At 40.7% G+C, this 121,896-nt stretch overlaps 2 protein-coding genes across 2 annotated transcripts; both read left to right on the top strand.

The window, feature by feature from the left end:
* Positions 1 to 15,156: 15,156 nt before the first annotated feature.
* On the top strand, positions 15,157 to 101,491 carry tmem9b (TMEM9 domain family, member B). The gene is made up of 5 exons (XM_060838504.1): positions 15,157 to 15,316; positions 42,888 to 42,979; positions 55,351 to 55,459; positions 68,505 to 68,636; positions 99,297 to 101,491. The coding sequence occupies exons 1-5, from the start codon at positions 15,230 to 15,232 to the stop codon at positions 99,450 to 99,452; spliced, it is 576 nt and encodes a 191-aa protein (XP_060694487.1). The 5' UTR covers positions 15,157 to 15,229; the 3' UTR covers positions 99,453 to 101,491.
* Positions 101,492 to 112,498: 11,007 nt separating this feature from the next.
* On the top strand, positions 112,499 to 115,605 carry LOC132824433 (achaete-scute homolog 3-like). The gene is made up of 2 exons (XM_060838916.1): positions 112,499 to 112,583; positions 113,283 to 115,605. The coding sequence occupies exon 2, from the start codon at positions 113,301 to 113,303 to the stop codon at positions 113,940 to 113,942; it is 642 nt and encodes a 213-aa protein (XP_060694899.1). The 5' UTR covers positions 112,499 to 112,583; positions 113,283 to 113,300; the 3' UTR covers positions 113,943 to 115,605.
* The last annotated feature ends 6,291 nt before the right edge of the window (positions 115,606 to 121,896 follow it).

The raw sequence follows: 121,896 nt of genomic DNA on the forward strand, positions 1-121,896 counted from the left end.
TGTCATTACTCATAGTTTTTAATATGGTACATACTGTATATTTTCATTTTGGCTTTAATATTGTGCATAGATACTGTCCCATATATGGAAAGTTAAGTATCTATTTTGGTCTTAAATTGGGCTTGAATGCTCCTTTTGTCGTTTTCTTACACCAGAGCGAACCTATCCTTTTTCTACCTACTACCAATAGATAAGTAAAAAACTAATAGATCAAAAAAAGAAAGAAAGCAAAAAACAAAACCAAAAAAAAAGAAAAGCAAAAAAAAACAGAATACAGAACAGTTATGCTCGGTGCAAAGCTCCTAAACAAAGGAATGGGAGCACTGTATATATACAAGTATTAACTCAGGAAACCCTCTCCAGGGCTCAACAAGCCTAACCATCCCATTTAAACAAACGTCCTAGTTAAGATAACTGACAAATCCATACCCAATAACTCAAGTAGGGCTGCCATGTCTTATAAAAATGGTCTGTTGTGTGGTGCACGTTTGTAAAAAAAGTCCATGGGAATGTGCTCCATAATTAATTTCTGCCATCCCAGCACCCAGTTCTCAGACACGCAGTTCATCAGAATATTCTTGCATGCATAGTATGCAAGAATATTAAATAGTTTTTTCCCATGCCCATCTAAAGATGGTAAATTCGGTAGACCTAAGAGGAGATATCAGGTCTACTTTGACTTCAGTCCTCAGTACCCTCCCTATCTCTCCCGCCACACCGCTCCAATAAACACAGAGCCTGTGGCATATCCAGAAGCAATGGGTAAGAGTACCGACACTTATTTTACATTTGGGACACATTGAAGAGGCCCCTTTTTTAAACTTCACCAAACGGTCCGGTGCCAGATGAACCCTGTGCAGAACTTTTAATGGCGTAGCGCATGTCCTATTACAAATTGGGATCTTTCGAGCACTCTCCCATATGTTCTTCCATGTTTCAGAAGAGATCTCCACTCCTAGCTCTTGCTCCCAGACCTCACATAACTAGTTAATATCCTGCCAGGTCCTGTCACTCAGCAGGTGATAGAGGGTACTAACCAAAAAGGTGCTTGTGGAATGTAGCAACAAACTCTCTGTATCGGGCTTATAGGGCTTAGTGATAAGCATAGTCTTCTTCTGGATGAAATCCCAAACCTAAGAAAAATGGTAAGATCTCTGATAGGTAACCTGTACTTGCAGCTCAGTTGCTCAAAAGACATCATAACCTCTCCCTCAAAAAGTCTCCCAAATTAGAAACTCCTCCTGCTGCCCATAGTTTGAACCCTGGTCAGAGCTCTGGCAGGTCAACTAAAGGCATAAGTGGCAAAGTTTTGGATAAGCAACTCTCACTCTGACGCATTGCCCTCCACGCCTTTACTGTACTAATGACAATGGGGTTCCAGCAGTAGTCTATAATTCTCCTCATCTTATCCATGAACTACAGTTTAATAAGAGGGCCTGGGTGGCCTTGATATCCAGCCACATTGGGTAGGTAACAATCCAAACTCAATCGCAGACAAAGGACAGAAGGAAACTCAATTGATACTCCTGATGTCTGAGAAATCAATTCCTCCCCCTCCTTGAGGCAACTGTGATTTAGTAAGTTTGATGTGGGTCCACCCACGATGCCAGACAAAGGAACCAAACCATCCCATAAGCTTCCGCAGCATTTACCTGGGAAACATTATAGGGAGCATACGCATGGGATGAAGTAAATGAGGAAGAACATTCATCTTATTAGAGAAGCTATGGCTCCTTATAAAGACTGTCTGGCCCTCTTTAACAATATGGGGCAATACCTTTTCCAATCTCAGCGCCAGGATCTCAGACAGAATCTTGAAATTTGAATTTAATAGAGAAATGGACCTGTATGAGGCACAATCCTCAGGAACCTTCCTCTTCTTAAGAATTAAGGAAATAATAGCTTCTCTCAAAGATGGTGGTAAGCATTCATGCATAAAGGAGTGATTATACATCTCCAATATTGGCCCTGACAGAATCCTATAAACTCCTTATAAAACTCACCCGGGAGACCATCAGGGCCAGGCGCTTTCCCACTCTGAAGTTGCCTGGCTGCCTCCTGTATTTCCTGAATTGTCAAGGGGGCATTAAGGAGAGAAGCCTGTTCCAAGGTTACCCCGGGAGGTCCAGGTTCTTAAAAAAGGCCTCCATTTTAGCCCTCCTCACCTCGCAACCACCAGACCAATACAATTGAGAATAAAAACTCCGAAAAGCCTCATTAATCTTTTTTAACATCGTATGTAAGGACTCCTTATATGAGTAGAACTGCACTGGGACCGAGCGGGGGCACTGCACTGGCCCTGACCTGTGCACTGTAACCCGATAAGCCCCTCCAATCTGCAGCCTGTTAGACTCGATGTCTCTGATTGCAGTAATGGATTGGTGAGCATGCTTTTTCCTAGTCAGGTACGCTATCCCCATATTTGAAAAGCCTTTGTCTAGCAAAAACAAATTTTTTTCTTTGTGTTTTGTGTCACTATTGAATTCAAGGCAGCCCGAAGGGCCATGATCTGCTGGAGCTTAGTCAACGAAGAACGTGCAAAATATGCTGCCTCGCGGATTTCAACCATGTCTCAAGTAGACGCTGCTTTTCTTCCTTCTGTCGTTTCCGGCTAGCCGAATAGGAAATAGCTAATCCCCGAGCAAAGGCCTTAACGGTCTCCCATAGCAGAGACGGGCTACTAGCCGTGACTGAGTTGATAATCAAGAATTCCTGAAACTCCTTCAGGAGAAAAAGGTCCAAACACCAACGCCGCAAACCTAGCTCTTCACCCTTGGCCTTAACATCCAAATATACCGTCGCATGATCAGAGATAGCTAGATTCCCAAATTTACAACCCATAATGGAATCCAGAAGGGCTGAGGGAGCCAGAAAGAGATCAATCCTCGTGTGACATTTATGTGGGTTTGAAAAAAGGTGAAGTCCCTGCTGGTAGGGTAAAGACATCTCCAAATATCCATCAACCCCAACTCCTGCATAAATCAGCCACCTGCTTGGCTTGCAAGCAAATAGTTGGGGGCCCACTAAGCATCCTGTCCACTGTCAGATCCAAAAGACAATTAAAATCCCCCCCTATATAAATGTGCCGTGCTCCAAAGGCACTCAACTTAGAATCAAACATTTGAGGGGATGTGCTGGAGGACAGTAGACATTTAAAATGCCACATTCCTCCCCATGTATCAGGGCTTTAAATATCACAAACTGTCCCTGCTCATCTTTCACCTGCTCTAATAATGTGAACAGAAGATTTTTCTGGATAAGTACTGCCACTCCCCTACTTTTAGTGGCAAAGAATGAAAAGAATACACGGTCATAACCCCGCTGTTGTAACTTCAGGTGTTCCTCATCATCAAGATGGGTTTCCTGCAACAAAGCGATATCAATCCTTTCCCTCATTAGGCAAGAAAACACTTTTTTCCATCTAACAGGCAAATGACTTACCTTGATGTTCCAGGTGCACCATTTGGTAAGACACTTAGCCATATCCCCTTTCAGAGACCCTTCAACCCCTGGGAGGGGGTCCCTGCTTACAAAACGCCCAGCGCTAGTAAAGACTCATAGAGCCAAATAATTATGTATACAAAAACTACTCTATCATAACTACAAAAAACTATTACTACCAAAAAACTACAAAGAAAACCAACTATAAATCCTTTAATGGAAGACTCTTCCCTCTGCCCATAGTGGGCACACACACTACCCATCTCCTACTTCACAGTTCCTTCAAACCCAGACTGTGCCCCAGCCTTAGGCCAGAGAAAAAAAATAAGGGGATGATCCTTAAATCAACAGAAAAAAGATAAAGTCAGGATGAGCACTCCACCCATCCCTGGCTTCATGTCACCCCTACTTGTGATGAAAAAAGAAACAGAACAAACAAAAAAAGGGGAGACAACAAAGAACATTCACAAAATTTCCCATTATAAAATCCAGTTAGTAAAAAAAAAGGAACAACTTATTCCAAGTTCTTTTTCCCCAATTCCAAAAAAGAAATTATTAGGGAGAAAGAAAGGAATGAAAAAAGGAAGGGAAAACATGGGGAAAGAAGGAAAACAGAACGAACATTAACCGTATTCTTCAGGCCAGTCCGTCTATTTTAAAGTGTCTACAAACGTTTTAGTTTTATCCGCTGAGACAAATGTATAAACTGAGTCGTCGTGGCTGAAACGGAGCACTGTGGGGTTCCTCATGGAGTACTGGATGCCCAGGTTCCTCAGCCTCTTTTTAACTTAATCGAAAGACTTCCTCTTTCGAATTAAAGCTGCCGAGAAAGCCTAGAAAAACATGATTTTTGAACCCTTACAGCAGTGCCTGCGGATCATTTCCCAGTAATCTAGAGGCTTCTACTACTTTTTGCTTGTCCTTATATGAGTGGAAGTGCACTGGGACCAAGCAGGGGCGCTGCACTGGCCCTGACCTGTGCACTGTAACCCGATAAGCCCCTCCAATCTGCAGCCTGCTAGACCAGATGTTAAGGCCCAAAAACTTCAGCAGCCAGCTTTCAAAGAAGCTGACTGGCTGCTCACTTTCCTCACCATCAGGGAGCCCAACAATTTGGAGATTTATCCTCCGACCTCGATTTTCGATGTCGTTGATATGGTTTTGCAAGGCCCGCACCTCTCACTCCAGCACCTGGATCCCACTGGAGGAGGACTCCATCACAGCTTCCGAAGCCTTAATTCGACCCTCCACCTCCTCCAGCCGCTCCCTGAGGCCCTGGATCTGCAGTATGGACGTGATAGGTTGGACCTGGGCACGAATCTCCCATGGATCTCCTCAATCGCAGCCCCAGCTTTCAAGATAAGTCTCTCCGTCGCCGCAGCCAATTCCTGTAAGTCTGTCAGGTCCCCGGGGTAGTGGGGGTTTGGGTGGTCCAGGAGAGGCTGCTGTTGCTGCTGTCTCTGGTATGCCTGGTGCTGCAGGGGAGTGCTCACTTCTTTTCTCTTTGGCATCCTTCCCACTCCCAAATATTAACGAATATGTATTCTGTAAGGTTTTAAACTAATAATTCCACTCCATAAGTTGGCTGGGAATGGCAAAAAAACACCAGTATGCCTTGGCTGTTAGGCAAAGCTGTCCACAGCAGTTCTACAGAATCGCCGCCATCTTGCCGAGTCCCCGGATTACTAATATTTAACTGAATAAACTGACATAGGAGTCTTCTGTGGCTATACTCATTTCAAACAAGTATGCTGTTTTGGAAAAATGTAGGGGTGATGGACACTCAGGGAATGTAGCACGGACAGCCAAGTTTCTGGTATCAAGACAGGCTCTAAGGTAATGAGTGGTGCATTGTGTTACAAGCGATTGATTGTGTGAGGGGACTCTCTAGTCAGAGGCACAGACAGACATTTCTGTGGCCAGCAACAAAAAAAAATCAGAATGTTATGTTGCCTCCTGGTCCCGGGATCAAGGATGTCTCAGGGACGGTGCACAATGTTCTCAAAGAGGAGAAGGACAAGCAGGAGGTCATTGTACATTTTGGAACCAACGACATAAAAAGGGAAAAAGATGAGATTCTGAACGGAGAATATAAAAAGTTAGACAGGAATTTAAAAAGGAGGTCCTTGAAAGTAGTAATATCTGGATTACTCCCAGTGCAGCGAGCTAGTGAGTGTAGGAATAGGAGGATAGAGCAGATGAACATATGGCTGAGGAGAAGGACTCACATTTTTGGATCATTGGAATCTCTTTTGGGGTAGAAGCGACCTGTACAAGAAGGATGGATTGCACCTGAACTGGAACGGAACTAATATACTGGCAGGGAGATTTGCTAGAGTTGCTGGGGAGGATTTAAACCAGTAAAGTTGGAGGGTGGATCCAGGGAGATAGTGAGGAAAGAGATCAATCGGAGACTGGTACAGTTGAGAAAAGAAGTGAGTCAAACAGTCAGGGCAGACAGAGGCAAAGCAGAGAATAAGGTAGGACTAATGAATTAAACTGCATTTATTTCAATGCAAGAGGCCTAGCAAGGAAGGCAGATGGACTCTGGGCATGGTTAGGAAATGGGATATCATAGCAATTACAGAAACTTGGTTCAGGGATGGACAGGACTGGCAGCTTAATGTTCCAGGATGCAAATGCTACAGAAAGGATAGAAAGGGAGGCAAGCGAGAAGGGGGAGTGGTTTTTTAATTAAGGATAGCATTACAGCTGTACTTAGGGAGGGTATTCTGGGAAATACATCCAGGGAAGTTATTTTGTAGAACTGAGAAATAAGAAAGGGATGATCACCTTGATTGTTTTATGGACCCCCTAATAGTCAGCGGGAAATTGAGAAACAAATCTGAAAGGAGATTTCAGTTATCTGTAAGAATAATAGGGTGGTTATGGTAAGGGATTTTAACTTTCCAAACATAAACTAGGACTGCCATAGTGTTAAGAGTTTAGATGGAGAGGAATTTGATAAGTGTGTACAATAAAATTTTTTGATTCAGTATGTGGATGTACCTAGTGGAGAGGGTACAAAACTTGACCCACTCTTTGGAAATAAGGCAGGGCAGGTGATTGAGGTCAGTGGGGGAGCACTTTGGGGCCAGTGACCATAATTCTATTGGTTTTAAAATAGTGATGGAAAAAGATAGACCAGGTCTAAAAGTTGAAGTTCTAAATTGGAACAAGGCTAGTTTTGGCAGTATTAGGCAAGATCTTTCAAAAGCTGATTGGGGGTAAATGTTCGCAGGTCAATGGATGGCTGGAAAATGACAAGCCTTCAGAAATGAGATCATGAGAGTCCAGAGAGAGTATACGCCTGTTAGGGTGAAAAGCTGGTAGGTATAGGGAATGCTGGATGACTAGAGAAATTGAAGGTTTGGTTCAGAAAAAGAAGGAAGCATTGGTCAGATATAGACAGCAGTGATCGTGTGAATCCTTAGAAGAGTATAAACACAAGTGGAGTATATTTGAGGGAAACCAGGAGGGCAAAAAGGGGACATGAGATCGCTTTGGCAAATTGCGTTAAGGAGAATCCAAAAGTGTTTTACAAACACATTAAGGCCAAAGAGTAACGAGGGAGAAAATAGGGCCCGTCAAAGATCAGCAAGATAGCCTTTGTGTGGAGCCGCAGGAGATGGGGGCGATACTAAGAGTATTTTGCATCAGTATTTATTGTAGAGAGGACATGCAAGATATAGAATGTAAGGAAATAGATGGTGCCATCTTGAAAAATGTCCATATTATGGAAGAGGAAGTGCTGGATGTCTTGAAACGCATCAAGGTGGATAAATCCCTAGGACCTGTACCCTAGAACTCTGTTGGAAGCTAGGAAAGTGATTGCTGGGCCCCTTGCTGAAATATTTATATTGTTGATAGTCACAGGTGAGGTGCCGGATGATTGGAGGTTGGCTAATGTGGTACCACTATTTAAGAAAGGTGGTAAGGAGAAGCCAGGGAACTACCAATCAGTGACCCTGACGTCGGTGGTGGTTGATGGAGGGAATCCTGACGGATGGGATTGACACATATTTGGAAAGGCAAGGACTGATAACGGATAGTCAACATGGCTTTGTGCGTGGTAAGTCATACGCACTTGAAAGTAGAGTCGCAGGTAGAGAGGATAATGAAGAAGGCATTTGGTATGCTTTCCTTTATTGGTCAGAATATTGAGAATATGAGTTGGTAGGTCATACAGGACATTGGTTAGGCCAATGTTGGAATATTGTGTGCATTTCTGGTCTCCTTCCTGTCAGAAGGATGTTGTGAAACTTGAAAGGGTTCAGAAAAGATTTACAAGGATGTTGCCAGAGTTGCAGGATTTGAAATATAGGGAGAGATGAAATAGGCTGGGGCTGTTTCCCCTAGAGCATCAGAGGCTGAGGGGTGACCTTATAGAGGTTTATAAAGTTTATGAGTGGCATGGATAGGATAAATAGACCAACTCTTTTCCCTGGGGTGGGGCAGTCCAGAAATAGAGGGCATAGGTTTAGGGGGAGAGGGGAAAGATATAAGAGACCTAAGGGGCAGCTTTTTCACACAGAGGGTGGTGTGTGTGTGGAAATTGCAACATTTAAACGGCATCTGGATGGATATATGAATAGGAAGGGTTTGGAGGGATACGGGCTGGGTGCTAGTAAGCGGGATTAGATTAGGTTGGGATAGCTGGTTCGACATAGATGAGTTGGACTGAAGGATCTGTTTCCATGCTGTACATCTCTATGACTCTAACACTTGGGACTTGCATTTGAAGAAGATCTTGAAATGAGTCAGGATATTGTGTTGTAAAATGGCTGCAGAAGTCACCTGACCTGCAAGAGTGCCCAGTTTTGAAATATTTCTGAAATGAATTACATAAAACATTTTGGGCAGTTCTCCTGCAGAATTTCACACTTGTCATTAGGCAACTGACATCTTGTCTGCACAAACTGCCAGACATACATGGAAACCTACCAAATCTATCATAATGCAAAAAAGTTTGCTGAAGACTCCATTGTCAGTTTCACTGATAATTTTGACAATGGGTTGTTAACATAGACGGTCCCCATTGTAAGCCGATAGTCAGCTATCACAAACTGGCCCTTGTAAAAGCTATGATCATAAACATGTCTGTTTGCTGCAAAGGGCAGTGGCATCAAAAAAGCCCGAAATATGCAATTGTAACAATAGCTCTCCACATTCAGACATCATCTTTTTTGCGAGTTGGATCAGAGAGAAAGAAAACTTAAGTACAAAAGGAACTTCAAGTACTGTATCATCCATTCTGTAAAAGGATTTTTGTAGTTGAAAAAAAGACCATCTCCAGAAGAACAATCACTCGGCCATTACATTAGTCCATCAGAACTCCAAAATTGCCAATTGAACCTCGATGCATAATTCTCTGCATTTATGAACCTTTTTTTCCCATCTCCACCTTCCTCACAATATATTTTTATGCTAGTGAGTGTTGAGAATGAGTTTTACCTTTTCTATAGGTTTATACTTTAGATGACTGAATTTACAGTCCTTGAGAGTAGCAATATCTGGATTACTCCCAGTGCTACGAGCTAATGAGAGCAGGAATAGAAGAATAAAGCAGATGAAAGCATGGCTGAAGAGCTGGTGTATGGGAGAAGGATTCACATTTTTGGATCACTGGAATCTCTTTTGGGGTACAAGTGACCTGTACAAGAAGGACAGATTGCACCTAAATTGGAAGGGGACTAATATACTACAGGGAAATTTGCTGGAGCTGCTCAGGAGGATTTAAACTAGTAAGGTGGGGGCGGGGGTGGTAGCGGTGGGACCCAAGGAGATAGTGAGGAAAGACATCAATCTCAACAGTTGATGGTACAGTTGAGAACAGAAGTGAGTCAAGCAGTCAGGGCAGGCAGGGACAAGGTAGGACTAATAAATTAAGCTGCATTTATTTTAATGCAAGGGACCGAACAGGAAAGGCAGATGAACTCAGGGCATGGTTAGGAACATGGGACTGGGATATCTTAGCAATTACAGAAACATGGCTCAGGGATGGGCAGGACAGGCAGCTTAATGTTCCAGGATACAAATGCTACAGGAAGAATAGAAAGGGAGGCAAGAGAGGAGGGGCAGTGATGTTTTTGCTAAGGGATAGCATTACAGCTATGCTGAGGGAGGATATTCCCGGAAATACATCCAGGGAAGTTATTTGGGTGGAACTGAGAAAGGAATGATCACCTTATTGGGATTGTATTATAGACCTCCTAATAGTCAGAGGGAAATTGAGAAACAAATTTGTAAGGAGATCTCAGCTATCTGTGGGAATAACAGGGTGATTATGGTAGGGGATTTTAATTTTCCAAACATAGACTGGGACTGCCATAGTGTTAAGGGTTTAGATGGAGAGGAATTTGTTAAGTGTGTACAAGAAAAGTTTCTGATTCAGTATGTGGATGTACCTACTAGTAAAGGTGCAAAACTTGACCTACTCTTGGGACGTAACGCAGGGCAGGTGACTGAGGTGTCAGTGGGGGAGCACTTTGGGACCAGAGACCATAATTCTATTAGATTTAAAATAGTGATGGAAAAGATAAATCAGACCTAAAAGTTGAAGTTCTAAATTGGAGGAAGGCTAATTCTGACGGTATTAGGCAAGACTTTTCGAAAGCTGATTGGGAACAGATGTTCGCAGGTGAAGGTACGGCTGGAAAATGGGAAGCCTTCAGAAATGAGATAACGAGAATCCAGAGAAAGTATATTCCTGTTAAGGTGAAAGGAAAGGCTGGTAGGTATAGGGAATGCTGGATGACTAAAGAAATTGATGGGTTGGTTAAGAAAAAGAAGGACGCATATGTAAGGTATAGACAGGATAGATTGAGTGAATCCTTAGAAGAGTATAAAGGCAGTTGGAGTATAATTAAGAGGGAAATCAGAAGGGAAAAAAGGGGACATGAGATAGCTTTGGCAAGTAGAATTAAGGAGAATCCAAAGAGATTTTACAAATACGTTAAGGACAAAAGGGTAACTGGGGAGAAAATAGGGCCCCTCAAAGATCAGCAAGGCAGCCTTTGTGTGGAGCCGCAGAAAATGGGGGAGATACTAAACGAGTATCTTGCATCAGTATTAACTGTAGAAAAGGATATGGAAGATATAGACTGTCGGGAAATAGATGATGACACCTTGCAAAACGTCCAGATTACAGAGGAGGAAGTGCTGGATATCTTGAAATGCATAAAGGTGGATAAATCCCCAGGAGCTGATCAGGTCTAACAGAGAACTCTGTGGGAAGCTAGAGAAGTAATTGCTGGGCCGCTTGCTGAGATATTTGTATCATCGATAGTCACAGGCGAGGTTCTGGAAGACTGGAGGTCGGCTAATGTGGTGCCACTGTTTAAGAAGGGTGGTAAGGACAAGCCAGGGAACTATAGACAGTGAGCCTGACGTTGGTGGTGGGCAGGTTGTTGGAGGAAATCCTGAGGGACAGGATGTACTTGTATTTGGAAAGGCAAGGACTGATTAGGGATAGTCAACATGGCTTTGTGCGTGGGAAATCATGCCTCACAAACTTGATTGAGATTTTTTGAAGAAGTAACAAAGAGGATTGATGAAGACAGAGCCATAGATGTGATCTATAAGGACTTCAGTAAGGTGTTCGACAAAGGCTCCCCATGGGAGATTAATTAGCAAGGTCAGATCTCATAGAATACAGGGAGAACTAGCTAGTTGGATACAGAACTGGCTCAAAGGTAGAAGACAGAGGGTGGTGGTGGAGGGTTGTTTTTCATACTGGAGGCCTGTGACCAGTGGAGTGCCACAAGGATCGGTGCTGGGTCCTCTACTTTTTGTCATTTACACAAATGATTTGGATGCGAGCATAACAGGTAGTCAGTAAGTTTGCAGATGACACCAAAATTGGAGGTGTAGTGGACAGCGAAGAGGGTTACTTCAGATTACAACAGGATCTTGATCAGATGGGCCAATGGGCTGAGAAGTGGCAGATGGAGTTTAATTCAGATAAATGCGAGGTGCTGCATTTTGGGAAAGCAAATCTTAGCAGGACTTATACACTTAATGGTAAGGTCCTCGGGAGTGTTGCTGAACAAAGAGACCTTGGAGTGCAGGTTTATAGCTCCTAGAAAGTGGCATCGCAGGTAGATAGGATAGTGAAGGCAGCGTTTAGTATGCTTTCCTTCAAGTACTTGAGTATAGGAGTTGGGAGGTTTTGTTGCAGCTGCACAGGACATTGGTTAGGCCATTGTTGGAATATTGCATGCAATTCTGGTCTCCTTCCTATGGGAAAGATGTTGTGAAACTTGAAAGGGTTCAGAAAAGATTTACAAGCACGTTGCTATAGAGAGAGATTAAATAGGCTGGGGCTGTTTTCCATGGAGCATCAGAGGCTGAGGGGTGACCTTATAGAGGTTTACAAAATCATGAGGGGCAGGGATAGGATAAATAGACAAAGTCTTTTCCCTGGGGTCAGGGAGTCCAGAACTGGATGGCATAGGTTTAGAGTTAGAAGGGAAAGATATAAAAGAGACCTAGGGGGCAACTTTTTCACTCAGAGGGCGATATGTGTGTGGAATGAGCTGCCAGAGGAAGTGGTGGAGGCTAGTACAATTGCAACATTTAAAAGGTATCTGGATGGATATATGAACAGGAAGGGTTTGGAGGGATATGGGCCAGATGCTGGCAGGTGGGAGTAGATTAGGTTGGGATATCTGTTCGGCATGGACGAGTTGAACCAAAGGGTCTGTTTCCGTGCTGTGCATCTCTGTGACTTATGATTTCCAAGTTCGTTGATGACACAAACTGGGCAGAATTGAGAGTTATGAGTATGCAAAGAGACTTCAAGATGATTTAGGCAAGTTGAATGAATGAATAAACATGTGGCATATTTTTACATCATCGGTAAATGTGAAGTTATACACTTTAGTGTGAAAATCAAAAAGGCACTATATTATTTAAACTGTGAAATATTGGGAAAAGTGGATGCACCAAGGGTTCTGGGTGCCATATCCTTTGTATCCAGTCATTGGAAGAAGATAGGCAGGTTCAACAAACAATTAGAGAGGCAAATTGCATATTGGCCTTCATTGCAAGAGGACTTATATGACAAACTATTGTTATCTTCCTGGATTTGTACAGTACTTTGGTGAGACTATACCTGGAGTATTTTGTACAGCTTTGGTCTCTCTACCGAAGAAAAGATACACTTACCATAGAAGGGAGTGCAGCAAACATTAACTAGGCTGAAACCAAGAATGGAGAAAGTGAGGACCACAGATGCTGGAGAGTCAGAGTTGAAAAGTGTGGTGCTGGAAAAGCACAGCAGGTCAGGCAGCACCTGAGAAGCAAGAGATTCAACAGGGAGGTGGAGCTATTTGGTAAGTGCATCAGAGATGTTCCCTGAACCATTCCACGAGTTGGCATTCTGTCTCCCCGATGTAAAGGAGACCACATCAGCAGCAACAGATACAACGATGGGTGGATATGCAAGAAAATCTCCAATGGATTTGAAGTGATCCTTTAGGGCCTTGGAGAGAGGTGAGGGGAGAGGTGTGGGTGCAGGTTATATATATCTTGTGGCAGTAAGGGAAGGCCCACTGTCCTGTGGCCAACCACTTTAATTCACCCTCCCACTCCCATTTCCCCCACAGATTTGCAAGTCCTCCACTGTCATATCAAAGCCACCCAACCACACAGCATTAATATCAACTTCACCAGTTTCCAATACCCTACTCCTCCACCTCATCCTAGATCCAACCATCCAACTTGGCACTGCCCTCTTGACCTATCCTACCATCAATAATCCTTCCCACCTATCCACTCCACCCTCCACACTGACATATCACAATTACCTCCAACCTACTCACCCCCCCCCCCCCATTTATCTCTCAGTCCCCTTCCCACTCCACATTTCTGATGAAGGCTTTATTATCTGAAACATTGCCTCTTCTGTTCCTTGACTTGCGGTGTTTTTCCAGCACCATGTTTTTCGACTCTGAAACCAAGAATGACAGAATTGTCGTGTGAAGAGAAACGTGGGCGGCACGGTGGTTAGCAGTGGTGTCTCACAGCACCAGAGACCAGAGTTCAATTCCTGCTTCAGGTGACTCGCTGTGTGGAGCTTGCACATTCTCACCGTGTCTGCGTGGGCTTCCTCCCACAATCCAAAAATGTGCAGGTTAGGTGAATTGGCTATGCTAAATTGCCAATAGTGTTAGGTGAAGGGGTAAATGTAGGGGAATGGGTCTGGGTGGGTCACACTTTGGCAGGTTGGTGTGGACTTGTTGGGCCAAAGGGCCTATTTCCACACTGTAAGTAATCTGTAAGTTCGACTGGCCTGCATTAGATAGAGTTTAGAAGATCTGACTGAAAAGTACAAAATCGTACAGGGCTGTACAGACTAGATGCAGGGAGAATATTTTCTCTGATTGGGAGTGTGAACCAGGGATCACAGTCTTGGGGTAGGCTAATTAGGATTGAAATGAAGAAAATTTTCTTTGCTCACAAGATAGTAAACCTGGAATTTTCTACCGCAGAAGGCTGTGGAGACCAAGTCAATTAATATATTCAAGAAAGTTTTTTTTAAAAAGGCATCAAGGGAGAAAGTGAGAGTATTGACTGAGATAGAGACTGAATGGCAGAGTTGAATGAAAAGCTGAATGTTCCTAGTTTTGATGTGGACACATGGGTTTGTTGGACCAAGAATCTTGTGGATGGAACCAATTCCAAGATGAATCAGAACTAACAAAAATTGTACCTTTTTAATAATTTTTTTTATCATTGTTTCAACTTCTGGGACAGATGCTACAAGTTAGCTTGACATTAAACAAAACAATATATTTAACAAAATAACCTCTTGCAATGTTTGTCCTTCCTAACTTGTGTTGGATCATGCACAGGTTACACCAGTTTGCTTATTATTTCACAGCCAATATGTAATATTACTGCAGATTTACATTTGTTTCTCTGTATCTCCCTTTAATAACGGTACATAATAATTTTGGAAATTGTCTGTTTTGAGTACACATTTGAATTGACAATAATTACCAAGTTGAGTTCCATCTAATGGGAGGTCTGCAACATTTGATACATTCATTTCAAAGGCCGTGCCCTATTTTACTTAAATATTTTGAAATCCATATATCTCTTTTGGTTTTCAAAGTGTTGGCTTGCCTTTGCACTGCAGCATTGTGCTCCCCTTAGAACACAAACTGGCACACGTTTTTTGGACTTGTCATGGCAAACCTCTGTAGATGTGTTACGGTTCATTAAGTAGGAAAGCTATAATCAATCTTGGCCTTTCAACTGAACTTGAGTTATGTTAAAATAAAAGTAAACAGATTCCGTACATTTAAATGAATGTGTAAATCGGTCTCATTGCTAACTTTCATTCTTCGCTGTTTGGAAAAATCACAACATTGACTAAATTGTACAAGGTTTAATAATGAGACACCGATAATAGGACCGTGTCTACCCATTTATTATTTAGATACTGATAGATTACATAAACGAAAATAGTCTCCGATTGTTGAGAGCTTATGCCGCTTTGGCTAAGCTAACAATCCCAACACTCCGCAAATAAACAGGTTCAAACTAAAACTGCGGACACGTTTTCTTTCCTTTGTCTCACCTTTTATAATAAAGAATAACTAAAAGAAAAAGTACACAGCACAGCTTCTCGAAGACTAAGTGCTGCTCCGTCTTGATCGCTCAGACACACAGCAGGGCTAGGCCTCAGCCTTGATCGCGTGCTCTGCACCAGTTACCAGGGAAACACCGTCTCCATGAGAGGGAGCCCTGACAACGGGGGAAGGGAGTGCTCGGCGGTGAGATGGCGGCTGCCTGTGGCTGTGGTGTTCTTCTGTCTCTCTGGCTGCTGTTGTGCCTGCTTGTGCTGGCGAGGAGCGAGGAGGACAAGGTACGGAGGGATGAGTGAGGGAGCTGACCGCTGATAGGACCAAGCAGGGGGAGCACAATCCACCGCTGCTCAACGGAGGGTCGGCGGCCTCAGGCCCATGTTATCACGGGTTCATACATAGTATGAACAGGTGACGAAACCCACACGTTTTGGTCACTAACGTGCCAGCCTGTGTGGTGTACAACATTGTTCTGTTATAGTCTTTAAATTGGTAGTGTCAATTTTCTTTTGCTTTGCTTTCTAAATGCGACCCAACCTAAATACGGTTTCCTTTACTTAGACCCAGACTTTGTCGGCTGGGTCACTCTTCTGATCAAGAATGTCAATGTTGACAACTGTCCAAACTGAATAAAGTTTTAAAATGTATTTCTACTCTTAATCTTTTTTTAAATGTAAAGAGGCTTGATTTAAAGGTAGTTGAAAATGTGTTGCTGGTTAAAGCACAGCAGGTCAGGCAGCATCCAAGGAATAGGAAATTCGACATTTCGGGCATAAGCCCTTCATCAGGAATGAGGAGAGGGTGCAAGGCAGGCTAAGATAAAAGGTAGGGAGGAGGGACTTGGGGGAGGGGCGATGGAGATGTGATAGGTGGAAGGAGGTCAAGGTGAGGGTGATAGGCCAGAGTGGGGTGGGGGCGGAGAGGTTAGGAAGAAGATTGCAGGTTGGGAGGGCGGTGCTGAGTTGAGGGAACCGACTGAGACAAGGTGGGGGGAGGGGAAATGAGGAAACTGGAGAAATCCGAGTTCATCCCTTGTGGTTGGAGGGTTCCCAGGCGGAAGATGAGGCGTTCTTCCTCCAACCGTCGTGTTGTTATGTTTTGCCGGTGGAGGAGTCCAAGGACCTTCATGTCCTCAGTGGAGTGGGAGGGAGAGTTAAAGTGTTGAGCCACGGGGTGGTTGGGTTGGTTGGTCCGGGCGTCCCTGAGGTGTTCTCTGAAGCGTTCCGCAAGTAAGCGGCCCGTCTCCCCAATGTAGAGGAGGCCACATCGGGTGCAGCGGATGCAATAGATGATGTGTGTGGAGGTACAGGTGAACTTGTGGCAGATATGGAAGGATCCCTTGGGGCCTTGGAGGGAAGTGAGGGAGGAGGTGTGGGCGCAAGTTTTACATTTCCTGCGGTTGCAGGGGAAGGTGCCGGGAGTGGAGTTTGGGTTGGTGGGGGGTGTGGACCTGACGAGGGAGTCACGAAGGGAGTGGTCTTTGCGGAACGCTGATAGGGGAGGGGAGGGAAATATATCCCTGGTGGTGGGGTCCGTTTGGAAGTGGCGGAAATGACGGCGGATGATACGCTGTATACGGAGGTTGGTGGGGTGGTAGGTGAGAACCAGTGGGGTTCTGTCTTGGTGGTGGTTGGAGGGGCGGGGCTCAAGGGCGGAGGAGCGGGAAGTGGAGGAGATGCGATGAAGGCATCGTCGATCACGTTTGGGGGGAATCTGCGGTCCTTGAAGAAGGAGGCCATCTGGGCTGTGCGGTGTTGGAACTGGTCCTCTTTCATCGTCGATCACGTTTGGGGGGAATCTGCATTCCTTGATTTAAAGGTATAAATTCTAGATGGATATCATTCTTGAAGAATCAAATCAAATAAAATAATTTTGTGAATTTTTTATTCATTCACGGGAGGAGGGCATCCTTAATTGTTAAGAGTCAACCACATTGCAGTGGGTCTGGACTCTCAGACCAGGTAAGGGTGGCAGTTTCCTTTGCTAAAGAATGTGAGTGAACCAGATGGGCTTTTCCATGACAATCAGCAATAGACTCATGGTCGTCGTTAGATTCTTAATTTCAGAAATTTAATGAATTCAGTTTCCATCATCTGTCATGGCAGGATTTGAACCCAACTTCCCAGAATATTAGGCCATTGCCTCCCCCAGTTTGACTGGAAAATAATACCCAGTGGCACAGTTGTGGTTTTCAGCATTGCATAAATTGGTGGATTTTAAGATGTGAAGTTCAAATTCAGTAACAGGAAATTACAAATGTTGGTCTGTGACTTGTTTATGAATTTTATAGCTCAAATGATAAATTTTGCAAGTTTATTTGATGGAGTGTTGAAAACTGTATAGTTTACAGTTGGATTTTAATATCACAGTGTGTACCTCTACTTTTCTGGTAAATTATCATAAGACCTTCACCTTATAAAAATCCTTTTTGATTAAGGTAGCAAATGTAAAGGAAATTGATTTTGTTTCTCTTTAATTTTGGATGGGAACCTAACAAAATAGGTCAACTGAAAAGTCGCTAATTTCACTGGGTTGATTGGGATTAAGCCTGAATTAATTGACTGGGAATTAAAAAGGGGGAATATTGATGAAATATACTTTTGCAATATTCTGTCTAATATTTAAATGAGAAGTATACAAGCTTGGAATTCTATGGATAAATTGAGGTGAAAGGAATTTGTAAAGATTGTGAGATGATAAATAGAAAATGAGTACAGAAAAACTGCAAGTGTGAAGGCAAAAAAGCACCAGAGAAGAGAGAGTTTGGAAGAAGTCTGCCATATCGGGCATGAAGAGTTTTCCCAAGTACTTAATGAAAACATGATCAGAAAAAAAAATCACTTGAGATCAAAACATATTTTAATATGCAGTTGTAGTGTCCCTACCCATGAGCCAGGTTCAAGTCCTACCCGCTACAGAGGTGGAATCCCAGAAGTCCAATATGCTCAACATCTCTGATTAGAAAAATCGACAATCCTGTTTTCTGGATTCAGACAAGTATTCTGAACTTCTGACTCCTTAAACATGAAGTTACATCTGGCATGAAACAACATGAAAATAAATGTTTTGTATTAAAATACAAAAATGGAAGAATTATTCCTGTTTATGCAAGTTAAAATAAAAAAAGTCGACACTTTTTAGAGCTTGTTCTCTTGAGCAATCCTCATATTTCTAAAAAGAAATCCACAATAAACTGAAAAATATTTAACATTCAGATTTGTGATTTTTTAATGATGAATAAGTAATCAAGGTCTAGGAATTAAAACATCCTTTTAAAATGGAGTTAAATATCCGAATGGGAGACATTCCATCTACTCTTGGACTTTAAGCAATTGAATAAAAAAAATCATATTTTCATGTTTACACAACAACCCTTGTTTTGAAAACTATTATACTAAAAAAACTCTTTAAAATTTGTTTAAAAAAGTGAAGAAGGTATTTTGGTGAAAGTCATATTGATTTTTACATGAGATTTTACAAAAATATAAACAAAAATATAAATGAATTGTTCATTTCAATATCAAGTTCCTAATGAGCTATATGGAACAATGTTGTGTACTTCAAGATCCTTGAAGATTTGTTTAGAAATAGATTTGAAATTAATCTGTCCTGAAATTCTTATTTGTACATTACTTTTCTAAACCTTTATTGCCATTTCCTGCACTGCCTCGAAAATAGATTAGATTAGATTACTTCGGCCCAACAAGCCCACATCAACACTCCGAAGAGCAACCCATGCAGACCCATTTACCCCTTCACCTAACACTATGGGCAATTTAGCATCTCTTGATTAAACTTAAAATATAAGCCATAACTATTAATTTAACCTGGGGCAGTGTTTGTCGAGGAATACGACGGTGTTATTTTCTGGGTCTGTAGATTGTGAAGGAGCAAAAAATGGCCTTTGCAGTGATATGTACTTCTTGTCAGATGTGGGAGTTTAAAGAGAGTTTAAGGGTTACTGCGGATTGTATCTGCTATAAATGCTGTTGAACGTGAATCTTATCAGATCGAGTGGATCGGTTGGAGAGACAGATAGAAGCGATGAGGAATTTGCAATAGCAACAGTATGTGATGGATGAAATTATAGGAAGGGGGGAAAGTCTCAGATACAGTCACATAAATGGGTTAACTCCAGAAAGGGTAAGAAAGGTAGGCAGCTAGTGCAGGAGTCTTTTGTGGATATACCCATTTCAAACAGGTATGCTGTTTTGGAAAATATAGGGGGTGATGGATTCTCAGGGGAACGTAGCACAAACGGCCAAGTTTCGGGTATTGAGACTGGCTCTAATGCAATGAGGGGTACGTCGGCTTCCAAGAGATCAATTGTGTTAGGGGATTCTGTAGTCAGAGATACAGACAGACGTTTCTGTGGCCAGCAGCAAAAAAGCAGAATGGTGTGTTGGTTCCCTGGTGCCAGGATCAAGGATGTCTCAGAGAGGGTGCAGAATATTCTCACGGGGGAGAGGGGCCAGCAGGAGGTCATTGTCCACATTGGAACCACGACATTGGAAGGGAAAAGGTTGAGATTCTGAAGGGAGATTAGAGAGTTAGAGAGAAATTTAAAAAGGAGGTCCTCATGGGTAGTAATATCTGGATTATTCCCAGTGCTACAAGCTAGTGAGGGCAGGAATAGGAGGATAGAGCAGATGAATGCATGGCTGAGGAGCCGGTGTATGGGAGAAGGATTCACATTTTTGGATCATTGGGGTAGAAGTGACCTGTACAAGAAAGACGGATTGCACCTAAATTGGAAGGGGACTAATATACTGGCAGGGAAATTTGCTAGAACTGCTTGGGAGGATTTAAACTAGTAAGATGGGGGCGAGGTGGGATCCAGGGAGATAGTGAGGAAAGACAGGTACAGCTGAGACAGGTACAGCTGAGAACAGAAGTGAGTCAAACAGTCAGGGCAGGCAGGGACAAAGTAGGACTAATAAATTAAACTGCATTTATTTCAATGCAAGGGGCCAAACAGGGAAGGCAGATGATCTCAGGGCATGGTTAGGAACATGGGACTGGGATATTATAACAATTACGGAAACATGGCTCAGGGATGGGCAAGACTGGCAGCTTAATGTTCCAGGATACAAATGCTACAGGAGGGATAGAAAGGGAGGCAAGAGAGGAGGGGGAGTGGCATTTTTGATAAGGGATAGCATTACAGCTGTGCTGAGGAAGGATATTCCCAGAAATACATCCAGGGAAGTTATTTGGGTGGAACTGAGAAATAAGAAAGGAATGATCACCTTTTGGGATTGTATTATAGACCCTCCAGTAGTCAGAGGGAAATTGAGAAACAAACTTGTAAGGAGATCTCAGCTATCTGTAAGAATAATAGGGTAGCTATGGTAGGGGATTTTAACTTTCCAAACATCGACTGGGACTGCCATAGTGTTCAAGGCTTAGCTGGAGAGGAATTTCTTAAGAGTGTACAAGACAATTTTCTGATTCATTATGTAGATGTACCTACTAGAGAAGGTGCAAAATTTGACCTACTCTTGGGAAATAAGGCAGGGCAGGTGACTGAGGTGTCAGTGGGGGAGCACTTTGGGGCCAGCGACCATAATTCTATTCGTTTTAAAATAGTGATTAAAAAGGATAGACCAGATCTAAAAGTTGAAGTTTTAAAATTGGAGAAAGGCCAATTTTGACAGGTATTAGGCAAGAACTTTCGAAAGCTGATTGGAGGCAGATGTTCACAGGTAAAGGGACGGCTGGAAAATGGGAAGCCTTCAGAAATGAGATAACAAGAATCCAGAGAACCCGGTCAGGGTGAAAGGGAAGGCTGGTAGGCATGGGGAATGTTGGATGACTAAAGAAATTGAGGGTTTGGTTAAGAAAAAGAGGGAAGCATATGTCGGATATAGACAGGGTAGATCGAGTGAATCCTTAGAAGAGTATAAAGAAAGTAGGAGTATACTTAAGAGGGAAATCAGGGCAAAATGGGGACACGAGATAACTTTGGCAACTAGAATTAAGGAGAATCCAAAGGGTTTTTAAGGTAACTAGGGAGAGAATAGGATTTCTCAAAGATCAACAAGGCAGCCTTTGTGTGGAGCCACAGAAAATGGGGGAGATTAGATTAGATTACTTACAGTGTGGAAACAGGCCCTTCGGCCCAACAAGTCCACACCGACCCGCCGAAGCGCAACCCACCCATACCCCTACATTTACCCCTTACCTAACACTACGGGCAATTTTAGCATGGCCAAATTCACCTGACCCGCACATCTTTGGACTGTGGGAGGAAACCGGAGCACCCTGAGGAAACCCATGCAGACACGGGGAGAACGTGCAAATTCCACACAGTCAGTCGCCTGAGTCGGGAATTGAACCCGGGTCTCAGGCGCTGTGAGACAGCAGTGCTAACCACTGTGCTACCATGCCGCCCATGAATACTAAATGAATATTTTGCATCAGTATTTACTGTGGAAAAGGATATGGAAGATATAGACTGTAGGGAAATAGATGGTGACATCTTGCAAAATGTCCAGATTACAGAGGAGGAAGCACTGGATGTCTTGAAACAGGTAAAGGTGAATAAATCCCCAGGACATAATCACGTGCACCCGAGAACTCTGTGGGAAGCTAGAGAAGTGATTGCTGGGCTTCTTGCTGAAATATTTGTACCATCGATAGTCACAGGTGAGGTTCCGGAAGACTGAAGGTTGGCAAATGTGGTACCACTGTTTAAGAAGGGTGGTAAGGACAAGCCCGGGAACTATAGACCAGTGAGCCTGACCTCAGTGGTGGGCAAGTTGTTGGAGGGAATCCTGAGGGACAGGATGTACATGTATTTGGAAAGGCAAGGACTGATTAGGGTTAATCAACATGGCTTTGTGCATGGGAAATCATGTCTCACAAACTTGAGATTTTTGAAGAAGTAACAAAGAAGATTGATAAGGGCAGAGCGGTAGATGTGATCTATATGGACTTCAGGAAGGCGTTTGACAAGGTTCCCCATGGGAGACTAATTAGCAAGGTTAGATCTCATGGAATACAGGGAGAACAAGCCATTTGGATACAGAACTGGCTCAAAGGTAGAAGACAGAGGGTTGTTTTTCAGACGGGAGGCCTGTGACCAGTGGAGTGCCACAAGGATCGGTGCTGGGTCCTCTACGTTTTGTCATTTACATAAATGATTTGGATGCGGCATAACAGATACAGTTAGTAAGTTTGCAGATGACACCAAAATTGGAGGTGTAGTGGACAGCGAAGAGGGTTACCTCAGATTACAACAGTATCTGGACCAGATGGGCCAATGGGCGAGAAATGGCAGATGGAGTTTAATTCAGATAAATGCGAGGTGCTGCATTTTGGGAAAGCAAATCTTAGCAGGATTCATACACTTAATGGTAAGGTCCTAGGGAGTGTTGCTGAACAAAGAGGTCTTGGAGTGCAGGTTCAAAGCTCCTTGAAGGTGGAGTCATAGGTTGGCAGGATAGTGAAGAAGGCGTTTGGTATGCTTTCCTTTATTGGTCTGAGTATTGAGTACAGGAGTTGGGAAGTCATGTTGCGGCTGTACAGGACATTGGTTAGGCCACTGTTGGAATATTGCGTGCAATTCTGGTCTCCTTCCGATTGGAAAGATGTTGTGAAACTTGAAAGGGTTCAGAAAAGATTTACAAGGATGCTGCCAGGGTTGGAGGATCTGAGTTATAAGGACAGGCTGAACAGACTGGGGCTGTTTTCCCTGGAACATCGGAGGCTGAGGGGTGACCTTATAGAGGTTTACAAAATTATGAGGGGCCTGGATTGGATAAATAGACAAAGTCTTTTCCCTGGGGTCGGGGAGTCCAGAACTAGAAGGCATAGGTTTAGGGTGAGAGGGGAAAGATATAAAAGAGACCTAAGGGGCAGCTTTTTCACGCAGAGGGTGGTACGTGTATGGAATGAGGTGCCAGAGGATGTGGTGGAGGCTGGTACAATTGCAACATTTAAGAGGCATTTGGATGGGTATATGAATAGGAAGGGTTTGGAGGGATATGGGCCGGGTGCTGGCAGGTGGGACTAGATTGGGTTGGGATAACTGGTCAGCATGGACGGGTTGGACCAAAGAGTCTTTTTCCATGCTGTATATCTCTATGACTCTAAGTGGGGAATATTCCATCACACTGTTTACTTGTGCCTTGGAGTTGGTTGGCAGACATTGGGGAAACAGTTATTTGCTGCAGTTTTCATTGTCCCTGATGTGCTGTTGTAGCTACAAATTTATATGGGTAGTGAAGTTCAGTTTCTAGTCAATGGTAATCTCTGGGTCATTGATAATGGGGATTCAGCAATGTTAATGACATTGAATATTAAGAGGTGATGATTAAATTCCCTCTTCTTGGAGATGTTTGTTGCCTAGTATTTGTGGCATGAATGTTACTTGCCATTTGTCAGCCCAAATTTGCATGTTGTCCAGATCTTGCTGCATTAGGACATGAACTGCTTCAGTATTTGAGCAGATGGGAATGTGCTGAATATTGTGCAATCATCAGCAAACATCCATACTTCTGACCTTATGGTCATTGAAACAGGTGAAAATGGTTGGACCTAGGACACTGAACAACACCTGCAGAGAGGTCTGGAGCCTAGATGACTGACCTTTAACCAGCATAACTATCATAGTTTCTACCTGGTTTGACCAGTATGCCTTCTTGCTCATTTTAACTCTGGTTTTGTTCAGGCTTCTGGATGCCACACCCAAGCAGCCATTCAGCCTTGATGTCAAGGGCAGTTACTGATAAGTGGTAACCCCTCAAGGTGTCATGTTGACTCAGTGAGATGGCGGCAAATCAGTAGAACTGCTGTGGACAGCTCTGCCTAACAACCAAGGCATACTTTTTTTTTGCCATCCCTGGCCAACTTATGTGATGGAATTACTAGTTTAAAACCTTACAGATCGCATATTTGTTAATATTTGGGAGTGGGAAGGTTGCCAAAGAGAAAAGGAGTAAGCAAATAGCAGGGAGGACACTCCCCTGCAGCACCAGGCATACCAGACACAGCAGCAACAGCAGCCTGACCTGGAGCTCCTCCCCCCAACCTGACAGACTTACAAAAATTGGCTGCAGCGGGGATGGAGAGACTTATCTTGAAAGCTCTGGCTGCAATTGAAGAGATCTGTGGGGAGATTCGTGCCTGGGTCCAACTTAGGCTGGAGGAGGTGGAGGGTTGAACTAAGGCCACAGAAGCTACTCTTCCAGTTGGATCCAGGTGCTGGACCAAGAGATGCAGGCCTTGCAAGACCATATCAACAACCTCGAAAGTCGAGGTTGGAGGATAAATCTCCAAATTGTCGGGCTCCCTGAAGGTGAGGAAAGTGAGCAGCGAGTCAGCTTCTTTGAAAACTGGCTGCTGAAGTTTTTGGGCCTTCACATCAACTCCAGCAGGCTACAGATTGAAAAGGCTTATTGGGTTCCAGTGCACAGGTCAGGGCCAGTGCAGTGCCCACGCCTGGTCCTAGTGCACTTTCACGCATATAAGGACAGGAAAAAGTCATAGAAGTTCCCACATCCCTGGGAAAAGATCCGCAAGCACTGCTGTACTAGGGTTCAAAAATCATGTTTTTCCAGGATTTATCTGCAGCTGTAATTCGAAAGAGGAAGTCCTTCGCAGAAGTTAAAAAGCAGCTAAGGAACCTGGGCATCCAATACTCCATGAGGTACCCTGCATTACTTCGTTTCAGTCATGATGACTCATTTTATACATGTAACTCAGCAGATAAAGCTAAAAACTTTGTGGACTCTTTAAAATAGACGATTCTCTTTTCTACCTTTCCCGGTGTTTTCTCTTCCTTTTTTTAATTCCTTTCTTTCTCCCGAATAATTTCTTTTTTGGAATTGGTGAAAAAGAACTTGGAATAAGTTGTTCATTTTTAAGAACAGGATTTTATAATGGGAAATTTTGTGGATGTTCTTTGTCTCCTCCTTTGTTTTGTTTGTTCTGTTTCACCTTTAATCACAACTATATGAAATTTAGTAAGGCGTTCAACAAAGTTCGCCATGGGAGATTGATTAGCAAGGTTAGATCTCATGGAATACAGGGAGAACTAGCAATTTGGATACAGAACTGGCTCAAAAGTAGTAGAGGATGGTGGTGGAAGGTTGTTTTTCAGACTGGAGGCCTATGACCAGTGGAGTGCCACAAGGATCGGTGCCACAAGGATGTGAGCATGAGTGGTACAGTTAGTAAGTTTGCAGATGACACCAAAATTGGAGGTGTAGTGGACAGCGAAGAGGGTTACCTCAGTTAACAACAGGATCTTGACCAAATGGACCAATGGGCTGAGAAGTGGCAGATGGAGTTTAATTCAGATAAATGCGAGGTGCTGCATTTTGGGAAAGCAAATCTTAGCAGGATTTATACATTTAATGATATGGTCCTAGGGAGTGTTGCTGAACAAAGAGGTCTTGGAGTGCAGGTTCATAGCTCCTTGAAAGTGGAGTCGCAGGTAGGCAGGATAGTGAAGAAGGTGTTTGGTATGCTTTCCTTTATTGGTCAGAGTATTGAGTACAGGAGTTGGGAAGTCATGTTGCAGCTGTACAGGACATTGGTTAAGCGCCACTGTTGGAATATTGCATGCAATTCTGGTCTCCTTCCTATGGGAAAGGTGTTGTGAGACTTGAAAGGGTTCAGAAAAGATTTACAAAGATGTTGCCAGGTTTGGAGGATCTGAGCTATAGTGAGAGGCTGAACAGGCTGGGGCTGTTTTCCCTGGAGCATCGGAGGCTGAGGGGTGACCTTATAGAGGTTTACAAAATTATGAGGGGCATGGATAGGATAAATAGACAAAGTCTTTTCCCTGGGGTAGGGGAGTCCAGAACTAGAAGGCATAGGTTTAGGGTGAGAGGGGAAAGATATGAAAGAGACCTAAGGGGCAACTTTTTCACACAGAGGCTAGGTATGTGTATGGAATGAGCTGCCAGAGAATGTGGTGGAGGCTGGTACAATTGCAACATTTAAGAGGCATTTGGATGGGTATATGAATAGGAAGGGTTTGGAGGGATATGGGCCGGGTGCTGGCATGTGAGACTAGATTGGGTTGGGATATCTGGTCGGCATGGACGGGTTGGACCAAAGAGTCTGTTTCCATGCTGTACATCTCTATGACTCTAAGTAGGGGTGACATGAAGCCAGGGATTGGTAGAGTGCTCATCCTGACTTTGTCTTTTTTCTGTTGATTTAAGGATCATCCCCTTTTTTTTCTGGCCTAAGGCTGGGGCACAGACCAGGTTTGAAGGAGCTATGAGGTAGGAGATGGTTTGGGTGAGTGCCCCCTATGGGCAGGGGGAAGAGTCTTCCATTCAAGGTTTTATAGTTGGTTTTCTTTGTAGTTTTTTGGTAATAATAGTTGTTTGTAGTTATGACAGAGTAGTTTTTGTATACATAATTATTTGACACTGAGTCTTTATTTACTAGCGCTGGGCGCTTTGTAAGCAGGGATTCCCCTCCCAGAGGTTGAAGGGTCTCTGAAAGGGGATATGGTTAAGTGTCTTACCAAATGGTGCACCTGAAATATCAAGGGAAGTCATTTGCCTGTTAAAAGGAAAAAAGTGCTTTCTGGTCTTAAGAGGGAAAGGGTTGATATCACTTTGTTGCAGGAAACCCATCTTGATGATGAGGAACACCTGAAGTTACAACAGCGGGGTTATGACCGAATATTCTTTTCATCCTTTGCCACTAAAAATAGGTGAGTGGCAGTACTTATCCAGAAAAATCTTCTGTTCACATTATTACAGCTGGTGAAAGATAAGCAGGGACGGTTTGCGATACTTAAAGTCCTGATACAGGGGGAGGAATATGGCATTTTAAATGTCTACTGTCCTCTAGCACATCCCCTCATATTTTTGATTCTAAGTTGAGTGCTTTTGGAACACGGTACATTATTATAGAGTGGGATTTTAATTGTCTTTTGGATCTGACAATGGACAGGATGCTTAATAGGCCCCCAACTATTTATTTGTAGGCCAAGCAGGTGGCTGATTTATGCAAGGAATTGGTGTTGGTGGATATTTGGAGATTTCTTCACCCTGCCGGCAGGGACGTCACCTTTTTTCAAACCCACATAAATGTCACACAAGGATTGATCTCTTTCTGAGGCGGTACATTTTGCGTGGCCTTCAGTGACTAAGCTACATTGGATCACTGCCCTCCGGGCTGCCTTGAATTCGATAGTGACACAAAATGCAAAGAAAGAACTTGCTTTTGCTAGACAAAGGCTGTTCGAATATGGGGATAGGCTGTGGAATTATTTAGCGTACCTGAGTAGGAAAAAGCATGCTTCCTAATCCATTACTGTAAAGAGACAGTGCCGGGGTCCTTACTTACGATGCTGAAAAGATTAATGAGGTTTTCGGAGCTTTTACTCTGAATTGTATCGGTCTGAAGGTGGTGAGGACAGGAACGCTAAAATGAGCCTGAACCTCCTGGAGTAACCTTGGAACAGGCCTCTCTTCTTAATGCCTCCTTGACAGTTCAGGAACTACAGGAGGCAAAGCGCCTGATGGTCTCCTGGGTGAGTTTTATAAGGAGTTTATAGGGATTCTGTCAGGGCCAATGTTGGAGATGTACAATCACTCCTATATGCATGAATGTCTACCACCACCTTTGAGAGAAACTAATATTTCCTTAATTCTTAGGAAGGGGAAGGTTCCTGAGGATTGTGCCTCATTCAGGCCCATTTCTCTATTAAATTCAGATTTCAGGATTCTGTCTAAGATCCCGGCGCTGAGATTGGAAAGTGTGTTGCGCCATATTATTAAAGAGGACCAGAGAGTCTTTATAAGCGGTCGCAGAAGTTTGCTGAATATGGTCCAAGTTTGTCAGCAACGACGGATTCAGCGGTTGATGATTTCCTTTGATGCAGAGAAAGGATTTGACCAGGTGAAATGGCCGTATCTTTTTTATGTCTTGGAACAGTTTGGGTTGGGTGGAGTCTTTGCTAGGTGAATAGAGGTTTTATATCGCCACCCTCTGTCCATGGTCACCACCAACAGGGTGAAGTCTGGGAATTTTAGGATTGATGGGGGTAGTCGGCAAGGCTGTCCCTTCGTACCGTTGTTATTTACATTGGTGATAGAGCTGCTGGCAGAGACCGTTTGTCAGAACATCCACATAACCGCTCCGGAAGTGGATCGAGGGCACACAAGATTACACTGTATGCAAATGATATCCTCCTATTTTTATTGAACCCGATGACCTTCGTACCCCATTTGATACAATGTATCATTTCATTTGGGGTTATTTCAGGATATAAGATTAACTTTACAAAATCAGAAGCTGTGCCTTTGGGGAACCTTAATGATATGCATGAAGTTAAAGGTGACCCTAAGTTCCCATTTAAGTGGTCACGGACAGGGTTCCATTACCTAGGCATTTTTATTACCCTCAAGTTTGATCTGTTATTTCGGACTAACTTTGCTCACTTGCTCGACAATACTAGGTGAGATCACCAGAGATGGGAGGCTCTTCCAATTTCATGGCTGGGCCGAATATCTCTCATTAAGATGAATGTTCTTCCTCGTTTGCTCTATCCCATGCGTGTGCTCCCTGTAATGTTTCCCAGGTCACCGCTGCGAAAGCTTATGGGGTGGTTTGGTTCCTTTGTCTGGCATCGTGGGCCGCCCCTCATCAAACTTAGTAAATTGCAGTTGCCTCATGGAGGGGGAGGAATTGATTTCCCAGACATCAGGAGGTATCAGTTGAGTTCCCTGCTGTCCTTTGTCTGCCATTGGGTAGGTAGCGATCCGAACCCAATATGGCTAGATATTAAGGTCTCCCAAGCAAAGTACCCTCTTATTAACCTGTTGTTCATGGATAAAATGAGGACAGTTATGGACCAATGCCGGAACCCCATTGTAATTAGTATAGTCAAGGCATGGAGGGCAATGCGTCACAGTGAGAGTTGTTTATCTAAGACTTTGTCACTTACACCTGTAATTGGCATGTCAGGGTTCCGACCAGGGATGATGGACTCAGGATTCAAACTATGGGTAACAAAAGGAGTTTCTAGTTTGGGAGACTTGTTTGAGGGGGGGTTATGATGTCTTTTGTGTAACTGAGCCACAAATACAGGTTGCTCAGCAGAGATCTTTTCCATTTTTTTCAGTTTAGGGATTTCATCCAGAAGAAGACTACGCTTCTCACTAAGCCCTATAAGCCCGATACAGAGAGGTTGTTGCTACGTTCCACAAGCACCCTCTCGGTTAGTATCCTTATCACCTGCTGGGTGGCAGGGCCTGGCAGGATATTAACCGGTTATGTGAGGTCTGGGAGCAAGAGCTGGGAGTGGAGATCTCTTCTGAAACATGGGAGAATATGGGAAAATATTTGAAAGACCTCAATCTGTAATAGGACATGCGCTACACAGTTAAACGTTCTGCACAGGGTTCATCTGGCACCAGCCCATCTGGCAAAGTTTAAAAAATGGGCATCTTCAATGTGCCCCAAATGTAAAATAAGTGTAGGTACTCTTACCATTTTGCTTCTGGACATGCCACAGGCTTTGTGTTTATTGGAGTGCTGGAGAGATAGGGAGGGTATTGAGGACTGAAGTCAAAGTAGAGCCGATATCTCTCCTCTTAGGTCTACCGAATTTACCATCTTTAGACAGGCATGGGAAGAAACTATTTAATATTATATACTGTGCATGGAGGAATATTCTGATAAATTGGGTGTCTGAGAACCCGCCGGGCTTGCTGGGATGGCAGAAATTAATTATGGAGCATATTCCCTTGGACAAACGTGGTGCACCATACAACAGACCATTTTGATAAAACATGGCAGCCCTACTGGAGTTATTTGGATATAGATTTGTCATTTATCTTAACTAGGGTGTTTGTTTAACCAGGATGGTTAGATTTGTCAAGCCCTGAGCCCTGAAGGCGGTCTCCTGAGTTAATACTGGTATATATACAATGCTCCCATTCCTTTGTTTGAGAGCTTTGCGCTGTGCATAGCTGTTCTGTATTTTGGTTATTTACTTTTTCTTGCTTTTTTTTGTATTATAGGGTATGTTAGTAGTTGGTAGACTGTAGTTGTATTGTAATTTGTGTTTTTTTTTGTTTTTATTATACTGATATTTGGTATTGATTGTATTTTTTCAATAATTTTATATGTTTGTAAAGTTATAAAAATTTGCAAATAAATATATTTACAAAAAAAAATGTCATGTTGAGGTTGACCTAGACATTGGTAAGACCTCATTTGAAGTACTGTGTACAGTTCTGGTCACCCAGCTGTCGGAAAGATCTTATTAAATTGGAGAGGGTTCAGAAAAGATTAACTCGGATGTTGCAGGGACAGAAGGGTTTAAGTTGTATGGATAGGCTGGATAGGGCAGAAAGTTTTATAAAATCATGAGGAGCATGGATAAGATGAAAAGCAAAGGTCTTTTCTCTTGAGTGGGTGAGTTCAAAATTAGGGGGCATATTTTTAAGGTGAGAGGAGAAAGAATTAAAGGGGATCTGAGGGGCAACTTTTTCATACAGAGGTTGGTCTATGTGTGGAATGAACTGCCAAAGGAAGATGCAGGTATAGTTACAACATTTAAGAGACTTTTGGACAACTACATGAATAGGAAAGATTTGGAGGGATATGGGCCAAACACAGGCGAGTGGGTTGAGTTTAATTTGGATAACTTGGTTAGTGTGGGTGAGTTGGACTGAATGGTCTGTTTCTGAGCTGTATGACCTGAGCTCTATGTTTACAGTAGAGAGTCAGTGATGTTAATACCATTGAATGTCAAGAGGTGATGGTTAGATCTCTTGCTCAAGGTAGTCAGTTGTGTGGCAAGAACGTTTATTACCATTTATTAGCCCAACTGAATACTTTGCTGCAGATTGTGATGAACTGCTTTACTATCTGCAGAGTCATGAAGAAGATGAACAAACAGTAATATTACTTACTGGTTGGCAATTGCTTAATTAGTGAGGGACAGAATTTATTTGTGTTACATTTTGCTTTAAATTTGTAAATTCCTAATTGCAATTGATTGCTTCATTTAAAGATTTGACTAATTAATTATTGATTATTCTACACTTGTTTAGAAAGTGCTGCATTTTGGGAAAGCAAATCTTAGCAGGACTTGTACACTTAATGGTAAGGTCCTAGGGAGTGTTGCTGGACAAAGAGACCTTGGAGTGTAGGTTCATAGCTCCTTGAAAGTGGAGTCGCAGGTAGAAAGGATAGTGAGGAAGGTGTTTGGTTTGCTTTTATTTATTGTCCGAGTACTGAGTACAGGAGTTGGGAGGTCATGTTGCGGTTGTACAGAACATTGGTTTGGGCGCTTTCGGAATATTACATGCCATTACAGTCTCCTTCCTATAGGAAGGATGTTGTAAAACTTGAAAGGGTTCAGAAAAGATTGACAAAGATGTTGCCAGGGTTGGAGGATTTGAGCTATGGGGAGAGGCTGAATTGGCTAGGACTGTTTTCCCTGGAGTGTCAGAGGCTGAGGGGTGACCATATAGAGGTTTATAAAATCATGAGGGGCACAGATAGGCTGAATAGACAAGGTATTTTCCTTGGGGTGGGGGAGTCCAGAACTAGAGAGCATAGGTTGAGGGTGAGAGGGAAAAGATATAAAATAGACCTAAGGGGCAACATTTTCACACAGAGGGTGGTGCATGTGTGGAATGGGCTGCCAGAGGAAGTGGCGGAGGCTAGTAGAATTGCAACATTTAAAAGGCATCAGGATGGGTATATGAATAGGAAGGGTTTGGAGGGATATGGGCCAGGCGCTGGCAGGTGGGACTAGATTGAGTTGGGATAGGTAGTCGCGTTGGACCAAAGTGTCTGTTTCCATGCTGTACATCTCTATGACTCCATGGGCACCAAGCAACTTTATTTACTTCATGCTTTGCTGCATAATGTAACAGTTATAGAGCTGATAATTATGAAAAAAGCTGAACATTTTGGAAAACCTTGTCATCTAAATTTTTTTTCTCGTCTCATTGGCCCTTCAGAATCTGAGGACTTTAACAGTTTGCTGGGAATTTTGTACTCAAGTTGTAAGAATATAATCCAAGAGACTTCATTGCATAGTGCCCTTTTCTTGAATCAAACAGTATTGCGTATGGCGTGCTTACACTTTAAACTGAATCCCAGATTGATTATGGCACCCTGTGTTTATCTAATCTGTACAACTGAAATGGGTATTTGACTCATTGACTTTCCTGTCTTTTGAAATTGTAATTCACCTTTTGCTTCTCTCATTTCTGTTTCAAACTACTTCGTCTGTAGTGGAATTCTAGTCAACTTGAGCTGTGTTCCACCGAGTTAGACACCTTGTCTTCCAATTTTAGATATGTGTTTTTACTTGAAGTATACCTGCTTTCTTAGCCCTAGCTTTTAATTCTAACTCCAAATTTTTCAACTAATAGCATGAATTTGGATAATGTTTGTAAATCATTTGGTTAAATCTTCCTTCTCCAGAAACAAAATCATAGCAACCAACAGCCATTTTGATTTTCAATATGTATAATACAATTCACCATGAAAATCTTAAATTAGCCTTAATGTCAGGAAGTTGCAGTATTCATTATTTTTAGTGGATTTTAAAATCTGTAAAAATCCCCAAATTAGGTTACGATCCTAGACTAGACCTCGAAATTAGAGTCATAGAGATGTTCAGCATAGAAACAGACTCCTCGGTCCAACCCGTCCATGCCGACCAGATATCCCAACCCAATCTAGTCGCACCTGCCAGCACCTAGCCCATATCCTTCCAAACCCTTCCTCTTCATATACCCGTCCAAATGCCTCTTAAATGTTGTGATTGTACCAGCCTCCACCATTTCCTCTGGCAGCTCATTCCATTCACGTACCACCCTCTGTGTGAAAAAGTTGCCCCTTAGGTCTCTTTTATATCTTTCCCCTCTCACCCTAAACTGATTGCCTCTAGTTCTGGACTCCCCTACCCCAGGGAAAAGACTTTGTCTATTTATCCTATCCATGCTTCTCACAATTTTATAAACCTCTATAAGGTAAATTGTTACAATTCAAGACATGCCCCCAAATATTTTCTAAATTGTGTTCTGAGGAAGGGTCCCTGGACCCGAGACGTTATCTTTGAATTCTCTTCACGGATGCTGAACTGCTGAGTTTTCCAGCAACTTTGTTTTTGCCACAAATTATGTTGTGATCCCAGACATGATTGCAAACATTGATTGTGGACAAATACCCAAATTATATTGGAACAATCTAGTTGGAGACCACTAACCTTTTATTTTTTAAAGGTAGACACCAAGGTGAGGTACTACAAACTTTAAGAGAAAAAAAATTACATCATTCCATAATTCTGAACAACCAGCAATACACTTACTATTCCAGTTGGAACAATAATATAACCTACAGTACCTCTGAAATTCACTTAAGTTTACTTATTTAGCTCAGAATAAACATAGGATAGATATGGGTAATGTATTGAAATTAAACACCCAGCAACATGCATAAAATAGAAAACGTGGTCAATAAAGAATGAATGAATTTCTCTGTAACTCTCCCAGATGTCAATGAAACAGACGTCATTATATTTTGTTAAATGTCACAAGTGATTAGAATGCCTCACTTCTGCTGTTCTGGCCTTGAAACCCCCTCAAGCCAGTCAGTCAAGGACAACCTCAACAACTCCTTTCCTGGTTCTGTACTCCCTCAGAGTCCAAAAACTACACCTTATACCTATTCAGAGGCACAACTCCAACATTTTGCTGACTGTTTGCTTAACCAAGTTAGATACATCCCAGGGTTTTCTGAGCTCTAATCTTGCTCGGATGTATAAAGAAAATACTACTTTGGTTTCTCAATTCCCAGTCTTGATTACTATCAGTGGAACCTTGCTTCTTCTGTGCCACCTCAATTTCCGGTCTGTTCTTTTGCCCTGACTATAGCACCTAACTGTCGAATAACTCATAGAATATGGCCTGAGTTCTAACAGCACTGAAATATCCAACTGCCCTGGGATTTAATTCTGTCTCTTACATGGAGCTCACATGGTTCAGTTGCTTCATAAGCAAATCAGCTGAAAATTAACAATTCTAATATCAGGTCCACCCTCTGCCTGCTTAACATATTACCAACCTTTTTCCACTGTTTTGTCTTTTTACACCTATTCAGTTACCCCTGAAATGACTTGAGTGACCTGTTGGAAACTTTGCAATAATCCCCTCCTCTATTGCCGGACTGAATTGAATGTTGCTACCTGACAATATTTGGAACTGCCTGTTCTAAAATGTTATCAGTCAACGATGGCTAACTTACTCAGTTCAAAGAAAATAATATAACTAGAGGATTTCATCGCATCCCTAGGTGAACATTCAATTCCACATCCTTTCTACACGACAAAAAGTCCCTGTTTCCATATCTGTAATGTCATCCATTTCAATTTGCCTCCAGCTAAGAATGTCATTCAGATCTTTGACAACTTCAAATTTAAGTTTTCCCATAGTCTCCTGTCAGCCTTTCTTTCACCCTCATTAAATTGCAGACATATAGGTTAAGATAAAGTAATTCTCACCTTTCGAGTTCTGCTGACTGACCAAAACTATAATTCTGAGACACAATGCTTTCACATCTCACCCATGTATTTTAATCACTTCATAGCTTTACTCCTTTCAGCCTTTGTGATATCCTCCAAACCAACTTTAACAACAAAAAAACTTGGGCCTTCAAAAGGAGTGAATGTTTGTGTACAAAATAGACAAACTTCCATGAGGAGGAAAGAAATTATCTCTAAATCTAGAACATGATAGATGACTTAAGGTGTAGAGATTAAAGAGATACAGAAGAATAGGCATATGACCAATATCTTAAATCCAGCATTGAATCAGGCTTCCATTTTTAAAAATGTGGAGGATTGAAGTTTAAAAAAAGGAAAATGAGAGGAGTTGGGACAGTACATGAGAATAGATAAGTAAAACAAATAAAATTTACTGCGCAGGAACAGGCTCTTCGGCCCTCTAAGCCTGAGCCGATCCAAATCCACTGTTTTAAACCTGTAGCCTAATTCCTAAGCAACTGTATCCCTATGCTCCCCACCTATTCTTGCATCTGTCCAGACACATCTTAAATGAATCTACCATGCCTGCCTCTACTACCTCTGCTGGCAATGCGTTCCAGGCACCTACCACCCTCCGTGTAAAGTACTTGCTGCATATATTCCCCCTTAAACTTTTCACCTGTCACCTTGAACACGTGCCCTCTCGTTATTGAATTCCTCACCCTGGAAAAAGCTTATCTCTATCTACCCTGTCTATACCCCTCATGATTTTGTAGATCTCAATCAGGTTCCCCCCTCAATCTCCTTTTTTCTAATGAAAACAATCCTAACCTATTCAACCTCTCTTCATAGCTCGCACCTTCCTTACCAGGCAACATCATCGTAAACCTTCTCTGCTCCCTCTCCAAAGCATCCACATCCTTTTGGTAATGTGGTGACCAGAACTGTACACAGTATTCTAAATGCAGCCAAACCAAAGTCCTGTACACTTTTTAACGTAACCTGCCAGCTCTTATACTCAGTATCCTGTCCGATGAAGGCAAGCATACCATATGACTTCTTGACCACTCTATCCACCTCTGCAACAATCTTCAGGGTACAATGGACCTGAACTCCCAGATCTCTCTACTCATCAACTTTTCCCAAGGCTCTTCCATTTACAGTATAATTTGCTCTAGTATTAGACTTCCCAAAATGCATCACCTCACATTTGCCTGGATTGAACTCCATCTGCCACTTCTTCGCCCAACTCTCCAGTCTATCTATATTCTCCTGTATTCTTTGACAGTCCCCTTTCTGCTACTCCACCAATCTTAGTGTCATCAGCAAACTTACTGATCAGATCAACAATGCCCTCTTCCAGATCATTTGTGTATATCACAAAGAGCAATGGCCTCAGCACTGATTCCTGTGGAACAGAACTGGTCACCTTTCTTCATTTAGAGAAACTCCCTTCAACTACTACTCTGTCTTCTGTTGCTCAACCAGTTCTTTATCCACCTTGCTAGAACACCCTGCACACCATGTGACTTCACCTTCTCCATTAATTTACCATGGGGAACCTTATCAAATGCCTTACAAAAGTCCATGTATATGACATCTACAGTCCTTCCTTCATCTATCAACTTGGTCACTTCCTCAAAGAACTCTACTAAGTTGGTAAGGCACAATCTACCTCACACAAAACCATGTTGCCTCTCACTGATAAGCCCATTCTTTTCCAAATATAAATAAATGTTATCCCTCAGTACCTTCTCCATCAACTTTTCCACCACTGACGTCAGAATCACTGGTCTGTAGTTATCTGGAATATCCCTACTACCCTTTTTGTACAGGTGGACAACATAAGCAACCCTCCAGTCCTCTGGCAACTCACCTGTGTGTAAGGATACTACAAAGATATCTGTCAGGGCCCCAGCTATTTCCTCTTTCACCTTCGTCAGCAACCTGGGTTAGATCCCATCTGGTCCTGGGGTATTTGTCCACTTTAATATGCTTTAGCCTACCCAACACATCTTCCCTCCTAATGTCAACATGATCCAGAGTAAACAAACTTCTATCTCTAATCTCAGCATTCATCACCTCCCATTCTTCAGTGAACACTGATGCAAAGTAATCAATGAGAATCTCATCCATTTTCACAGGTTCGGCACATAACCTTCCTTCCTTATCCTTAATGGACCAACACTTTTTCTGGTTACCCTCTTGCTCATTATAAGAATAAAGCTTTGGGATTCTCCTCAATTCTGCTCACTAAAGTTATTTCATGACCCCTTTTAGCCCGCTTGATTCCTCATTTAAGATTGGTCCTACTCTCCCGATATTCATCCAAGGACCGTTCTGTTCTTAGCTGCCTGGACCTTATGGATGTTTTCCTTTGCCTGTAGGCTAGTCACACGGTTTCTTCTGTCATCCATGGTTCGCGAATCTTGCCTTTCCTATCCCTTGTTTTTAAAGGGACATGCCTATCCCGCACTATCTTTAACCTATCTTTGAAAGCCTCCTACATATCAAATGTGGACTTTCCTTCAAATAGCTGTGTCCAATCCACATTTCCCAGCTCCTGAATAATTTAACTTTAATTGTCCTTGGCCCAGTTTAGTACTCATCCTTTTAAGACCACTCTCATCTTTGTCTATGAGTATTCTAAAACTTACAGAATTGTGGTCATTATTCCCAAAGAAATCCCCCACTGCAACTTCTACCACCTGGCCTGGCTCATTCCCCAACACCAGGTCCAATATGGTCCCTTCCTTTGTCGGACTATTGATATACTGCTCTACGAAACTTTCCTGGACGCTCCGTACAAATTTTGCCCATCCAGACGTCTGACACTAAGTGTATCCCAGTCAATGTTGGGAAAATTAAAATCTCCCATCACCACCACGATGGTGCCTCTATTTTTCCATAATCTGTTTACCTATTTGTATTCTACATCATGCTCACTGTTGGGATGGCTGTAATACAGCCCCACCAATGTAACTGCACCCTTCTTATTTCTCAGCTGTACCCATAGAGCCTCACTGCTCAAACCCTTCAGAGTCTCCTCCCTTAGCACAGCTGTGATATCATCCCTGACCAGCAGTGCAACTCCTTCTCCCCCTCTCCCCCTCCCCTCCCCACCCCACCCCCGGCTAGCACGTGGCACTGGTAGTAATCCTGAAATCACTACCTTTGAACTCCTCCTCTTTAATTTCTCTCCTAGCTCCCTGAATTCTACTTTCAGGACCTCATCTCATTTTTTACTTATATCATTGGTGCCAAAGTGCACGACGACAATTGGCTGTTCACCCTCCCCTTTCAGAATGCTTGGTGACATCTCTGACCCAAGCACCTGGGAAACAACATACCATCCGGGAGTCTCGTTTTCAGCCACATAACTGCCTATCTACTCCCCTTATAATAGAATCCCATTTGACTATGGCCCTACGGGTCTTTTTCCTGCCCTTCTGAACAGCAGTGCCCGCCACGGTGCCATGATTTTGGCAACTGCTGCCATCTCCCCCAACAGTATCCAAAACGGTATACCTGTTTTGGAGGGAGTTGACCGCAGGGGACACCTGCACTGCCTTCCTACTCTTTCTCTGCCTTTTGGTCACCTATTCACTGTCTCCCTCAGCAATTCTAACCTGCGGTGTAACCAATTCACTAAACGTGTTATCCATGATCTCTTCAGCATTGTGGATGCTCCACTGTGAGTCTATCTGAAAAGGTGAAACCTGAAAAGGAAACGGAGTAGTCTCAAAATGTAAATAATAAAAACTACAATTGATTTAGGACTAAAATGGTGATTTTTTTTAGTGTTTCTAAAGAGGACCTTTCTGAGGAATGAAATTAAATCTTTGTACTAAAGATGCTGCTGCCAGTATTACAATAAATAAGGCCATTATGGAGAAGTAGGATAGGATAAAAATACAGAAAGGGAACTTAAAAGGTCAGCAACAATCCACATAAAATTCATACAGCTGGGGAATGTGAGGGAAGTGAGAGTGAACATTATACAGTTTGTATCCATCATCATCCAATCTATCTTGATAATGGAAATGGCTCCAGTGATACGGAAAATTTAAAATGGAGTTTTAATTTCTATTTGATACTTGAGGAATAGAAACTGTAAGGTTACCTCATTTGAAACCAATGGGAGAAATTACATGTCTTGTTGCAACAGAAAGTATCCAGCCAAGTTGTTTGGATGTACTGAAAAGGTAACCAGACAGAGGCCTCCACAATCAAGAGAAACTAACTAAAGTTTTACTTCCTGAGAATAGCTGCAGCTGAGAAATATTCTGTATATGATTGGCTTGTAGGGGTTCCTACAGAAGTAAGTAACAGACCACTGTCTAAGGTCTTTCTGCTGAAGGTAAAATGGAGGTCTATTCAGTTATCGGACCCTCCTAGCACCTCAAATGTATGTGCATATAGTATTGTATGTGCAAGAGAGGAGGTTTTTTTTGTTTATTTTTGGCTAGAGTCAAGTTACATGTTTTCTTTGTTTCCTTGATTTGCTATTGTACAGAACCAAATTGCATTTTTGACTATATCCACTTTATTCATTATAAATATCTTTGTATATTTTGAAGTACAAAAAGTAATATTTAAGATTAATGTGTCAAGAGAATTCTTGGGAATTAAGAAATAAACCTGACTACATTAAAATATGGTTTATATCCAAGTATGTAAGGTTGGTGCTTATTTCTTCTATATACAATGAAGTTTAATTTGTTTAACACATGAAATCTAGTGGCACAGGTGTCTTGGTTTAAAAAAAACGTTTGGCTTGTTTTTAAAAATATTAGTGATTTCTAACAGGATCATAGCATTTTCAAAACGCAATTGAAGAAACACTTGAAAAAGAAAAAAGATGACAGGACCTTGAGGAAAGGGCGAGGATTGAAACTATTGCTATCACTTGCGTCATCATGGTTTTGTGAAAGGAAAATCGTATTTGATTAGTTTATTAGGGTTCGCTAAGAAAGTAACAAGTAAGGTGGGTGAAGGGGAACCGGTAGATGTGATGCTTTTGGTTTCCAAATGGCATCCAATAAGATACCACAACAAAAAGTTATTAAACAAAATAAGAGCTCATTATTATGATATCACATTAGCTTGGATGAAGCTTTCATTCATTAACAGAAAACTGTAGGGATAAAATGGGTAATTTTGGGTTGGCAAGCAGTAACTAATGGAATGGCTCCGGGATCAACTATTTCTGACCTATTTTAATTATTTGGACGAAAGCACCTATGGTTGCTATATTTGCTAATGAACAAAGCTAAGTTGAAAAGTAAATTGTTCAAAGGACAAAAATAATCTACAATGAGATCTATGTAAATTAAATAAATAGGCAAAATATTGTTGGATGGAATATAATGTGGGAGAATGTAAACTTGTCCATTTTGATAACAAGAATAGAAGAGCAGTATATTTAATTGAAGGGATATTGCAGAGCTGTGTGTTAGAGGGATCTGTGTGTCCTGGTATATGAATTATAAAAAGCTAATATGCAGGTAGAAGTGATTAGGAAGGAAAATTTGAGTTCATTCCAAAGGGAATCGATTGTAAGAGCAGGAACTGTTGCTGTAGGTATACTGATAAGACTGCATTTGGAGTACTGTGAGCAATTTTGGTTGTCTTATTTGAAAAAGGATATAACTTTATTAGAAACAGTTTAGACAAGGTTCAGTCAATAAATTCCTGAGATGAAGCAATATAAAGCACAAGCAGCAGCCTGGGCCTGTACTCAGAGTTCAAAAGAATAAGTAATCCTATTGAAACTTATACAGTCTTGAGGAGACTTGAAAGGGTATATATTAGGAGAATGATTAAACTTTTTGGGATGGTTTACAACAATGGCAAACAGTTCTAAAAATGTGTCTTCCATTTAAGACTTTTTTTTCCTTCCTCCTTATTCTGTGGAATCCTATTCCCCAGATAATGGGACTAAATATCATTTTTCTTTATTGACATCTCCCTTTAGGCTTTTCTCAAGGGCTATGTTTTATTCTAACTAAAATTAAATTTTTAAGCAAGGCTGACACATAACAATATTTCTGTATTGGTGTAGAATTATGGGGTATTTGGACTCTCACAAGCATCATTAGAACAATTAACAATATCTTCAATTATCTAGTGTCCAAACTTGCAGGGAGAACATGAATTTGTTAGACACCACAGTATTTAAATTTGTAAAAGATAACAGGCATGAGATTTAAAAAAATCTTTTTTTCCCCAAAATAGCACTTCTGTACATGAAAAGCCATCACACTAAACACATCTTCTACAGATTAGTCAGGTTAATGCAAATGCATTTCCATCATACATACAAAGGTGGAACATTTTAACTAGGCAGTTATAACTCTCTTGACTGCACCTGAGAGTTCACTGTTGGATTTTAAATTTAACAATTCACTGTGTTTAGTATAATAAGATCCATGACAGCTTTTCCATGTATAGTAACTCTTGAACTTACGTTGCCCTAAATTTAGGGTGACACGGTGGCTCAGTGGTTAGCACTGCTGCCTCACAGCACCAGGAACCTGGGCTCGATTCCTGCCTTGGACGACTGTCTATGAGTCTCCTCCGGGTGCTCTGGTTTCCTCCCACAATCCAAAGATGTGCAGGTTAGGTGAATTGGCCAAGCTAAATTGTCCATAGTGTGAGGTACATTAGTCAGGGATAAATGTAGGGGAATGGGTCTGGGTAGATTACTCTTCAGAGGGTTGGTGTGGACTTGTTGGGCCAAGGAGCCTGTTTTTATACTGTAAAGAATCAAATCTAAAAAATAATGAGACATTCATTTGCAAGGAATTCATTATCTCAGTAACTTGAAATGTTGAGCTGTGGAGGTCTGTGACCAGTGGTTTTCCTTAAGGATCAGAGTTGGGACCTCTGTTTGTAATATATATAAGTGATTTGTATGAAAATGTGAGTCTGATTAATAGGTTTGCAGGCTAAATAAAAATTGATAGTGTGCGTATGGTGAGGAAGGATATCATAGGATGCAGCAGGATATAAAGCAGCTGGAGAGCAGGTGAAGAAGCGGTAGATAGATGAGGGCTAGGCTTGGTTTAATCCAGACAAGTGATAGGTGATATATTTGGGAGATCAAATTGCAAGATGAAAGTATACTATAAGTAGGTGGATCCTCAGGAGCATTTAAGAGATCTTAAGAGTCCAAGTCCATAGCTCCCTGAAAGTGACAGTACAAGTAGATAAGGTGGTAAAGAAATCATACGGCATGTTTGGCTTTGGCGAGGCCATTCTTGGATTATTGTGCACAGTTCTGATCACTGCAGAAGAACGTGAATACTCTGAAGAGGGTGCAAAAGCAGTTTACCAGGATGTTGCCTGGATTGGAGTGTATTATCTATAAGCAAAGATTAGACAAACTTGGATTAGTTCTGGGGTAGGCTGAGGGGTCTACCTGATAGAAATAAGTAAAATTATGAGGGGCATGGATAGGGTGAGTAGTCAATTTCTTCCTCAGGGTGGAAATGTCAAATAACAGGACTCCGGAGAGTTGGTGTGGACCGGTTGGGCCGAAGGACCTGTTTCTACACTGTAGGGAATTTAATCAAATGTCTGGCAGCCTTCTTCTCCGTCCATAAACCCTCCTGAAACCAGTGTTTGCTCCCACTACTCATGACCTCCTCTAGGTGACAGTTCTCACCAGATTAAACTAAAGACCCACAACCTGGTCAATGCCCAGTTCACACTGTAAACTTATGCTATAAATTCTGTGTCTTACAATCTTATTCTCCACAATCACCTGATGAGGGAGCAGTGCTCTGAAAGCTAGTGCTTTCAAATAAACCTGTTGGACTATAATCTGGTGTTGTGTGATTTTTAACGTTGTGCACTATTTTTTGAGCATTGCCAGAAAGCTGAGTCATTGAATAATTAAAGTTAAATAGATTTTTGATCGACAAGGGTTAAGTGGGATAGGCAGGAAAGCAGACTTGAGGTCTCAATTGAACTAGTCACGATCTTATCAACTGCTGGAACAAGGTCAAGAGTACACATAGTCAACCACTGCTCTTAATGTGCGTGTTCTTGAATGTCAAATAATAGACACAACTTGATGAGCCAAATGGCTTTCTGTGTTATACCAATCCACATTCTGATTGTTGCCAATTATTTACTGATAAATGGATCAGACTTAAAGTTTCTAAATGCTGAAGCTCAGTTCTAATGCTGCGTAGTATGTTAGTTGAAAACTACTTTAGTGATGTACATACTTTATAATTTATATTCACAAATAAATATGCTCCTAAGTTTTCCCTACACATTCAAAAATAGGCAACACATCCAAATACACGTAAGTTGTACGGCTGATGTAGTTTAATTATTCCTCTGTTCTGTTTCAGAATTTTGCAGATATCAGGTGTAAATGTATTTGTCCGCCATACAAAGACAATGCTGGCCACATTTATAGTAAAAATATATCGCAGAAAGATTGGTAAGTAGACTTGTCTCAATATTGAATACCTGCTACTCCTCATTAGTCTTTTCATGAATTTTCCTTCAAAAGTTTGTGTGACTGCCTCCGTCAATAAAAGGAGAAGGTCTAAGAGTAACTCAGGTCGATGAATTTTGAACGTTCTTGTGTGGAGTATTTAGCCAAACTCACTAGTTCCGACTGCAAGACTTTCCTTTGACGTGTCCATTTAATCACTGAACCAGAAATTTGTTTTTAATAACAGTACCGAAAGTAATATGTTAAAATATAAAACAAATAAAAGATAGAATTCATGAAACCGACTCAAAGAAAGGTTATTATGATGACTTCATACTTTGCTGGAAGCTCCTCATGGATGTCAGTTTGAAAATCTGTGCCCTGTCAATGTTGTTTTGAATAGCGTAAAGGGTGTCGCTTTACAGTTGTTTAATCCAACATTAATATTCCTGTCGTTCTTGAGGGGAAATATCTAGAATGTTTTGGCCTTATGAATGAAAGGCTGCTCAATTGGATGTTGTTGAAATATTTTAGTCAGACTAACAATTATCTTGTAAATAAGTTAGTTTAGCATAGATTCTCCTTATTTAAAGAGGAGACAAGTGAATTTACCATTACAGTCTGAGTCTAATGTGGAGTATGGTAATGTAGCGGTACTGAAACTGGACTAGAATAGACGTCTGGACTCTGTAATGTAGAAATGGGAGTTGAAACTCCATGAGTTTGAAAATTTGAATTTACTTTTTCTTCCTAAAAGTGAAGATGATGCTGTCAGATAGTTGTAAAAACACGCTGGTTCATCAAGGAAACTCAAACCTTATTTCCTTGAGGTGAAAAGATCTAGAAATTTCTATTAAAGCTGTCCAATTTATCACACCAGTCACACATCAATGTGAATGACTCCTAATTGCAACCTAAAGTTCCGAGTAAGAATTGGTACTATTGCTAAGAATCAGTATTTTGGGAGTACCTTCAGCACTTCACTGCAGCGGTTTGTGGAGAAAATGGGGGAGATACGAAATGAGTATTTTGCATCAGTATTTACTGTGGAAAAGGATATGGAAGATATAGACTGTAGGGAAATAGATGGTGTCATCTTGCAAAATGTCCATATTACAGAGAAGGAACTGCTGGATGTCTTGAAACAGGTAAAGGCGGATAAATCCCCAGGACCTGATCAGGTGTACCCTATGACTCTGTGGGAAGCTAGAGAAGTGATTGCTGGGCCTCTTGCTGAGATATTTGTATCATCGATAGTCACAGGTGAGCTGCCGGAAGACTGGAGATTGGCAAACGTGATGCTACTGTTTAAGAAGGCGATAAAGACAAGCCAGGGAACTATGGACCTATGAGCCTGATATCAGTGGTGGGCAGGTTGTTGGAGGGAATCCTGAGGGACAGGATGTGCATGTATTTGGAAAGGCAAGGACTGATTAGGGATAGTCAACATGGCTTTGTGCGTGGGAAATCATGTCTCACCAATTGATTGAGTTTTTTGAGGAAGTAATAAAGAGGATTGATGAGAGCAGAGTGTTAGATGTGATCTATATGGACTTCAGTAAGGTGTTCAACAAGGTTCCCCATGGGAAATTGGCAAGGTTAGATCTCACGGATTACAGGGAGAACTAGTCATTTGGATACAGAACTGGCTCAAAGGTAGAAGACAGGGGATCGTGATGGAGGGTTGTTTTTCATACTGGAGGCCTGTGACCAGTGGAGTGCCACAAGGATCGGTGCTGGGCCCTCTACTTTTTGTCATTTACATAAATGATTTGGATGCAAACATAAGAGGCACAGTTAGTAAGTTTGCAGATGACACCAAAATTGGAGGTGTAGTGGACAGCGAAGAGGGTTACCTCAGTTTACAACAGGATCTTGTCCAGATGAGCCAATGGCTTGAGAAATGGCAGATGGAGTTTAAATCCGATAAATGCGAGGTGCTGCATTTTGGGAAAGCAAATCTTAGCAGGACTCATACACTTAATGATAAGGTCCTAGAGAGTGTTGCTGAACAAAGAGACCTTGGAGTGCAGGTTCATAGCTCCTTGAAAGTGGAGTCGCCTTCTTCACTACCTTATCTACCTGCGTTTGGTATGCTTTCCTTTATTGGTCAGAGTATTGAGTACAGGAGTTGGGAGGTCATGTTGCGGCAGTACAGAACATTGATTAGGCCACTGTTGGAATATTGCATGCAATTCTGGTCTCCTTCTGATTGGAAAGATGTTGTGATACTTGAAATGGTTCAGGAAAAACTTACAGGGATGTTGCCAGGGTTAATATGGAGAGGCTGAACAGGTGGGGCTGTTTTCCCTTGAGCGTCGGAGGCTGAGGGGTGACCTTATAGAGGTTTATAAAATTATGAGGGGCATGGATAGGGTAAATACGCAAAGTCTTTTCCCTGGGGTTAGGGAGTCCAGAACTCGAGGGCATAGGTTTAGAAAAGAGACCTACGGGGCAACCTTTTCACACACAGGGTTGTACGTGTATGGAAATAAACTGCCAGAGGACATGGTGGAGGATGGTACAATTGCAGCATTCAAGAGGCATTTGGATGGGTATATGAATAGGAAGGGTTTGGAGGATATGGGTCGGATGCTGGCGCTGGCAGGTGGGACTAGGTTGGGTTGGGATGTCTGGTCGGCGTGGATGGGTTGGACCGAAGGATCTGTTTCCATGCTGTATACACCTCTGTGACTATGACTCTATGATAATTGTCAATTTTGGTAACACGTCCATATTCTCAAGAAGACTTTTTTTAAAAAATCAATCCAAAGGTTTTTAATCCAGTGCAATTAAAAACATTGGCTAGATCTTTGCTTTTAGCATCTGGCACTTCAGATGGGTAACAAAAGCCAACAGTGTCTCAACTGTGTGCCTCAGAAACAATTGCACCAATGTACCATTTCCTTTTTTCTACCACCATTAAATCATTAATTTTCTAAACCTACTTACAGTTAATGAAATAAAAACAAATTATTACAAATACACAGATCTGAAGCATTTGTGAAATGAGAGTTAATGTTTCAGTCATGACTTTTCGTCAGAATTGAATAAGTAAGAGATGGGAAAAAGAAATCTATCACAACAAATTAAATAGAGATAATATAAATCTTGTTTGAAGGGCAAAATTTCTTTAAGATGGGCATTCCTGGAAGAGAAATGGTGGTGAATTAAACACTAATCTAAAAGCAAAATACAGCATGAATGTGAATCTGGCATATCCTTTTAAAGATTTCTTGATAATTTTTCTACAGAAAGGACTTGGAAAAGATTATTTTAAATGTTGCGTTTTAAGGCATGGTGCAGGGCCTCTCAAATCGAGACTTACAGCACTGGCAATGGCTGCAGTGACTAACAGCTGTGAAAGAGTTTTAAATCCTTGGATTTTTTATTAAATGGTGCCTGCCTTACTAACCAATCTTTGAGGTATGATTCTTGCTCCAAAAAACCCATTCAAAGGATATGTTTATTTTTTAAATCTCAAAATTAAAATCTTTGAAACACCTTCCTGTCCCAGAGTTCTTACTGTGGGTCATGGCAATTCTCAAGCTTTGAACGGACATCATGTTGGGAATTTGTTTTAAGAAGCACAAGCTTAATGTTTGCAGATGTTTCAGAAAATGGCCCTGAGAAGGTGAGTAACCCTGATGCTGCTGACGTAGTGTTGATGCTATTGGAGTGTCAATGATCTCATTTTTGCCTGTGAATAGACAAAGATAATAAATATGCAGACACAAGCAGATTTTTGAAACAGGAAAACTGAAAGCACTGAGCCTGCTTAAAATGTTATGCAATAGGTAAATTCAGAAATGTTGGAAATTAATTTGTTGAATTCAAATCAAATGGCCCACTGGTTGGGAAGTTCAGCATGTTCATTATATTATTGCATGAAGACGAGTTGGGGTGTTTGAACTTACTGAATCTGATAATAACAGCTATTACAAATATATTCATTCCCTATGAAATAAAGCTAATTTTTTACTATTAAACATTCTCATCTATGTCCATTTTTTGAGATTAAGATAATAGATATGTGGAAGTAGTTATTTATTTTGGGTTACAGGGAGGTACTATTGTTACCCAAGGTTATGTTACTGGAGGAACATTAAGGCCAAGACGTAAGCAGATGATGTGAACGCCTGATATCAGTAATTCTGATTAGGTATTTGTGGCAGGCAAAAACTTGTAATGGGATGATTAAATGGAAATAATTAATGTCATTTTGTTCTTTCAAGTCTGTTCCATTTCTTTGCATTTTAAGAACACTAAATGTAGTGTCCTGGCTCCTTTTTGATCAAATTTCTGCAAGAAAATATTTTGTTTGCCCACCTGGTACACTTGCTTAATAATCTTTGAAGTGAAAATCTACTGTAGCTTTAGTTTTCCACAACACATTTGTAAATGTGACCATTAGATGGTGCTATTGTATAGAGCTTGCCAATCAAAAAATGCTAATTTAAAGTAGTTATGAATTCTGTAAAAATATGTGTATCTATCTAAATGAATATACAAATACTTTTGCACCCTTTTCCCTGCAATCCCATAACTCCCTTGCTGCCAGCTTCTTCCATGAATAAAGTGAATGATGGGAGCTGGTGGTCCAGAGGTGTAATGCACATCAGGTCTTAATTTGGGCCCACTTCATATTTGAGGTAATGGATTATCACTGTTAGGATTGATGAGTGTTAGTATTCTTAGTATGTGGTTTCAACATTGTGTAAGAGATTACATGTTTTAAAAATCTCTATTTATCTGGCCTATGGACTGAAAGAGAAACAAATGGACATTGTTTCATGTGCACCAGTAAGCTGCAAATAACTCCTTATATTCTCTTCTTTATAAAAACAATGTCACAGTAGGACAATGTTAAGACAATTTGTTCCCCCACTTGGGTATCTTCAGGTTAAATTTTGCCTAGAGGCAGAATTTTGGCTTTCAATTTGTGCTTAATTGTTTTGGGTTCATGAGAGTTCTGTGTATTAAAAAGGCCTTTGATTGGTCAGGTTGCAGTTTATTACAGACTTAGAGAAGTGAACTCAAGATGGAAAGGAAATTTCAAGAATACAGCTGGATCAATCTTTCTCAACAGTTGCTCTCTCCAATTTTCTGCTGAAAGAGCAAGACAGAAAAGAATAAAAAGTGAGAAAAGCTGAAATACTTCCAAAACCAAAAACAACTAGAAATACCCCAGATCAACTCAACTACGAGTGAACTGATGACCATCCATATGCAAGTATCATGGGGCATCACCAAAGAAAGGAACTAATGATTATAGTATCAACCCATCTAGTTTGAGATTTTGGGTTGGTCATACAAAGTGATGTTTCTGACTTTACCCCCCAGTCATAATTTGTTTCTATTGGGTGAGTGTGTGTGCGTGTGTGTTTTAAAAGGGGCATACATTGACAATAGTAAAAGGATAGGATTTCTAAAGTAACAAGAGTTTTTGTTTGTCTGAGAACCTGGTCTGGTCTGCTTTTATCCTGGATAGTAGTAAGAGGCAAATTGGATTCTTCAGTTGTTTCAAGAACTTTTAATGTTTGGTGGGATTTGATTAACAACACACTACCCTCGTGAGTTGTGAAAATTGTATCTGTTCATGAGGTACATAATCTCTTTCAAGTAAAGTTCTTTAATGGGCTCCAGTTTAGTAGAGTGCTGGGTGAAAATTTATATCTTGTTAGATTATGGATGGAGTATTATGTAAATTCTGGGCACCACACTAAGAAAGGATTTACAGATGCAGTATCTCGAATCTAGCTTTCCAAAAACTGGACTTTAAGCTGTCACAAAATTAATTTAATTATTGCTCAATGAGTAAAATAATTTATTTTATAGTTTGGCAAGATTATGTTGCCAAATTGTGCACATTAGTTAATCAGCTTGGCATGCCTGCCTTTTCCCGTGTTTGGAGCAACCCTTGAACTGGCCTGAACCACCAATCTAAAAATTGGCATATCTGAAATATGGCACACATTCAGCTCTGATTCCAGGTTTTGAGATGTTATACCTGTGTTGGCTTTGCAAAAGGTGTAGCATAGATTCACCAGAAATGTAACTTTGATTCTATGAGTTAGATGATGCAGAAAGATTACATAAACTGTCTTCGCTGGACAATTGAGGGTTAAAGGGTGATTTGATTCTTTAGGTTTTGATTCAGAATTGCTAAGTTAGATAAAGAGAAACCTTTATCTGCAGATGGGGGAAAATACAGGACCTGGAGACAAACATTAAAATCATAACCAAGACATCCAGAAGTTGGAAAATACTGTACCTCTTCAAACAAAGAGTAATAAAAGTTTGGAACATCTCCCATTAAAAGCAGTAGATGCTAACTCAATTTTAAATTTGCAATTATTTACTTAAGGCTATGAGGGTTAAGTAACAAAAGAACAGATCAGCTATAAGCACATTGAACAATATAATACATTTGAGGGGCTAAAAAACCTACTCCTATTCTGCTTCATGCACCAGTTATTCCTGTGCTTTCCCAATTAACTACAGACTTGTGATAAGTTAAGCATTCTGCTGTGGTCCTGTGTTTATTAGAAACTATCTTGTAGTGACTGAAATTTGTTTTGTATGCCAAGGAAAACATTGTTGATTGGAGCTGATGACAGGAAACTTTTGTCAAGTGTTGTGGCTTTATTTCCCTTTGTTTGCAGTATTTCTACTGGGAAAGTCCAATGTTAATATTCATAGCCTGGAATTCCTTAGACAAGGTGGTTGATTGCCTATGACTCCAATACTACTGGCTAGCCTGTTTCTTCTAAAAATCTTAAAGTTCGAGGATGTTTTGATGACAGACAACTTCACAAGCCTAACACAAATCTTATGGGCTGGGTGGGTAGTGGGAAGAGGAGGAAAATGTGTAGAAGCTGTCACTGTTGAGACAAGCATCCATTGCAGAAAAAAAGGACATTTGGCTAAGTGCAGACTCTTTAAGCACATCTTTTGTAGGATAGGTATAATTTACAATTTTAGTTCAGCAGGGTTTCTCATGAGACAGATTTGTGGCAGATTATACAGTAAACATTTCAGACCCATGTCGTAGTACCTGGAAGTTGATTGTTTTTGTGGTTCTGCTCGCCGAGCTGGAAGTTTTTGCTGCAAACGTTTCGTTCCCTGGCTAGGGAACATCATCAGTGCTATTGGAGCCTCATGTGAAGCTGATTGTTTAGCTGATGACTTCAGATGAAGTTTTCCAGAACATTGCCAAACTTTAGTTGCATAACACATTTGTGGTCTGGTTGTGTGTTTTTAAAAACATACAAATATCCCTAAGTCACAAGAGTTTCCCTAGCAGGACTCCCCAGCATTTACATCAGGTCCGTTAAAATCTCATAGCATCAATTTTTTAAAAATTAACACAATTTGGAGGAAAAATGGAGGTGGCAAGGACACAGAAAACAGTCTGAATGCAGAATTTCAACACGCATCATAAGGGTAGTTCCACAGCACACTCCAACAATTGAAAACTCCGACTGTTCTTTCAGTAGTCTACAGTTGTAAAACAACCATTTTTCCTAATTCAGCTCAGAATCAAAATAAAGTAAGTTAACATGTAAATGTGTTCAAGATGACAGCTCACCACCTCAAAAGCAATGACAGCTGAGTGGTAAATGCTGGCATAGCCCACATCCCATTAGCAGATCAAAACTGCTGTGTTTCTTATATGACAAATTATTCAAATGGCTTTTTCACATAATCATGCTGATTGTCTGATTACATCTGACAAATATCCTGCTACAACTTTAATAATTCGTAATTTCCTAATAACAAATGTTTCAAGCCCAATTTCTTGGTTCTAATACACAATTCTATTTGCATCAGAAGAACCACCACTCACTAACTTTTCTGAATTTCAGTTTCAAAGTCACACAGTAAACTGTTCAATACAGAAATTGTCAAAAGTTTCCATCTATTCCAGCTTCTTTTACAAAGTTAATTTTGAAAGAACTATGTATTCACAACACAAACAAAAACTGCTGCAGATGTTAGCTTTAAGATATTCTTCCACAAAGCAAAGTCAGTTAGGCAGGAATTCCTTGTGATGTTCCTAGCCTTGTTCAACAGTACAGAAGCTTCGAGCCTTCACACCTTTTGAGGGTTCACTGGACAGTCCTGGAGTACTTGCGTTATTTAATAATCATTCATTGGAGTCTTATGGTAAGAGTCTGCTTTGGCTGCAGTTGAAGTGAAGTAATTTGGCTTTTGGGAGGTATTTTGTACAGTTCCTGCTGTCTATTTTAAAGAGATTATTTTCTTTACAAAAGTATCTTATTACATATATGAAACTATCCCAAATACACTATGAACTTAGTCCCCAGGCCCATTTTGGTAACTTGATTCAGTTTATGAAGATTAAAAGATATTAATTATTGTATTGTCTTTCTAACAAGCCTCCAGTATTTTGTAATTTATCCTGTCCTAAAGTATACCTATTATTGGAACATAAAACACTCCCATAAGCCTTTTTTCTTTCACTAGTACTTATATTTAGCCAAATTGATTCTATATTTTAATCCTCCAAATGAAGATTTCTCATTACTGTAGTGGATCTCATTTTACCAAGTCACCCAATCACATTTTATTTTCTTCCCATCCTTAAACTCATTTCTCCCCATTCAATCTTTAGGTCACATTCAATTCTAATATTACTTATCTCATGCTAATTTGAACATGGCACAGCTGGAGAGCAAGGCAACCTTTATAGTTCTGCTTTTAGACCCTAGATACTTATAATCCCTCATCAGAACCTCTCAGATGCATAGGGAGGAGCATCTATTCCTATACTATACTTATCACTAGTACAAGTATATTTTTTTTCACTCCCTACCCTTCAATGACTATCTGCATCATAGTGGCAAGGTCAGTTTGCTAATCTTCTCTCCCATCCCTGCTTCTGTCTACACAACATATAAGTTGTTGTACAACAGTAGATACTAAATTTCTATCTCTAGGTTTCTGTACTTGCTTCACTCATAGTTGCACAAACTTCGATCACAGTCTTAAATCTCAAATGTGGCTACCTCTTGTTCTCAGGTTAACTTTGTCTCTCCCTGATGCACGACAGTATCAGTAGATTGGACTTCAGCTCATCAAGTTCATTAATCTTCAGAGGCAGTTGCTGTGGATTACCACGGTATTCATCAACTTCAGCTGCAAAACATTACCATCCCTACCAAATACATTGTTTCATTTAACTAATTAGATGTCAAGTTTAGAATTATCACTCAACTGTTAGTGATATTAACTAGTTATGCTATTAATTTAATTTTGACTATCGCCAATCACTGAACTGCTGGGCTAATTAATGGCTTTGAACAGTCACCAGCGAGGTTGAGAATGAACAATGATATAAAAAGTAGCATCACCCTCCCCCTTTGCACCAAATACCCCAAGTTATCTATTGCTACCATGCTGTGGCTTGTCCTATCTAGTCACAGAATCTGTTTGCCTGTCCAGAAGGTGGGTGATTCACTATCCAGTTACAACTGCTCAGTCAGCTCTCTTCTACAATAGTTAAACTTATTCAAGCAACTGCATTCATTTAATTGACAGAGAACAGACAATCGTTGTTTAAATTAGACAATTTTAAAGCTTCAAGTGGAAGTTTGGCTGTTAACCTGCAGCTCAAGAAAAGCTTGCGAAATCCCACTTGCACCACATTCCCTTGTTAATACTTTTTCTTCATGACACAGAAGCCTCATTGTCACTAATTGTGTTCCCACTTCCAGATCCTAACCATTTGCTATGTGTTTTTTTTTAATTCTCTCATGTTGCTTCTAGTTCTTTAGCCAATCAGTACAGTGTCCTCTGGTTATTGATCCTTCTGCTATTGCCAGCCTCCTTGTGATTTTGAGCATCTTTATTACATTTCTTCTCAAGCTGCTGATGTCTCAAGAGAACATCTCTAGCTTCTCCAATTTTTCCACACAAATTGAAGTCTCTCATCCCTGAAGCCATTCTCATAAATTTATTTTTGCACCTGATCAATGTCATCATACCCTTTCAAAAGCATGATGACCAAAATTAAATTTAGTCCAACAGATTTATTTTAAAGCAGTAGCTTTCGAGGCACTGCCTCTTCATCAGATGGTTGTGGAGCAGGCCTGATGAAGGGTTTATACCCGAAACGTCAATTCTCCTGCTCCTCAGATGCTACCTGACTTGCTGTGCTTTTCCAGAACCCCACACTCAACTCTGTTGGACGATAACCTGTTGTTGTGTGATTTTTAGCTTTATTTACAAAGTTCAGAATATCTTAACTGCTTTCTCAATATGGCTTGCCTTCTTCAATGATTTGTGCAGATGTACCCTAGCATTCTCTGTTCCTGTGATCTCTTTCAAAATGTGCCTTTTATCTTTTCCTTATTTTAGCTACCATCTGACTCACTTGAGTTGTGAACAAATCTCGCAGTGCCAACTCCAGCTCCTACTATATTCGCTATAACTGGTGGCATTTAACCAGTTGACATCACCTAAGCATCCAGGAGTTTGTGCAGACCCTGCCCACTTGCAAAATTACAAGGTCACATGACTAGATTTTTTTTGTGCCGTCTACCTAAAATTGATGACAAATTATAGGGTAAGACCAGTATTGATACGACCCTGTCCTACATTCTTCTAATTTTTGCTGGACCACTGAGATCCATGTGTGGCAGCGACTTCTAGAATGGGAATCTTTACACCAATTGAGAAACCCTGTTTGCAAGCCCTAGACATCATACGCAGACAGCATTGCGTTGCAAATTTAGTCATCACAAATCTTGTCTTCTAACCTGGTAATGTGAAGTCTCATTATTCATTATGATTTCCACTATTTACTTCATTGAGGCACTGGAAGAGCAAATTAATTTATTGAGATTGGTTACAGCAAGAAGATATTCAACTGCTAATGGAGAAAAATGTTCCAAATGGTAGCCTCTGCAGAGCAGAAAATTTCAGTGCAGTTCAGGTGATTAGGATTACTTAGCCAATGCTAATGTTTTGTGACATAACTGCTTTAGGGTTCTTGGACACAATGATGCTAATTTATGTCTCTCAACCGAAAGTTCCTTGTTGTCGTCACCAAGACTATAACAGTTGATGGAGGAGATTGGAAATAGCAGATTTCATTGGGGAACCAAAAAAATAAATTGTTTAAGCTTTAAATCTTTAAGATACTGCTGTAGCTCTGTCCAGAATCTTCTCAACTCTGAGCTTCTGCTGTTAGTGGTAGTGTGAGCCATTTTATCTTTGCACATTATAGCTGATTCTGGGCATTCAATCACATGGCCTTAAATATGCTTTCAATATATTCTGCAATTGTTGCCTCTCCTATTCTCAGATGAACACCTGGTCCCCATTTTGTAACTTGTATCCTGTTGGTGCTGCTTCCAGGTCAAGGATCACCAGATTACATGATCAATATTTCTTCTTAACCAAAAATTACAGTTTATCTCTTTACTAACTAGAGTTGGCCAAGGCTAAATTCTTAGCTAAAATCTGTCTGTGGTCTGGTTCCTTCCTAGCAGTATAATCTCGGGTAAAAAGTGAGGTCTGCAGATGCTGGAGATCAGAGCTGAAAATGTGTTGCTGGTTAAAGCACAGCAGGTCAGGCAGCATCCAAGGAACAGGAAATTCGACGTTTCGGGCCAGAGCCCTTCATCAGGAAGGGCTCTGGCCCGAAACGTCTTTCCTGATGAAGGGCTCTGGCCCGAAACGTCGAATTTCCTGTTCCTTGGATGCTGCCTGACCTGCTGTGCTTTAACCAGCAACACATTTTCAGCCCAGTATCAGTATAATCTCCCCTAGTCCTACAAATCTGTGAGATCACTGTGCCTCTCCTGAAATTTCTGGTGTTTTACATTTCCTGTATATCAGTTGCTCCACCATCGGCTGTTGTTTTTTCAGATGTGTTGGTCCTAAGCCTAGGATTCACACTCTATACCCCTCTATACTCTGTCCACTTCTGTACTTCTCTCTTATCATTTTAAGATCCATAAATCTAAGTCAACTGTCCCAGTATTTCAATTTTTGACTGATAAAACTCATTTAAAACTATTTGACTTATTTTGCTGTGTCGAAGGTATTATAAATGCAAGTCATTATTTCCAGTTATATCACAGAACAAAGATAGAAACTATTCTTTGCAAAATATGAATCTGCTAATTTTGTTTTTATGTTTCAACAATTAGAAGTTAACTAAAATATTTGGAGTTATACTGTTATTGTTATCTTTTCTTTAATTTAGAGATAAATATAATTATCTTTCCCTCCACTGGCATAATTGAAAAAATCTGAACAAACATCACATAATATTCATCTAGAATCAAATGTCAGTGAGAGCTTATAGCACTTTGATAGTATTTGTTATTTGTCTTTTCCAGTGATTGCCTACATGTTGTTGTTCCCATGCCAGTTGCTGGACAAGATGTTGAAGCTTATTGCTTGAGATGTGAATGTAAATATGAAGAACGAAGCACAGTTACAATTCAGGTATTTTGTAAAACAATTTGGTAAGCTCAGTTGGCTCCATGAATGACTTGTAATGCAGTGTGATACCATCAGCGTGGGATAAACTCCTGCACCAGCTGAGGTTACCATGAAGCTTCTGCCTTCTCAACATCACCTGAAGCATGGTAGCCCTAGGTTAAACCTCACTACCAGTCATCTCTCTGTAATGAGAGAGTAGCCCTATGGAACTATGTCTGTTTTACCTTTTTTAAAATTAAAGCATAAATATTTTCTTCCCTATGTCAGCGTATCTGATTTGATATGTTCATCTCAAAGAAAAAAGTATATGGAATTGTGGTATAAAGGAGTATCTACTTTATTTTTGGTGTAATTTGAATATTATTCTATTGTTTAATATTTACTAAGATTGATTTATTACCAAAAAAACCATTTGATATAACATTCTTTCCTATATTTCTGTTGAAATTGTCCAAATCATATGATGCCTTTGGAAGTTTGATTGTAAATTCTTCTTTTCATTCTTTTCCTTTCAGTTACAAAGTAGTGGTGAAAATACATGGCTTTTGTTTTACTACTTCGAAAATCATTTTTGTGATTGTGTTTCTACTTTATATTGATGGAAAGATAAAAACACTGAAGTTTAGCTGTATAATGCCCATTGTTTTCAAAGTTAAAAATTACACAACACCAGGTTATAGACCTTATAGTCCAAAAGATTTATTTGAGGCACTAGCTTTCAAAGCGCAGTACCTCCTAATAAACTGGTTGGACTATAACCTGGTATGTGATTTTTAACTTTGCCCACCCCAGTCCAACACCAGTTCCTCCAGATCTTTTTTTTTCAGTGCAACCACTGTTAGTTTGCCTCCAAAGTAGCATCCATGACATGTGAAAACATCCAATATTAGTTACTTCAGAGACTGTTTTGGTGAGGGCATCAGCATTTGTATAGAGAGTGTCCACCAAAGGTAAGTAGAGCAGACAGTTCATATCGAGATTAGAGTGTTGCTGAAAATACACAGCAGGCCAGGCAGCATACGTGGAGCAGGAAAATTGACGTTTCAGGCAGGAGCCCTTCATCCTGATGCCCTTCATCATCAAGATGAAGGACTTCTGCCCGAAACATCGATTTTCCTGCTCCTCGGATGATGCCTGACCTGCAGTGCATTTCCAGCACCACTCTAATCTTGACTCTAATCTGCAGTCCTCATTTTCACCAGACAGATCACATCACCAGTCGGTGCGTAGTGCTCATCTGATGCTGCCTTTGCCGTTTTGGAGTTCATTGTATGCTCCTTGTATGCTACTTAACCACACCAGCATTAGGGTACAGTCCTCTCCACTTGATCACAGAATCCCTACAATGTGGAAGACAGTCATTTGACCCATCGAGTCCAAGGCGACTCTCTAAAGAGCATCCCACCCAGATCCAACCCCCAACCCTATATTTCCCAAAGCCTGTATTTCCCATCCACCCATCCTGTACATTCCTGGACACTGGGCAACTTACCATGGCAAATCCACCTAATCTGCATATCTTTGGACTGAGAGAGGAACCCGGAGCACCCAGAAGAAGTCCACGCAGACACAGGGAGAATGTGCAAACTCCACACAGTCACCCAAGGGTGGAATCATACATAAACCCTGGCGCTGTGAGGCAGCAGTGCTAACCACTGAGCCATCATGGTGCCGTGTATATATATTAACCAGCTGCGGAGGTGACATAAAACAGAATGAAGAAACCAATATGGTTCCTTTCTGGCTAATTTGACGATCCTGCTCCTTTTAACAAGGTTATGCTATTCTTGGCTTTTTTTTTCAGAGAGGTCGTAAAAGCAGTGATTCCAAAAGGTCTGGCTTGGATGGGTTTTAGGGCCGATTTGACTATAGCAAACATATACTTCCTCAGGCAAAAGGCTGCAAGTTTTTAGAAGAAACACTTGTACAATGAAATGGGAGTGGCTAGTTCTCTCAGTTCAGCTTTTCTCTGGTTTGGTTTTAGCAGTCTGGCTGTTCGCTGAAAGCAGTCAGTCAGTTGTCAAGCTGCTGGACCAAGAGACAGGTCCTTGCTGATCTTCTGTCTCTGACATCTCTCCCTTAAGAACCTGTGTTTGATTTTTCTCTTTTTTTTGCCAAGGCATTTATGGGGATTGTTGCAGGAATTTGGGACAGCATCATTAAGTTGGTATAGTCTGTTCGGGTTTTGGATAGGTTAACTGATTCTATATTCTGTTCTCTTTTACTTAGGTTTCATTCACTAATCTTGCAAGTAAATTCTGGCTTGTTTAAAACTAAGTGGTTGGTTCAGCTGCATCACTCCTGGACTACCACAGTACACCTGCCTAAAACAATGAGCAAAGTTACGGTCCGGGCTGCTTTCTTGAAATGTTTTGAAGGGGTCTGGCCTGGTCCATAACACTAGAACTGGTCACTGATTAGTTCATCCCATTGAGGCACCAAGAAGCACAATACCATTTTTCCATTCACCAACAGTTCCCACACCTTTGTTGCTGATCATTGAAACGTCTTATTCGTCACTGTTTCAAAAATACAAAACACTACCAAAAAAAAAATTCCAACCTAAATTTAAAAGTCAAAACAGTGCTCTGTTGCCTACAGGTATCAGCATTTTGTACTTGTGCAAGCACCAAGTCTTATCCTGGATGTATCTTGCCTGTCTTAGAGACTTTGTGCAATATTTCAGTGACTAACACATTGCTGCCAACTTTCTCTGTGGGAAGCTATAGATGACCTTTGTAGAATTACCTCAAGCAGCACTTCTCTAAGAAGACATGCCAATGCATCAGTTTACTGTGGGTAACAGTAGTCTGGGCTTGCTGGCTGTAAGGCAACACCAGAGGTGGGAGAACAAATACTGTGATCCTGAAAGAGGACAGATGGATTGTTAAAAATTATGTCACTGGGGATCCAAGATGGTGGTGATCTGAGAAGATTGCACTGCAGAGCTTTGCATTGCAGCTCAAGCAGGACAATCCTTTAACTCGCCCATACCAGGCCATCGTGATATCTTGGGACTCCAGAAAGATCATGGAGTCCCAAGAGATTTCTTAAAAATTAACTTACCTGTGTTTCCAGCCATCCAGAGATGCTGAAAAAGAGAGAAGGAGCATCCAAGGCTGGGTCTGCAGTTCAGCCTGCAGTAGCCTCAGAACCGACTACGTTCCAGGCCCTGGTGAACAAGCTCTCGAAATCTCGCGAGATGCTAGGGAAACAGATTGAAGAGAAGCTGGCTCCAATCTCTCTCATGCTGCAGAAGCATGAGCAGCAGCTGGAAGACCTGGAGAAGAGGACGGATGAGGTGAAGCACAGGGTCACAGTGGTGGAATCTGATACCAGTTCATCCAAGGATAGGATCCAAGTCCTGGAGACGCAGGTCTGTAATTTGCGTGACCAAGTGGATGATCTTGAGAACAGGGTCAGAAGAAAAAACATTTGGATCAGAGCGGCCTGCGGAATTTGTTGAGGACTGGCTGCCAAATTCCTTGACTTGGAGGCTGGCATGAGAGGATTGAAGATAGAGAGGGCTCACTGGGTCGCAACGTGGAGATCGGGTCTGGGTCAACGTCCTCGTCCTCTTCTGGTGCGGTTCCATCATTACTGGGATAAGGAGAGAGTCATGGAGGTTTTCGGAGTCCAGGGCATGGATCCAAAAGCCCTAATTTATGAGGGTTCTAAGATCATGTTTTTTCAGGACTTCTTAGCAGCGGTGATCCAGAAATGAAAATCTTACAACGGTGTCAAGAGAAGACTGAGGGAGCTTGGGATTCAGCACTCCCTGAGATATCTGGCAGTGCTTCGGAACACCTTAGATGGATCCATACATCTCTTTGACACATCAGAGAAGGCAAGAGACTTTGTGGACAAATTAACCTAATTTGAACAATTTCAGTATTTATAAATAGTGTTGTTTGGGTATGGGTATCATTCTGTAAAAGAAACAGGAAGTCCAGCTGGAGCTTTATCTTTCTTTTTTTCCACTCTATTGACAATAATTTGGTTTAAACTATGACTGGCGATGGTTGAGATGTACATTTTCAATTTCTAAGTTAGGTTATACCAAAGGATGGATGGGGTATTTATTCCCTTTTTGTATAAGAAAATGTTTTAAATTCATACTGGTATTCTATGGGGTGTTTATTCTTTTCTGCTTGTGTTTATGGTGCAGCTTTAGCTGGGAAAAGTGAAAGTAGTTGGGACGATTAGATGCCTACTTATGGGCAGTTTAGGATGGGTAGTTGTCCCCTCTGGGCAGGGGTGAGTTCCCCTATTCAGCGCTGTTGGCGCTTTATATGTTGGTTTGGTTTTTCGTTTGTGTTGTTCTTTATTCTCAATAGTTTTGTAGGTTTGTTAAATATAGTGGTTTTAGTTTATGTAGTTTTTATATTTGGTGGGTCATGTGACACTAAGGCTCAGCAGTTTGTGGTTCAGGTTCCTCCTCTCTGGAATTTAAATGTTATTGCAGAAGATTATGGCTAATGATTTAATTAAATGGTGTGCCTGGAATATCCAGGGAAGTCACTCACCAATTAAGAGGAAGAAGGTACTCTTGAGCCTTAGCAAGGAGAGGATGGATATTACTTTGTTACAGGATACACATTTGGATGACAAGGAACATATGAAATTACAGCAGAATGGCTTTGACCAAGTTTATGTTTCATCATTTACTAACAGAAGTAGGGGAGTCGCGATATTGGTTAGGAAAAATCTCCCATTTAAATTGTTGGAGTGTGTTAATGACACACATGGGAGGTTTGTAATTCTTAAGCCTTGATAAATGGGGAAGAATATAGTGTTTTAAATGTTTATTGCCCTCCAACTCATCCCCCTAAATTTTGGTAGATGCTTTTTCTAAACTGCTAAGTCTCAATCCCGACACATCATTATTGGGGTAGATTTTAACTGTCTCTTGGATCCTACAGTAGACAGGTTGCCCAAAGGTCCCTCGATACCCTCTGTACAAACTAAACAGTAAGTGGGTCTGTGTTGGCAGTTAGGGTTGGTAGACGTCTGGAGGTGTCTCCACCCTACAGGTAGGGATTTTACATTTTTCTCCAATCCGCATAGATGTCACACGAGGATTGATTTTTTTTTCTGACTCCTGCGGTAACCCTGGATCTGGTAGCATCTTGTACAATTGATAATATACCATCTCTGATCATGCTCCAGTGTACCTTATGGTTAAGATTAAGGACGTTACAGTGGGTTTGAGGTACTAGCAAATGGATCCATTTATCCTCCAGGATGATAAGTTTGTGGAGTATTTCTCTAGGGAATTTCGGGCGTTCTTAGACATCAACATAGGCTCGATTGATGACACATCCATTCTCTGGGAAACTGCCAAATCCTATGCTAAGGGGGTAGTTATTTCACATTCCGCCAGTAGGAAGCGGCAGAAGGATGAGCAGCAACGTCTTCTTGAAGCACGGTTGAAGGCAGCCGAGAAGCCCTACTTTGACAGACATTCGTTGGTCAAACTAGAGAGGATTACAGCGCTGCAGTCTGCATTTGATTCTGTACTCACGCAGACAGCAAAGAAGGAGCTGGCTTTTGCAAAGCAAAGGTTATATGAGCATGGTGATAAGCCAGGCAAATACTTAGGGTAAATTGCCAGAAAGAGGAGTGCCCCAGAAGCCATTACGGCAATTAGGGAAGGGTCTGGGAACCTAACATGTGATTCTAAAAAAGATTAATGTGGCATTCCAGAGATTTTACTCTAAGCTATACCAACCTGAGGATTGTGAGGATGGGCAGTCCAAAATGGAATCCTTTTTTAGAAATCTGAAGCTCCTGGGTGTGACTCCTGAACAAGAGTCCTTTCTCAATGCCCCATTATGAGCAAGATGTTCAGGAAACTGAGGCAGATTCAGAGTGAAAAGATGCCCGGTCCTGATGGACTTACCAGTAAATTCTAGAAGGAATTTATAAGTATACTGTCAGGCCCGATGCTCAATATTTAATGATTCATACAGTCATGATTGTCTCCCACCATCTCTGAGAGAGGCCAATATTTCACTTATCCTTAAAAAAGGGAAGGACCTAGAAGACTGTGCTTTGTACAGGCCCACCTCGCTCTTAAATGTGAATTTTAAAATCCTCTCAGACTCTCGCGTTAAGACTGGAGACTGTGTTACCTTCTATTATTAAAGAGGATCAGATGGGCTTTATAAAGGGTCGCAGATCCTCCAATCATGTTAGCAGACTGCTTAATGTAATTCAGGCATGCCAACAGCAGTCAATACGGGGATTGGTGATTTCTTTAGATGCAGAGAAGGCATTTGTCCGAGTTGAGTGGCCGTACCTTTCTATACTCTAGAGCAGTTTGGTTTGGGCAAAGTCTTCATAAGAGCGCTAAAGGTTCTCTATGGTGGCCCTCTCGCAGCGGTCATCACCAACGGGGTATGATCAAGCAATTTTAATATTCTAAGGGGCAGCGGGCAGGGCTGTCCCCTTTCACCTTTGCTTTTTGGTGATTGAACCATTGGCAGAGACCATTCGTGGGGATCCCAATATATCAGCTGCAGAAGTAGGGTCAAAAATACATAAGATTTCATTGCATGCAGATGGTGTCCTAATTTGTTTTGACAAATACAGCAGTTTCAGTGCCTCGCCTGATACAATGCATTCGCCCATTTGGCACTTTTTCGTGGAACAAGATTAAATTTGCGGAATCAGAGGCTATGCCTATGGGTGGTCTTATGAAGGAGTTAGGTGGTCACGGGGAGGAGGGGGGGCGCGGTTTTATGTATTTGGGCATATTCATTACTCCAGTTCTGGATTGGCTGTTCAAAGCCAATTTTATCCAATTATTTGGAAAAATTAAACAAGATCTTCAAAGATGGGAGGCACTTCCAGTCTCATGGTTGGGTCGGATAGCTCTTATTAAGATGAATATTCTCCCTTGTTTGCTATACCCTATACGGATGCTCCCCCGATGTTCAATAAGCAAACACTCAGGAGGCTGACTGGCTGGTTCAGCTCCTTTACTTGGCATTGTAAGCAGCCCCTCATTAAATTAGCCAAACTGCAGTTGCCTCACAGACTGGGGGAGAGTGGACCTTCCAGACATTAAAAATTACCAATTAAGCTTTTGTCTTACATGAGTGATTGGGTTTGTGGAGATCCTCTCTCAATATGGCTAGATATTGAAGCCTCCCAGGCAAGGTGCCCCTTATCAGTTTGCTGTTTTTGGACAAGATGAGGACAGTTTGGGAATATTGCCATAACCCAATAGTTGTCAATGCTGTTAATTCGGTAGAGGGAAGGCAATATTGGCAAAACATCTTTGTTTACACCTTTTGTGGGTATGCCGGTGTTTCAACCAGGTATGGTAGATTCAGGATTTAAACATTGGGCAGCTAGGGGTGTGTCTTGCATGGGTGATTTATTCGAGGGAGACGTAATGGATGTCCTTCGATCAGTTAGTACGGAAATACAAGTTATCTAATAGAGACCTCTTTCGTTTTTTTCAAGTTAGGGATTTTATTCAAAAAAAGACCACATCTTTGATTCCTGCAAATCCGATGTAGAGAGGGGTGTGCTAAGTGATAAGAGTACACTGTCAGTACTTGATATCATCAACTCAGGGTGGGGGGGGTGGGAGGAAGGAAGGAAGGGTGCCACCTCAGATGAGTTTGATCGACTCTGCAAGATGTGGGAAAGAGAGTTGGGTGCTGAAGTCTCCTCAGAGGCATGGGAGAATATTTGGGAGAATGCAAGGAAGATATCATTTTGCAATAGGACCCATGCTTTACAGATGAAGATTCTCCACAGGGTCCAATTGGCTCCAGATTGTTTGTCAAAATTTAAACCAGGGGTATCTTCAGCATGTCCCAAGTGTAAGGTCTGCACGGGCACTCTTACCCATTGTCTCTGGTCTTGTGATAGGCTTCAAACATATTGGAGTGCTGTGGCAGGTGCAATGGAGAGGAATTTGGGTGTAAGGGTGGAGAAGGACCCTATCTCTCTCCTTTTGGGCCTGCCCTCTGTATTTCCTGCAGATGTGCATAAGAAAAAACTTTTCAATATTCTCATGTTCTGTGCAAGAAAGAATATCTTGCTAGGTTGGGTATCCGAAAAACCCCCGGGCCTGTCGGGTTGGCGGAAGATTGTTATGGAGCATATTCCCCTGGATTTTCTCACAGATATGATACACCACAAAGCTGAGAATTTTTACAAGACATGGCAGCCCTTTTTGGAATACCTTGACATAGATTTATCTGCCCATAGATTGGGCTCGTAAAACACAATCATTACGGCTACAAAGGGCTTTTATGTAGCCGTAATGATTGTGTTTTACGAGCCTAATACGAGAGAGGAGGAACTGAACGTATGAGCTTTTTGATTGACTGGGCTGAGTCAGTACTATTTATTAGTTTGTTGGTTATTTATTTAGCCAGTTTGTTTTTTTAAGCTATATTTTTCTATATATGTTTATATATTTGTACATAAGGGTGGGTTGGGGAATTTTTTTTATTATTATTTGGGTTTTTGTACTGTTTTGAATTGTACTTGTAATATTAAAAAATCTATTTTTTCAATAAAAATATATATAAAAAAATGGTGTCACTGCCAGTCCCTCAAAAACACTTCATTGTGGATGATGGATTTGTACATATTCTTGTGAAGTTGTCCACCACTCCCATGCTGAAGTGGATGAACTCCAAGTTCTGTGCAAAGCCCTGTGTCAAGTTCATGGCAGACCTCACATATTCTTTTACATTAACAGGATTTCTGGCAGGCCTACCAAAGCACCAAATACTTCAATGTGCATAGCCTCTGACTCCTATGCAACAGAACTTAAGTGTGACTTTGTCATCTGTAGAAATACCCTTATCCTGGCAATGATTGTGGGGTAACTCATACCCACTATCACCAACTTGGATTGTCACCATTCCTCTAGGAATGAGAAATCTGAGCAGGTGAAGACCAAAACTAGCCACAGCTGTAGTCAAGCTATTTCACTAAGCTGCAATACTGTAATCTACCTGACAGTGTAGAAAATTGCTCAGGATGTCCTGTGTACAAAAAGCAGGAAAATCCAACCTGACCGATTACCATCCTATCAGTTTATTCTCCTTCATAAGCAAAATGATGCAAGTTGTTTTAATGTTAATTACCCAAACATAAACTGGGATACTTGTAGTGTACAGGGCAGCAGAGGACAAGTCTTCCTGGATTGCATGCAGGAGAGCCTTCTCAAATAGTATGCTTCTGGTCCAACAAGAAAGGGTGCATTGTTGGATCCATTTCTTAGAAATGAAGTGAAACATGTGTCGGTTAGGTATCATTTAAGGGACAGTGATCGTTGTATCACAGCTTTCAGGATAATGATGGAGAATGACATGCAATAATTCAGAGTGAGGAAAATCAACTGGTAGAAAGTATACTGCAATGGGGCATGAACAGCTGGGCAGATTGAATGAAGCAAGAGCTTGGCAGGAAAAACAGTAGCTGAACAATGAAGAAATGGTTTGGCTATGCTCAAATGGGAAGGGTAGAAGAAACAAATCTTGACCTCCCTGAATGAAAAAGGAGATAGAAATTAAGATAAAGAAGGAAAAATGGTGCTTATGGTGAGTATCGGATATAAATGGTGAGAATCAAGAGAATATTTAAGGTTCAGAGAGATGGTGAAAAATCAAATTGAAACAGAAAGAGGACTTATGAGAAAAGATTGGCAGCCAACATAAAGAGGTGTCCCAAAGTATTCTACGATCATATAAATAGTAAAAGGGTCAGTGAAAGGAGAAATAGGCCAATTAGGGACCAAAAATGTGCATTTACACCTGAAGACAGGGGGCATGGTTGAGGTATTAAATGTACGCTGTGCATCTGTTTTTACCAAGGAGAGAGATACTGCTCAGGCCATGGTCACTAGCAGAGTTCAAAAACTGGTAGGTCAAAAATGGTAGATAGACTATTGATACTTAAAGTCAACAAAGCACTAGGAGCAGATGAGATACATCCAAGCATTTTGAAGGACATGAGAGCCGAAGTTCAGAACCTTTCAGTCTCATCTAGATTTGGGGAAAGTGCCAAAAGACTGAAAAATTACAAGCTTTATGGCTTTGTTCAAAAAGATTTGCAAGGATAAGCCTAGTACTTACACACCAGTCAGTTTAGCTTAACCAGTGGTGGGGAAGCTTCTAGAGACAATTATTCAGAATAGAATTAGTCATCATATGGAAAAAGGTGGATTGATCAGCAAACAATCAGCATGAATTTCTATAGGGGAAATCACATTTAACTGGAGATTCCTGGAGATTTTTAAAGTGGTAACAGAATGGCTTGATTAAGGTAACGCTGTTGATGTGGCATACATGGACTTTTAGAAGGCCTGTGGTATTGTGCCACATATAGAGTTGAGGAAAGTTTTATAGGTCATGGAATAAAAGGGTCAGTAGCAACATGGATACAAAATTGGCTGAGCCATAGGATAGAGAGTATAATGGTCAATGGATATGTTTCAGGCTGGGGGTAGATTTTTAGTGGAGTTTCCCAGGGATCCTTTGGTTTTCCTGATATATATTGATGATCTAGAGGTTAGTGTGCAGGGTCAGTTTCAAAGTTTCAGATTATTCAAACTTGGAAGAATTGTAAACTGAGAGAAACAGTATAGAATGCCAAAAGAACACAGACAAGTTGGTGAAGTGGGCAAATATGTGGCAGATGAGTTTCAATGCAGAGAGGTATGAGATGATGCATTTTGGTAGGAAGATCATTGTCTTTCAAATCGGAAGTACAGTTGTATCCTCAACTTCATTTATAATGACATTGGGTACAATGAGGTGATCTTGAACTTGTACAAGACCCCATGTGTTAGGCCTCAGCTGGAGTATTGTGTGAGGTTTTAGGTGCCACATTATAGGAAGGATGCGAACACGTTAAAAGCAGTACGGAAATGGTTTACATGAATGGTTCAGAGGTGAGGAACTTCCTTTTTGAGGATAGTTTAAAGAAGTTGGGACTGTTCTCCTTTGAGAGAAAATGTCAAAGAGGAGATCTGATGGAGGTTTTCAAAATCATGAGTGGGCTGGATAAAGTAGCTAGCAAGAAATTATTTTCACTTTGGAAAGGAACAAGAACAAGAAGACAGATTCAAAATGATCTGCAAATGGATGATATGAGAAAAAGCTTTTTCATTCAGCATGGAGTAAAGTATATGGAATGCACTACTTGTGTGGTGGAAGGTGATTCAAATGAAGCTTTCAAGAGAGCACTGGATGATTATTTGAATAAAAATAATGTTTCAGGGAATGAGGGATAAAGTAGGAGATTGGCATTAGATAATGGTACTCATTTAACGAGCTTTTGCAGGCACAATGGTCTGAAACTCCCTCTGTGCCATAACACTTTTATGATTCTGATTTTGTGAAGTGGTCATCAACATTGCATTCAAATATACTTTTAAAGGAATACCATGCTTATTGATGCTCAATTTGGGTTGCTCCTGCTGACCTCATTACTGTCTTGATCCAATCATGGAAAAAAGAGCTGAACTTCTGAAGTAAGGGGAGGTGAGAGTGATTGCCCTTGACATCAAGGAAGCTTTCAACTGAGTGTTAGATCAAGATGTCACAATTCAGCATGGTAGTGAGTTGAAAATAAAGCCCCAATGTTCCTAGAGTCCTCACAGATGTTAAATCTTTTAGAAGAAATATGCAAATTCCATTTGATTTTCACACCCAATTTTCTAGAAAACACAGCCTAGGTCTCTGTACTCCACTCGAATCACGATTTATTACAGGTTATTAAATTCTAGCTACAGATATACAATCAAACTAAATTAAATAATATGGATTGTGGATCAGCAAATACAAATAAAAAAAAAGATATGCCGAACAAAGATCACAGAACTGTTTTTGTATGAGAGAGAGTTTATAAGGGGTTTTGAGTTTTAATTGGTATGGGAGTTAAGGATATTTATAAAATGGAGGGTCGTCATGCTCATCACCCTACACCATGCCATTTCATCAGCCTTCCCATCCAGAGACAACCTTCTGCTCCAGAATCCAACGTACCACTAAATTGGCCAATTCAGGCCCCTTTCCATTGGGAACTTTGCTCATGGAGAGACTACTGGGTGAAACTAGGCTGCCGAGCTGCAAGTATTGTTTGGACTCTCTAATTAGACACTGTGACTTATGAATGTCTTTTCCATCCCAATCACAGTGGCAATTGTTGCCTTGTGGCAACTTTCATATCTCCCCTTTCACCACCCTTTCCAATTACCCAGGACATACCCCACCCTTGGCAACATCTGTTCAACTCGCCTTGGCAGCCTCCCAAACCCCATTTACCTTATTCTGAGGGCAGCATCCAATGGTGTTGTCTTGGCTGCATGCAATCTCAGTTGTGACCACTCACATTTCCTTCTGTAGCAGTTCTGGTACTTGTGTCGATCACAGTGCCCTATCCCTTTAAGTGGTACAGTATGGATTTAAGCAATTTAGTAGTGCTACCATGACACAGAGCTGACTCACAACTGAGGAATGCAAATGCTGCCTGTAGTGACTTTTTAAAAAATGCTTGGTATATATAAATCCATTTTTAGGCCCTGACCAAGTGCTCTACTTTTCAGCCATCTGATTGTTCCTATCTAATTGGGAGAAATTTGCTATACAAGAGGAACCTCGACTATCCAGCATTCAATTAACCGAATTTCAGATTATCCGAACTCCTGATACTTGCTTACAATGTTATCCGGCATTCAATTAACTGAATGAAATAGTCCCACCTCTGTATAGGAAATCAGTGCATGTGCTGCTAAATTAAGATAGTTTCTTACTGTGCCAACCATTGTGACAATTTTACTTGTTGAACCAAGGTAGCCATGTCCTCGTTAACAAGATTCTCTTTAACCCCTCCGCCCATCACCCCCTCAATGAAAACAGGAGAGCCAGGAAAATGAGTTCAGAAAAGTGGCATCAATGACAGCTCCTGTATTTGTTAATGAGATTAATTTTCCAGCAATCAGAAATTGGTATTTTCATGTCAGTGGCTAAAAAATTTATTGTTCACTTTATTTCATATTTCTGGTTTGCAGGTAACTATCATCATTTATCTGTCAATTCTGGGCTTACTGTTGCTTTATATGGTTTATCTAACATTGGTGGAACCCTTGCTGAAGAAACGTTTATTACGTTCACAGTTACTACAGAATGAAGATGATTTTGGGGTAAGTTCTGATCCGTGTATAGTAAATCTAAAATATTCACCTGAATTTTCTGGTATGAGAAGTAATGAATGACTCACCCAAAGTGCTGATGCAGCTTAGATCCCTGAGGAAGTTAGAACAAACATGTATGCGTGGTACTTGTGAGAGAAGATTAAACCTCCATTTTCTGGTTTTGCCTTGCCAGACTTTTGCACCATTCCTTTGACAATAAGATTAGATGGTTAGAACCATGTGCAGTTGTTCTGTTTGCCCTAAATATGTGCTGGTTTTTGAATCAGATGAACTGTCAAATCACAAGAGTGATTACAATAATGTCCACGCCTGTGTCAATTGATTCTGAATGCACCCATTACAGTGTTCACCCTTATCCTAAAATTGTTCAGCATGCCTCTGTTAATGCTTCCTTCTTTCAATTCTGCCTTCAATGGAATTAACTTCCCTGCTTGGCCTCCTCACTATGTTCATTATCACATCCTTCCTGGATTCAGAACTGGGAAGTGCAATGTCTCTAGCATAAAATAGTTGAGTGGGCAGATTAAATCGCAGTCAGTAATGGTCAGACCCTTTCTGCCAGGAGAAAGTGAGGACTGCAGATGCTGGAGGTCAGAGTCGAGAGTGTGGTGTTGGAAATGCACAGCAGGTCGAGCAGCATCCAAGAAGCAGGAGAATCAAAGTTTCATGCAAGAGTTGTAGATCAGGAGTGAGGCTTGTGAGTCAAGGAGGCGGAGAGATAAATGGGAAGGGGGTTGGGATCTGAGGCAAAGTAGCTGAGAGTGTGATGGGTAGGTGGAGGTGGGGGTGTGATAGGTCAGAGAGTAGGGTGGAGCGGATAGGTGGGAAGGAATATGGACACACCCTTTCTGCCATTGACTGAAAGATCTGGCCATTCTCGTTGCAACTGTATAAATGCCTTGTAGGTGAAAGTAAAACCTAAGATACCATTTGTTATCTGAAAAGTTACTGGAGTTTATGTTTTGCACATGAAATAAATACTTTGAAACATGTTATTGCATGATGTAATGGTCAATCAACTACAGAAAAGGGTCTTGATCATATCTTGTATTCAGTACATCTGAAATATGTAGGCAACTTAATTTTATTGTTATTTAACTAAATACTGTGGCATAAGAAAACAGAATGAAGCAACAGCAGGATACTTTGTTTTTTGTTCCGGTCTTTATGGCTCCGATGAGAACAAGGCTTTTTAAAGGTACGGGGTCTTGTGCAGTTTTTCATTATCTTTGGATCATTTGCTGTTTAATTTCTAACCACTCTTAACTGTTAAAACAGCACACAACAGCTTAATTATTCCAACAGAGGTATATTTCTTCAATTCTGGTTTTGGGAGGTATTCTGAGACGCTTAGACTTGTAAAGTAGGGGAAATGGGAAATCATGTCACACTATTAATGCTTGCATCCTGATAATTAAATAACAACAATGGTGCCAGTAAATGTATTATGATGGGTAGGATGCATAATGTAAAAGAACACTATTCCTTTCAAGGCAAAAACTATTATTTACAATGCTTTCTGTGCAAGTCCTTAGAAGATGGAACTAGTGAATTTCATTTAAGGTTAACATATTTGTCTGCATAACTCTTCAAATTGGAAAATGAAATTTGTCTAAACTTTCCAAACATAGACTGGGACAGCCATAGTGTTAAGGGTTTAGATGGAGAGGAATTTGTTAAGTGTGTACAAAAAAATTTTCTGATTCAGTATGTGGATGTACCTACTAGAGAAGGTGCAAAACTTGACCTACTCTTGGGAAATAAGACAGGACAGGTGACTGAGGTGTCAGTGGGGGAGCACTTTGTGGCCAGCGACCATAATTCTATTAGATTTTAAATAGTGATGAAAAAGGATAGACCAGATCGAAAAGGTAAAGTTCTAAATTGGAGAAAGGCCAATTTTGACGGTATTAGGCAAGAACTTTTGAAAGCTGATTGGGGGCAGATGTTCGCAGGCAAAGGGATGGCTGGAAAATGGGAAGCCTTCAGGAATGAGATAATGAGAATCCAGAGAAAATATATTCCTGTTAGAATGAAAGGAAAGGCTAGTAGGTACAGGGAATGCTGGATGACTAAAGAAATTGAGGGTTTGGTTAAGAAAGGTATGGACAGGATAGATCGAGTGAACCCTTAGAAGATTATAAAGGAAGTAGGAGTATACTTAAGAGGGAAATCAGGAGGGCAAAAAGGGGACATGAGATAGCTTTGGCAAATAGAATTAGGGAGAATCCAAAGGGTTTTTACAAAAACATTGAGGACAAAAGGGTAACTAGGGAGAGAATACGGCCCCTCAAAGATCAGCAAGACGGCTTTTGTGTGGAGCTGCAGAAAATGTAGGAGATACTAAATGAGAATTTTGCATCAGTATTTTACTGTGGAAAAGGATATGGAAGATAAAGACTGTAAGGAATTAGATTGTGACACCTTGCAAAATGTCCACATTGCAGAGGAGGAAGTTCAAAGTTTGGGAGAAGATTTGTAGCTCGGGTGCTCGTTGTTGTGGTTCTGTTCGCCAAGCTGGGAATTTGTTTTGCAGACGTTTCGTCTCTAGGTGACATCCTCAGTGCTTGGGAGCCTCCTGTGAAGCGCTTCTGTGATGTTTCCTCCAGCATTTATAGTGATTTATATCTGCCGCTTCCGGTTGTCAGTTCCAGCTGTCTGCTGTAGTGGCTGGTATATTGGGTCCAGGTTGATGTGCTTATTGATTGAATCTGTGGATGAGTGCCATGCCTCTGGGAATTCCCTGGCTGTTCTCTGTTTGGCTTGTCCTATAATAGTAGTGTTGTCCCAGTCGAACTCATGTTGCTTGTCATCTGAGTGTGTGGCTACGAAGGATAGCTGGTCATGTCGTTTCGTGGCTAGTTGGTGTTCATGGATGCGGATCGTTAGCTGTCTTCCTGTTTGTCCTATGTAGTGTTTTGTGCAGTCCTTGCATGGGATTTTGTACACTACATTGGTTTTACTCATGCTGGGTATCGGGTCCTTCGTCCTGGTGAGTTGTTGTCTGAGAGTGGCTGTTGGTTTGTGTGCAGTTATGAATCCTAGTGGTCGCATTAGTCTGGCTGTCAGTTCAGAAATGTTTTTGATGTATGGTAGTGTGGCTAGTCCTTTGGGTTGTGGCATGTCCTCATTCCGTTGTCTTTCCCTTAGGCATCTGTTGATGAAATTGCGGGGGTATCCGTTTGGCGAATACATTGTTTAGGAATTCTTCTTCCTCTTTTTGCAGTTCTGGTGTACTGCAGTGTGTTGTGGCCCTTTTGACCAGTGTCTTGATGCAACTTCTTTTGTGTGTGTTGGAGTGGTTGCTTTCATAGTTTAGGACTTGGTCTGTGTTTGTGGCTTTCCTGTATACCTTTGTGGTGAATTCTCCATTCGGTGTTCTCTGTACCATCACACCTAGGAATGGGAGTTGGTTGTCCTTGTCTTCCTCTCTAGTGAATCGGATTCCTGTGAGTGTGGCGTTGATGATCCAGTGTGTGTTCTTTATTTCTGTGTTTTTAATGATTACAAAGGTATCATCTACATATCTGACCCAGAGTTTGGGTTGAATTTGCGGAGGAGGAAGTGCTGGATGTCTTGAAATGCGTAAAGGTGGATAATTCCCCAGGACCTGCTCAGGTGTACGCTAGAACTCTGTGGGAGAATAGAGAAGTGATTGCTGGGCCTCTTGCTGAGATATTTGTATCATCGATAGTCACAGGTGAGGTGCCAGAAGACTGGAGGTTGGCTAACATGGTCACTGTTTAGGAAGGGTGGTAAGGACAAGCCAGGGAACTATAGACCGGTGAGCCTGATCTCAGTAGTGGACAAGTTTTAGATTAGATTAGATTCCCTACAGTGTGGAAACAAGTGCTTTGGCTCAATTAGTCCACACCGACCTTCTAAAGAGTAACCCACCCTGAGGCTGGAAACGAACCTGGGACCCTGGTACTGTGAGGCAGAAGTGCTAACTACTGAGCCACCTTGTCGCGCCAATAGATAAGATACTTCACAGTGTGGAAACAGGCCCTTCAGCCCAACAAGTCCATAACAACCCTCCGAAGAGTGACGCTCCGAAGAGCAACCCACCCAGACCCATTCCCCTTCCTTATACTTGCCCCTAACACTATGGGCAATTTAGCATGACCAATTCACCTGGCTTGCACAACTTTGAATTGTGGGAGGAAACCCACACAGACACAGGGGGAATGTGCAAACTCCACACAGACAGTCGCCCAAGGCTGGAATCGAACCCCGGCTCCCTGGCACTGTGAGGCAGCAGTGCTAACCACTGAGCCACCATACCACCAAGTTGTTGGAGGGAATCCTGAGGGACAGGATGTACATGTATTTCGAAAGGTAAGGTCTGATTAGGGATAGTCAACATGGCTTTGTGCATGGGAAATCATGTCTCACAAACTTGATTGAGTTTTTTAAAGAAGTAACAAAGAGGATTGATGAGGACAGAGCAGTAGATGTGATCTATATGGACTTCAGTAAGGCATTCGACAAGGTTCCCCATGGGAGACTGATTAGCAAGGTTAGATCTCACGGAATACAGGGAGAACTAGCCACTTGGATACAGAACTGGCTCAAAAGTAGAAGACAGAGGGTGGTGGTGGAGGGTTGTTTTTCAAATTGGAGGTATGTGACCAGTGGAGTGCCACAAGGATCGGTGCTGGGTCCTCTACTTTTTGTCATTTGCATAAATGATTTGGATGTGAGCATAAGAGGACAGTTAGTAAGTTTGCAGATGACACAAAAATTGGAGGTGTAGTGGACAATGAAGAAGGTTACCTCATTATAACAGAATCTTATCCAGATGGGCCAATGGACTGAGAAGTGGCAGATGGAGTTTAAATCAGATAAATGCGAGGTGCTGCATTTTGGGAAAGCAAATCTTAGCAAGGACTTATACACTTAATGGTAAAGTCCTAGGGAGTGTTGCTGAACAAAGTGATCTTGGAGTGCAGGTTCAAAGCTCCTTGAAAGTGGAGTTGCAGGTAGATAGGATAGTGAAGAAGGCGTTTGGTATGCTTTCCTTTATTGGTCAGAGTATTGAGTACAGGAGTTGGGAGGTCATGTTGCAGCTATGCAGGACATTGGTTAGGCCACTGTTGGAATATTGCGTGCGATTCTTTCCTATCGGAAAGATGTTACGAAGCTTGAAAGGGTTCAGAAATAATTTACAAGGATGATGCCAGGGTTGGAGGATTTGATCTATAGGGAGAGGCTAAACAGGCTGGAGCTGTTTTCCCTTGAGGTTAAACAGGCTGAGGGGTAACCTTATAGAGGTTTACAATATTATGAGGGGCATGGATAGGATAAATAGACAAAGTCTTTTCCCTGGGATCATGGAGTCCAGAACTAGAGGGCATAGGTTTAGGGTTAGAGGGGAAAGATATAAAAGAGACCTAAGGGCAACATTTTCACTCAGAGGGTGGTACGTGCATGGAATGAGCTGCCAGAGGAAGTGGTGGAGGCTGGTACAATTGCAACATTTAAGAGGCATATGGATGGGTATATGAATAGGAAGTGTTTGGAGGGATATGGGCCATGTGCTGGCAGATGGGACTAGATTGGGTTGGGATGTCTGGTCGGCAGGGATGGGTTGGATCGAAGGGTCTGTTTCCATGCTGTACATCTCTATAAAATGCCATTTCAAAAGTCTAGAATATATTATGGCCACTCCTGTCTTAAGTTTGCATTCTTCATTGGCAGATTCAGTGAGGTGCACAACAAGATTGTTGAATTTAATTACTTTTCTCTCCTCAGTCTTGAGTTGAAATTCCAAGCAAGGTATGATGCCTAATATTTTTAAAGGAACCTCCCAGTGGTCATTTGTATTTGCAGGTGCACTCATTTTGTCTTTCACAAAAATTATTGATTTGATAAATTGTTTTTGTGAAACCTTTTAAATGCCCACTTTTAACTCCATAACAAAATATCCGGGAAAAGAAGCGAATATGTTAGTATATAACCAGTCCAAGCTGTCAAAATCTGGAGTAGATCTGACACAATATTCATTTTGTTTGATCATATAATTATGTAGAATCTAGTTTTAATGGTAGCAGATTTACCTTGGAGCTTTTCATTTGAGTGATCATTCAGAATTGGCTTGATGCTTTAAATTCACAATTTTTAACCATTTAATCAATAATTTCCAGAAATTAAATTAATCAAATTGATTATTTTTTCCATTGTTATAGAATATTGTTTTGGCTCCTTGCAGATTTGTAGCTTGTGTAGATTTCAGTTTAAAACCCAAACATATGAATAGAAAGCAGGAAGTTTCAGCACTGCTTCACTTGAGGTCCACTGAAGATGTTACCTAGTAAGGTAATGAAACATCTGGAAATGAACCTTTCAGCTCAGCGAGCAAACCTACATCCAGTAGATGAGTCAGTGTGATGTAGTGATTGTAATGAGGGCAGCCAAGTGAACCTCTCAGAATATGAGTTCCTGTTTGGAGCTGTTATGTTTGTCCAATTAGGGAGTCCTGGCTGACAGGTATAAATAGTAGTGCCAGAGGTTCTGCTCACTCTGAAAGCTGGCTTTGATGAAGCAAGACCAGTGTCAAATGCAGTGCACGCATAAGTAAAGGGTGACTTGGTGACAAGATTCTGGCCTCTGGAGTTATTTCAGTGACAGTGACAGAAGAAAAAACATTTCTTGCTTCATGCCACTATTTGGGAAGCTTGATTTGTTCAATCCTGCCGTGAAAGACTGGGCCCAGTATTTTCTGGGCAAATGACAATAGGGCACATAAAAAGCAAAAAGTAATTCTCCCGACAGTTTGTGGACTCGCAGCTTTTTCAGTTATTAGGAGCCTAATATTTCCGAGGCACCAAATAATAAAACCTTTCAAGATAGATTTAGTTGGGAATATAATGACCTCAGAACTCTTCTACTTCTGAGACATTATCTGCTTTACTTGGCAATTCAAAAACCTGGGGAATCTGTGTCGGGATTTTTGAAGTTAGCATGACTGGCAGAGGCATGTGACTTTGGTTTAACCCAAGTGAGATACTGAGAGACTGTTTGGTATGTAGAACGAATGCTGTAATCATACAAAAGCACCTATTAACTGAAGCACTATTGGACTTCAAGCAGGCGGTACAACTGGTTTTTGTTATTAGAAAATGCAATATGTGGCGCATATGAGTTACAGAGTATGTCGATGGAAGTGGACACCCTGAGCTTGGGGAACACCATGAGTGAAGGCAATTGCATAGCCTTACTCAGGACATAGCCTCAGGGCATACAGAGGGACTGTAAGTCAGCCAGTGGTAAAACACAAAGCAAAGCCAAGTTAACAGTTAACATTTTCTTCTGGGCCGGCAAGTCATTGTAGTCACTGCTGGTATGTGGACCCGAGACAGGAAAACAGTCCCACTACGCCTGAATTGAGTAAGAGAACTCTTAGGCCAGTATCCAGCATATGCCACCTACATCTAGCATAGAACAGTAAAATTGCTTAGCAACATCTAAATCAGAACCAATCAAAATAAACATCTGGTTAAATGATTATTAGGATCCAATGGAAGTTAATACCAGCGTGTCTATATCAGTGATTGCAGAACCAGCATTTGACAAAATTTGCTCTGGACTCCAACCTTTAAGTGTGTGTAAGACCTCGATGACTGAGACCAGAACCTTTGCAGATGAAGGGTACAACTTCGGTTCTGGTCTCATATGAGATGCAGCTGGTTCAGTTATCACTGAATATAGTAAAAGGCTCATTTCCAAGCCTGATGGGGCAAAATTGGTTGAGAAAGATTCACTTTGATTGGCTGAACATTTTACAATTAGAAAATGGCTGCCTGAGTGAAGTCCTAATTAAATACCCAGAAGTTTATCAGGAAGGTCTAAGGACTATCATAGGAGCCAAGGTCACCTTGCATGTTGACCAGGAAGCAATTCCTTGATTCTGTAAGGCCTGCCTAGTGGAAAAATCAGAAGGCTGAAAAGCAAAGGAATTATTGAACCAGTCCAGTTTGCAGAATGAGCATCGACCCTACTGATTGTAAGCCCTACAGGTCAATTCGCCTTTGTGGGGATTTGAACAAATGGTAAACCGTTTCTCGCAGCTGGATAGATGCCCATTCCTTTGCATAAAGGCCTTATAAGCAAAGCTGTTGGTTGTCTGTCCTTTATGAAGCTGGACATGAGCCATGTGTACCTGCAAATGCAGTTAGATGAGGATTCCCAGACGTAGGCTACAATTAGTACCCATATGGGTTTGTACCAATATACGAGACAGCCAATTGTGGTATTGACAGCCTGTGCCATTTTTCAGAGAACGACAGAGAACATTTTACAAAATCTACTCCAGTTCATCATTTATCTGGATGACATGTTAATTAACAGGGAAGACCAATAAAGTGCATTTAGAGAACCTGGATGTTGTCCTTAGACTTTTCTCCAAGTTGGGCATATGCTTTCGAAAGGAAAAATGTGTGTTCCAGGCATTCCAAGTAACCTACTTGGGCTGCAAAGTCAACAAGACCAGGTTACTCTCCTTGGAAGATTAAATTGAGGGCAGTCAAAGGTGCCCTGTCTCCCATGTCTGTACTGGAGCTTAGGTCTTTGCTTGGTTTGGTGAATTATTGCAGAAAGTTCATACGTAACCTGACCTCCATCTTGGCACTCCAACCTTTCAATCTGCTATTGAAAAAGGGTCAGCCTTCGAAAGGTCTTGCAGCCTTTGGGGAAGTGAAGAAGCAGCTATCTTTGTTTAAGGTGTTGCACACTATGATTCCAAATGAGATCTGGTGATGACAAGACTGTACTGTATCAGTGTAGTGTTGGCTCACAGATGCCTCAATGGAGAGGAACGCTTAATATGTGTCTTTTGCAGACTTTGGCTGATGCCGAGCACAAAGGTATGGTAGTCATCTTTGATATGAGAAAGTTCCGCCAATACCTTGAAGCATATAAATTTGAATTAGAAACAGACCACATATCCCTGCTCAGGGTACCCAAAAGACCAAAAGGCAGTGCTGCCCATAACTTCAGGTCAAACTCAACGGTTGACTTTCATACAATTAGAAGTTAGAACAGCATCCGAGAGGCTAAGTTGCAAGTGAGAATGCCTTAAGCTGCCTCCCACTGGCAAATACAACACTGATAGTGCTGCCACTGGGTTTAAACTTTCTGGACATCCTTCCAATCACCACTGATAATATCAGACTGTGGGCGTAAAAATTCCAGTCCTGGCAAAACTAAAACAGCTGGTGGTGATGAGGGAAACCAAAGGGCCTTCACAGCCAGAATTGAAACCTTTCTGGACCCAGCGAGACCAGATCACCCTAGGGAGCTGCATAATATTACAGAGAACAAGAGCAATTATCCCAAGTAAAGACCAATGCCAAATATTGACTGAATTCTACCAGGGTCATCCAGGGGTGTCCAAAATGAAGATTTTGGAGTGAAGATATGTCTAGTGGCCAGGATTGGATGCAGGCATAACCCTGTTGGTGGGACAGTGCCCAGCATGCCAACAGGGACAAAAATTACTGCCAGCAGCACTCCACAATGTGGGAATTGTTGGGTAAACCCTCAACTCAGTTATACATCCACTATGCTAGTTGTGACAGGGTACCACATTTTGTGAAGTTGCTTGATTTGACAGTTTAGGAATTGCAGATTTCCTCTTATCACAATTTAAAATCTCCTATGTAAATATCTGTGCTTTAAGCAGGAAAGTAATATGACATTTATCCTTCTGGTTATAGTCTTTCTAACTGTGGCACAGTGGTTAGCACTGCTGCCTCACAGCGCCAGAGACCTGGGTTCAATCCCCACCTTGGGCAACTGTCTGTGTGGAGTTTGCACATTCTCCCCGTGTCTGCTCCGGTTTCCTCCCACAGTCCAAAAATGTGCAGGTTAGGTGAATTGGCCATGCTAAATTGCCCGTAGTGTTAGGTGCAGGGGTAAATGTAGGGGAATGGGTCTGGGTGGGTTGTGCTTCGGCAGGTCAGTGTGGACTTGTTGGGCCAAAGGGCCTGTTTCCACACTGTAAGTAATCTAATCTAAAGATGAATACTTTGCTATTATGGACAGTGGAATTAGTGATTCCTTCTTTCTGTCATTTCATTTGCTCAAACCTCATAATGCAATCATGTCATACAGTCATAAAACAACTGTACAAAGTTGCTAATTATTTCAATTTATTTTCTTAAAACCAATCAATCAAAAACAATGAGGTGTCAAATCGAGTACTAAACTATCCTGAACCTCGACAGGATAACATTGATAATTGGATTAGCATTTGCAGTAAAATTCAAAATCATTTTAAATAATTTGTTCTGTTATTGCTTTTATGTGTCCTTTCCAGGTTTCTGGGTCTGAAAAGAAAATTACCTATGTAAGCTTATCATGCTGTAATTTCATTCTTAGACCAGGGGTTTGTAGCAACAGATATTCACCGGCAGAATATAGTTACCGCATTAGGGAGGAAGCTTGTATTGTATATGTGAATGAGAATTTATCATGGAAAATGTTGATGAGTAAATCAAGAATTGGCTTTTAATATATATACTATGACAACACATCGTCTACTGATGTAACTTAATCCTTTCTAGAAATGCAATACTAAAACGACTTGCTACTTTCTTGCAGCTTTTGAAATTCAAAACCTGATATCTTTAAGGGGAATACACAAGGCAAGTACTTTACACAGAGGGTGGTGGGTGTCTGGAACATGTTGCCAGAAGTGGCAGGCATGGTAGATTCATTTAAGATGTGTCTGGACAGATGCATGAGTAGGTGGGGAGCAGAGGGATACAGATGCTTAGGAATTGGGCAATAGGTTTGGACAATAGATCTGGATCGGCTCAGGCTTGGAGGGCCGAAGGACCTGTTCCTGGGCTGTAAATTTTCTTTGTTCTTTGTACCTCCTAGTTTGTTACCTATGTTTTTTTAAATTAATTTTGGTCTTTATAATGTTTTGTATTATTGAAGTTGGTTTATTCATATTAGAAATGAATGACTTATACCAAAACACTTATTTTGCTTTTGGTACATTTGTACAATTTAGCAATGATAGTGGAAATTGTTGTGAACTGTTAGAATTGGAGTGGTTTTGCAGTGTGGCTATTTGGCCATTGAAGAAAAATAGATTAAGTAGGTTATGACCTTTGTCATGAATCACTAGGAACTGACTTACGAATGGGCTTATCAGAAACTTGAAAACAATGGCCAATATTTTATGAACTCTTATATAAATGCAAATCCTTAAAAATTTGAATATATTTTGGCTAGCTAAATAATTCAATTTAAAAATATGTGACCTTTATGCATATACATCCATTCTAAAAAGAAAGCAGACTTTTTTAGAATTTGAATACACAGCTTCAGGGCAACATATTCCTGAGAAATTAATTGACGAAGTAACATGCTATTGCAGACGGAGAATGGAGAAGGTGTGCAATGGTTCATAAACTTTGGAAGGAAAAGAGGCTGTTACTCTCGTGGTACGCACTCCTTATTTGGTAGGCTCGCTGAGACGTTAGGATTCACTGTTATGAAGCAGCCCTGATAGGTTTGGAGTTCAGTGACCTATTATTGAGCAAAGGTCTGTATTTTGTAAATAATATTTTAAGAATGACATACCGAAAAACTACTCACATTATGAGTATTCTTTCCTTGAATCAAATATGTGCAGATACTTACTACTTTTAAATAGTCTTTGCTATTTGTGCAAAACTTTGCTGACTACAAAAGCCTCAACAATGTCAGCAGCAGATACTTGCATTTTGTAATTGTTTTGAAATTGGAAAAAGGGCTTTGCAATCTCAAAGACACAATATAAATTCAGCTTGGTATTAGTTCAATGTGTATAATCGGCTTGATCATCGCATTGTAACTAATAATATTGTATTAATATTTATAAATTCAATCAAGTCTTTAAGAGCCACATTTGAAGTGTTTTTCTTTTAAAAGTGTAGTCTGTTTAATCAAAAATTTAATGTTTGGTGGTGTTAGTAAAAAAAATGCAATGACTGCCTTGTTCACTCTTATAAGATTCAATGTGAGACTAAAATTCAAACTTTTTTAAAGCTTTAAAATAATCATCTAAGAATATCTGATTTATTGATTATAATGCTTAGGTTTTTTTTCTTGCTGGGTGTTTAACCTGGATTACTAAATTTTAAAGAACTTGGATTTCCTTCAGAAGAACATTTTCTTTTTTAACTAAAGGTAGGCATATGGAAGCAAAGGACTTGAAGATCTGCCATTAATTTGATTGCTTTTGAATCACAAAATGAGAGCTTGCTGTGCATCAGTTTGGTAGATCCCCTAATTTATGGCAGGGTGTCTTTAGTTATCCTTCACGTCAAGTAACATTGACTATACTTTAAAAATTGAATGCATAAGCATTCCCAAATTCTGTTCACTTGCTGCAAAGAGATTAATCCATTGTTCATGAAATGCAGCTGCTGTGATATAAATCAACCTTTTAGCCAATCTAATCTTTGAGGTGTTTATTTATTAATAAAGCAAGAAAAATTATCTAAATCCAATCTTTTTTACTGTGTATTGTGAACATTAGAGTACAAAGCTTCATCATTTCTTAACAACGTGAGATTTTATATTTTAGTTGTTCTGGAAATGTGCCAGTGCAATACACCATAAATAACAATGTGGAGATGAATAGTAAATACTGCTAATAGCCCGGTTTACACTACTAACTTTACATTCATATGAAAATTGAACTCAGGACTATTGTGGGAAAGGATGCTAGTACAAACCTCATCAATTCATGTTTGAACTGGTTGTAGGGTTACTAGGTTGTAGGGTTACTATCTTTTGCAAAGTTCAAAAGCAACAGAAGAGACCAGAGGAAGAGGACAGAGGATGGAATTGGGAGCTTTAATAGTTTGTTCTCACAACGAAATTGAGAAGTAAGTCTTAAAAAAGTGAGCTTCTGTTTAAAAAAATCAGATTTCAGCATTCAACTTCCATTTTTATTTTAAAAGGTCTTGTTCTAAACCTGAAACTGTCAAAACTAGTTAGGAGGCAATCCTAATTGGCTATTGTATATAACTTGAATTATATTGAAACCATGCAAGGAGGAAAAACAAGAGTAGTAACTTTACACTTTCAATCCTGAATTAAAAACAACTATAAAAAAGCATTTCCATTAAATTAAGAAGAACTACTGGGCACTTATGAGCTGAGACAAAATATCAATGTTACAACTGACTGAAAGAAATCTGTTATATCCTGGAAAATCAGGATTGATGCTAATCTCTCTGTCTGTCTGTCTGTCTGTCTCTCTCTCAATCATTTGCACCATCCATCCATAACTTATACACCCATTCTTTAATTCACCATCTTTTCCATTCACTCTTTTTTTCACTGGTTTCTCCCATCCAACTACTTCACCTACTCATCTGCTCATGCACTCAGACTGCAGGTAGTGGTGTCGTGAGGGAAACAATGATATAGTGGAAATATCACTAGACTGGTAATCCACAACCCCAGGCTGTCATTTTGCTGGTAGGAGTTGAAATCTCGCCATAGCAAATAATAACATCTGTATTGAATAAAAACCTTAAATTAAAGATGCCTAATAGTGACCATGCAACTACTTGTTGTAAAAACTCAACTCCTTCACTTATCCTTGAAGAAAGTAAATCTGCTATCTTTATCTGGTCTGGCCTACATGTGACTCCAGCAATGTGGATGATCTTTAATTGCCTTCTGGTCAATAAGGGATCAGAAATACCATAGAAACATAGAAATTATGTGGGCAATTCAACCCTTTAAGCCTGTTCTACCATTCAACATGATCGTGGCTGATCATCCAATCTCAGTACCCTATTCCTGCTTTTTCCCCATATCCTTTGATCCCATTAACCCTAAAAACTATATCAAACTCCTTCTTACCAGCAGAGCCAACAGTACCTACATCCTGTGAACAAAGTAAAAGAAAACCATCCATGCACTCGTTCATTGGTTGAGTCATTCGTTTATGCATGCAATTGTGCATGTACTGCTTTGTTTTTCTATTCAACCATCTGCTCACCCAGTCATATACCTACCAATTCACTCACTGGTGTACTCACCTATTCATTCATACATCCATTCATCCATTTGCACATATATTCATCCCCTTAACCATTCACTCATACACTGATTCTTATAACAGTTCATTCATAAAGTCATCCACTAACCTGTCCATTCACCCACTCACCTCTGATTGCCTCCACTCATCCACTCACTCATGCTACTCATCATCTCAGTATTCCTTTAAACACCCATTCACCCATCCACCCATTCCACCACAGATGTACTTGTGCACCCACCCATTCATCCATTCACTCAACTCCTTTCCTGCTTGCTCATCTGCTTGCTCGTTCCCCATCCACCTGTTTCTTTGCTGACCTGTTTGCACTGTCACTCACCCATTCACTTGAGCACTGATTTCCTAACATGCTAAGAAGCGATTTAAATTTCCTAAAGCTTTATATTACATTACTGAATACTTACTAGTGTATTGCAAATAGCATAGTAAAAATCTTCCCAACACTTGCCCAATATTATGGAAACCAGTTCAATAAAAGATTTATTCTTCATTCTAAAGAAGCTGGCATGGAACAGCAGCCAGAAGTGCAAAGGTTGGTCATGGTGTAAAACAGTGGAATAAGGCAGGGCAGGTGACTGAGGTGTCAAGAGGGGGAGCACTTTGGGGCCGGCTACCATAATTCGATTACTTTTAAAGTAATGATGGAAAAGGATAGACCTGATCATAAAGTTGAACTAAATTGGAGGAAGGCCAATTTTGACGGTAGTAGATAAGAACTTTTAAAAGTAATTGGGAACAGATTTTCGCAGGTAAAGAGACGACTGGAAAATGGGAAACCTTCAAAAATGAGGTGAGAATCCAGAGACTGTATATTCCTGTTAGGGGAAAGGCTGGTAGGTGTTGGGAATGCTGAATGACTAGAGAAATTGAGGTTAAGAAAAAGGAGCTCATGTCAGGTATAGACAACATAGACTAAGTGAATCCTTAGACTATAAAAGTACCCTTAAGAGGGAAATAGGAGGGCAAAAATGGGACATGAGATAGTTTTGGCAAATAGAGTTAAGGAAAATCCAAAGGGATTAAGGATAAAAGGGTAACTAGGGAGAGAATTGAGCCCCTCAAAGATCAGCAAGGCAGCCTCTGTATGGAACCTCAGGAGATGGGGGAGACACTTAAGTGAGTATTTTATATCAGTGTTTACTGTGGAGAAGGACATGGAAGATATAGAAGGTGGGGAAATAAATAGTGACATCTTGAAAAGTATCCATATTACAGAGGAGGAGATACTTGATATCTTAAAACGCATAAATGTGGATAAATCCCCAGGACCTGATCAAGTGTATCATAGAACTCTGTGGGAAGTGAGGGAGGTGAATGCTGGGCCCCAAGCTGAGATATTTGTATGTTTATAGTCACAGGTAAGGTGCCAGAAAACTAGATGTTGGCTAACGTGGTGCCACTATTTTTTTTAAAAAATGGTAAGGAAAAACCAGGGAACTATAGACCGGTAAGCCGGACATCGGAGGTAGACATCGGTGGTGAATGGAACCCTGAGGAACAGGAATTATGTGTATTTGAAATGGCAAGGACTAATAGGGATAGTCAACATAGCTTTGTGAGTGGGAAATCATGTTTCATGAACTTGATTGAGTTTTTTGAAGAAGTAACTAAGAGGATTGATGAGGGCAAAGCGGTGGATGTGATCTGTATGGACTTCAGTAAAGCGTTCGACAAGGTTCCTTATGGAAGACTGGTCAGTAAGGTTAGATCTCATGGCTCAAAGGTAGAAGACCAGGGATGATGATGGAAGGTTGCCTTTCAGACTGGAGGCATGTGACTAGTGGAGTGCCACAAGGATCGGTGCTGGTAGCTGATCATCCAATCTCAGTATCTTATTCCTGCTTTCTCCCAATACCCTTTGATCCCATTAACCCTAAAAACTATATCAAACTCCTTCTTACCAGCAGAGCCAACAGTACCTACATCCTGTGAACAAATTAAAAGAAAACCATCCATGCACTTGTTCATCGGTTGAGTCATTCATTTGTGCATGCAATTGTGCATGTACTGCTTTGTTTTTCTACTCAACCATCTGTTCACCCAAATGTCCACTACTTTTTGGCATTTATATAAATGATTTGGATGTGAACATAGGAGGTATAGCTAGTAAGTTTGCACATGACACCAAAATTGGAGGTGTAATGAACAGCGAAGAAGGTTCCCTCAGTACAACGGGTTCTTCATCAGATGGGCAAATGGGTTCAGGAATGGCAGATGGAGTTTAATTTAGATAAATGTGAAACGCTGCATTTTGGAAAAGCAAATCAGGGCAGGATTTATACACTTAATGGTCAAGTCCTGGGAAGTGTTGCTGAACAAAGAGACTTGCGAGTGCAAGTTCATAGTTCCTTGAAAGTGGAGCCACAGGTAGATAGCATAATGAAGAAGGCATTTGGTATGCTTTCCTTTATTGGTCAGAGCATTGAATGTAGAGTATAGAGTGTAGGAGTTGTGAAGTCATTCTGCAGCTTTACAGAATATTGGTGAGGCACTTTTGAAATAATGTGTGCAATTCCGGTCTCACTCCTATTGGAAGGATGTTGCGAAACTATGAAAGGTTCAGAAAAGATTTACAAGGTTGCTGTCAGGGTTGAAAGGTTTGAGCTATAGGGAGAGGCTGAATAGGCTGAGACTGTTTTCCCTGGAGCATCGGAGACTGAGGGGTGACCTTATAGAGTTTCATAAAATCATGAGGGGTAGAGATAGGGTAAATAGGTCTTTTCCCTGGGGTGGAAGAGTCCATAGCTAAAGGGCATAGGTTTAGGATGAGAGGGGAAAAATTTTATAGGGACCTAAGGGGCAACATTTTCACACAAAGGGTGATGCATGTATGGAATCAGCTGCCAGAGGAAGTGGTGGAGGCTGGTACAATTACATCACTTAAAAGGCATCTGGATGGGTATGTCAATAGGAAGGATTTAAAGGGATATGGGCCAAGTGCTGGCAAATGGGACTAGATTAAGTTAGGATATCGTGTCAGCATGGACGAAACAGACCGAAGGGTCTTTTTCTGTGCCGTACTAATATGGATCATCTAGTGTTACATGTTTAACATTTGAATGGTCTATCACAATGCCACCTATAGGATTTACAAGTACTGCAAGTTTTCAGTTATAACGAATGGCCTATTAAAGTACCACCTACAGGAATAGCAAGCACTGCAGGTTTTCAATAGTAAATAATTTAGTATATTATTTGAGAGAACAAAATTTGTTGCAAAATAGAAGCAAAGCATGAGCAACAAGTTGGCGATTGAGTATCCTGTGGTGAGTGGCTCACCCACGACTCCTCTAAATCTCGGCACTACGCACAAAAGACACAAGTTTGGATTCTGTCGAACTACTCTCTTCTTGCTATAGCACAAGTAGTTGGATATTGTCCAGTTTGAAACTGTCTTTGTGACACCCCTTCCAATGGAATTAATGCACTGAAAAGCTATTTAAATATACTAAAGTCTTTCAGTGTGTTATTGAATGCTTACTGGTAGATAGAAGGGCGCCTTAAAAAGGCTCCTTATCCCCTCCTCTCATCCACTGCTATGGTATGCAGTTCAGTAGAAGGTATGTTCTAACTCATTTCATGATTGATATATCATGGCTACATTGTTTACTGATTTTAAACTGCACTGCAGCAACCTGCCAAACTCTTTTTGGAATCAGCTCTTAAGCGCAAATTATTTTCCATGTAAAAAAAATCAAAAGCAGGAAATATATGGAAGGTACCTCCAAGCCAAACCCTATCCAGATTTAGATAGACCGCTGTTCCTTTATTGCCGCTGTTCCTTTACTTCCATTGGGTCAAAATTCTGAATTTCTTATCTAACAAAATTATGAGAGCATCTTCAACATGGACTGTGCAAAAAGGCTGAACTCATCATTGCAAGTGTACAAATTTTTATTTGAACAAGTACCTAGTCACATAAAATTTAATTAAGTATTTTGAACAAGCAAAAAATGTAATATTCAAACTGCGAAAGAATATATTTTAATTCAGTATAGCAAACAAATAAATTTTCAAAGCTGGGATATTTAATTGATTGTATTAAAAGGAATTATATCAGCTGAGGAAATGTAATTTAACTCAAAATAATGTTATAATTTACTGAGCTAATAGCATAAATTCACTTAGTACAGCATGGAAAAAGTAAATAGCTTGATAACATCACATTAATTTCAGAGCAACATGTAAAATAAATAAAATAAACAACAGTAAATCATGAAGTACAGTATGAAAATTAAATGAATGCAGCAAGCATAAATCAGAACAGTACTAAAAGAAATATGTGAATTGATGAGTTGTCGAAATGACCATATGCCCAGAAAACTATGTTGTCTACCCAGTGCCAGGGTTTGGGATATCTGCTCAGGACTGGACTGGAACTTGGAGTGGGAGCCAGAATTTATTTGTCATGCTCAACGTACGCACCAACAACCTGGGTAAGAGTAGGAAGGTCATCCTGCATATTGAACATGAGGAGTTAGGCACCAAATTAAAGAGCAGAACCTCAAAGTAATAATCTCAGAAGTACTATCTTTGAATTATTACCAGAGCCTCATTTCCATTGACAGCAATAAGATAAGATTAATGAAATAAACGTGTGCTCAAAGAATGGTCTGGGACAATTGGGTTCTGGTTCTTGGGGCACAGTCATCAGTATTGGAGAAAGTTGAGTCTGTAGCATTAGGGTTGTGTACTGTGATTGATTGAGCGGTGCTGAGACCGGTGCAAATCGCAAAACTATAAAATGGGTGAGGGATCAAACTTGGGTATAAATAGCAAGTCCAGGGATGGAGTGAATGTAGGAGAGCAAGGTAATAACATAGAAAATTACAGTCAGAGGGAGAGAATACATCTAAGAATACTCCCAATGGTCAACACTAGATGTTAAGAAGATGAAAATAAAGGCTCTGTATCTGAATGTACGTGACACTCATAACAACAAAGTAAACCAGGTGACAGGTTAACCATTTTCCTGCTGACATGGTGTCCATTTTACCTCAATTACCATTGTCAACCAAATGATACAGTAATTGGTGGGTGAACAACCTAATTGCTGGAACCAAGATATCAGTCATTTAGGCGGAGGTAGAAAGAGATAATACTAAATATTAAAGGTGTAGTGAACAATTCTGAGGACCAAACAAAACTGCAAAAGGATGCTAGCAGAATATTGGTCAAGATATTCTGATGAATATCGCTGTGATTGCCACTCTGCTCCTATTTATTTGCCTTAGTACTTAGTTCTGCATTTCAAGATGGGAATTCTGATCCTAATTCCTTCACAAATGAAGAGTGTATGTAAATCAAACCATTCCACCATTATGCAAAATAGTCAGGCAATGTTAAATGCTTCTTTTTACAGCTATCAGTATGCCATGTTCTGAGGTTAAAATGTCCAGCAGCAATCTAGCCACATTGTCAGCTGCTGTAAAAGGGTATGTATGTATGGTAAGAGTAGGGTTAGAGTGGCATTTGCTTAAGGGGTTAGTATGCAATCAACCAAGACGCTAGATATATGATGGAATGCTTAGGGTAGATCAGGGTTGGAGTTGTGAGGGAGGTGGGTGTGTTGGGACAGCAGGGGAGAAAACTGTTAGGGCCGCAGTAGTAGAAATGTTTGAGGGTGTCAAAACTAGCAGAAGAGGGCAGATATCGGAGGGTGGGCGGGGGGTGCTAGGGCGTAGAGTGTTGGGCTTGTAGTGGCAGCTAAGGGGGATGTTGGGGGTTGCAGAAGATGGTATTGGAACAGTGGTGCCAAATAAAGATGAAGCAAGAGTGTCAGGACCAAATGCTTTGGTCCAGAGCAGATGGGAGTGTTTCAGGTTCAGGGTATTATAGTAGAATCTTGTTGTGTTGGATGAGGGTCTGATGATTGTGGAGGAGAGTTGGCGTGATTGGCAGGGGTCCAGAGAGCTACACTAACTTTTTAATCTTCTAACTTTTCCTGGGTAATATAAATTTAACTGAAGCAGAACTGTTCAAATTCTCCTCCTTCAATGGATTCTTTTGAAGAGTTCCAGATACAATGGAATTGGCCATCAAAATCTTCAATTTCCTGGAAATTCCCACAGTGTCTTCTGCACTTGGAATTCTACGTGGTTCTGACACACAACTCCTGTCAGCATTGCTTCATTGACTATCTGGCCATTGGAATATCCAAATGGAATGGACAACCAATGTTTGATGGATTAAATATGAATGAATCTGAAGTGAAAAATAAGTGCTGCACCTTCATCTCATTTGAAAACTGTTCCATTATCTGGCTTTAATATCCAAAAATGTGTTTGTTAAATGGTGTCCTGGCGATTGAGTATTGCAGTGAGTAAGATGGGTTCTTGTCAGAATAATCAAATTAAAATAATGACAGTTTGAATGGAAGAACACTCTGATGTGAAAGGGTTGGGGGAATTCAATTCCTAAGATACTAAAGAACTACACCTTAGATGGATAAAATGTTACTGAATTAGTGGGTTTATAGAACATAAAGGTTAAGATGTAGCCCTACTTAGTCTACAGGTCAAGTACTCGATGCAATTTTAGATTCCACACTACAGAAAGCATAAGAGGAAATATAGAGTTAGTTGACCTGCCTTCTAGAAACTCAAGCCTACTGCCATTGATTAACTAATTTCTCCAAGTGCACAGCAATTTCACAGTTGATACAGCAAAATTGATAGATACACTAGTAGTTTACCAACAAATGGCATGCAATGTTCTTGTTTAATCCTTTCCCATTTTTTTGAAGAGGGTGAGTTATATTTGCAACCATCTGGTCTTCTAGCAAAATCTTCTTTTTAATTTTAAAAATTTGGTGAAAAGTAAGGTGACGTGCACATAAGTGAAAGTACAGGGACCACATTCCATGCAAATCTCACTTTTCATGTTAACTTTAAAGACTAAGCTGCATCAATGGCCTGCAGAAAATATTATGTGTACTTATTTTTAAAATATGATTACAGATATTGGAAGTAAATTATGTCAGTTTGAAATGATCATAAAGACATAGATCCAAACAAATGAATTAATGCAAGAAGAGGCTATTCAACCCCAGGAATCTGATCTGTAATTTCATACGATCATACCTTATCGACTGTCATCTCAAATCAGCATTCCAGTCTAACTCTGACAACCCTTGCTAAACAAGAATCTATCAACTTCTGCTTTAAAATATTCAAGGGCTCTGTTTCCGCCACTTTTCAGAAAGAGAGTTCCAAAGACATACTCTGAGAGATTTGCCTCATCTCTGTTTTAAATGGACAATTTCTGATTTTTAAACAGCAACCTCCTAATTTTACATTTGCCTTTCAGAGGAGGCACTATCTCCACGTCTACCAAGTTAAGATTCCTCAGGATCAGATATACTTCAATCAAGTCACTACTTATTTTCTTAATTCCAATAAGTACAAGCCTAGCCTTTTTGACCTTTTTCCATCGTTCCATCCCAGTATTAGACTACTAAACCTTCTCTGAACTGAGTTCAGTGTAAGAGTTATTTATGTGGCTAAAGACCTGAGCAATGTACTGCTCAGTTGTACAGAGCATAAGGTGCTAGTAATATGTAAATAAATGCCAGGAATAGACAGAAGGTTAAGCAGTATCTTTGGTGAGAATCTGAGTTAACTGAAACTGAGTGAAACGTTAAATCTGTTTCTCTGCACCAATGCTGAATGATTTGCTGAGTATTTCAAGAATTTATTTCATAAGATTCCAGGTTAGGTTTCCAGATTCTTCTGTAAGCTCATCTCAGTCAAGGCAATGTACCAAAGTTGAATTATAGTTGGCATCATATGAATTAACTCATTGGTGATACCCTTCATGCTCAAATTGCCTCCCAACATACATTGCTGCAAATGTGTTGCTGGTCAAAGCACAGCAGGCCAGGCAGCATCTCAGGAATCAACATACATTACTAGTTTTACGCTGTGGAACTATACTTTAACAAATATCAGCCTCAATAGGATAATATAGTCAGGATGAAAATTACTAGAAGATTGATCAGACCAAAGGAGGTCTTATCTATGATCCAGCAATGACATTGCCTGCAATAAACAGGTGCAAGAAGCTACATAACAGTAAATTTCTGAAAATATTTATGGTATTTATTACTTTTAATGTATAAATATATTCTATTTTCTCCTGAGCATTGTACTTTCCATTTGTTTTGTACAGTACAAGGGTATCATCTTTGGTTATTGACCACTACTTTATCCACCTGTGTATATAGTACAAGACATCTGCTGCAAAGCAATGTTTTCATAACAGAAAAAATCCAAATGATACCATGCTGTATAAGCTGTGTTGAAGCAAAGCTACAGAAGACAAGCCAAGGTGGCTAATGTCACCAAATCAACAACCATGATGCAGTAGTGTTGCCGTAAAACAAAGCTGTTGAAAAATCTTGATTGTTTTGTGGTTTCTGTATAAGAAGAGCTAGACTGATTGATATTAGATGAATCACTGCTTTTAATTGCTATGAATATTCCTCCATTGTCTTTCCTTCAGTTCTATGTCATTCACAAACCTTAGAGCGTATTATGCGATAATGATGAAAGTTTAAGTCCAGGAATTAACAGGGTTGCAAGGGAGCAATCCAGATTGCTTTCTGAACAAGTGAATTAGAGGTGACACCAAAAATATTTCAATCTATTTAAGACTCGTTCAATGAATGACAGCATGATTTTGATGTCAAAATCTTATCAGTGGAATTACTCTGACTTCTTCAGAATTAACAATATAAGATGTACTGTTCCAATTACTCTGTCATTTGGGAGTTGTTAAACACTCTTTTCTGTATCCAAAAAATGGTTGAAAAGTAAGCAAATCTAAAATGGCTGTGTGAAAGTACTGAGGAAATTGACCACAAATCATAATTTTTGTAATTCCTGGATGTCTAAACAAAAACAACATGCTGGAAACACTCAACAGGTAATGCAGTATTTTTCAAGAAAATATCAACTCGTCCATTATCTACAAATGGACACAGCCTATTGAATGTTTCCCTACATAGGAAGAATAGACTTTGTTCACAACATGACATTTTTTTCCATGACATTGTTGTTGGGTATTGTTATATCCACAATGAAGACTATCAAATTATGACAGAACCTGAGGATTACCTGTTCTGTATGCCTCAACACTCACTCTGAAACTAATTGACCCATTAAGGAAATACTTGCATGCCATATAAGTGGTTTGCCTGTAAAAATATATATGCCATCAAAGGGAAACTTATCATGCTGTGGGCTGTCGTAAATGGCACAAAATTATTTTCATGGAATTTCATGGTTGTGTACAATGAAAGTACCATTGATATAGAACTTCCTGATCCTATTGGTCTCCAGTTATGCCATAGGTTAGTTCGGTTGGCTGGACTTCTGGTTTGCGATGTAGAATGACGCCAACAGTGCGCAATCAATTTCCACACAAAACCATCACCGTAACCATGAACTCTTCTCAATCTATCCCCTCACCTGAGGTGTGGAGATCTATCAGTTAAATCATCTGCAGTCATCTTTCTCAAATGAGAGAACAGCATAATTGTTATCTGAGAGGCTAACCTCACCCTGCCCACACAGACCAGTATTACTGAATAATTAGAATTCCAATGTTGTCCTCTTGGAAAATGATGTGTCGTACTGGTTATAGTATTCACAAAAGCCAAAAAAAATTTCAAAGTTATAAAATCATTTTAGAATTGATGTGCATTCTTAACTAAAAAAATACTGTAGTTGGTGGAAATCTGAAACACAGAATATCTAAAGAAATTCAGCAGGACTCACAGGATCTGTGGAGAAAGAAATAGAATTAATGGTTCAAGTTCAATAGGTTAGGGATAGTTCTGAAGAAGAATCCTATCAGACTTGAAATGGCAACTCTTGTTTATCTCTCTCCACAGATGCTACCAGATTTGCTGAGTTTCTTCAGTTTGCATTCACAAGTGTTTGGCATTTTGTATGAACTGGTAGTATAATGACTGTAGAGTAAATCATATCTGGCACCTGTACATTTCATCCAGAATCGCAATGGTACTAAATCTGTTTAGGTTGGTCATCTCTGCTCAGGTATATCTCTCTGCTGTTGTATTTCTGTAATCTTGCTACACGGTATGCACAAAACATACTTTGAAAATACGAGGGGTCAGTCTTGCCATACAAAGATGGGAATTCATTCCCAATTGTAAAATTATTTCATGGTACTGAACTGTTTGCATTTTGATTTCAACTTAAGGATGTCAAACTTCTTTTGTTTGATTTCTCATTCCTTTATACACATTAATAAGTTTTGTAAAAGAAATAAAAATTCATGTTTTATTTTTAAAATATGGACAGCTGCTGATTGCAAGGAGCGTGATATTAGACTGGAATAGTTGTTGACATATTCCAAAAGGCAAATTCAAATGTAAAACAGGTAAAACATGTTGCTTCAGCATTCTTACAAAGTGCCAACAAGCATTTGAATTGTAAAAGCAACTTTCACCGCATCTTGACAGTTTTACTCTGAAAACTCAACCGTCCAACGGAACCTCTATCCCGCCCCAAGCCATTTCAAAGCATCTTGGCTCAGATGCAAGAGGCCCATGTCCCAATATAGCAGGCTTATGGAATTTTGGAAGAATTGGAACATGACATATTGGAGAAAGTTCTCAACTTTATTTCTGTTTGCAAAATTAATCTGGTTTATGATTTTCTTTTTATTTACCAAGAAAACCTTTACAGACTTGCAGGTGTTCACTTAAGAATGAAGATTAATGTGAGCAATTAGGCCATTTGTCAGTTAAAAATACAGCTGTATTCTTCAGTACTGTTTTGCATTTTCAACAGAATGTTTAGAGGTCGCTTTTTTCCAATTCAGTATCTGTCCAGCAAGTCTGTTTATTATTTAACATTGTTCACTTCACCTATTCTGCTTAGTATCAACTTAACATATGGCTGTTTGTAGTCTCTTACTGTACCAAGATATATGTTTAGTAATCTGCACATGTACCATAACGTATGTACCAAGACTACACCCAAGATAAATTCAAGAAAGAACCTCGCCAGATGGATGTGTTAACATTTGATTGCTAGTCAAATATATTGAGCAACACATACAATGGACATCATATAAATATTTTAAAATAGCATTCCAATTTGAGTAATTATACATTATATAATTATTTGGGGCAGCATGGTGGCTCAGTAGTTAGCACTGCTGCCTCACAGTGCCAGGGACCCAGGTTCAATTCCAGCCTCAGCTGACTGTCTGTGTGGAGTTTGCACATTCTCCCTGTATCTGCATGGGTTTCCTCCCACAATCCAAAGATGTGCAGGTTGGGCATGCTAAGTTGCCTGTAGAGTTCAGAGATGTGGAGGTTAGGTGCATTAGTCAGGTGTAAATATGGCATAATAGGATAGGGGAATTGGTCTGGGTGGGGTACTCTTTGGAGGGTCGGTGTGGACTTGTTGGACCGAAGGGCCTGTTTCCACACTGCAGGGATTCTATGATCTATAAGGTCGTGTTTTTTTTTACTTTTAGACAGTTAGCAAGAGATGATGTTCAGGTAGAGGCTTGAAATAAAAGGTAACACAAGGTCTTAATCTATTAATTATTATTACATTTGTTTTTTCATGACGCCATTCCTTATTGTTTTATAAAGACAATTCCAATGCAAGCTCATTGTAAAAGCTTTGACTCAACAACTTTCAGGCCACAAGTTCATCAGTTGTACATAGGGTATAGCCAGTAGATTTATGATTATCATATATATGTGTGTATATTGAATTAACATGTAGCCCTTGATTAATGTGGCATAAATAAAACAGTGACTTTTTAAAATAAAATAATTTACTAAACTGCAAAAGATTACCAATATTCCTACTTATTCTGATCCTTTGTAAGACTAGTAATGGTGGTACTATCAGATATTCACAATTCTTTTTCAATTAATAACATCAATGTATCTGTTTGTGATCAGCCAGCTTTTAAAATCATTGTAAACTTGGTGATGACTTGAACGTAGCTCAGATTTGGTAGTGAGCTGCCTGTTGAATTGCTGCAATTTTGTGTAGACCCACAATACTGTTAGGGAGGGAATTTCATAATACCATTGAATATCAAGGGACAAGGGTTAGATTGCCTCTTATTTGGGATGGCCAGTGTCTGTCAATTATGCTGCATAAGGAGCATTGGTGAATTTCTGCAGTGCAAGGTTTAAATGACACACACTGATAATGTTGTGGATGGAGAGTGTGGATGTGGTGCCAACCGCGCAGCTGCTTTGTTCTGGATGGTATCAAGATCTTTGAATGTTGTTAGAGCTGTAGTCATCCAAGCAAATGGGGAATATTCCGTCACATTACTGACATGTTCTGTACAGATGATGGACAGATGTTGGGGAGTGAAGAGATGAGTCACTCGCTGCAAGATTCCTAACCTTTGCCCAGATGTTGTGACCACAGTATTTGTATTGCTGGTCCTGTTCAGTTTCAGATCAATGGTAACTTCCCAGGATGTTGATAGTGAGGGATTCAGTGATGGTAATACCATTGAATATCAAGGGACAAGGGTTAGATTGCCTCTTGCTGAAAATGTGTTGCTGGAAAAGCGCAGCAGGTCAGGCAGCATGCAAGGAACAGGAAATTCGACATTTCGAGCATAAGCCCTTCATCAGGAATGATTGCCTCTTATTTGCGATGGCCAGTGTCTGTCAATTATGCTGCACAAATGTTACTGCCACTTTCCCGCCTAAACTGGACACTGTATTTGGACAGTTGGAGGGAAGGTCGATGATGAAGCATTGAAAGTAATTAGGCCTAGAACATGACCCTGAGGAACCCCTGCAGAGACGTTATGAAGCTTGAGAAGACTGACTGCCATGACCATCTTCCTTTGTGTCATGTATGACTCCAATCAGTGGAGAGTTTTCCCCCGATTCCTATTGACTCCATTTGCTAGAACTTTTTGATTCTACATTTGGTCAAAACAACCTTGATTTTATCTCTCCACCCTGGAGGCTTCCTGCCTTTATTCCTGATTAAGGGCTTTTGCCCGAAACATCGATTTTCCTGCTCCTCAGATGCTGCCTGATCTGCTAAGCTTTTCCAGCCCCACTCTGATCCAAACTCTGGTTTCCAGCATCTGCAGTCCTTGCTTTTGCCTAAAACAGCCTTGATGTCAAGGGCAGTCACTCTCACTTCATCTCTGGAATTCAACACTTTTGTCCATGTTTGAACCAAGACTGTAATGAGGTCAAGAGCTGAGGGGCTCTGCTATCAGTGAGCAGATTATTGCTCGGCAGGTGCTGCTTAAAAGCACTGTTGATAACACTTTCTATCACTTCACGATGATAAGAGTAGACTGATGGGATGGTAATTGGCCGCACAAGATTTGTCCTACTTCTTGTATACAGGACGTAACTGGGCAATTTTCCACATTGTCAGGTAGATGCCTATGTTGTATGAAACAGCTTTGCTGGGGTTGTGGCAAGTTCTGGAGCACAAGTTTTCAATGATATAGCTCTAAAACGATCAGCCCCAAAGCCTTTGCAATATCCAGTGCTACCAACCATTTCATGATGTCATATGGAGTGATTTGGATTGGCTGAAGACTGATTTTTGTGAAGAACTTATTAAAATTGCAGATCTGTCTGCAGTTTGAGATACATGGCTTCATCATCTGCCTTTATTTAAATGATTCTGCTTATTCTTGACCTTTCAACTACTTACATATTTATATAGTCAAGAGTCTGGTGCTGGAAAAGCACAGCAGATCAGGCAGCATCCGAGGGGAAGGAGAATCGATGTTTCGGGCATAAACCCTTCATCATGAATGAGCCTCGTTCCTGTTGATGAAGAGTAATTTGTGGGAATTAGGACATGGGCACAATAAATTTGAATGAATTTAAGTTTATGAAGGGTAGAACATAGGCCAGTTAGGAGTGTGTTAGAATACTTAGTTAATTCAAGATGCCACAAAGGTTCTAGCAGCAAACAGGTTACATCAAGGATACAAATGTATTATGGAAGTTGAAATTAGGGAATCTGGTGATGCTGTGAAGATATGGTTGGAAGTTGATCTTGAGGTCATATTCTGACCATTGCTTAAGCCTTGACCAGTTTTCGGGGAGAGGCATGGATTTGGTTGCTGGGGAGCAGAGTGTCAAAGAGATTAAAGACAGAAAGCATTATTTTACTACAGGATGTTGGACAGGCCTTCTGATAACTCTGTGACTGAAAAGTGAGGTAGAAATGAATCTCATACATGTAAAATTCTATGTGTTTTTGGTTGATGTCACCAAAGAGCACTAAGTAGACAAGAAGTAGAAAGGGGAGTAAGGATAGATCCTTGAGTGGGAGCAGATGGTAGATCGTGAGATAATGGAGTAGGAGCAGGAATTGAAGCCATTTCAGGTGATTTAAAAGCTATGATTAGATAAATTCAGAATGGTGTAATTCCAGCAGATGTAATTTTCTATTCATCTGATAATATATTACTGAATATTGCAGTACTTAGACACAGCATTGGAAGTTACATGGTAATAAAATAAACTTTAGTTTGCTGTTCTGGTATTTATTTTACTGTGTTATTTGTATTATTTGTCCTGAAGGTATGAAGTATTTTTATTCTGTAAATTATTTATTTCCAGATTTGTTATAGGTTACAAAGCTAAGTTATTTTGAATTTGTTCGCTTTCTTTATTCTTCAATAAAATTTTGTATCTATTCACCAGCAAGTATTGATACATCAACCCAAACTAAAATGCATGTTTTCTGTATAGTGGTTCTTTGCTTCATTGGTAGTTACTAGTTTGATCTTAAAGTCTCTTGCTATCACCAGTCTGTTCTATTCTTGAATTTCCCTCTGTTCCTACAAATTTAAAACTGTTGTTATTTTCATTGCAAATAAGCTAGTTATTTTGGGTCAAGTTTGTAAATGCAATAAACTCTTTCATACAAGTTTTATTTTGAAATAAAAACAGTGTTGGTTCTGTACAGAATAAGCTTAATTGTATTCAATGCTATGAAGCGTAGGCTTTATGAAATTTCCTAGTTTGTCTCAAAATATAATAATCTACTTGAAAGCACAATTACTTTCCTTTAGCCAGAGAATGTGGTGTCCATTGTGCACACAATAGGCTCCCAAACTTTCATGATGTGAATTATTATTATTATTATTATTATTGCGCTGATATTGACTGTAGAAGAAATATTGTCTGAGAAAGTTCTCAGCTGCTCTTCAGTAATGCATTGGGAGCTGGCTCTGGCCCGAAACGTCGAATTTCCTGTTCCTTAGATGCTGCCTGACCTGCTGTGCTTTAACCAGCAACACATTTTCAGCATCAACCTGAATAGGCAGAGTGCCCTTTGTTTAATTACTTATCCAAGAATGATTCCTTCAATATATTCAGCACTGCCTTAGTGTGTCAAGCTACTTGGTGTGTTGAAGCCATGTTCTAGTGCGAAGAGTTCTAGTACTAGCATGAACAGCGAGAGCAAAAATGCAAGTCCGTGGAAATTGTTTCATAAGTGCTTCAGTTGTAGACTTCTTGTTCCTCCCATACTCTAATACCACAAACCTCCTAAAACATATTACCTACTTTAATGTGAATGTTAAATTCATTTCAACTGTTTTAGTTCAGGACAACTTGATAAATGACAATTTTATTAAAAGTAAAATATTTTTGTAGCTGTAGTGCGACTGGAATGTATTATTTCCCCACTAGTGTGTTTGAATGGGAGTTTGATGAAATACAGCACGCAGCCTGCCCATCACCGTTCCACTTATCTCAGAACTGAATTCCATTTTAGAGGGGATGAAGGAGGAATGACCTTGGGCCTATTGAAACTTTTAAAAATTCCAGCCTTCCCTATTTTAGTCATGGCAGAGATAGGTCCATGTCAAATGTTAGCCCAGCAGTTTTTGCTAGACGAGCTGATGTCAGGCAAGGGAGAGGATCACATTTATGAGTCCCCTTTGACAATATCCTATTTAACCCTTTCAAACTTAACCCTCACCTGGCCTCACTGGACTTGCCACCCAAGGCCCGACGACATACAAGACATCACTCATCTGGCTCCATAATCATCTCTGTTTGAGCTATTGGTCTATCCCAAGGTTGGGACTTGCACTCCAGATGGGAGTGGAAGCTCACTGTGTGCCAATTGATGCTATACAGAACATAAAATAGCTGCAGAGCAGCTGACTTTATTTTGTGGGTTACACTTCTGACCAACTTTGTTATGTGGGAGACAGGGAACAAGGCATCTAAAATCCAGCTCTATGGTTTTGAAATGGATTTGCATTTTTAAACATTAACATTAATGACATTAAAGATATTTGCAAAACTATTGCGTGATCAAGTCATAGTTTCTTTATGTTTGGCAATGCATTTTTTAATGGTATACCCAATTTGTTCCACAGATAATAATACCTACTTGCTACTCATTTGGTCTAGCTATTTTGTTTCTCCATTCAACTTGGTTGTTAGTTAAAGAGTCTTGATTGTTGAAGGACACAATATTTTGCAATTTTTCTGTACTGATTTTTAAACTGGTTTTTCTTCTGTAATGTCTCAAGAGAGTCTGCTTTCCTTTTAGGACACACAGCCATTTGCCAATGCCCATGAAGTACTGTCCCGTTCTCGATCACGTACCAACATGTTGAACAAAGTTGAATATGCACAGCAGCGCTGGAAGAGACAAGTTCAAGAACAAAGGAAATCAGTTTTTGATCGCCATGTTGTCCTCAGCTAAAAACACTCTTAAAGTACATGGAGGAATACAGGAAGCAATGAGTCAGTGGACCTATAGAAATAATCTATCTGACAATCTTTGTGGTCCTGACTGCTTGTTGGTTTTGTTTAATACCTTAATTCTTTTTATCCTTGGTTCTTTAAGGAAAAATATAGTAAAATAATCATGCTAATAGTTTGATATTATTTTAATATCATGGTTTTGATGTATCTATTTTAATAGGTTTTTATCCTAAATTATCATACAGCTCTGGAAACAAAACCACAACATAGCAAGTGCTGATAAACATTAATAAAATAGAGCTGTAAGTTAATTTTTTTCCTGGATGCTTTAATTATGGGGAGCTTACAGAACAATAACATGGGACATTGACAGAAGACTAAGACTTGCTGCTTTTCATATACTCTCAGAATTATTGTCAACAAAACTTGCTCTTTGCACCATTCTTCCAGCACTCCCTGTCCTCGAGGAAGTGCCTAAGTATGTTTTGGTCCCCAACACCCCATTGATTTTTGTTTTTAACCAATTTTTAAAAATAAAATCATGAATCCTAAAGATGGCAATTATAAAATAATTATGATGATAATTTATCAAAATTATCGTAGTTCCTCTTCTCTGATCAGAAATTGTTTGCAGCTTTTTAGCAATAGAATTAAAAAAATTAAAATGCAAAACCTCCAACTTGACAGATGAAAATAATTAGGGTTCGTCATTGTTCCAGACCTAAACGTTATAGAAATAGTCCAATTTTGAATATTTTTTTAAATGGTGCTAGATTATGATACTTTTTCAACAGTTTTTACATCAGTTTTTTTTTCTCCATTCCATGGTTGATTGATGGATTTTGCAGTTCATTAGTAGTCTTAGTGTATTATCCCCAATTTTCATTTCCTTTGCCTTCTTGTGTGAATGCAGTAGGGGGCACTTGGAAGCATAGTTCCATTAGTGTGACTACTCCTGGTTAAGTTGTTCAAGTGTTGGCCAAGACATTAGTAAACTATTTCACTGTAGAAAATACCATAACCATTTTCAAACTTGTCTACAACTAATACCCGTGTACGTTTTCTTGTGGAGCTCACTGGATGCTGATAATAAGCAGACTTTTTTGCCAAGTGAAATGTCTAACTAATGGGCATGAAATCTGATGTTGTGCACCTCCCCTTACCCTTACAGCTAATTCAACATGATCAAGAGATTGAATGAGATCATTCTGGTCTGTATGATTAAGTAAAGTGACATGCAGTATATTTGCCCAAGAGGAATTCTGACCTTAATATATAATTAAATGCTAACACATAAGAGGTTAGTGTTTTTATTCCTTCATTATAGCATTTTAAAAACCGCTGTGTACACCTCTGAAATACATTTTGGTCTTCACAGCTGGTGGCTAGGCTTGTAGGTTTCTGTCCATACTGTTTTGAAAGCAACTAAAGTTATTTTGCCATTTCCTTTTTCTATATAAAGGAGCATTACACCGAACCACACCATTTCTCATTCATGAGCAATAGCACAACTGAAATTAACTTGCCAAATGAAGAGAAATAAGAAAAATGGCCTGATAATCCATATAACATGTTAGTCATAGTGTGCTGCATCAACACTTCATCAGTTTCATTTTACCTGTTCAGGGAATGCCATACAATGTTGAGAGAAAATATCTGATAAAAAGCATATGTTATTTTAAGCTGGTAAACAAACTTCCATATTGTATTCTGTGAGATACTAAATTGCTAACATATTTAACTTGGGATCAAATTGGACCATGCTACAAGAAGATTTACAAGAAATGCTACATAGTGATAAGCCAATGGCTATTGTAAACATTTAAATAGTATATTCTGCACAGATAATGTCTAAAATATGGAATTGTATTGAACGTTTTGTTTTTACATTTGCATTCAGTATTTAAATCAGACTAAATAATACTAGTCCCATAATTTAGGCTGTATCTCTCCATCCTGATGATACTAATGTATGTATTTTGGGACCTTTTTTGTAAGCTTTAATTAATATATTAAAATAACTCTTGAGTTTTAAAATTCTGACTTTTTTATTCATTTGTAATGGCAAATATAATTTGTGCAAGACACCCCAGGTAAGTGAAAAAGCAAACCTACAAAGGGTTTATGTTTATAATTTATAGAGTATGTTATTGTATTGTATAAATAGCTAAGCACAAATACAAGTAGTACGCTCATTAATATTTTTAATTTCCTAGTCTAGAGTTGCTATCACTTTCATTTTCTTTTTGCTAATGTCGGAGTTTTAACACAGAATCTAATGCTTGGCAATAACTGCTTAAACAGTTGTCCAGGTATAAACTGGTTTCTTTCACCAAAGTGTGTCATTTGCATTAGTGAGTAATGTACAGCAAAAGCGATCTAGCTTGATTAAATTCATGGACTTTTATAAATAGAGGAGAGAGAAACTGAAATCTCCTATTACCTTTCCGTACTAGCAGTAATTGGTTTTTTTTTGGAAAGGTAGATGTGTATTTTTCTAAGCCCCTGATAGCATATGACCAATGTAAAGAACCAGCATCAGGCTTAAAGATTATGGTTATTTATTCTCACACTCACCCTGAGCCTAAATGCTACGTCAATCAATCAACATACATGTGCACATATTTGAGAAGAAAATATATATAAGGGTAATGGAGCACTTTTACAAGCCATAGACAAAAAAAAATACAGTATACATTTCATTGTAGGAAAAACATTTTTTGTAGGTTGACTGAAGAAGAAAGTCTTTTTCACTCTTGAAGTTTAGATGAGTTCTTATAGGAATCACTTAGAGATGAAAGTTCAGAAGGCCACAAAGTTAGGAATTTGTAGCTTTCATGTAAGGAAATTTGCTGCCTTGACACGTGGATTTAGATTTAGGAATCAAGCTTGGAGGTTATTTAAAGATTTTACAGCCTGCAAATTCTTCAAAGGCAACCATAGCACAGCCTTTTGCTGCAGGTGTTTTTTTATATATTTTTCTTCACATTGCATAAGCCATTTCCTGGGTCTTGAATAATAAAGCTTTTCAATATCAGAGGCCAGTTTCAGTCACGTAATCATTGTCATTGTCCATATCAAATGGCTTAAAGGTCATTGATATACAATAGGAGGCGGATGATGGTCTTTAACACTTATTTCAGGCATAAGTAATCTCTTCGCCCACCTTTGACAAGCATTGATCTTGGAGATGACAAGTTTGAAGGTCTGCTGACATTAGATTTTTGATAAAACAGACAGCTCCCAGAGGTTTAGTTATAAAATCTTAATTTGATTGATTTATGGTTGTCACATGTATTGAAATACAGTGAAAAGTGTTGCATTGCGAGCTATACAGACAGATCCTATCCTACAAAGAGCATCAAGGTAGCAGAACACCGTGCAGAGTAGTGTTACAGCCGCAGAGAAGGTGCAGTAAGAGAGATCAGAATTAACATTTGAGAGGTCCATTCAAAAGTGACAGTAGTGGGAGGAAGTTGTTCTTGAATCTATTTGTATGTATATTCAAACTTTTATACCTTCTGCCTGATGAAAGAAGGTGGAAGAGAGTATAATCGGTGTGGGAGGAGTCTTTGATTATGTTGGTTGTTTTCCCAAGGCAGCAGGAAGTATAGATGAAGTCAGTGGATGGAATGGCTAATCTTGGCATATCAATTCAATTTGGGGGTGTGGTGAGGCACATCCAAAGTTATTCAATTAGAATTTTCTGGAAGCTTCAGGTGGTCCTTTTTGAATAAATGCAGAAGATCACTTGATGCTTGGCAGCCATCTTGTGTGTATTTGTTTTAAAATATATACAATTTCACAGGAACTTTATGAAGTTATGACTAGAACACATCTTCACAGCATAACAGGACTACAGTACCTCATTAAATCATAAAACTGTTAACTATTTCACTGACCTTCTCTTCTATATTCTCTTTTCATGCAACCATCCAATTCACATTTAAAAATGTTAATGGCTACTGTTGCAACAAAGAATTCTCAATAATTAACTGATGTCATGCAACTATAGTTTTTACCTTTGTTTTGACATTTTTAATTTGTGCCCTCTTATTATCATCTTACCGTCCACTGGAAACAATCTATCATGAACTGCCCAATGAGAATTCTCCGTAACTTTGGGGGCGTCAAACAAGCCATTCTGAAACCTTGTAGTCACATAAAGCAGTTTTTAAGTTAAATGGATTTAATATTGAGTGATTATATGCTAGGTCCCAACACTGTCTTAGTTGAATTATTGTTATAAATAATTTTAAAGGTTATCTTCCACGAATAAATTTGATGGATTACTTTTGATCATGATACTATTGGCACTGAAATTCTTTCAACTGCTGATGTTAAACTACTGATTTAGAAAGTAGTTCTATGTTCCTTTCTGACAGAACAATTTTGAGTACTATTTCTAAACCAGTTCAAACAAGTATCAGTCCTTAAAATTCATGATTCATAATCTTTTCAATGAAGACATTAACTGAGTACAAAATCTAGCCTGAGGGTCTGCCTTTGTCCATTTTAATCGCTTGTCTCTTCACACTTCCATAAATGTATTCCTTGTTTCGATATGATCACTTCTGTATGTTTTCAAATAATAGTACAAGTAAAGTTTATCCTTTTATTAGGAATGATCCAGTTTCCTACTTAATGATAAATAAAGCAAGTTCCACAAAGTTTGGAACTATTCTGTCTTTCTAATTTGTCCCCAGCAAGATTTTATTTAAAATCATCCAGATGTGTTGCACTACATTCTCCGATGTAATACTTTACCTTATAATACTTTATATACATTTTACTCCCTCTGCTTTGGCTGTATTTGTTCACTATTTAACAAGATATACCATTGCTGCTATATGTGAATATTCAGTGAAATTGTAATAGACTCAAAGAAAGTACAGAATCACAGAGTGTGGTGCTGGAAAAGCACAGTCAGTCAGGCAGCATCTGAGAGGCAGGAGATTCGATGTTTCGAGCATAAGCTGTATATCAGACTTGGAGGAGCTTATGCTCGAAACATTGACTCTCGTGCTTCTTAGATGCTGCCCGACCAGCTGTGCTTTTCCAGCACCGCACTCTTCAACTCTGATCTCCAGCATCTGCAGTTCTTCATTTTCTGCTCAAAGAAATTCCAACAAACATTTGGAAGCAAAAGAAAAATACTTCAGGTTATGAAAGTCCGAAATAAAAACAGAAAAGGACCGGAAATAATAAAGTTTCACAGCATCTGTAAAAAGAATCAGTTACATTGAAACTGAGATGCAAGTAATTGAGCTGAAATGTTAACAGAATTAATATTAGTATTCAGATAACATGTGGAATGATAAGAGAGAATTGTGGCAAAGTCACCAGAACTAGGAACTCAGCAACACAGATGAGAGCCAGAGCAGCAGGAAAGCCTCACCCTTCTTGGGAAAGGACCATTTCTGTGTACCTTACAGGATAGACATAGACCCATTTAGCATTTGGCTGGGGAGAAGGTAGCAAAGAGTACACTAGGTGAATGGGCATGGGGATAGAGGTAATAGGTCAAAGAGGAGGGTGGGGGAAAGTAGCATTTGACCAATCACCTCTATCTCCACGCCCATTCATCTATTGTACTCTTCGCTACCGTCTCCCCAGTCTCACCCCCATTTCCCTCCCCCCACCTCACCACCACCATTTATCTCTCCACCCTGGAGGCTCCCTGCCTCTATTCCTGATGAAGGGCTTTTGCCCAAAATGTCAATTTTCCTGCTGCTTGGATGCTGCCTGACCTGCTGTGCTTTTCCAGCACCACTCTAATCTAGATTCTGGTTTCCTGCATCTGCAGTCCTCACTTTTGCCCCAGAAAGATAGTACAGCTGACCACGAGGCAAACTTTCAGTACTGCGCTGGACTGGAGTCTAGATTGGGTGTTCTAAACTGGCGCTGTGAGGCAGCAGTGGTAACCACTAACTCGTCAGACCAGGCTAAGTGTGCTGTTGTTGTTTCCAATGCCTAGTTTAATGAATTGATTATCCATCCAGGTTCATTTCTTTTGACAGATTTTTTTATGGTTAGGGTCTACTGAGTGTCTTGCTGGACCATTTCTGAAACTGTTAAGAGTCAACCATGCTCCTATTGTTTTGGATTCAAATCTGGACAAGATCAGGTGAGGATGGCAGATTTTCCTTTCTAAATTACATCAATGATCCAGATGGATTTTTATGAGAATAGACAATGGTATCATCATCACCAACATTCCTTTCAAGATTTATTAGTTGAATTCTACATTTCATTATTGGTCTGTGATCCATTAACCCAGAGCATTAAGCTTGGTTACTCACTCAGGGGGGTTACCACTATGTCACCATCATTGAGTTTTAAATGCTGTGGGAAGGATAGAAAGGGAGGCAAGAGAGGAGAGGGTGTGGCATTTTTGATTAAGGAAAACATTACTACTGTGATTATGATTTTTTTGAGGGAGCTCCAGTGAAATTATACAAGAAATTAGAAATGAGAAAGGGATGATCACCTTGATAGAATTGTGCTATAGGCCCACTCATTGTCAGAGGGAAATTAAGGATCAAAAGTGTAGAGATCTCAGATGTATGTAAGAATAATAGGGTTATAAAAGTAGGGAGTTTTCATTTTCCAAACATTGACTGGGATTGTGTTAAAGACTTGGATAGTGAGGAATTTACCATATGTGTTCAAAAAAAAGTCTTAATCAATATGTAAATGTATGTACTAGAAAAGAAGCAAAACTTTACCTTCTTTTGGGAAATAAGGTAGGGCAAGCGATTGAACCTTTGGGACTAGTGATCATAATTCTATTAGTTTTAAAATAGTTATGGAAAAGCCTTCCATAAAAGTTCAAGTTCTTAATTGAAGTAAGGCAAATGTTTATGGCATGAGACAAGAACTTTCAAAAGTGAATAGGACAAGACTGTTTGCAGGTAAAGGGACGTCTAACAAGTGGGAGGGTTTCAGAAGTATGATAACAAGAGTTCAGAGGCATTATATTCCTGTCAGGGTGAAGAGTAAGACTGGTAAGAGTAGGGAACAATGGATGAATAAAGATATTGAGGTTCTAGCCAAGAAAAGGAAAGTCATATATTAGATCTGGACATCTGGGATGAAATGAATCGCTTAGAGATTATAAAGAGTGTAGGAGCATTCTTAAGAGAACACCAGGAGGGCAAAGAGGATACAAGATTGCCTTAGCAGATAAGATTAAGGATAGTCCAAAGATTATCCAAGTACATGAAGAGCAAACGAACAACAAGAGAGAGAGAATAGAGGCCCTTGAATATCAACAAGGTGTGTGAACCTCAGGAGATAGAAATTATACTAAATGAATATTTCATGTCAGCGTTTACTGTGGAGAAGGAAACAGAGGCTAGAGAACCTGGAGAAATAAATATTGATGTTTTGAAAGCAGTTCACATTATAGTAGAGAACTGTTGGAGACCTCAAAAAACATAAAAGTTGATAAATCTTCAGGACCTGAATGAGTGTATCCCAAAATGTGTGTGAAGTTAGGGAAGTAATTTCAGGGCCCATGGCAGAAATATTTGTATCATCTATAACCATGGGTAAGATGCCGGAGAACTGGAGGGTGAGTAATGTGCCTTTATTTAAGAAAGGCTGTACGGAGAAATCTGGGAATTGTAGACCTGTGAGTCTGACCAGTTGTGGGTAAGTTGTTGGAGGTGATTCTGAAACATAGGATGTACAAGCATTTGGAGAGGCAAAGATGATCAGGAATAATCTGCATGGTTGTGTGTGAGACAATTGTAACCTGGAGGCCTGTGACCAGTGGTGTGCCACAAGGTTCGGTGCTGGGTCCACTGATTTTACAAAAATGATTTGATCATGGGAGGTATAATTAGTTAGCTTGCAAATGACACCAAAATTGGAGGTGTAGTTGGCAGCGAAGAAGGTTACCCCAGAGTACAACGGAACCTTGAGCAGGTGGGCAAATGGGCCAAGGAGTGGCAGATGGAGTTTAATTTAGATAAATGGCTGCATTTTGGAAAGGCAAATCAGGGCAGGATTTATACACTTAATGGTAAGGACCTGGGAAGTGTTGCTGAACAAAGAGACCTTGGACTGCAAGTCCATAGTTCCTTGAAAGTGGAGTTGTAGGTAGATAGATAGTGAAGAAGGCATTTGGTAAGCTTTCCGTTATTGGTTAGAGCATCATGTATAGGAGATGAGAGGTCATATTGCGGCTATACAGGACGTTGGTTCGGGCATGTTTGGAATATTTTGTGCAATTCTGGTCTTCCTCCTAAACGAAGAATGTTGTGAAACTTTAAAGGATTGAGAAAAGATTTACAAGGATTATGCCAGGGTTGGAGGATTTAGGCTATAGGGAAAGGTTGAATAGGCTGGGGCTGTTTCCCGTGGAGTGTCAGAGGCTGTGGGGTTACTTTATAAAGATTTATAAAATCATGAGGGGCATGAATAGGGCATAATTAAATAAGATCTTTTCCCTGGGGTGGGGGGAGTCCAGAATGAAAGAGCACAGGTTTAGAGTGAGAGGGGTAAGATTTAAAAGGGACCTAAGGGGCAATTGTTTCACACAGAGGGTGGTACGTATATGGAATGTGCTGCCCGAAAAAGCGGTGGCAGGCTGGGACAATTACAACATTTAGAAGGCATCTGGATGGGTACATGAATAGGAAGGGTTTAGAGGGATATGGGCCAAGTTCTGGCTAATAGGACTAGATTAATTTTGGATTTCTGGTCAGCATGGATGAGTTGGATTGAAGGATCTGTTTCTGTTCTGTATACCTCTATGACTGTAGAACTTGATTTGAGTTTTTTGAGGAAGTAATGAAAAAGATTGATATGGGCAGAGGGATAGATTCTGTTTACATGGTTTTAGCAAAGCCTTTGACAAGGTTTGTGTGGTAGACTAATTAGTAAAGTTAGATCACGTGGGATTCAGGGTGAGCTTTCCCATTGGATACAAAATTTGCTTGATAGGAGACAGAGGGTGGCAGTAGATGGTTGTTTTTTCAGTCTGGAGGCCTGTGACCAGCAGTATTCCACAGGGACTGGTACTCGGTCACTTTTGTTTGTCATTATATGAATGATTTGAATGGGAATATAGGAGGCATGATTACTAGGTTTGTGGATGACACAAAAATTGATGATGTAGTGGACAGTGAAGAAGATTATCTAGGATTACAAACAGAACTTGATCAATTGGGTCAATGGGTTGAGGGGTGGCAGATGGAATGCAATTTGGGTAAAAGCAAGGTATTACATTTTGGTAAAACAAAGGCAGGAGTTATATAATTAATGATATGGCCCTGGATAGTCTTGTAGAATACAGAGACTTCTGGGTTCACATACATAATTCTTTGAAATTGGTATGACAGGTAAACAAGATATTTAAAACGTTTTTAACATGCTTGTATCATTGCTCATACCTTTAAATATAGGAGTTGGGATGTCATGTTAAGGTTATACAGGATGTTTGTGAGGCCAATGTGCAGTTCTGGTCACCCTGCTATGAAAGGATATTACTAAATTGGAGAGGGTTCAGAAAGGATTTACCAGGAAATTGCTAGGAGTGAAAATAAACTGTATATGCAGGAACTTTTTTCACTGAAGCATCGGAAGTTATGGGGTGACCTTATAGAGGCGTATAAAATCATGAGGGACATAAATAATCTGAGTAGCAAGGGTCTTTTGCCAAAAGTAGTGGAGTTCAAAACTAGGGGGCATATTTTTAAGGTGAGAGGAGAAAATTTTAAAAAGGACACAAGGGCCAAAATTTTTACATAGTGGTTTGTGCATGGAATGAACTACCAGAGGAAGTATGGATGGAGGTACAGTAACAAGATTTAAAAGACATTTGGCTAAATATAAATAAGAAAGGTTTGGAGGAACACGAGCCAAATGTATACAAGAGGGACGCATTTAGTTTTGGAACATGGTGACATGGACTCTTTGGACCAAAGTGTCTGTTTCCATGCTCAATGACCCTACATTTTTGGAGCAATGCTAAACACACAAATGTTTAACTCAAAGCTGTCTCTGTTACCACTGAACCAATGCTATTTCTGCTCTTAGAACAGAACATAACAATATTAATCAAATATCAAGACTTACTGCATGGAAATCACAAATATGAAAATTTGATCAAACCACTGAATTGCCCAATTCTAATTCAGGATACAAATGTGTATACTAGGCTTTTCATTAACAAGAAAATAATTTTATTGTAATCAAACCTTTCTTAGCCAATGATAAGAAAGAAACATGAATTGCCAACTTACAACTCTATAAGTTAAACTCCACACCTTTTTAACATTCCCATTCACATGCAAATCGATGCACACAGAGTCAAGACAGTATACAAATATTATGTGCGCGTTGGGGAAAGATAAAAAGCCAGAGAAGCACAGTTCTGGCACCAGTCTGGATCATATGTGTTGAGTTAATTTATTTCTTTTTTTTAATATCCTTGAACATCTTACTAATGAGGCAAGGTTGTGAATACACCAATTCTCAATCTTTCATTTAATGGTTAAGGATCTGCTTTTTCAGTGCCTCTGAAAGTGAGTTTTGTTTTTGTCTTTTTCAACAAGGGAATTTGTAGAGAGCAGTTGACAGTGAAATATTGAAGCAGTACAGCTACAAGGAGATTTCTGTTACTTCTCTATATGGAAGTGAAAGAGAGATTTAGGTGTTTTCTCTTTGCTGGCTAGAGGTTTATTGACCACACCCAATCAAGTGGCTGTTTGTACATGTATTCTGATACCCTTTTTGCCCATTACAACTGGTCCAATTCAAAACAAATCAAAAGACTGTCTCTGGGCAAACAGTGCCATGCTTTCTGGAATGATCCCTCACTGCATGAATAAGGGAACACTGTAGAAAAACTCTCAACATGTTCCAATAACTTGTTTATAAAACTCTAAACATCTCACACATTTTCTTTGGTTGAAAACAGCATATTTTCCTATTTTTAGTCCACAGTCCAAAATAAAATAAAAGTTATCTTTGCACAAATCATGAGAAGTATAAACTAATTACATGTATCATAAGTTAAATGATTTTATATCCTCTGATTTTCAACTTTCACAATTGATTTCTCTCAATTGATGTATCCATGCTAAACTACAAAACTGCACTTGAAGGGATTTCTCTTTGATCTACCTACATAAGGAACAGGCAGAAAACAGGATGAATTCACGAAGACTGACATTCTTCCAATACAGAAGGCATCAGTCATTCTTTACATATAAGCTGAAAGAGTGAATCTGTGTGAATATCTAATAAGCAGTGTCATCAAAATGTTCTCGGTTAATATGCATACAGTTTTCATTGTTGAACTGAGATACAAACTCGTTTAAAGACTTCTCTGAAACTTTAAGAGAAACCTAGAACCTGCTGATGTATATGACTTCATGCTACACCATGAAGTTTGGTTCATGATGTTATTTGGGAGATTTTTTACAGTTCATTTCTGCCATAGTTTGGCCATCGATTAGCAACGAACAACATGATACTGTCAAATACATTGGCTTGTTGTCCGGTCACAAAAAAAATGACGTTTATTCATCCAGTTCAGTGAGTAAAATGTATTTTCTCTCCTAACTCATTTTGAAAGATTATAGATCTCCAAAAAAAGCCTGAGCCTATTCAGTTTCAGAAGTCGAAAAGTGTGGTACTGGAAAAGCATGACAAGCCAGGCAGCATCCGAGGAGGTGAAGAGTCAACGTTTCAACCATAAGCCCTTCAAAGTGTTTTTTTTAAAATAGGCCAGCATTAATTGCCCAGTGCTGTTACTAATGACATTGACAATGATTCCATCATGATAACAGCACGCAGAGAAACAACCGCTGTCAGACCATGATTTTAGTACACTAAGACAGGTGGTTGTTGAGAGACATAAAAGGGCGGGAACAATTTATTCAGGGAAATCAATAAGGCAAGTTTCACACAAATGGGTGACAATTCTCGATCAATTTGCTGTAGAAGAACTATGGAGTCAACACTCCGGACCCATTCTGACTTAAAAATAACATTATTTGCTTTTGACTGTTTTGGCACATCACTCGACTCTTCTGATTGAACTTAACTTGCAAGTGCAGAGCACAGTCATGCTTCTAACTCTGCCTCAAAACCGAAAGATTGCAGATTTGCTTCTTTGGTTGCGTCTCCTGATGCGGCGGTGCTCAATGAGCAGAGCTTTTATCGCCGGCATCCACATGCTAAATACATTTTAACGTTAACAGTTGGCTCTTGGTAACTTCGACATAATTAAACAATATTTTAATGCTGCTTTGCATTGCCTGCAGTTAAAACACTAAAATCAACGCCAAAATAATGATAATGCATATGAGTGTCTGATGCTACTTTTATTTTGATAGAATAGCCAAATTACACTTTACTTGACGTGGGGTTCACTGTATAACTGGAGTGTAAATAAAACCATCGGCCTTTAAAAAAATCGACTGGCCCAACAGATTGAAATGCAACGGTTTCTGCATCTACGTCTTTGTAGTTTGAATGCACACTCTAGAGGATGCGTTGATGTGATATGCACTATTCTGGCACTTTAGATTGTCCACCCACTAGAAGAACTAAATTAACATTTCGGGTGGAGGGCTAATTCCTCAGAACTGAAGTTACTGGATACCAGTTAAAAGTGAATGCAAAAGGGCGGTGAAGGGGGAAGAGTATTGGTACAACAATCGTTTAAAACTGACAGAAGCTGAATGAAAGTAAATGACCAATTCGTTTACTATCATGACGTATCTGACACCCAATACCACAAGGAAATTCCTTCACAGATCAAATTTTATTAAGAATCTGAAATTTAATTCACAATTTTGACAATTGCTACACAAATAGATTGTAAGGTTGACAAGACGAAATCAGTGTACACATATTGAAAGTTAAAAAGCCTGCTTTATACATAATAATTTGCAAACGCCAAAATCCTGCAACAGGTTGACTGTAATGTAAAATGATACGTATCTAAACTGGTTCCAATAAAAACTGAACCACAACATTGCAGATTGAACTAGCCTCGAGCTATTCTGTAATAGCTCATAAACTGGTTGTTTATGGATTCTACGACCAGTCCAACTTTATTTTGCCTCTAGTGAACTGTGTCCAGATATTATTCTCCAATACGTTCCAGGTAAGATTTATTACTTTAATACTCTGCGCTACTTTTAAGTATGAGATTCTAAACAAATGCATGATGCATTACCTCATGTGTTCCAGTGATTAATCAAATAATTGTTTACACTAAATTCAACGGAATTTCTACCTTGTAAAATATCCTATAAACCATATGAGTTTTATCACTGATTTGTGCTATTTAATTACACCCTACAGAAATGAATGCTTGATTTATTGATAAATAATAATGAATACCTTATATATGAATCGAATTCATATTGAAGAGATATTACATTTAAAAGCTGTTAAGTGCAGCCACTACGAAATCAAAAATTGCTGGAGGAACTCAGCAGGTCTGGCAGCATCTGTGAAGAGAAAGCAGAGTTAACGTGTCGGATCCAGTAACTTTTCTTCAGAACTGCAAATAGTCTTTAGTTATGACTTGGACTGGGGTGGACAACGTTAAAAATCACACAATACCTGGTTATAGTTCAACAGGTTTATTTGGAAGCATTAGTTACTCTTTAGTTAGTCATTCGTATTCACTAATAATTCATTGATAAGTTTTAGGGGAAAGCTACAGAGGACCTTTTGTTTGTTACGATACTTCTTACGAACTTTAGATATTGTTCCCCTCGTTTTAAGAAATCTTAATGATTGCAAATCCAAGAAAATGAAATCACTAATTTATACCCGACTTCTTCCTCCTGCAAAGCACAGCGCAGCAGCCAATATGATCGAAAGCTCCATGGCGATGGCATCCCCGGAAAGTTACGTGTATCAGATGGAGGCGGAAAGTTACGACAGTCTGCTGGAGAGGATCACGTTCGGCGAGGCCGCCTGCATGCAACTGACTCCACCGGTCCCTGCCGATCTCTCCGGTTTCCCGTGTACCGAGCCCCCCAGACTGAGGCACCCTGACGACATGCCAATGCTGTCCTGCGCCGAGCGCTCCTGCACGGATGCCTTTGCAAACGATGCCTACCCGACCTGGCACTATTACTCCCCGCTCCCCTTCGCCAGCCCGTTCGGAGGGGGCTACGACTATTCCTACGAGCCGGCCTTCATCCGCAAGCGCAACGAGAGGGAGAGGCAGAGGGTGAAGTGCGTGAACGAGGGCTACGCGCAGCTCAGGCAGCACCTGCCGCAGGAGCTCACTGACAAGAGGCTCAGTAAAGTGGAGACCCTCCGGGCCGCCATCAAGTACATCCGGGAACTGCAGGCGCTGCTGGCCGTGCGCGTGGAGCACGCCGAGCACCAGCCGCCCGCCGACGCCGTCTCCCAGGCAACGGATGCCCTGGAAACCGCCGCCCACGGGGCCGCCTCCGGGGCGCCCTCTGGGGACGGGGCGAGCAAGCGGCAAATCCGCCACTGAGGCGGTGGGGGCGAGAGCAAGAACCAGCGCAGCTCACTCCCTGCTCACCTCCCAATTCACCCACTCCCTGCTCACCCCACTCCCTGCTCACCTCCCAATTCACCCCACTCCCTGCTCACCTCCCAATTCACCCCACTCCCTGCTCACCTCCCAATTCACCCCACTCCCTGCTCACCTCCCAATTCACCCCACTCCCTGCTCACCTCCCAATTCACCCCACTCCCTGCTCACCTCCCAATTCTCCCCACTCCCTGCTCACCTCCCAATTCTCCCCACTCCCTGCTCACCTCCCAATTCTCCCCACTCCCTGCTCACCTCCCAATTCTCCCCACTCCCTGCTCACCTCCCAATTCACCCCACTCCCTGCTCACCCCACTCCCTGCTCACCTCCCAATTCACCCCACTCCCTGCTCACCTCCCAATTCTCCCCACTCCCTGCCCACCCTAATCCCTACTCATCTTTATCCCTACTCACCTTAATCCCTGCTCACCCACTTCCTGTTCACTCACTCTCTGCTCACCTCTCAATTTACCCACTCCCTGTTCACTCTAATCCATGTTCACCCACTCCCTGCTCACATCCCAACACAACCACTCCCTGCTCACCTCCCAATTCACCCACTCCCTGCTCACCCCACTCCCTGCTCACCTCCCAATTCACCCCACTCCCTGCTCACCTCCCAATTCACCCACTCCCTGCTCACCTCCCAATTCACCCACTCCCTGCTCACCTCCCAATTCACCCCACTCCCTGCCCACCCTAATCCCTACTCATCTTTATCCCTACTCACCTTAATCCCTACTCACCTTAATCCCTGCTCACCCACTTCCTGTTCACTCACTCTCTGCTCACCTCTCAATTTACCCACTCCCTGTTCACTCTAATCCATGTTCACCCACTCCCTGCTCACATCCCAACACAACCACTCCCTGCTCACCTTCCAATTCACCCACTCTCTGTTCAGTCTAATCCATGTTCACCCACTCCCTGCTCACCTCCAATTCACCCCACTCCCTGCTCACCTCCCAATTCACCCCACTCCCTGCCCACCCTAATCCCTGCTCACCTTAATCCCTACTCACCTTAATCCCTACTCACCTTAATCCCTGCTCACCTCTCAATTTACTCCATTCCCTGCTCACTTCCCAACACAACCACTCCCTGCTCACCTCCCAATTCACCCACTCTCTGTTCACTCTAATCCATGTTCACCCACTCCCTGCTCACATCCCAACACAACTACTCCCTGCTCACCTCTCAATTTAGTCCATTCCCTGCTCACTTCCCAACACAACCACCCCCTGCTCACCTCCCAATTCACCCCATTCCCTGTTCACCTCCCAACACACCCCACTCCTGGCTCACCCACTCCATTCACTCACTCCCTGCTCACCTCCAAATTCACCTACTCTCTGTTCACCCCCTCCCTGCTTATCTCCCAATTCACCCACTGCCTGCTCACCAACTCCTGTTCACCTCATTCACTGCTCACATTCCAACTAACCCCAGTCCCCACTCACCTCACTCCCTGCTCACCTCACATCCCAACTAACCCCACTCCCCCTCACCTCACTCCCAACTCACCCTCCTCCCAACTCTCCACATTCCCTGTACACCTCCCAACTCACCCCACTCCCAGCTCACTTCGCTTCCCAATTCACCTCATTCCCTGATCACTTCCCAATACACCATATTCCCTGGTCACCTCACTACCTGCTCAACTCCCAACTCACCTGACTCCCTGATCAGCTCCCATTCTGATCATCTGCCAACTCACCCTAGTCCCAGCTCACCCCACTCCCGACACACCTCTCTCTCTGCCCACCCCACTCCCAGTTCACCTCACCCCCTGCTCACCTCACTCCCTGCTCACCTCACTCCCTGGTCACCTTCCAACTCACCTCACTCCCTGCTCACCTCACTCCTTGTTCAACCAATTGCCTGTTCACCTCCCTGCTCACCCCACTCCATGTTCACCTCTCAACTCACCCCACTCCCTGTTCACCCCACTCCCAGCTCACCCCACTCCCTGCTCACCTCATTCCCTGCTCACCCACTCCCAACACATCTCACTCTCTGCACACCTCCCAACTCATCCACACCCTGCTCACCCCATTCCCAGTTCACCTCACTCCCTGCTCACTCCACTCCCTGCTCACCCCACTCCCTGCTCACCCCACTCCCTGCTCACCTCACTCCCTGCTCACCTCACTCCCTGTTCACCTCTCAACTCACCTCACTCCCTGCTCACCTCACTCCCTGCTCACCTCACTCCCTGCTCACCTCACTCCTTGTTCACCCAATTGCCTGTTCACTTCCCTGCCCACCCCACTCCATGTTCACCTCTCAACTCACCCCACTCGCTGTTCACCCCACTCCCAGCTCACCCCACTCCCTGCTCACCTCATTCCCTGCTCACCCACTCCCAACACATCTCACTCTCTGCTCACCTCACTCCCAGCTCACCTCGCTCCCTGCACACCTCCCAACTCATCCACACCCTGCTCACCCCATTCCCAGTTCACCTCGCTCCCTGTTCACCTCTCAACTCACCTCATTCCCTGCTCACATCACTCCCTGTTCATCTCACTCTCTGCTCGCCTTACTCCCTGCTCACTCCACTCCATGTTTACCTCCCTGCTCACCTCACTCTCTGTTCACCCCACTTCCTGCTCACCTCACCCCCTGTTCACCTCTCAACTCACCCCACTTCCTGCTCACCCGAGTTCCTGCTCACCCCAGTCCCTGTTCACCTCTCAACTCACTTCACTCCATACTCACCTCACTCCCTGCTCGCCTTACCCCCAACTCACCTCACTCCCTGTTCACCTCACTCCCAACTCGTCACAGTCACTGCTCACCTCACTCTCTGTTCACTTCATTCCCAATTCAGTTCACTCTCAACTCACCCCACTCCCTGCTCACCTCACTCCCAGCTCACCCCCAACTCCCCTCACTTCTCTTCCCCTCCCTCACTGCGTACCTTTTTCACTGTTCACCTCACCTCTTGTTCAGAAACACTGGACAGCCACGCGCACTTAAACATGCTCAGGAAATACACTGCAGCCAGAAACTCTGCTCTTACTGCCCGCTGTGAAACTTCACACTGGCTCTCCGGACCACTCTCAGTGGCATTGTGGGTCTATTAAAATCACAGCGTCACGAATACTGGAGAAACTCAGTAGGTCTGGCAACATCTTTGATGAGAGAAAAAGTTAACGTTTCGAGTCTTCATCAGAGCCAATGCTGAGTTTCCTCAGCGCTTTCTGTCATTTGGTACTGTCCAACAGCAAAACATGAAATGGTCAGGGCTGATTATTTAAATAAATTAGTTGAAATCAAATGTCTTTAAATTGTTGCTTACATGTTAGCGATCGTTGTTCCCTTTTAGCAGTAAAATGCAATTTGAGAAATAGTAATTCCAAATTGGCGATATTCAAATTCAGACTTCCTTTCCCTCAAGTCAAGCCATTTCGCCTCTTGTGCCGTTGCCAAATCTCAGCCTGCATTTTACCTGCAGCCTGCCCGAATGTGGTTATGTTTCTACAAGACACGGTAACCAAGGACGATGGCATTTTCTGACGGTAACTTGAAAGTTGTCAAATCTACTTACGGTAAACAGGATTTTGACAGGGCCAGTGGAATTGAGCGCCATCCCCCCAAACAATATTTTAAAACTTTACTAAGTTAATCACCCTACATCCATTTCTCAGAGACTTTGCTATCTTGTCACGAAACCTGGAGTAATAACTGAATAGAAGCGTATGTTGTCTTTATGTGTTTTCCTTTTGGTCTGTGCTAACATTAAAGTCTGAAATGTCTGTACGGGACACAACATAAGTATCATGAAAATGAGTGAAGTTTAGAAGGACGTAGCTAATTAAATGAACATCGTGGGATAAACATGTTAAAAATCAAGTTAAAAGTTTCTGGGGACTGTGATTGAAATCCAGAATGGAGTGGCCGGAAATTAATGGTGTTCCATGGAGATACTAATCGCGCGATTCAGGAATTATATTTAATTATAAAAAGACTAATCCTTCCGAACGCAGATCTTCAACCAAAGTGGTATATTTGGTTAAAGGTGTGACTATGGGGGATTTTATTCTCCTCTAAACCTTTGAGGAGAATAAATTTACTCTGGAACTCACATTAGGAAATTGTCCTGGAATTGTATGGAAACTCACAGTCAAATTGTCCTGCCGCCAAAAAAGGCTTGGCAAATTCGTTCTCTCGTGTTATTTCTTGGTGTGGAGGTACTAGTGTTGGACAAGGTCAATAATCACACGACACCCGATTATAGTCCAGCTTGAAAACACAAGCTTTATTTCTTGAAGGAGCGGCACTAATCCATCGCTACTGTGAAGAACAAACTGCTGGTTAACACTGTATTAGACTGAATGATGGCATTGGAACTGGCAGAACACTTTACATAGACCCAACAAAAGACACGATTCGGATGCATTGACTTCCCCCGGACCCATTTCCCTCTGACTAAAGCACCTAACATTATGAGCAATTCATCATGGCCAATCCACCCTAACCTGCCCATCTTTAGATTGTGGGAGGAAACCCAGCAGTTACGGGGGAGAATGTGTAATTACCGCACAAATAGTCGCCCGAGCCCGGAAACGAACCCAGGTCCCTGCCGCTGTGAGGTAGCAGGACTCACCACTGAGCCGCCGTGCCGTCCTTAAAGCTGCCTTCTATCCTTTTTTTAAAAAAACACCTGACTGTTTTAACAGCTTAAAACATATATATGTCTCAAACGGGATTTTTTCTTTCACTGTTTTAGTTTAAACCCAACTTTTGTGAACACTTAATCTGTGGTACTTAGCTTAAATCGAAATCAATAGGATTATCGACACAATTCTGTTGCCGGTAAAGAATCTTTATTTGAAACTCTGGTCAAGCCAGTGCAGATGGTAATATTTGTCTTGTTACGCTTATTTCAGTCTGTATCTTTTAAATTCAAATGATTCCTTAAACGTCGTTTATCACTTCCAGTGGCTTAATGTTCGAATGTATCCAGAGTACACTGCTTTTCAAATTCATTGGCATTAGGCAAACGCTGTGTATTGAATCCCTGTAGTTGGAATTAATTAGCCGAATAGTCAACCATATTCTTATCCGGATCTATCTTCCAATTTTTGATAGCTTTTTGCACAATAAATAGAAACCAGGCTTTATGTCATTACTGCTGCAAATGTCCTGATGAAGGGCTTATGCTCGAAACGTCGAATTCTCTATTCCTGAGATGCTGCCTAACCTGCTGTGCTTTGACCAGCAACACATTTGCAGCTGTGATCTCCAGCATCTGCAGACCTCATTTTTTACTTTATGTCATTACTACCTTATGCTGTAAAGCGTCAAATCGTGTCCTAATATTCGAAAGTGCTTCTTGCAATGTTCCTTCATTTACAAACAGCAGATGAAGAAACTATTATGGACATTGTAAACTCCACTGAGTATTTCAAGGGATAGGCATTTGGTCCCTTTTCTGTTACCTACAAATCCAATATATTGGGAATGACCCAAAATTCCCACAGATATACAATTAACACAAACTACAAAAGTCACTTGCTGAAAGTGTCCTAGAAAATAATTGATGAAACAATAACTTAAATAGTTTATTCAGAGCCATCTTACTTGGAAATATTTATTGGTTATGCAGCAGGTAAAGTCAGTGAGAAATTAGCACTGGCAGCCCAAAAGTATTTGTTCCTTTCTCCCAATGTCAATGGATATTTTTTACATATGGAGACTTTGTAGTGATTAGAATTAGGTCAGCCAGGTGGACCTCCACCTGGAATATGAGCTCCCTTATTGGGGATGTTAGTCGGGTTTGATCGGGGAGCCCTGGCTGACAGACATAAATAGGATTGACAGGGATTCTGCTCACTCTGGGAGCCTGCTCTGAGTTAGCTGGTCAGTATCATGTACTATGAGGTAAAAACAATGACTGCAGATGCTGGAAACCAGATTCTGGATCAGTGGTGCTGGAAGAGCACAGCAATTCAGGCAGCATCCAAAGTGCAACGAAATCGACGTTTCGGGCAAAAGCCCTTCATCAGGAATAAAGGCAGTGAGCCTGAAGTGTGGAGAGATAAGCTAGAGGAGGGTGGGGGTGGGGAGAAAGTAGCATAGAGTACATTGGGTGAGTGGAGGAGGGGATGAAGGTGATAGGTCAGGGAGGAGAGGGTGGAATGGATAGGTGGAAAAGGAGCTAGGCAGGTAGGACAAGTCATGGGGACAGTGCTGAGTTGTACTATGCACATGCAAATAAAGGGTGACTTGGTGACAGGATATTGGCCTTTGTGGAGTTTTTTTCAGTGGATGATAAAAAACATTTTACAAGGTCTACTCCAGGTCACCATTTATCTAATGCTAATAACTGGAAGACCAAGATAGGGCATTTAGAGAACTTAGACATAACGCTTAAATATCTCTCCAAGGTGGGTGTATGCCTTAAAAGGGAAAAAGGTGTTTTCATGCATCCCAAGTGACTTACTGTGCTACAGAGTCAACAAGACTGGGTTACACCCATTGAAAGATAACGTGAGTGTGGTCAAAGGTACCTTGGCTCCCACATTTGTACCGGAGCTTAGGTCTTTCCTTAGGTTTGTGAATTGTTATGGGAAATTCATACATAACCTGGCCACCACCCTGGTATCCTCATATCTGCTATTGAAAAAGGGTCAGCCTTGGAAACGGTCTGGTAACCAATATGTAGCCTTTAGGGAAGCGGCTATCTAAGGTGTTGGCCAGCTATGATCCCAATCAAGATGTGGAGCTGACATGTGATGCCTCCCTGTGCAGTATCGGGTAGTTTTGGCTCACAGATGGCCCAATGGAGAGGAACGCCCAATAGTGTATGCTTCCCTGACTTTGGCTGATGTCAATTGAAAATAAAGAAGGAAGGTTTGGCAGTCACCTTTGGTGTGAGAAAGTTCCACCAATATCTTTACAGACTAAATTTGTAATAATAATGGGCCACAAACCATTGACAGGGCTACTCAAAAGGGACAGAGCCATGCTGCCCAAAGCTTCAGGTCGAATTCAGCAGTGAGCTCTTATTCTGAATGCATAAAATTACAAATTGGAACAACATCCGAAAGGCCAAGTTGCAAATTCGGATGCCTTAAGCCATCTCCTACTGACAGATACATCACCTGCGGTTCCGCCACTAGAATGGTCCATTCTGGTTTTAAACTTTCTGGACACTATCTTGCTGACAATATCAGACTATGAACACAAAAAGATCCGGTCCGAACAAAACTAAAACAGCTGGTGGTGATGGGGAAAGCAAAAGTGTCGATTGAAACCTTTCTGGACCCAGTGAGACCAGGTCATGATAAAGGATGGCTTATTATTATGGGAAGCAAGGGTGATTGCCCTGAATAAACATCACTGCCACATACTAGTTGAAATCCACCAAGATCATCCAGGGGTTTCCAAAATGACGATTCGGCGAGAAGTTATGCCTGGTGACCAGGGTTGGACGCTGACATAGCTATGTTGGCAGGGAAGGGCCCAGAGTGCCAAAAAGGACAATCAATACCATCAGCTTAGGAATGGCCAGGTAAACCTAGACTCAGTCAGACATCATCTATGCCAGTTCTTCCATGACATCTATATTTTTAGGCTTTGTGGATGCCCATTCAAATGATTGGACTTGCATAGAGTTCATTGTCAAACACAGGGACAATGATTGAAAAGATGTGAGCAACTTCTGCAATACATGGACGTCTGGAGGTGTTGGACACAGAAAACAGGCCTTTATTTACCAGCAGAGAATTCAAGTATTTCCTAAAATCAAATGATAGTCAACATGATACAATCCAACGTCCAATGGTCTGGCAGAAAGAGCAGTCCAAACTTTGAAGGCAGGCTTAAAGAAACAGCCTACAGCTTCACTCTATACCAAACTATCTGGTTCCTATTGATTACAGG

This window comes from Hemiscyllium ocellatum, chromosome 18 (assembly GCF_020745735.1).
Source record: "Hemiscyllium ocellatum isolate sHemOce1 chromosome 18, sHemOce1.pat.X.cur, whole genome shotgun sequence".
In the NCBI taxonomy this organism is placed as follows: domain Eukaryota; kingdom Metazoa; phylum Chordata; class Chondrichthyes; order Orectolobiformes; family Hemiscylliidae; genus Hemiscyllium; species Hemiscyllium ocellatum.

Excerpts from the sequence above, each read along its gene's own strand:
- LOC132824433 (XM_060838916.1), top strand. The coding sequence starts at position 113,301 with ATGATCGAAAGCTCCATGGCGATGGCATCCCCGGAAAGTTACGTGTAT.
- tmem9b (XM_060838504.1), top strand. The coding sequence starts at position 15,230 with ATGGCGGCTGCCTGTGGCTGTGGTGTTCTTCTGTCTCTCTGGCTGCTG. Across the intron at positions 55,460-68,504 it reads GAAGCACAGTTACAATTCAG|GTAACTATCATCATTTATCT; the intron begins GTATTTTGTAAA and ends TCTGGTTTGCAG. Across the intron at positions 68,637-99,296 it reads AGAATGAAGATGATTTTGGG|GACACACAGCCATTTGCCAA; the intron begins GTAAGTTCTGAT and ends CTTTCCTTTTAG.